Source organism: Protopterus annectens, chromosome 1.part0 (genome assembly GCF_019279795.1).
Source record: "Protopterus annectens isolate FY-2018-M chromosome 1.part0, PAN1.0, whole genome shotgun sequence".
Lineage (NCBI taxonomy): Eukaryota > Metazoa > Chordata > Ceratodontiformes > Protopteridae > Protopterus > Protopterus annectens.
The window spans coordinates 1,743,576,145-1,743,720,323 of record NC_056725.1 but is presented as its reverse complement, the minus strand read 5'-3'; positions in this window follow the sequence as shown (position 1 = coordinate 1,743,720,323).

The window sequence follows — 144,179 nt, the reverse complement described above, 5'->3', positions numbered from 1 at the left end:
GTCCAGCTTGTTTATTTCAGTTTTCAAAGTTGTAGTTCGACCTCTCTTCCATTTCTTATATATTTTTTTGTCTCTCACCTTAATCACATATCTTTTTCTTATGGAACTACTTATCTTTTTCTTATGGAACGATATCTCTCTGATGCTGTATGCCTAGATCCTGATCTTAAAACATTTTTTTGCACTCAATTTCTCTCAAAACTTTCCACATGCTAGCTTCAGTTTTTCCACTAAACACATCACTCCAGTTAGTTTTACACCATGATTGTTTTGCTTCTACATAATCTGTAATTAATCTTGTGTGCCTTGGTTTAGATTTCAGTTTGGCAGAACTATCTAGCAACAAATTAACCTTTATAATCCCATAAACACTGCACATCAATGGTGGTAAAACTTGAAGTAACAGTAATTTCTTTAGTATACAAACAATGTCTAGTATGCTTTGTTCCCTGGTACTGTTGTTTTAAGTAATAATTGATGCTGAATTTAAATAATTAATGATGTCTGTGTTTTCAATGATTAATATTTGTATTTAATACAGTTGAGTTTTCATTCATTTGTATTCTGTTTTTTGAAGATGTTTTTTACGAAAGCATTTAATAAATTTGATTGTCCGCTAAAGTCTGCTCACTTCTTCCTTGGGCCTGTGGAGTTTGGTGTTTTGTTTTATTTTTTGGCTTCTGGATGTGGGTTTTGTGGTGCCATCACCAAAAAATCTCAACTATCATGAGTTCAAATAAATCCTAAAGGACTACCTAGCTAGTCATTGGCTCTGCTCCTGCCACACTCCAGGCTAATTTTTCCTAGCCTCTCACCATAGCTCTTCCCTTCTGCTCCTCCAAATTCTTCCCTTATCCTGCTACTTCTAGCCTTTCCTACCTTCCCTTCATCTCTATACTGATTTTGCTTATGATACACCTTCATTCTGCTGCTCTGTTAAACATGGGTTCAAAGAACCATGCACACAACTGTTCAAGTAATTACAACTGCCTTGGTGTCACTGTTAATACCTTACTGTGTGTGTGTATGTATATATTATCCAATTATTGTTTTAGCATTGTTAATGTTTTTGGAGCTTTTCTCCCCGGGCCTCCGCTAAAAATGGGCTTCTGGCCCAGTCAGACATTACCTGGTTAATAAATGTAATAAATAAAATAAATTTATACCTTGACAGAACTTGTTTACAATCACTGTTCTTTAACCATGTTCCACAAACTATATAATCGATTTTGTGGAAACGTAGCAAATTTTCCAACAAAAAAATATATTATTAATGCTCCTAGCATTAACCATCAAAGATGCATCAAATGTTGCTGTGAACTTTTAAATTTTCACCCTGGCAAAAAACCTGCCTAGTGTTTGTCAAATATTGCAAACTATCTACTACATAAACTCTCTTCCTTAATCTTGACAAATGCACTCCATCCTGGCTGAACATGTGTGGTCAAAACTAGGCTTGGATGATCTAAACAGTCCCATTTTTTTAAAACAGGACATTTTTTTCCATGTAGGTATTTTCCCCAAAATCTTTTCATTCATGGTGAGCCGACTATCTCTTCTATATGTAATTTGTGAAAAATATGTCTACACCAGTACAAGCTATCTAAAAGGGCTGCAAGTTCCCCATTAACAGTCAGTCCTTGTGGGTGACATTTACATTGACATGACGAAAAATAGATCCGTACTTCCTTACATTAAGATATTCCAAGGCCAGTTTCATATTTTATTTATTTCTGTTCCTGGCTGATGTATCAGTTTCTCTGATAATATAATCTCTAATTACAAGAATATCTTTTCTAACCAGATCTGAAGAATCTTCAACTTATAATACAGTAATATCTGCTCTATCACTTGTTACAAAGGAATGATCATCACCATTAGTCTTATTAATCCCACTGTATTCATTGTGTATTAAATTTGCAAGCAAACAATTCTTATCCATCTGGCTTTGTACATCCACAGCTTGAGCCATGCAGTAAACATCTGTCTTGCTCTTCTTCTTTTTCTTACAGTAATGTTCTTTAATCCTTCCACATTCAGTTTTGATTTCTTCCTTTTCACCTGCCCCTTGCCTCCTTTTTTCTACCTTCTCTTTTGGAAAAAAAATATGCCTTTTTGTAGACTGAAGGTTTTCTGATAGAAAAATGTTATCATCCCCTGTAAACTGTGCATTACATAACAATGCAGTGTCCTTTTTAGCAAGTATACTCTATTTTACAGACATTTATCAGTTTCTTTTTCTTCCTTATTTGTTGTGAACTTCTTCCTTTCTTTCTTTTTTTGTTTCCTTCTAAACGCACTGAATCCTCAGACTGCTGAATACTAGCATCCAGAATTCCAAAGTTGTCAAGGGCATTATCTTGTTTCATTGGGGATGGACGATCTTTACAAACAATAGCTACAACATTTCCTAAATGTGCTCTGCTTGCTCTTTGCCTAACATTATTTACCTCACCAGTCCAGTCATTAACACATGTAATAGTTCTCCAAGCCGTGCCAATTGCGCAAGTGCACTCATCATCAGTAAGTCTAGACTGACTTCTAATAATGGTAAGCAAATCAAACTTTTTACAAGATAAACACAGATCAGTGTTATCAGGTGTTATCTTTAAATATGTATAGCATTTATTACACTGTACATGAAAGATATTTGTGCTTTACCACATCACTAATGGCAAACTCATTGAAGGAATCCATATTCAGCTTCAAATTAATAAAAATTATAAAAGAAAAGAATAATCAAACTCAATAACCACTGAATTAAAAGCAAACTTAAATCAAATTCTATCAGAAAAATCACAGAAGCAATAAACAACTAAACACTATTAAGTAAGTACAGTAAAGTTGTTGTTCTGACCATACAAGTTCTGAAAGTCAGACAAAAGCAGCAATTCCTTTATGTCACGTGCAAATGCTTCCCAGGTGGGGGGGCCTTGGTGACCCCCTGGGGCCCCATGCATTTGGTGAACACTCTGGGGCTGAAGTGAGGCCAAGGGCAGTGCTCTGAATTGGTAATGACTGGCTCCCAGCCAAAAGCGGAGAAACCTTCTGGAGCGTCTGTGAATCTTTATGTGATAATACGCATCCTGAAGGTCTATCGAGCACATCCAGTTGTCCTTGCCCAGAAAGGGCAGAATGGATTGCAGCGTGACCATCCGGAATCTTGCCTTTTGACAGACTTGTTTGGTCTGCTTAGGTCTAGTATTGGTCTCCAATCTCCCGTCCTTTTGGGGACAAAAAAGAATCTTGAGTAGAAGCGGATCCTACTTGGTCTGCGGCACTGTTTGGATGGCTCTTTTCCAGGAGTTTTGAAACTTCCTGTTTTCCACAACCTTTGACGGGTGAGATGTCTGGAAGGGATTGTGAGGCACGGGAAACCTTTCAAGGGGATTTTGTAACCCTCGGATATAATCGACTGTACCCACTTCTCTTGTGATAGGGATTGCCAGGCTACTGGGTACAGCGAAATTCTTCCCCGACTGCCTCAAGGGTGGACAGTCGGGCAACACCTCAGGGATGCTGAAAGGGCTTCTCAGGAAGAGGCTCCCTGTTGCCCTGGTTCTGAGACCCTGGAGCCGCCACGCCTTCCGAGCCACTACCTGCATGAGTGGGTCGAAGGCGGAGACACCCAGGAGGTGGAGGGTCGGGATCCAAAAGCCTCCAGGTATACCGACTCATCTCGGAGGGTCAATGGAGGGCCAATTTCCTCTGTTTGAGGAGCTCAAGGATGTCTGAAAATGAGACATCCTCAGAGGGGACCGTGGAACCCTCCGACTCATCTAAGTCGGTATCAGATGTAGTAGACTCAGGGGAGTCTGTGTGTTTCCTCTTCACGTCCTCTTCCGAGGGGTTCACCTGCAGGGTCAGGAGAAACCTCGGAAGAGGAGGAAATTCCCAGTGAAACCTGGGGCGATGGATCCCTGGGCCTGAGAGCAAGAGGCTGGGCAGAGGCTGCAGGCACTGATGAGGGAGGAGCTAGAAGGATAGACAGTTGACCAGGCTCAGAGGCCAGGACACTCCTCATCACCTCAAAGGCTCCTCTCCCCGGGAGACCCGAACACACCCGCTCCCAAGAAACAGGAATGGTCGGCTCCAAGGAGAGAGAAGGCTCGAGGCAGATGTCGCGCGCCGAGCTTACCAAAGCTCCGAGAGGAGAGCGGGTCGGACAAGGGTCCGATGCCACTAGCCCTCGGAGCCGACAGTGAAACCGACGACGGATCCCTCAAGGAAAGTCTCAAGGAGGAGATCGAGCGGATGACGGAGCCGAAGAGATGTATCGGCTCGGCATCGAAACAGTCGCTGTCCCAAGAAGCTCCGGCCGAACTCTGGTGTGGAGTCGGAGGAATCTCAAGAATTGGGGCTGTGGCGAAGTCTGCTGGAGACGGGCTATGGAGCATTTGGGCCAGTGCCTGAGACTTCAACAGCCTGCTTACCACCCTCTCCAAATCGTGGTCAGACAGCCTGGAAGATCTCGAAGATCGGCTCCGATGGCTCCGCCCGACAAAAGAGGAGACCCGGGCAGTGGATACTTAGTATCAAGGGACCGATCTCTTGCGGGCCGGAGCCATCGGGCCAAGTCCTGAACCCAGATGGAGCCGAGGATCTCTCGCTCCGATGTTGATAAAGTGTCGGCTCCAGCGGGCCGACAAGGCAACAGTAGTCAGGGTATCGGGCCGGCACCGAACCCACTACTCTGGCAGACGACGCTTCGGTTCCAGCTGGGCGATATCGCTCCGACGGAGCCGGAGCCACCGGAGGAGGCTTGAACACTGTAGCCTGAGCCTTCGTGGCTTAAGAGGTTTTCCTGCCCCTTGCTTAGGAGGAGAACCTTCAGGTTTCAACAAACCTCGGAGGATCAGTTTGTTCCTCCTTTCCTGCAGGACTCGCTGGCTAAAGGCATGACACAACGCACAGGAGTCCTGCAGGTGCAAAGGCCCCAGGCAATACACAAAGTGTGACCGTCTGTCAGGGACATTTTCTGACAGCACTGGTCACACTTCTTGAAGCCTGAGACCTTGCCTTCCCTAGACATCCTAAAAGGATATACACAAACAGTCCCCACAAACACACAACTTAATCCCTACACAGACACAGGAAGGGAATAACTTGGGGAACTAGGCCTGACTAAAACTTTCACTGAAAAAACTATATTAAAAGTTTAAAAAGGAAGGAATAGGGTGGGCTGTACTAAATACAGGCTAACCTGACACTGAAGGGAAATTAAACCCCTAACTAACTTTTTTCTTATTTAACAAGAAAAACTTACCTCAGCTGGCAAAGGAGACCTCTTTCGCTAAGCGGCAAACGAGATCTGGGGTAGTTCCGCCTTGCATCATGGGATATAGGGTTGCCTCGAGCTGGTAAAAGGAGTTCTCGAGCTAAAGCTAGTGCCGAGTCGGAGCCGAGGATCGGCTCCGAACCCATCCAGCAAGAATGAAGGCGAGATTGACAACTTAACATCGAGGGTATAACATGGCTAGGTTTATAAAAGCCCTGGGGCCAACAGCTTAGTAACCTCCTATGAATCTATGAAAAAGTTAAGTCTGAAAGATACAATCTAAGCAAAGTAAGGACCTAGGACAGAGCTCTGTGGGACAACCATCACTAACAAAGAATTTCACCTGCCAATTGCTGTACAATACTTGCCATGTCCTATTTCTAAGCTGCAGCTATCCATCCTATCAAGAGTACATTGATACCTAATTGTTCTAAATTATTGATCGTTATGACCCTGTCAAATGCTGAAGTTAAATCTATACAAATGACATCACAGCACACTTTTTCAATCGTAGCTGTTACATAGTTATAGAACATCATGTTACTGGTGGTAATAAATCTATTTTCAAAATATGCATGCTGATATATGGTTTTAAGTCGACCTATCCAATTCTGACAATAACTTATCCAACATTACCTTCTCCATTATTTTTCCACAAAAATGAAAATAGACTTAAGTGGCTACATGACTCTGGGTTTGTCCTACCACCCCCCTTCCCTTAAAGACAGGTTTAATAAGTGCATGTCTACAATCTTGAGGAATCTCCCCATATTTATATGGCCTAGTAAATAATAGATATAATGGTACTGTAATTCTTCTCACATCATTATTACTAATTTTGTCTCATCTCTGTGCTTTGTTTTGATCCATTTTGCCCAGTTCTTTTTCAATATAGTTTAATTTGATTCCAGTATCTGTGGTTACCTGGATGTCACTAGGACAACTTATCACCCCTTTTGTGAAACCAAAATGTTTTGCATAAGATTTTGTAAATATAGGTATAATCAGTTGTGTTTGAAAATACATTTTAGAATCTACACAGTTTATCAATTAGCATGTTTTTATACCTTCCACGTTTTATGCATCTATATAAAAAGGTTTCCTAGTATGCTCAATATCTTTATATAAATGTATCATTTTTTTCTTGATCTTATCTCACACTATGCTTATTCTGTTTGTCCAGCTTGTTTATTTCAGTTTTCAAAGTTGTAGTTCGACCTCTCTTCCATTTCTTATATATTTTTTTGTCTCTCACCTTAATCACATATCTTTTTCTTATGGAACTACTTATCTTTTTCTTATGGAACGATATCTCTCTGATGCTGTATGCCTAGATCCTGATCTTAAAACATTTTTTTGCACTCAATTTCTCTCAAAACTTTCCACATGCTAGCTTCAGTTTTTCCACTAAACACATCACTCCAGTTAGTTTTACACCATGATTGTTTTGCTTCTACATAATCTGTAATTAATCTTGTGTGCCTTGGTTTAGATTTCAGTTTGGCAGAACTATCTAGCAACAAATTAACCTTTATAATCCCATAAACACTGCACATCAATGGTGGTAAAACTTGAAGTAACAGTAATTTCTTTAGTATACAAACAATGTCTAGTATGCTTTGTTCCTGGTACTGTTGTTTTAAGTAATAATTGATGCTGAATTTAAATAATTAATGATGTCTGTGTTTTCAATGATTAATATTTGTATTTAATACAGTTGAGTTTTCATTCATTTGTATTCTGTTTTTGAAGATGTTTTTTACGAAAGCATTTAATAAATTTGATTGTCCGCTAAAGTCTGCTCACTTCTTCCTTGGGCCTGTGGAGTTTGGTGTTTTGTTTTATTTTTTGGCTTCTGGATGTGGGTTTTGTGGTGCCATCACCAAAAAATCTCAACTATCATGAGTTCAAATAAATCCTAAAGGACTACCTAGCTAGTCATTGGCTCTGCTCCTGCCACACTCCAGGCTAATTTTTCCTAGCCTCTCACCATAGCTCTTCCCTTCTGCTCCTCCAAATTCTTCCCTTATCCTGCTACTTCTAGCCTTTCCTACCTTCCCTTCATCTCTATACTGATTTTGCTTATGATACACCTTCATTCTGCTGCTCTGTTAAACATGGGTTCAAAAGAACCATGCACACAACTGTTCAAGTAATTACAACTGCCTTGGTGTCACTGTTAATACCTTACTGTGTGTGTGTATGTATATATTATCCAATTATTGTTTTAGCATTGTTAATGCTTTTGGAGCTTTTCTCCCCGGGCCTCCGCTAAAAATGGGCTTCTGGCCCAGTCAGACATTACCTGGTTAATAAATGTAATAAATAAAATAAATTTATACCTTGACAGAACTTGTTTACAATCACTGTTCTTTAACCATGTTCCACAAACTATATAATCGATTTTGTGGAAACGTAGCAAATTTTCCAACAAAAAAATATATTATTAATGCTCCTAGCATTAACCATCAAAGATGCATCAAATGTTGCTGTGAACTTTTAAATTTTCACCCTGGCAAAAACCTGCCTAGTGTTTGTCAAATATTGCAAACTATCTACTACATAAACTCTCTTCCTTAATCTTGACAAATGCACTCCATCCTGGCTGAACATGTGTGGTCAAAACTAGGCTTGGATGATCTAAACAGTCCCATTTTTTAAAACAGGACATTTTTCCATGTAGGTATTTTCCCCAAAATCTTTTCATTCATGGTGAGCCGACTATCTCTTCTATATGTAATTTGTGAAAAATATGTCTACACCAGTACAAGCTATCTAAAAGGGCTGCAAGTTCCCCATTAACAGTCAGTCCTTGTGGGTGACATTTACATTGACATGACGAAAAATAGATCCGTACTTCCTTACATTAAGATATTCCAAGGCCAGTTTCATATTTTATTTATTTCTGTTCCTGGCTGATGTATCAGTTTCTCTGATAATATAATCTCTAATTACAAGAATATCTTTTCTAACCAGATCTGAAGAATCTTCAACTTATAATACAGTAATATCTGCTCTATCACTTGTTACAAAGGAATGATCATCACCATTAGTCTTATTAATCCCACTGTATTCATTGTGTATTAAATTTGCAAGCAAACAATTCTTATCCATCTGGCTTTGTACATCCACAGCTTGAGCCATGCTGTCAGTGTCTGTCTTTCTTCCCTTTTTTTACAGTTATGTTCTTCAATCCTTCCACATTCAGATTAGATTAATTCCTTTTCACCTGCCCCTTGACTCCTTTTTCTACCTTCACTTTTGGAAAATAATGCAAACATTTTCTGTAGAGTGAAGGTTTTCTGATAGAAACATCTTATCATTCCATGTAATCTGTGTGTTACATAACAAAGCAGTGTACTTTTAGCAAGTATACTCTATTTTACAGACATGTATCACTTTCTTTTTCTTCCTTATTTGTTGTGAACTTCTTCCTTTCTTTCTTGTTTTTATTTCCTTCTAAACACTGAATCCTCAGACTGCTGAATACTAGCATCCAGAATTCCAAAGTTGTCAAGGGCATTATCTTGTTTCATTGGGGATGGACGATCTTTACAAACAATAGCTACAACATTTCCTAAATGTGCTCTGCTTGCTCTTTGCCTAACATTATTTACCTCACCAGTCCAGTCATTAACACATGTAATAGTTCTCCAAGCCGTGCCAATTGCGCAAGTGCACTCATCATCAGTAAGTCTAGACTGACTTCTAATAATGGTAAGCAAATCAAACTTTTACAAGATAAACACAGATCAGTGTTATCAGGTGTTATCTTTAAATATGTATAGCATTTATTACACTGTACATGAAAGATATTTGTGCTTTACCACATCACTAATGGCAAACTCATTGAAGGAATCCATATTCAGCTTCAAATTAATAAAAATTATAAAAGAAAAGAATAATCAAACTCAATAACCACTGAATTAAAAGCAAACTTAAATCAAATTCTATCAGAAAAATCACAGAAGCAATAAACAACTAAACACTATTAAGTAAGTACAGTAAAGTTGTTGTTCTGACCATACAAGTTCTGAAAGTCAGACAAAAGCTGCAATTCCTTTATGTCACGTGCGAATGTGTTCAGTAGCTTCTGCTCACTATCGCTCACAGAACTTCTTTAAACAGTAAAGATCAATAAATCACAAATCAAGACAAGCTCTGGATTATCCTCTCTGCAGTCTGTATGAATTTACAGCTGACTAGGCCCCTTGGGATGGCTAGAGCTTGCCTATTTAAAACTTATCCTTAACTCATTACATCCGAGTGACACCTCCAAGTGCATCTGCAGTTAACACCTACTAACGTCTCCAGGCGTCAAATATTGCTTTCTCATATTTGCATCAATAATTTCAAAACCATGCTATGTACAAGGTTTTAAAAGATTCCACCTTACAGCTTACACAATAGCAAACTCAACTGCATTAATATTTGACCTCTGTCTTGTGCAGGTAAATAGATATTAACTGTTCTTATTATGATATTAATTTATATAGATATAATTTTCACATTTTCCTAAATATCTCAATAACCAAGTAACACAGGCAGAAATTTCTGAATTTATGGTAATCCCCAACTGACTGCAGAGGTTCAAAGTTCTGCCCCTTGCTTGTATGAGTAATGCCTGGTGGTGGCGGTGAGGAGCCAGTCGTCTAGGTATGGAAACACCTGGAATCCTAAACGTCTCAGGTGAGCCGTGACTACTGCCATGTATTTGGTGAACACTCTGAGGGCTGTAGTGAGACAAAAGGGCAGAGCTCGAAACTGGTAGTGACTGGCCCCTAGCCAAAAGAGCAAATGATCTCTGGATGGTCTGACCTTTGCATCCTGGAGATCTATCGAGCACATCCAATTGTCTTTTCCTAGAAAATGAACTATCAATTGTAGCGTGACCATCCGGAGATTTGTCTTTTTGACAAATTTGTTCAGTCTGCTGAGATCCAAAATGAGTCTCCAGTCCTGTTTTCTTTGGAACTAAAAAGAGCCTTGAGTAAGTTCCGGATCCTCTCTGGTCTGCTGGGACTGGTTGGATGACTCTTTTCCAGCAACCTTTGAATCTCTATGGTTGCTTGTTCCCTGTGATTGGGTGGAACGTCTGGGATTTTTCTTACAAGGGGGGGTGGCAAAGGGAATAGAGTATTCTCTGGATATAATGCTTCATACCCAGCAGTCTTTTGTTACTTTTAGCCAAGCATCTGGGTGCAAAGATAAGTGTCCCCCGACTGCCTCCAGAGATGGACAGGCTGGCCTGCATTCAGGAGTGCTGCTAGGGCGTCCCAAAAAACTGATCTCTGTCGCCCTGATTCTGTGGACCCCCTCTGCCAAGTGGACAGCATCCTCCATTATTACCCCCTCCTCTGCCTCTAGAGGGGGGTTCACAACGTGTGTCTTGGAAAGCTCCCTGAGTTTTATGGAACCACATCTTCCCTCCGTTCTGACTTTTGGGATAAGGTCTGGTAGGGGTGGAAAAACGGACTCTGATGGCAGACAGAGTCTTTCTATCTTGCTCACACCTGGTAAGCATTTCCTTCACTTTGGGTCCAAAAAGGGATGAGCCATCGAAAGGAAAGGATGACTTAAAGGGCTCCGCAAAGCAACATAAGCGCATCCAGGAATGTCTCCTAAGAGCAATTCCTGTACCCGCTGCCCTGTTTATTCCATCAGTTGCGTACAAGACCAGATGCATGGAAGAGTTTACAAGGGAATTGAGGGTAGCAAGCTGGGAAGTTACTTTATATGATACCACCCCCCCCCCCGCAGCTACTGAACCCTGTAGAGCATCTCCCAGCTCTTTTAGGAGATCTCTTTGCAATCTAGTAAAATGCGTGAGATAGTTCAGCGATCGGAGGGGAAAGGTTGCTGAACTAAACATGCGCTTTCCATATCTGTCCATGATCCTAGAATCCTTATCTGGACAGATAGTTTCTGACAATTCCTTCTTGGTGTCTGCCGCCACCATCATGGCATCAACAGGTACTTCTTTGGTTAGAAAGGCCTTGTTCTGGGGGGAAGTTATAAAATTATTAGGACTCCAAGGGACAGGTTGCATGGTATCGGGGACTCCCAAGCCTTTTGAGAGACCAGTTCCATCAGCTCATCAAAAGGCGGAGACAACCAAGTGGCGGAGAGCTGAGACCCGAAAGCCTTCAGGAGGACCGACTCATCATCAGTAGGGTTAATGGGCTTCCAGCCACCCCTCTGTTTAAGAATTTCCAAGATATCTGCAAAGGAGATATCCTCCGAGGGGGACCATGGGGATCCTTCTGACTTATCTAAGGCAGTGTCTGAAGTGACGGATTCTTGCGGGCAATCTAGATGGTTCCTCTTGCATAACCTCTTCCTGGGAACCTTATCAGTAGGAGCTTCTGGTGAGGTCTCAGAAGAGCAGGGTTTGCTCAGTGGGGCATCCTGAGCCTCTGGGTCTCTACGCTTTTGAGAGATCTGTGAAGCTGAGGCATTCACAGGCACTTAAAGGGAAAAGGTTACTGGTCCTGATGATGTGGAGTCTCGAGGGGACAATACTCTCCTCGTGGCATTGAAAGCCCCCAGGCTCCGATGAAAAGGAACCCCAGAATCTGAAGAGGCCAGTGACTCCCTCGGCACCGAAGCAGTTAAAGCCCGTACTTTCTTTGGGCATCTATATCTATATCTATATATATATATATATATATATATATATATATATATATATATATATATATATGGGTCTAGGGCTGTTCTCTGAAACTCAAATGACTGTGCACAATTCATTGAAAGCACAATTCACTGAAAGTTAATAAGGCTTTTTCCCCACTGTAATGCGACCCTGGAGTCAGAATATATTGTAAGGGGGGGTGGTTGGCCTAGCCCCCCACCTATTTTAAATATTTTGAACTATACACATGGATACTTGCAATTTCAATAAATTACTCTTTTAAACTTAATATATAGCTCCCCACACCCCCTTACTATATATTCTAACTCCAGGGTCACACTACAGTGGGGAAAAGGCCATATACAACTTTAAGTAAAATGTGTTTCAGTGAATTGTGCTTTCAGTGATTTGTGCACAGTCATTTGAGTTTCAGTGAAATGTGCTTTCAGTGAATAGTCCTAGACTCAAATATATACATATATATATATATATATATATATATATATATATATATATTTTTTTTTTATGCCCAAAGAAAATACTGACTAACAGTAACCTATAACTAAAACACACACACAGGGAAAGTTACATAGCCTAATCTAAAGAGGCAATATGAACCCTTTTAAAGCACAATCTCAGCCCTAAGAATAAAACGGGCTCAAAGGAAACACATTACCCTCCAAGTTTAGACTATCAAGAAAACACTGCAAATGACTATGAAATATATATATATATATATATATATATATATATATATATATATATATATATTTTAAAGCACACTAAATAGGGAAGGGAGTTTTTAACTAGGCCTAATAAAACGGCCACACAACGAAGAAAAGTTTCTATAAACTAAGGAGTGCACAAGCACTATGGATAATTCTCCTGTATCAGACTAACTAATCTAAAGCACTACTAGCTAAATTTGAAAGAAAAAAATTTAACAATAAGTATAACAACAGGAAATATACTTAAATTTCACTGGCCAGAGCTAGTGAAACGCACAATCTGTTGCAGCGGCAAACGAGATCTGAGAGAAGCACCAGTGCATCATGGGATATTGGGTAGGCCACGAGCTGATTGAAGATCTCAAGCTTTTGCATTTTGGCCGAGTCGGAGTCAAGGATCAGCTCTGAACCCATCAGTAAGAATGAAGGCAAGATAGAACAACTTCACATTCTCAGGTTTTTTTTTGTGCACTTGCTGTTTTGTAACTCTATTGTCTTCTTGAGAAGCATTAATCTCAGAAATGTATTTATTTCCGGTTCTGATGTTTGCATATTTTTTCAGTTAATCTGAACAGCTGTTAAAAGTCTCTATTTTTTCCAACATTTTGCTATTTGACTTTATATATTCCTTCAGTGTTTCATTTACTTTAAACACCTGAGTGCATTTGATGTATTTTTTCCTCTAAATTATTGCAAGCTGAATGAAACCAGTTTTAAAAGATTAGTTGGTATAATTGTTAAGGTCTTCACCTCCCAAGCACAAGGTACAAGGTTTGATCATGACCTCCAGCCAATACCTGTAATGAATCTGCATATTATAAAACAAATGGAACATGTTGAGCGTTTCCATCTGAAACTCACCTAAGGATGGGAGTTGGGGGCAGCAGCACAGACTCTAGGTGGTGTGCATAAAGTAAAGAGTTGTACAAACCAACCACTTTGGCATCAACTGTGGTGTGCAGTATCCTCAAGCTAGGAGAACATGCATCAAACACTGCAGCTAGCCACTCGACTGTGTAAGGGATTTGGTCGTGTTGACTAATCTCATAAAATAAGCATAACATTTGCTAATTATAAGTAGGTTGAAGACCCAGACTATGGTGGGAGTGATGTATGTGACCCTACTGGCTAGTAGGTACCTGTCAAAGTTCAGCAGCCTTGAGTCAGTAAACTAGTAGCTGGTTGATATCCAGTTTTTCAGCTTGGGCTAAATGGAATAGCTGTTGAGAAAAGGTTGAGAGTAAAACCAATCAACCTGCAAAACATGAACTAAGAACTGCTACACTCAATGTAGATTCACTGACAGGATGCATGACAGTAAAGGAGGAGGCTGAACATCCCATGTATCCAGCAGACAAGATGGAAGGCAGTGCAGCAAATCCATTTGACTTGAGATTTAGAGTCAACTACTCGGGAGGAGGACAGACAAGATATGTTGTAGAAGTGTTGACAAGCTTCAGAAGACAGGGAGGGTAGTCATCAGAATTAGTGACAGCAATCAGACTCCAGTATAATGGCAGGGCATTATTCGTGATCTCATCTTATGTCCCACAACAGGACTGTGATAGGGAGGGAAAGAGCACATTCATGTAACAGCTACAGGGTCTACTAGATAAAGCAGGACAACATGAATTGGTGTTGATAAAAGCTGACCTGACATATCAGGACAGACAAAACATGATGCGAAGACTGCCTGCATCCACATGGGTGGGGCAACAGGAATACAGAATGAGAAGCCATTCTAAACTTCTGTGGAGCAAATGGCTTGATAGTGGCCAACACAAGGTTCAGCTAAAGAGAGTGTCACAAGATCACATACAAGAGTGGCCAACATACAACTCAGGTAGACTTCCACTTAGTAAGGAAATAGCACAAGGGTAGAATCAGTGATTGCAAAGTCATCCCCAGTGAAACCATAGCATAAACCTTTAATTGCTGCAATCACCTGCAAGTAGTGGTCAGAGATGGCTCTAAGGTCAACAGTGACTAAGCTGATGACCTAGAAGCTGACTGGAGAGAAGGGACAAAAGTTCAAAGAATTATGGAGAGCTTTAGCACCTCAGAAAGAACAGGAGAAAGGTGGAGATGAAGAAGAATGGCATCATCTTGAAACAGAGTGTGTAAATTCTACAAAACAGGTATGCAGCCAAACCAGGTACGGAAATAAGGTACATAAGGAAAGCTGGTGGTGGAATGCAGTAGTCCAGGAAGTCATCAAAAGGAGTGTAGGAAAAAGTGGGGGATAGAAAAGACAGATCATACTAGAAGGAATACTGGTTGGTTAATAAAAGAGGATAAGACAGGAGCATCTACAGCAAAGGACAAGACATCAGAGGCACTCTATCAGGTTCTGGAAAGCTACTTTGTACATGACACAAAAACTCTATTGGGTTATAAGGCAAATACTGAAAAATAAAGCTAGTCAGACACCAATCATAAGGGATGCCCAGCAACAACCTGCTTACGAGTCCACTGGACATCAAAGTCAGATGGAAGGAGTACTTCTAGTAGCTCATGAATGAAGAAAAACTCAGAAGTTGTACTGCCCCAAACAAAGTCTACAATGAAAGAAAAGATGGAGACCACACTAGAAGAACAACACTAAGGAAAATGAAATCAGGGAAAGTAGCAGGCTCAGATAAAGTCACAGGAAACACAATAACCATGTTATGTAAGACAGAGGAGAAACAACTCCTGAGGATACTCACAGCAGTATGGAGAAAAGGGTTTATCCCAGATGACTGCTTAATAAGCATACTAATGAAAGTGTTCAAGAACAAAAGAACATTCACATCTGTGGGCAATATAGAGGTATCACACTCCTGTCATACTGTATGAAAGTTATGGAGAGGGTGGTTGTTAAACAAATTCACAGTTCAGATTCATATCAGGATGCAGCACAACTGACCTGATGTTTGCAGGAGACAGATAGTTGAGAAGAAAATCAAAATGAGGACAAAGTCCAATTAGGCATTCCTAGACTTGAAGAAAACATATGACAATGTCCCATGAAAGCTGACATGGGTGGACCTATAGTTCTTTGGAAGTCCCAGAAACGTTGGTAGAATTACTGCAGGCTATGTACAAGGACCCAATGACTCAAGTGTGAAAAGTATTCAGTCTCACAGAGGGGCTTACATTGGGAGTGGGTGAACATCACGGTTCAGCTCTGAACCCATTGTTGTTTAGACTGATCATGGACTACATTAGCAAACAGGCAGAGCAACAAAGTTGCTGTATGTATAACCATGTGGCATTACAGGCAGACACTGAACATGAACTTCAGCACTAAATAGAGGAATGGAAGGCACAATGGATAAAATGGAGAACAGATAAGACCATTGTAATGGCAGCAAAAGGCGAAATCAGAAAAAGCTGAGAACTGAGACAAAAGGGAAAATAATGGAATAGGTAAACAGCTTCAAGTATCTGGGAGGTGTGGTTGAGAAGAAGGGAAGTCTGAATGAGGAGGTCAATGTATGGGATGGACTAAGAAATGAGGACATCAGGGCAGAAGCCATATTAGCCCCAACTGCAGAGAACGTCCAAGAAAACAGATTATGATGGTTCAGGCACATGTGTAGAAAATCAGAAGTCAATCTGGCAAAGAAGATTTGGGACAGATGAGAAGAAGGTAAGATGAAACAAGGGTGTCCAGCAAAAGAGGTGGATGGACTGTGTGAGAGAAGACCTGTGGGAATCAGGCATGAGAGTTGAAGAAGGTAGGACAGTGGCACTGAATCAAGAGAGATGGCGACAGTTGACAGCATCTTGACCCCATGCAGAAAATGGGAAAAAGGGGGTTGGTGATGATATTGGTGGCTGAAATTTGAACTACATTTTTGCTCAACAGCTGCAGAATTCTGCCCAGCCAGAGTTTTCTTTTCTCCTTTTTGGTTTGTTGTCTCTCAGTTTCTCAGAATTTCTTCTTTACTGGCTTCCATGTAGTAGAAATACTTGCCAGTGATAACATTTTACCAAACTGACAGTTTTGCTGACCTTTTTTGTCAGAGTTTCGCTTGCCAGACTGGGAGAGCTCAAATCAACCTGTTGATCAGTGTGCAACCATCTTGGCAGTTCAGGTGCCCCCTCTTGTTAATCCTTTTCCCTTATCCACATTTTTTAAAACGTTTATTAAATTATCAGTTTAGACATAGGCAACCATACATTAACAGAAAAGAAAACACACCATTTTAAGATTTTTCCATTTAAATCCAATATACATCAGATAGATTTTCTTTGCTACTATAATCAGTCCATACCTACAAAAGAAATTGCTGAATTCCTGCCTTCTCTTAAACCTCACTCCTCCTCCTGAACATTATTCTGCATGAATTGTTCCCACAATTTCCATTCACTTCTATGAAATTTGCTCCATCCCTTTTCTAAGAACCCTATTCCAGTTCTTTTATCTATTTTATAATAATCGATACCTAAAATACAACTGGTGTAAACTTTGATTTCCATTTTCTAGTAATTACTTTTTTGGCAGCCAAGAGAATTAAACTTGATAAGGTCTTATTATGGGCTGGGCAAATAAGATCCTATATCCCAGCTTTAACGAATCATTTCCTTACTTAAAGTCAGCTGCTCCTCCAATATTTCTGATACAGTACTCTGTAGGGAGTTTTTAAGATCTGCCAACTCATTACACTCCCAAAACATATGTTCCAGTTCCCTCTTTCTTCTCTAACAAACTTCCAGCATTTGCTAGGTAAGGAAATGATTCTTTTGAACTGGGACACAGAGTCTGAATAGCCTAGACTAAGTAAGGACCTACTATGTTTAATTCTGTTAGACAAAAAAAGCAATACATTTAAAATGCAAATCACAATCTAAACCAACTGTATCTGAAGTACTGAATATTGTAAAAGTGATAAAAAAAACTGGAAAGGGAGGACTTCCAAGATGGCTGCATACTGAACAGCTTAATTTCAGTTCTTCCAGTGTGAAAAAAAGAAACTCAGAAATAATCTAGTAAATCTGCCAACTGCCTGGATGCCAGCAAAGAAGAAATTTAGAGAACATGACAGAAAACAACTAGAAAAGGTGAAGAGAAAACATTGAGAAGAATACTACAGTTATTCAGCAAAAAGCAGTTCAAGCTCCAGCTTTGGTACATGAGATGGCTTCCAGTAATTTAGAGGAAAAATAAGTCAAATGTACTCAGAGCTGGTTAAAATAATAGTGCAGTGAGATTATTTGGGTAGGACTACCCCCTTGCTTCTTTGACTTTGAACACTCCTCCCTGTCCTATCTCATCAGCTCAGTGTACCAAGTAGAGAGAAAGCATTTGGGCAGGCCTAACACCTTAGTTCTCTAATCTTGAACTGTCTTCTGTTTCCTCCCTCTCCACTTAAAAAAATACACTTTTTTCAGCTGCTTTTACTGTAATTGTGTTCTTCATACTTTATTACCTTATTTTTGCTATGTGCTCTTAAATGTTCAAGTGTTTTTATTCTTCTGCATTTATTACTACTTGTTAGTAGCCTAATTAAATTTACTTGTTAGTCTAAACATTTTAAACTTTGGTCTTAACACTTGTGCTTCAGGCCAGTTACTTTACATTAAAGAAGGTTCTTGTGGTCTACACTCTTGTGGACAAACCCTTAAAACCCTCTCTCCATAAGTCTGCCCAAGCATTTGAAACACTATGTCCGGACAATTCCCATCACTTTCTCCTGCCAGCCTGGTCGACATGGGCATACTGAGACAGTGTAGCAACTGCCTTATGTTTACTGACAACCCTTTTCTCCTAGCACGATTCTTTCACCTGTGAGAAATGCAGGTACATTAGTAACCTGGAGTCCAAGCTCTGTAGCTCCAGAGTCAGTAATCCTGACAAAGAGGCGATAGCCAGCACAAACGCCATACCACTCGCATCACATAGCCAAGCACAATACATAGACACCTATGCAAAGGAACTCTATAAAAATGTACCTAAACAGAGACCTCCAAAACACACACACAAACATTCCACACACAACACCAAACAGATTGCATACAGCAGACAACACACCAGTGCCTCACAAATACAGCCCATAATGCAAAACAATAAACCATCACAGCCCGCAAGACATAATAAACCAAACACACTAGTCATTGGTGACTCACTTGTGAGACACACCAATGTCCCCCTCACCAGGCTCGACAAGGAGAAGGTCAAGGTCAGTTGTCTGTCTGCTGTCAGAATCTACCACAACACACATGCAGTTAAGTCTCTGCACAATAAGTACAAGTGTGACTTTGTCATTGTACATGTTGGTGTGAATGACTTAAGATGTACCTCCCTGGTCTACATGAAGAGAGACCTGATTGAACGCTCAGAGTAAGTGTTCCAGGCAGGTATGAGTGTTCCAGGCAGGTATGACCCTAGCCCTAAGCAGCATCCTACCTTCACCAAGAATGATACTACAACACCAACACAAACAATGGACTTCAACAATTGGCTTACTTTCTGGTGTCATTCCAAGGGAATCCAGTATCTGTCTTCCTGGGATGATATAGTCGACAGGCCTCAATGCTTTGTCAGACATGGCCTTCAGCTATCACTACTGGGTTTCCAGATCCTGACTATGGCTCTTGCCGCCCCCATTGTGCCTTTTTTAAAGCAATGCCCCAAAGACAAACCTTCAACATAACAGATCTGTCAAAAAGCAAATTGAAGGTCATGCTGCTTAATGCTAGGATCCTAAACCTGAAAATGGATGCACTGGAAGCCCTCCTTGCACTGGAAGATGCCAATGTCTGTGCGGTCAGGGAAAATTGTTTCAGAGCTGCAGAGAGCACCCCTGCCTTACCAGACTATACCTCATTCCACACATTCTGACCCCAAAATGAGGTCGGGAAGACTAAGGGTGGTGGAGTCTCTATCCTCATCAAGTACAGGCACACCTCCTGACTGGTTTGCCAGCATGACACATTGAAACTACTCTAGGTACAACTGACAGTTGGGCAAGACACCCATCCAAGTTATAGCTAGCTACAGACCTCCCTCCATGACTTAGGGCACCCACTCCTCTTACCTGGATCTACAAGACTCCATCAAGGTACCCCCAAACATCCTAATCCTTGGTGACTTCAACTGCTCCACCAGAGACTAGGTGAACTATTCTTGCACCAACGCGCACTCAACGATTCCTCGACTTTATCAATTCTAATGCACTAGACCAGCTCGTTTCATCCACCACAACAGGAGATAACATTCTGGACTTGATTCTCACCAACATGGGTGACCGCTGCACCACTCCCATAGTATGTCCTTCCCTGGTTAGATCAGATCATTGGACTGTCTCATTCGAAGCTTTTATCCCACTCAACCCCCTCCCCCGGCCAAAATCAAGTTAGAAAACTTCTCAAAAGCCGACTACAACCTCCTAAGGGAGGGTATGTGCAGCTTCACACCACCATCCCCTGTAGAGGATGCAGACAACTAAGCTAACAGTATGCCAATGTAGTTTACAAGCACCTGTACAACTGCATGGACTAACAGAACTAAAACTTGCCCCTCAAGGAAACACAAACCTGTCTGGTGGACATCTTCTATCAACAGGCTTTACAATAAAAGGATAAAAAGGGAACAAATTCCAAACTGGAAAAACTCCATCCTTAGTCTCAACAAGCAAATTAGATCACTAGTGACAACCTCCAAGGCCAATTTTGAATTGAAACTAGCCTCAATAACAAAGGGAAACAATATAGTCTTCATCAGTTACGTCAGGAACGTCTGTGGCAAAGCCCAGGTTTGTAACGAATTAGTACTTAACAGTATCACTTACACTAAACCTGTTGACTTAGCCAACCTGCTAGCAGATAGGTTCAGTGCACACTTCACTTCCCTGCCTCCCCACAAAGTCCCTTTCAACATCCCAGACACTTATTCTGCACCTCATATCTCCGTAGATCAAGTGTTACAGGACCTATCCAAGGCATAAAACACAGCTTCCATGGGACCTGATAGTATCCCAGGATGTATTCTGCACCATCTCCAGCAAGAATTGGCTTCGTCATTGAGCACCCTTTTCAACCACAGCCTAAGTACTGGCTTCAGTCCAGCAGAATGGAGAACTGCCATTGTCATCCCCTTGCACAAAGGTGATACCACTACTGACCCTGGACACCATAGGACATAGGCAATCTCTGAGCACATGACCCCACCCAGTTCGGATTTGTAAAGGACAGATCTTGCTTGTTGAACCTGGCTGACTTCGAGACTGTCACCAAGGCCCTGGATAAGGGAAAGTCAGTACATACAGCTTACCTTGACTTGGCAAAGGCCTTTGACACAATCCCCCACTCAAGTATCATCGAAAAGCTAATACAATTGGCGTAAAACCCTAGCTTATCAGGTAGGTGACCAACTGGCTCACCAACAGGACCCTCAAGTCAAAATAGGTACCTCCACCTCTGACAACAGATCTGTCACTAGTGGAGTTCCCCAGGGATCTGTCCTAAGACCCCTACTGTTTGGCATCTACTTCTCAGAAGTACAGGCAAAGGCAAAAGGCCTGTGACTGACCAAGTTTGCCGACGACTAAGGTGGGTGCTGTTATTGACTCCCCAAACGATGTTAACGTACTACAAGGGGGTCTCACAGCAACTAATGACTGGTGCAAAATTCATGGCCTCAAGCTAACTGCAAAAAAAAAAAAAAAAAAAATGTATCATACCATTCGGCAAAAACATGACCCCTACTGATTACCACATCAACTGCAACCCCCTAAGCACACAACCCGTGGTAAAAAACCTGGGCACTCAAGGTGATAACCTCACATTTGACCATCATTTAGCAGCACTGGTCTGAAAAGCCTTTTACTTGGTTCATCTCATAAGTAAAGGGATTGCATTCAGAAAAAATACTCCTCCCTCATTAGACCAATAATTGAGTATAACACCCAGTCTGGGATGTACCTCTCCAAACATTTGCACCAACTGGAAAGGCCACTGAACTACCTCACAAAGAGAATCCATTGCCTCCAACACCTGTCCTATGCAGACAGGCTCAAATCACTATCACTCTACTTGGTGTCATACAGATTGCTCAGGGCTGATCTGTGTCTTGCCTACAAGGCAATCTCGGACCCAGCCCTACTAGAGATGCTCCATATCCGTAAGTCTTACTCCTCACACACTACCCATTCAAAAGGCCTGAACCTGATATGCGACATTAACAAAACCTGTTGGACAGACAGGTTTGTCTCCCACAGGCTGCCCTGTCTCTGGAACAGCCTTCCCATACACGTTAAACAGAGCACCTCGCTGACCCTTTTCAAGCGCAACCTTGATGAGTGGTTAGGAAACCACAAATTCGTCACAGAGGTTCCACCTGTGTCCCTCAATGACAGGAGCGACCGGTGCTGACTGAGGTTTATTTTTTGGGATAAACTCTTGGCTAGGCTTGTAAGGGCCCCAGGGCCATTAGACTAGTAACGTCCTATGATCCTATGAAACACTGAAGTAAATCAACTCAAATATCAAAAGGCTGGAAAAATAGAAGATGCTTCAACTAGCTATTCAGACGAAGTGATAAAACTGCAAAAATCAGAGATTAAAATTAAGAAAAGGCTGTCCGAGTACAAGACTGCTCAAGAAGAGCCGTTTCAAAAATGGCAGAGAACAAAGCATGGAAAGAAAACCTGAGATTTTCTGCTGTATCAGAGAAACTGGAAAGAACAGACTGTATTAATTTTATGAAAGCACAAATAAGCAGCTAGACTTGGTCTTCAACAGCAGGTTTGTTAACTGAAAAGAAACCGAGTATATGCTCCAAACCTGGCCAAGAGAAAGCAGCCACACCCATATTAGTAAAGATGCAATCATACCAGCAAAAAGAGCTGATTCAGACAAAATAAGAAGTTATGTACCTACCATAACGTTCCATGTTAGTTGTCTTCTCTCGCCTTCTTTCTTGCTTGATGGGTTCGGAGCCGATCCTCAGGCTCCGGCAATGCTGCTAGCTCTCGAGTCGAGACCAGCAGCTAGGTCGCCCCCCATATCCCATGATGCCAAGCGGTAAGTACCAGATCTCGCGTGATGACAAAACAAAAAAGCAGCAAGCATAGATACTACCCAAAGAAGAAAGAAAGAAAGAAAGAAAGAAAGGACCAGTTCTGGTCTTGGAATCTCATACTTCTTCATTGTCTGTCTGTAGAAAGGTCTGTCCAGGCCTGGGGAAGAGGGAGAAGAGAGAGAACAACTAACATGGAACGTTATGGTGGAAAATATAGGTACTAACAACAATCGTTATGTCAATCTGTCAATCTCAGCTTTGATTGGACGGCGTCCCCCCGCCACCTCCCTGAATCTACCAATGGAGACAGTAGGCAAGGACTCTCTAGGCCAAAACTGGTGGCCTCCTGGAGGCCAAGTCCAAATGAGGATTGGAAGTATGAGAGTGGCCCAAGTGGCAGCTGCACAAGTAGTGTCTGAAGGAAGTGCTGCGAAAGGAGTCTAAGGATGAAGGCTGTAGAAGTAGCTAAGCTCCTTGTTGAATGTTGTTTTTGTTTTTTTTTTCCTGAGCAGAATTTCAGAGATGACAGAGACAGCCCAGAGAAGACAGTCAAGGCCTTAAAAGTTATCTGGGCTTTTCCAAGAGTCTGGCTGATTTCCTGAGAGTTATTCGGATTTCCGATCGGATTTCCGATTTGGAAAATATATCAGAATAATGTAATTTTCTCAATATTGTGTAATTTTTGTTGACTTAAAATTTAATAGTTTGGGAAAAAATACAGGGAAAAAAATGGATTGATTCCAATGGCAAAAATTGATTTTAGTTTTGAGGCGTGGGATCCTCAAAAAGGTCGGATTGAGGAAAGACCATACTGTCCTTGTGTGAAAGAACCTGAAGGGTCAACAAGTTCTAGGTGAAGTTCAGGGCTATGTAGAAATTACTAGATGTAAAAACAACCTAGAAAGAGGGGAAAGAAAGTTTTAGAGACAGCCTAAAAGGATGAAGAACATTGAAGAGAGGATTCTAAATTTAGATCTTTGATTGGAGGATTTAGGAGGAAGGCTTGAGGAGAGAAAATTGAAAGCAGATTTCTTTACAAATTCTAATTCACGATCCCGACAAGCCTATTCGACATGATATTGTGAAGAATAGCATCCAAGGAAGAAAAGACTGTGGAACTGCCTCTCTCTGATGAGTGGGAATCAAAGAGGTCAGGACTGCTCTGCCAGCAAGAGTGAGGATCATTATTCTTGGCAGGGTAACGCTTCCATTTGCTTTGGCATTTGCCCAATAAGATTTCCAGGTAGAGACAAAGCTTTATTGTGTAATTCCTGGCTTGAATAGCTGATGCCTGGTGGTGGCTGAAAGGAGCCAGTCATCGAGGAAAATCTTACCTGGAACTGGAATCCCTGGCGTCTCAGGTGACTGCCATGCACTGCCATGCATTTGGTGGGGGGGTTCTGAGGGGCTGTAGTGAGGGGCAAGAACAGGAAGCTCTGAGACCCCATGACTGGCGCCCAGCAGCGGAGAAGCGCCGCCTGTGAATTTTGGATGTGATAGCATGATAATGCAGCATCCTGAAGATCTCCAGTTGTCCTTCTGAAGAAGGGCAGAAGAGGCAGAAATTGACTTTGAAAGTGAATCTTGAGTCTTTGTTAGAGTTGAGCCTGAGATCTTTCTATTGAGATCAGGTCTCCTCTTCAGGGGGGGAAAAAAAGGGGAAGAAATTCCGGCCAGAGTAGATCTTTGTAACTGGCTGAATGGCTCTTTTTGCAGTAGTTTTGAGATTCTAACTCTGACTCTTCCTTAGACCGGTGGTACATCTGTAGTAGACGGGTGGTAGGTCTGGAAGGAATTTGAGAGTAGAAAAGGACTTTTGGATATGAAGAACTATGTAACCCTTGGATATGATGACTGTACCCCAGGCTCTTGGGTGAGGAGTGCTTCCCTTCTGGGTAGTGATAAGGACCCCCGACTGCCTCAAGGGGATCAGACAGCCGCTTAGCATCTCAGGGATCTGAGGCCTGGGACAAAACATCTGTGGCACAAGGGCAAAGTATTAAAACTAGAGACAGCAGACTGTGGAAAATTATTATTCAATGCATACCAGGCAGAAGAGAAGCAAAATTAAAAGTTATGGGCTTACCATAATGAAAGATCTGTGTCATCCCACTTTCATCCAGTTAAACGTTTGGGTTGTCCGATCCGATCCAATTTGACCTCACCATCTTTTCCCAGAGCCGTGATTCCAAGGCTCTGACTCGTCTCCTATTCATAATTCCCTACCTCAGATCGAGTTTACTGACTTTATCCAAATTATAGACCTATTCCTGAAACTGGAAAAACCTGTAGGATTGCCAAGGTTGATAGGCTTGTTAATACCCCAGTAAGAATCAAAAGAACTTTTTGAACAGACAGGGTTCTTAGTCGAGGCCTGTCCAAGCACTAGAAGCTGCAGGTGACAATTTGGAAAGCAGGAAGAGGAAGGGAAGTTGAACCAGATGAAAATGAGACAACACAAATCATTATGGTAAGTACCTAACATTCGTATCTGATTATGTCTATTTTTGTCCAATTCAACATTTGGGAGACATTCCCAAGCTACTAACAAGATACCTGGGTGGAATCAAGGAAGGAGATTCCTGACTATAGTGGAACCAAAAGACGAATGTACTCTTGACTGCACGCCCAGTTTGTAACGCGATACAAATGTGTGAACCATGGACCATGTTGCTGCTACACAAATACACAAATATCATCAAGAGGAACTCTCTTCATAAACGCCACAGAGGTAGCCATCACTCTTGTGGAACGGGCATTTGCTTTTGTGTGTAGGGGTAATCCCCAATCTTTATATTCAAAAGCAATGTAGTTTGACAGAAATTGTGACGTGTAAATTTTGATACATTTCTTCCCAATTTTACTTTAGAAATGCATACAAAAATCTGATCTATTTTCTTAGTACAGTGCAAGTAGAATCTGAGCAGGCTACGAATATCTAGTATGTGCAGTAGATATTCCCCTTTTGTTTGGAAATTGGGAAAAAAGACAAGCAAATCAATAGATAGATTCAAATTTGACTCAGGTGTTACCTTTGAAAGAAAAGAAGTTTGCTCTCATGGTTACTCTGTCTTTACGGAAAATGAGATAAGGTGGTTTGCATGACTGTGCTTGTACTTCAGAAATTCATCGAGTAGATGTTAGTGCAACCAGAAGACTGGTCTTCCAAGACAGATACTTAAGATTCACTGAGACTGCTGGTTCAAAGGGTTTCTGAGTTAGGGCCTGAAACGTGACTGTGGTGTCCTATGGCGGAATTGGATCCCTGTGGGTCTTGGCAGGAACATTCCTTTGAGAAGTGTTTTAGAGTTTTTAAGACAGGCAGTGGAGGAGTCATTATGCCCTATCAGGAAATCTGAAATGCCAGCTATTTGCCCTTTAATAATAGAAAAACTACACCCTTGCTAAGTTCAGACAGAATATCCAAAATCAATGGAAGTGGAGTGGTGAACTGATTCAATAGCTTTGATGAAGCTCATATAGAAAATATTTTCTACTTGCTTTGATAAACCTTTTTGGTTAACTGTTTTATAAGGAAGAAATAATGTCAACCACCAATGAGGAAAGCCTGGCATTTCTGGCTATTGTCAAAACTGAAGAAACCATGTGGTCAACTTTAGGACTTGTAGATCCAGAAAAGGCAACCCAGACGGGTGATCTGGGATAGGATCAAACACCCAAGGCGGGTGTGTTTAATGAGGCCATAAGAAGGGGGACCAAACCTGCAGGAGCCAGAATGAAGCAATGAGGATCACCCTGGTTTTGCACCATGTGCTTTGTAAGTTTTGTCAAATTCTTTATACAGGAAAGGCATAGAGGAGACCTGGGGACCAACTGTGGACTACAGCATCTCTTGGTGACTGTCCATGTAGAGAGATGACGGCAAAGTAGCTGCTGTACTTGTTGTTCTGGTATGAGACAAAGAGGTCATAGCAAGGCTGGCCTCATTGGCTGAAAATTTCTGTTTCCACCATCTGGTTGACAGACCATTCATGGGCATTAAGACTGACCTGCTCAACTTATTTGCTAGAATATTTGACATCCAGGTACACTGCTCTCAGAAAAGATGGGAAGATACCATCCACTGCTATACTCTCATGGACTTCTGGCAAAGTGGGTATGATTTTGTTCCCCCTTGTTCATTGATGTACCATACCACTGGCATACTGTCCATCTGGATGGATCACACACACACTTGGATAAGTAGTCCTGAAAAACTGCAACTTATTCCCCTCAAAATGCCCCCACACTAAAAGGGAAGCATCTGTGGTTACAGTGGCACTGGGAATTGGTGGGCAAAAATGTTTCCCTTCTGTGACTGACAGGAAGATTATCCACCACCTGATCTGATCTCTGAAATTTTGACAGACATATTTTGGCTTGGAGGGGGTGCTGACTGTCACCACTGAACTCAAAAGTTCCACTAACAAACTCTCATGTTACCTCACATGTGGAACTAATGCAATGTTAGAGGCAATGCAAACTAACAGAGACTTAACCTTTCTTGAGGAAGGAGGTGCTGGACTACCTAACAGGCTGTTAGTAGACTTTTTTTGCTTGATTTACTGTGATCTTTAGCAGATCTGTAAGACTAAGTAGTGCTGCCATTGTACCAGTGGCTCCCTGAAAGTAACAGCTAGGAGCCAATCTTCAAGATATGGGGAGACACGGATCTCTTGCAGTCAGAGGTGAGCAGCTACCACTATCATAATCTTAGTGAACGCATGGGAGGCTGTGATGAGTCCAAAAAGCAGTCCTCTAAACTGAAAATGATTGGTCCCAGCTAGAAACAGACAAATCTCCAACTGCCACTCTATCTTTATATGGCAGTGGGCATCCTGAAGATCTATTGAGCACATCCAATCTTTTTTCCTCAAAGAGATATTATGGACTGTACTATGACCATCTGGAACTTTGTCAGTCTCACAAATTAATTAAGATAGCTGATATCCATAAGTAGCCCGAGGACAGTCGCCTGTTTTCTTTGGAACCAAACAGTACCTGGAAATGACTTTGAAATGTCTGTTGCTGCAGATTCCAACTGACATCGGAAAGTTTTTATTTCTTTTTTAGAGGGTACACAAAGGGAATGGTATAGCTTCTTTTCTTTTTTAAACAAGAAACATCTTTATTAAATTACTACCTATGACATAGGCAATTACACATTTATATAAATGAAAACAAACCATACTGACAATCCTAGTTGCAAACATTTTACATTACAAACCATACTGACATAATTCTAGCTGCAAACATTATACATCACCTATAATTTACCAAATCATTGTCAGTCGCACTGCATAGCTCATTCATATCCTGCCTTCTTTTAAGCCTCATTCCTCCCCTGAATCTACTGTTCCCATAATTCCCATTTTTTTCCCTATATAATTTTCTCCTACCCTTTTCTAAAGATCCCAATTCCAGTTGTTTTATCTTTGTTACTATATTCGTTACTTCTAATACAGTTGGTTTAGACATTCATTTCTATTTTCTAGTAATTGCTTTTTTGGCAGCCACAATAATTAGAGTCAGCATGGCCTTAATATGTCTGGGCATTTACGATTCTATAGCACAGCTCAGAAAAGTAATTTCCCCTAGTTACACAAATATACTCACCCAGTATCTCTGACAGAGCAGTCTGCAGGGCATCTTGAAAGCCTGCTAACTGATTACACTCCCAGAAATCATGTTCTCAATTACCTATTTCCTCCCCATCACACCTCCAACATTTGCTGCCTACCTGAAGAAAAATTCTCTGGAGTCTACTTGGGGTATAAAGATATATATGTAAAAATTTCCAAGCAAAAATCCTAAATCTTCTAGATTTTGTTGCACATTAGGGAAGCATACATATATCCCCCATTGTTTCTTTGTGAATTGCTGATCCAGTCTCTCTTCCCAATCCTTTCTAACCTCCTCTTATTGATTCTTACAGTTGCCATGCAATGTTTTGTATGCTCTATGAGTTATTCGTTTAACAGCAGCTTCTGTTCTAGATTCTACTAAAAAAACTCTACCAGTGCTGTTTTTCTTTTAGGACCTCCCCATTTCTATCTCTGTGCCTACACTCTAACATCAGTCCTTGATAAGGAAGTTAATCGTTAAACTGCAGTCCAAATAAATACTTGGGGTCTTCCCACTCTACTAACTTTCCCTCTCTAGTTATTTGCTCACAGCACCTTGGTTCCTTTGTCATTTCTTTTCCAATAAAATCCAGCCCCCTCTTGCCTATTGTCTGGATCCCCAACTGCAGTCATCCCCATTGGCAAAACTTCCTTTTCCATTCCCATGTTGTTTTAATTCTTAGAAAACTTCCTGCTGCTTTATCAATATGATATTCTGTATGCATATGGTTATTCTCCATTAAGGTCTGCATCCAAAATCCAAGTTTTTCCTTGTTTCTTGAGCTTCCTCTGTTTCATCATCATCCATTTCCACTTTGAATTATAGGTTTTGCTTGTGCTATGTATAGGAGCCTTAACTGTGCAAGCTTTGAAATATCCCTTCAAATTGGGTAATCCCAACATCAGTCTTGTTCTACTGGAAAAATAAGCTTAATCCACTTGACACTTGCAGTCTTCCCCTCCCAAATAAAAACCTTCAGGTCTTTATTAATTGCTATCTACAACTTTTGCTCTGGTCGATATAAATATGCTTGACCTGCGTATAAGACTAAAAGGACTAAAAACATTTTAACTGCTTGTATCTTACTATCCTAGTAAAAGGGCTTCCAATTTCTCAGTTTTTTTGTATCATCTTTTGTTTAATCTCTTCCCACAAATCCTTAGCTGCCACACCAGAACAATTTTAATCCATACTCTTAAAGAGTTCATTTTATCATGTCCCCATATATATGGGTATTGCTGAACCAATTTGCGTGTGGGTATATAATTTACCATTATAGACTTTGTTTTAGCTTCATAAATTTTGTACCCCAAAAAGATTTGAAACAGACTCAAACTGTTCCACAACCCTGCAATGTCCTTTTCTGATTTTCTGGGTATAAAATAATATCATTTGCAAATACAGAATAAAATAATATTATCTGCAAATAGAGCCAGCTTGTTTTGACTACCATAACAAATATATCCTTACATTTCTGAGTCCCTTATTTTCTTTGCCAAGAGTTCTCAATATAATGCAAATTATAAAAGGGGAAAGAGGACAACCCTACCTTGTTGCTCTGCTCAAGCAGAAACTATCACAGTTGAACCCACCCACTTTAATTTTAGCCTATGATACCTCATATATCCTCCTAATCAATCTTACAATGTGATCAGGGAATGCAAATGCTTCCATTGCCCTGCTTATAAAAATCCCAGCTTACTCTATCAAATGTTTTCTCTTCACCAAGACCCAACAACAGTGGTATTTTCTTACATTCTACTCACTCTGGATTGTTAATGTTCATTTAACTGTGTCAAATGTTTACCTCCCCTCTGTAACACCACACTGATCCACATCTTTCACTTTTGCCATTATTTTAGCCATTACAGACAAACACTTTATAATCATGGTTTAGTATTGAAATGGGCCTGTATGAAACTGGATCTTATGGATCTTTACCCTCTTTATGTATTAGAGCTACCACCACTTTCTTCCAGGATGTTGGTACTTCTTTTAAAAAATTGCTAAACAAGATCTTCTAGATCTTTATCATTTTCCCTTCCTAGCTACCACAGGAATGCCATCTAATCCTGGGGACTTTTCTGCAGATTGGTTACACATCACCATTTTTGTTTCATCTCCTCCTATCCTGTTAGTAAATGAGCTTCAACTACCTCTATCCTTGGCATATTTAATTCTTTCATAAACATTTCCATTTGTACCTTTTCTTGATTTCCATATTTCTCTGCTTTATACACACTTTCATAAAATATCCGAAATATTTCTAATACCTCTACAGGATCTCTTATTTTATTTATTCATTTGCTTTTATTTTTAAGGGATAGTCCACTGGGCCTAGGAATGCCCATTTTCAGTGGAGGCCCGGGGAGAAAAGCTCCACATATTGCATATACATCGATGACATAAAGTTGTACAATGACTGTAAACCGATTTAAGTTACTAGTATGCACAGCATTATACAAAATACAAAAACAACAATGATTTACATCCAGGTACAATATATACACGATGATACACATTTAAAATTAGGCTTTCTTTTCTTGCCCTATCCTTGTTATCAGCTCCCTAAGCCTATCGACAAGGCCTTTCTACTTTGAGTTTTTGTGCTCCAGAGTTATAAAAAAAAAAAAATGGCTGCTTAAAAGCAATCTAAACTCATGCACATTACCAAGGTAATCCCTTGTTTTTTGTTTAGCATCCTGCAGTTGCTCCTCTTGTTCTGAGAGATTCCCCTTATTCTGCAATACTTTAACATTTGTCAGTCCCTTTAAATATGGGGTTCAGGTGCCTAGGCAGTGAGACATTTCCCTATGGTACATTTGACTGGGGACACATGGCGGAAGTGACATTCTGCTGCAGAGAAATATGTCTGTTTGCAAATTCCCTATGGGTAAAGAGAAGCACACACTGCCATGTTAACAGCTTTAAAAAACGAATACACAGGGGGGAAACAATGTCCATGGTCCCCAAGGGTACATGAGACAGCAGGCAATATGGCAGGCATCAGCAGCAAGCTGGCCAGAGGGCATGTCAGTGGCAGTAAAAATGCAGTGCACAATGGGGAGTGCCTTTATAACTGGAGTGTGTGGACCACTACCCCCTTCACAGTGTCTAGGGAACATTACCTAAAATGCATACTGGAGCATAAATGTAACTACAGTAGCCTGCAAGATTTCCTCCATGCTGTAGTTACATAAGTATGTACTGTACACTGAGCACAACACTCATTACTTCTTCTGCCACTATGCATTTGCTTACTAAAGCTGTGAGCATGGCCGTGTGTGCTTCTCTATTAGGTGGATTATACATACATGCCAGTGGAATCCTCATCTCTTGCCAGTAGCCCCAGAGTACTACAACGCTACCATTATTACCCTTTTTATCCTCCTCTATCACTATTGCAGCCCCTCTTGAAATTGTTTGCCCCAGGTATTCCGATGAATAACCATCCTGAAAACCTTTCTTTATCAAATTCACATGTTCAGTTCTTTCCAGGTATGTCTCCTGTAGCATAGCTATTTGCATTCTACATTTTTGATGCAGTTTACTACTTTCTTTTTTGTATTTATCGGTGAGACCACTGACATTTAAAGACATTACAGAAAGCACCATAGTATTACAAATTATTATTCCCACCTTTTATGTATAAAAGCTTTTTGTTAAATGTCTAGTTCCAGCTTTTGTGTTACATGCATACACTGTTGGGCAGGTTGAACTTTTATATAGTTGTTTCTTGTCATATCCTTTATATAGTTGTTTCTTGTCATATCCTTTTCAGCTTATGTAACAACTTACAAAACTTTTTGTTTCATTGAAATCCCTCAAACAAAACACACACACCCCAAACCCCCTTAAAACCTATTAGATTAATACTAACACAAAAAAAACTATGAACATCTTCAAATATTGAAGTTTTTCCCCCTAATACAAACAAAAGTCCCAAACTGACAGATGCACTCACAAACTTGAGATAACCTAAAAGAAAAGTTATCCATGCTAAGATGCATGGCGCTGCCTGTGCTTTTACTAAGTGCTGTCTGGTTCCATCTAATCTTCACAGCTCTCCCTACTGGGAAAACACCAGAATGCTTTCGGAGAACATTATCTCCTAGCCAACTTCTCTATCAGATTGTTTCCATGAAGACAACAAGACCAGATATAGAACTGCTACTAAGCATACATTTATTTTCTAGAATAAAAGCCTTATAATATTAAATATTATTTTTTGTTTACTTGCTTTCTCTTAAAACTTCATACTAGATCAAGCTAAGGGCCTTAATCCAGTCATCCCCACATGCAAGAATGAAAAAAAAATCACATTACTTTTTTTGTCATGGTCTTTTAACCAGGCTTTCTTCTTTTTTATACTGCAGTGCCTTATATTTCTTAAACCTGAACAAGGAGAAAAAAAGAACAAGAAGCAGAATCTCCTTCCGTTTCACAGCTCACTTTCTGTTGGACAACCTTTTGTATTTCCTCCTTAGCATGTACTTTATCAAAAAATGATTCTGTCCCTTCAGGGAAGAATATTTTGAAGACAGCTGGGTACAGCAGTTTGAATCTTATAAATCCTTCTTGACATTCCCTGAAGAGTGGAATAAATTTACTCCTTTTTTGCTTGGTGTAAAATGATTAATCATTTTCCACAAACACACTGCTGTCTCCCACTTGTAGTACTCTGTCTTTCTGAAACAGTTTTGTCTGAAAAAAACTCCTCCTGCTGGCAACATTGCATGTTTACTATTAAAGGTCTAGGTTGCTTTTGCATAGTCAGGTTTGGAGCATACATATGATGTACCATTCCAATCAACAACTGCTGTGGAATACCAGCCCACTTGCTCATTTGTGCTTTCATAAAATTAATATAGTCTTCCTTCCAGCTTCTCTGGTACAGCTGAAAATCTCATGTTTTCCCAATGTGCTCTATCCTCTAATTCTATTACTCTTGTGCTCTATCCTCTAATTCTATTATTTTTTGAAACATCTCTTCTTGAGCAGTCTAGTATTCAGCCAGCCTTTTCTTCATTTCAACCTCTGGTTTTTGCATTTTTATCACCTGATCTGAACATCTGTTTAAAGCCTCTTCCATTTTTTCCAGCTTTTTTTGTTTGATTTGATATACTCCATCAGTGTTTCATTTATTTTAACCTTGGTCTGTGTGCAGCTGTCTTGCACTTTCCTCTACGTTACTGAAAGTCATGTCTGGAGCTTGCACTGCTTTTTGCTGAACAAGTGCAGTACTTCTCCCAGTCAGTGTTTTATCCTCACCTTTTTAGCAGATTTTTTTCAGGACCTCCATATTTCTTTTTTCCTGGCATCCAGGGAGTGCACTTACTAGCCAGTTAATAAAATTACTCTGCCAAGTTTCTGTTTTCATACTGGGAGAGCTAGAAGTAAGCTGTTACTCAATGTCTAGCCATCCTGGAAGTCCAGAATAGTGTAGCCTTTGCTGACTATTGTTAGCACCCAGGAATCCGAAGTAATGTTCTGCCAGGCTTGAAATGTGAGGTTATGGGCCCTCCCTGACTGCCTTCACAGTGTGGCAGTCAGTTAACCCGTCAGAAGCGCTGATAGGGATTCTTGGTAAAGGGAACACAAAAACCCAGATTATGCAGTCTGCCTCTTCATTTGAGTTACCTCCTCTTCTAGGTAAGGGGTCTGTCTTCAGGAGTGTCTTGGTGATAAACTTGTGATTTTCTGAATCACATCTTTTTACCACCCATTTGGTTCTTGAAATAGGACCTCTGAGGGGTAGAGGAAAGGATTCCTCTGGCAGACAGGGTCTTACCATCCTGCTCACTCCTTGTGTTTCTTTAGCTTTTGGCTCCAAGAGCATGGAGCCATTGAATGAGGCATTAATAAAGGACACCCTGAAGGTTTTCTTGAAACCAGAGAGCCACAATTCAGGCATGACTTTGCATGGCAATGACTGTGCCTGCTATTCTAGCTGCACTATCTGCTGCATTAGAAAGCAAGTGCATGACCACATTAAAAGCTGATTGTAGGGTAAACAGTTCGGTGTCCACTGTTTTTTGAACATCCAGTGGTAAGTCCCCTCAGAGCTACTTGACAATCTCATTGGTCAGGTTCCTCTGAAAATGACTCATATGTTCAAGACAATTCAAGGCTGTTGATGCAAATGTCGCCAAAGCATAAGTCCATTTTCCTAGTCTGTCCAATGCTCTTGACTTCATATTTGGGGAATAAAAAGAAGAACTCCCCTCAGACAGTTCTTTTTTTTATAGCTACTGCTACTACCATGGCATCGGCTGGTGGTCCTTTAGTCCAATATTTTCTCTCTTTTGGCACTACTAAAATCTTGGTTTTTTTTTGGTTTTTTTTGGGGGGGGTCTACATTGTCAGGGTACCTTCATAGCCATTGTGATAAGGGTATCTGTGACGCTTCTGGGTAAGTGGTCCGTCTTAAACAGTGTCTTGGTGATAACCTTGTGATTTTCTGAATCACATCTTTTTACCACCCATTTGGTTCTTGGAATAGGACCTCTGAGGGGTAGGGGAAAGGATTCCTATGGCAGACAGGGTCTTACAATCCTGCTCACTCCTCATGTTTCTTTAGATTTTGGCCCCAACAGCATGGAGCCATTGAATGAGGCATTAATAAAGGATACCTTAAAGGTTTCCTTGAAACCACAGAGCTGCAATTCAGGCACGACTTTGCATGGCAATGACTGTGCCTGCTATTCTAGCTGCACTATCTGCTGCATTAGAAAGCAGGTGCATGACCACATTAAAAGCTGATTGTAAGGTAAACAGCTGGGTGTCCACTGTTTTTTGAACACCCAGTGGTAAGTCCCCTCAGAGCTACATGACAATCTCATTGGTCAGGTTCCTCTGAAAATGACTCTCATGTTCAAGGTAATGCAAGGCTGTTGGTGCAATTGTCGCCAAAGCATAAGTCAATTTTCCTAGTCTGTCCAATGCTCTTGACTTCATATTTGGGGAATAAAAAGAACTGCCCTCAGACAGTTATTTTTTTTTATAGCTGCTGCTACTACCATGGCATTGGCTGGTGGTCCTTTAATCCAATATTTTCTGTCTTTTGGCACTACTAAAATCCTGTTGTTTTTTTTTTTTTTTTTTGGGGGGGGGGGGGTTCTACATTGTCAGGATCCCTCCATACCCGTTGTGATAAGGGCATCTGTGGCAGTCCCACCCAGGATGCAGATAAGCCAGTACTAAAATCTTTCAGGAACACAGATTCATCTGGAGAAGTGGATTCAGTGGACCAACCCCCCCCCCCCACACCACTTCCACCAATTTTAGGAAGTCACCAAATGTGACATCTTTCAAGAGGATAAAAGAGAACCTTCACCTTCATCTAAATCTGTCTCTTCCGTGACGGATTCTGGAAAAGAGTCAGTTTCCTAGAAGCTTGTTCCTGGCGTGCTTCTGGAGACACAGTGGATATAAAAAGTGTACACACCTATGTTAAAATGCCAGGTTTTTGTGATATAAAAAATGAGACCACAATAAATCATTTCAAAACTTTTTCCCACCTTTAAAAGTGACCTATAACCTGTATAATTTGATTGAAAAACAAACAAATCTGTTAGGGGAAAAATATAAAAAAAAAAAAAACGTACAATAAGCTGGTTACACAAGTGTGCACACCCTTAAACTAATACTTGGTTGAATCACCTTTTGATTCAATTACAGCATTCAGTCTGCTTGGGTACACACCTGCCAATTAAAGAGACTCTGATTGACCCCAAATAAAGTTCAGCATCCTAGTAGGATTTTCCTGACATTTACTCAGCTGCCTGCTACAGCAAAAGCCATGGTTCGCAGAGAACTTACAAAGCATCAAAGGGATCTCATTGTTGAAAGTTATCAGTCAGGAGAAGGGTACAAAAAAATTCCACAGCATTGGATATACCATGGAACAAAACGAAGACAATCAAAAAGTGGAGAAAATATGGGACAACAGTGATCTTGCAAAGAACTGGACGTTCCTCCAAAACTGATGAAAAGACAAGACAAAAACTGGTCTGGGAGGCTGCCAAGAGACCTACAGCAACACTGAAGGAGCTGCAGGAATTTCTGGCAAGTACTGGTTGTGCAATACATGTGACAACAATCGCCCGTATTCCCCATATGTCTGGACTATGAGGTAGGACTGCAAGACGGAAGTCTTTTCTTACACAGAAAAACATCCAGGCCTGGTTAAAATTTGCAAAACAATACATCAAGTCTCTCAAAAGCATGTGGGAAAATGTACTATGGTTTGATGAGACCAAGGTTGAACTTTTTGGCCACAATTCCAAAAAGTACGTTTGGCATAAAAACAGCACTTCACATTACGAAAAGAACACCTTCCCAATGGTGAAACATGGTGGTGGCAGTATCATGCTTTGGAGCTGCTTTCCTTCAGCTGGAACTGGGGCTTTAGTCAAGGGGGAGGGAATTATGAACAGTTCCAAATACCAGTCACTTTTGGCCCAAAACCTTCAGGCGTCTGCTAGAAAGCTGAAGATGATTCACCTTTCAGCATGACAATGACCCCAAGCATACATCCAAATCAACAAAAGAATGACTTCACCAGAAAAAAATTAAAGTTTTAGAATTAGAGCCCAGGCCTAAATCCAATAGAAAATTTGTGGGGTGGCGTGAAGACTGCGCACAAGACATGCCCTTGCTATCTGACAGATTTGGAGTGCTTTTGCAAGGAAGAGTAGGTAAATATTGCCAAGTCAAGATGTGCCATGCTGATAAGACTCCTACCCAAGAAGACTGAATGCTGTAATTAAATCAAAGGGTGCTTCAACAAAGTTATTAGTTTAAGGGTGTGCTCACTTATGCAACCAGCTTATTGTAAGTTTTTTATTTTTTATATTCTTCCCCAACAGATTTGTTTGTTTTTCAATAGAAATGTACAAGTTATAGGTCACATTAAACGTGGGAAATGTTTTGAAATGATTGATTGTGGTCTCACTTTTTATATCACAAAAACCTGGCATTTTAATTGGGGTGTGCACACTTTTTATATCCACTGTATGTCTGAATCAGACTGGGAACTGGAGTGTAGAATACCTTTGAAGCTTACAGGCACTGACTGTGTCAATCAGAATAAGAGGAATAAGTCACAAGATCCACTGGGAGTCGAGACAGATGTAAACTCTTCGGTCTGCACCTGTCTTCTTGTCCAGCCAAGGCCCTTTAAACAGCTTTGAATACTAACTCTGATTGGAATTTAGGAAGTGATCCCCCAACCACAGACCCAGGAACCTTTCCATGTCCAATAGAGGTTGGTTCAGAAGATGACCTCAAACCAAAGCAATCGAGTGTCGAGGCCCCAAGAGGAAGACACAGTTCTGAAAACTTTAGAGTTGACTCCACCACCAGAAACCCAATACCAACGCTTTGGCTCCAACACTCATCAGGGTCCAAAAGAATCACAGTCTTGTAAGGGATGTAGCCAATGCTGAAGTTCTCTGAACTGCTGGATCTGAATGAGGTGCACTAAAAGGGCTCTGATCAGTGGGAACAGGTTCTGAAGAGTGAACAGCGCCAAAGAAAAAGGGGGAAGGGGATAATAAACCTGTACCAGGAGTTCCCCTAAGGGCAGCACTGGGAGGACTCACAGTTCGACCTTTACCCTTAAGAATTTCCTCAGTATGGTCTATGTCCATTTCATTAAGGCTTTTAGGGGGATCAGACTGACCTCAGTGATGAAGATAAAGATGACGATGATGATGAAGATGACTTGTAAAATCATCTTTTTTGTAAGATAGGCAAATGGAGTTTAAGGCTCAGTGGTTCCAGTGAAAATCTAGCTTGAGGAGAGGGAGTTCGGAACAGACTAGCTGGTGAATATGATTTCCTTGGTGTTTTCAATGCTGGACCCAAAGCATCAGCTGGATTCATGGACCTTAACTTCTCAGATCTCTTCATATCTCTTTTCAGTAGACTTTCCTCCTGCTTAGTCTTCTCTCTCTACTTTTCTCTGTTTTACTGCATGGGGAAGCTTAAGCTGGCCTAGTTAAAAACACCTGTAATGTTAGAAAAAAGAACACCTTTACTTCCAGTGAAAAGCAGACCCTTGTATGGAGGATTCAGGCAGCAAATGAGATCTGGGGTAAATTACAGGAGAGAAGGGAACTTTGGGTAGGGGAGGAGTCACAGCCTCAGATCCACAGCTCTAGAAGAAAGGGCCAAGGGACAAAACCAGATCAATGATTACAAAATATTTACGTCTATAGCAACCAAGAGAGTAGCAAAGGTGTTGCCAAAATTGATAGATATGGATCAGTGTGGTTTTATGAAGGGGAGACAAATATTTGACAACATTAACAGAGCAATGATGATCCAGAGGGAAGCAGAATTTAATAAAATACTGCTGTTGCAGCAGGGTCTTGATGCGGAGTAAGCTGGGATTTTATGATGGGGCAATGGAAGCATTTGCATTCCCTGACAAAGTAATGTTAATTAGGAGGATATATGAGAGATCAGAGGCAAGAATTAATCTGCAAGGGTTACTCTGTTAAATTGTCTGAAGAGAGTAACTGGGCAGGGGTGTCCTCTTTTCCCTTTATTTGCTTTACATTTAGAGCGACTAGCAAACAAAATAAGGGAGTCAGAAATTCAATGATATAACTGGCATGGTAATCAAGAAAAGTGGTCTTTATTTTCAGACAATATTATTTTGTACCTGATAAATCCAAAAAAGGACATTTCAGTGTTGTGGAACATTTTGAGACAGTTGCAAGTCTTTTTGGGATATAAAATTAATGAAGATAAAATAAAGGCTATTGCCGTAAATTATCTACTCTCACAAATTGGTTCAGAAGTACACATTTATGGGTACACAACAAGATGAAGTACTTAGGAGTATGGATAAAAAAACGCTTCTGTTATCAATTAAGGATATGCGGGAAGAGACTAAACAAAAGATAATACAAAAACTGAGAAAGTAGACGCTCTTGTTTCTGGATATAGATAGTAAGACACAAACAGTGAAAAACTTTTTAATCCCATTAGCTTTATACACAGGTAAGCATAATTATATCAGGCAGAAAAACTGTGACAATAATCTATAGAGAGTTGAAGGAACTTATATGGGAGTTGAAGAGGACAAGGGTTAAGTGGGACACATTGCTCCTAATAGAACAAGTTGGTTTAACACTATCTTATTTGAAGGGATATTTTAGAGGTATACAATTAAGGCTCCCATACATAACACAAGCAGAAAGTTACACCTCAAAATGGAAAGGGATGAGGAAATTCAAGAAATAAGGAGCAAGTGGGATTTTGGATGCAGATCTCTTAGCAGAACAACAGGCATACATGTTATATTCATAAAGTAGCAGAAAGTATTTTACGAACTAAGCCAACAAGAGAAGGGACAAAGGAGATTTTACCAATAGAGGTGACTGCAAGTATATGTACAAAGAACAGGCAAGAGGGGGCTGAATTTAGTGGGGGAAAAACTGCAAAGGAGCCAAATTACTGGGAGATAATAACTAGACAGGGAAGGGTAACAGAATGGTACGAGACCAAGAAGACATTTGGACTGCAGGCTAGAGATTGCCATTCCAACCAGGGATTAATATCAGAGTACAGGCAAAAAGAAAGGGATAGAGGAATCTTAAGTGAAAGACCCACTCTGGTAGAGTTTTTAGCTGAATCTAGAACAGAAACTGTTGTTAAAAAGGGATAAATAAGTCCGGTATTTAAAATACTGCACTTTAACTATAACAATCGACCAGAGGAGTTAGAGAAGATTGAGAAGAGAGATTGGATAAGAAATTAGCAAGGGAACAATGACAGGACATATGTACGCCTCCGAAGTATGCAACAAAGTCAAGAAGGTTTAGGAATTTTGCTTCAAAGTGTCTGCATATGAATTTTTATACCCCGAGGCCATTCAAAAGATGGCACGTGTTGGCGGTACGAAAGAAAAAAAAAAAAAAGAGAGGCAACTGGAACCATGTTCTGGGAGTGCCATGAGTTGGCAGACTTTAAAAAAATCCCTACACCGTACTCTGGCAGAAATACTGGGTGGGCAAATGGGCGTAACTAAGGAATTATTGCTTTGTGGGAGGGGTGACCATTTCATCTGACATTTATAAAAGCTAGAAAAAATTATTTTTGTTTAAAGAGTAAAGACATCCTAAACACACTTGCTGGATAGCATACAAGGCTAAACTTAGTTGCTTTTCTACTGTTGTAACACTATTCTGCTATTCAACTTCCTCAATGCACATGCTCAGTTTGCTTTAAAATGTACAGCTGTGCAAGATCTTACCATAATGGTAGATGTCCTTCTCTTCACTGTTGCAGTATTCTTTACAATAGGGATCCACTGCCGAGGGCGGCCCAATGTCTGGCCAGTATACCACAGCCTTTAGGTTGCTTTAAGGTATGCTGTACATCATACTTATGCTCTCTGCATATAGCACAGAACATAAAGGTGACGTCTGGATGTATCATCCTCAGAATTGAGAGCCCCAGTAAGAACGTCCGTCGAAAGAAAAAAGTAACTAGTACATCCAGAAGAAAATAAAAACAGAGGGAATGAGGGAGGGAGTAAATACTGCAACAGTGAAGAAAAGGACATTTATCGTTATGGTAAGATGTTACACAACTGTTCAATGTCCTTCATTTCACTGCTGCAATATTCTTTACAACAGGGATGGTGCAAAAGCTCAGAAAAAAGAGAATGAGGAAGATGGACCAGCAGATCTCTCCAGGAACCCATGGAGAAAGGCCATATCAAAGCCAGCTGTAACTCTGGAAATCGCATCCAACTTGGTAAATGTATGCACAGAAGATCAGGTAGCTGCTCAAGAATAGAATTGGTATCCAAATCCTTGTAGAGAGCATGTTAAAAAGCCATAGTCCTAGCAGAATGAGTCTTAACAGAAGAAGAAAGGCTCTTGCCATGGAAGGCATAACAAAAAGATATGGCTTTAGAAATCCAAGAAGAAATAGTTTGCTTGGAAACAGTCAAACATGAGGCTCGAGCGTGAAAAGAAACAAAGAGCTAATTAGATTTAGGAAAAATCGTCTTATTCAAATAAAATCTGAGTTGTCTATGCACATCCAAGGTGTGCAGCACCTTCGCACTAGCAGACTGCAGATAAGGGGAAAACAGTGGGCAAATGAATAGACTGATTAAGAGACAACTCATTCAACCCCTTGGGCATAAAAGAAGGATTAGTACGAAGCAACACCCTGTCCTTATGAAAACTACAAAAGGAGGACAAGCTATAAGGGCTTGAAGCTCAGAAACATGTCTGGCAGAAGAGCTAACAAAAGTACAGTCTTCCAAGAACAATTCTATAAGGAAGCTGAAGCTGCAGGCTCAAAAGGAGCATGGGTCAATTTTTCTAAAACAAAATTAATATCCCAGGGAGGAGAGGCAGGCTTCCTGGGAGGTATAATATGAAGGACACCTTTAAGAAACTGTTTAGCCTCAAATCTAGAAGCTCAATGAGGTGATAAAGGCAGACAAGCAGAGATGGCTGATAAGTGGGCCTTAACAGAAGAATAAGTCAACCTAGCATTGAACAGTTCACATAGATAAGATAGAACCAAAGGAACATCCACAGAAAGTGGATCCAGATTACAAGAAAGACACCAAAAGAAAACCTCTTCCATTTGGAGAAGTAGGATTTCCTAGTTGTGGGTTTCCTGCAGGATGCTAAGCATGCCCTCAGAAAAAAGGTTTCTGAACGCAATCAAAATCCTATCACCCACAGTGTCAGTTGAAGAGTGGACAGGGGAGGATGGATGAGAGATCCCTTGTCTTGTGTGAGTAGATCCACCCTGTGAGGTACCTTGTGATGATTACCCTTGGGTAAATGTAGAAGAGGGAACCAATGTTGTCTGGGCAAAAAGGGAGTCACCAGTAAGATTTTTGGACCACCCTGTTGTATTTTGAACAGGAATTTTGGAATGAGAGTAAGGGAAGTAAAGGCATAAAGAAATAACCCCTTCCAAGAAAACGGGCATCCACCTTCCAGACCGGAGAACCTGGGACTCTGGCACAAAACAGAGGAAGTTGTTTGTTTAGAGGGGAGGCAAATAGATCTACTTGAGGAGTACCCATCTTGTGGAAAATGTCCAGAAACACATCCCTGTGAAGCATCCACTTATGGAATTGCATTATGGACCTGCTCGACAGTCTGCCACAATGTTCTGACCCAAGGGAATATAAACTGCCTAAAGAGTCATACACAGTACTGGATAACCAGTTCATGCATTAAAACAGCCAACCTGCAAAGGATGCAAGATCTCATCTCCCCTTGTTTGTTGACATACCACATCATTATGATATCATCTGTACACACCTTGAGAGACCCTGGGGAGAATAGAGGGTGAAAAGCTTGAAGAGCTCTCATCTCAACACTGATGTGGTTTTTCCTTTTTTGAAGTGACCAAGGACCCTGCACCTTTACAGAGCCATAGGATGTCCCCCATACCACATCTGAAGCATCTGTGAACAGCTCCTGAGAGGGAAGAAGGTGTTGAAAAGGGAGTCCTGGATTGAGAGTCAACTGCTAAATCCACCACTGAAATTCCACCTTGCGACATTCAAGAAAAAGAACCAAGTAGTCAAAGGGATGAGAATGCTGAAGTCAAACTGACTTTAAAAATTTTTCTCCTGCGGAGTTTGGCAAAAGGGAACATAAGAATGGTGGAAGCCAAAAAAACCTAGAGCTCTTAGAAACTCCCTTGCTGGGATTAAGGCCAGAGGAAGAAGGGACTGAAAGAAAAAAATGAGAGTGAAGGCCTTAGGTGGGCAGGGATACCAGCATTGGAATAGACTAGATACTGTAGCCCAGAAATACACAATCCTGTGAATGAGTCAGAAAGGACTTTTGGAAGTTTATAGTGAAGCCCAGGCTTTGCAGAAGGGACATGACAAAATGAAGATGCTGCAGTAGAATCTCTGGAGAGGATGCCTAAAGCAGGAGATTGTCTAAGTAGGGAAATACTTCTATCCCCCTTAGCCTGTAAAAAGCAATCACAGGAGTGAAGCATTTGGTGAATACCCTTGGGGCAGTAGAAAGGCCAAAGGGCAAAGCAGAGAACTGAAAATGCCAGGTAGCGACAGAGAAATGTAAATACTTTCAGAAAAGGGGACGAATAGGAATGTGAAGATAAGCATCCTTGAGATTCAGAAATACTAGAAAAGCCTGAGGAATCAGCAGACGGAACAAAGTCTGAAGGGTACAACATCCAAAAGGAAGGGACCTTTAGAAATGTGTTCAAATGAGAGAGGTCTAGAATGGGTCTCTGTGCCCTCTTTCCCGGGAACCAAGAACATTCTGGAGTAAAACCCCTTCCCCATTTGATTCCCCATTTGAGAAACTGGAACTTCCTGAATATCCCGAATCAAAAGTTCCTGAAGCACTCCTGGAAAGAAAGCAAACTGTTCCTGAGGGGATTGAGGAATGCCCCTGAAAGAGGGAAGGGATTCCCAGACCATGTGATACCCTAGGCAGACGATGGAAAAAAAAAAAAACAGGAATCTTAATCTTTAACCAAACTGGAAGAGATGTGGAAAGACAGAGAAATAGGAATGTGGCTGAGAAAATAGGATAGTTAGACAGCACCTGGTTTGTCAGGAAAATGATTTTTGGGTCACAGGAGTCTGGGTGGCTCTGGGAGGAAGACCCCCTTTTCCCCCCTTCTTACCCTTGGGAGGAGGGCAAGACTGCCTACAAACAAAGGATGGCTTATCAGCGTAATTTCTTTCATGGGAGAAACAAAAATATTAAGTTCCTGCAAGACCTTCCCCTTATCCTGAAGGGACTTAAAACAAATTAGCAGCAGCACAACCACCAAATAAGCGCTTGCTATCCAGAACAGCATCCATCAACTTAGCCTTAATAACATCATCAGGAAAAGGTTGAAGCCAAAGCCAGGAATATCTACTCATTACAGAACCAAAAGCAACAGCTCTGGAAGAAGTATCTGCTGCATCATAACTGCACTTAATAAAATGGCGAGCTACCTCAGAAATCCCTAACAAGGAAAGAGCAGAATTCTTCCCGTCAGAATCATTAAGGTCAGAAATATCCTGACAGCCCTGAGAAAAAACAGCCAAAAAACATCTGGACATATGGATCTCTGATAATGGACAGCCCTAAAAGCCAAGGTAGCAGCATGCCTCTCAACTGTCCAGATTTTTGCCTCATTTTTGGACTATTAGTCATAAAATTTGTGGGTTTCTGGCAAATCACTGGGATGATCTGAAGAATGAAGTCAATAAAAAATGACATGCAACTGAGTTTCATACTTCAAACCCTTCAGAAAACATATGTCAACACAAACACTGTTAATCTAGCAACTTTCTAAGTTTATAAGAGCAATATTTAAAATATGTCCCTATTTTTAGGTCTTTGCCCCCTCCCCATTTTGTCAGGCTTTGTCCAGATTTCTTGTACTAACAGTTTGAGAGGTATGCGTAGCAGAAGTATAAACCTTTTTACCTAGCCTTTCCGTAGTTTTACTGTCTTTATCAGAAGGAAGAAATGTTGCAGAAAGCAGTAACTGAGATGGATTATCAGATACCAAAGACACCACAGAGGGGTCAGCTGAAAGACCTCTATAAAGAAATTTGCAACCCTCAGGCACCCTATAAAATCTATCAGGTCTTTTGGGAGCAGGGGGTGCGAATCTGGAGCCTGAGCTGCAGTAGAAAAGGCATCCAACAAGCCAGCCTATACAGGTGGGACTGCAGACGCTCATAATCCCTCTTCTGCATCTCAGAAACTGAGTGCAACCTCATTTAAAAATTCCATCATCCTGGAAATTGTATCCCCCCGACAGAAATCTCCTCAAAAGGAGTGTCAGGACTAGTAGACTCCTCTTCCTCAGAACCATAGTCTAAAGGGGAAGGAATCTGTGATTAATGAGGAAGGGCTTTCTCACCTGAATCCACGTCTTCCTCATAGGAATTCTGTTCCCCAAGCCTTTTCAGAGGAGTTAAGGACCAAGGTGGAGCAGGAACAGAGACTCCCTGAGGAGGCTTCAAAGCCAAAAGGGCATTAAACAAACCCTGAGAGAAACTCTACCATTCACTCTGCAGTAGAGAAACATGGTTTGTTTTTTGTTTCATTTTCAAAGGGACGTCTGCCCTGTAAAACTTAGAAGGTTCACACACTGGACGACATTCTATAATCATAGTCGGAACTTCTTCTATAACCAGAATCTGATGGACATCCTTAGGCCCTTTGGTAACATTCAGCCATGGTTCCCCCTGAACGTCTGAAGTGGACTTCTGCAAAGGCACCAGGGATGTGCATGAGGTCAAATCCATGCTAGCCTCTGAAGGGGTTGCGGCAGAGGAATCCAACAGAGAAGCCAGGCAAACATCCGGCCTTTCACTAGCCTTGGGAGAGACATCCAGCAGAGGGGGTACAATGGAAGAACCAGACCAAAACTTCTTGGCCTTCTTTTTCATGGATGGCTAACTCTCAGAGCAGGAAGCTCCCGCCATAGTGTCTTTTGCTAAAACTTTAAGATGTTGGTTCTCTAAATACATGGCCAAAAAGGAAAGGCAACGACAGAGTCTTTGTAACAAAAGCCTGACAAATGAAACAGGATGTATAGTTGTGGGAAGAACCACAACAAAATGAGCACTGCTCGTGACTGCCTTTATGGGGAATCTGACTCCCACACTAGCATTTACCCTTTCTGGATGACATGAAACCCCACGAGAAACAAACAAAAGGAAAACAGATAAGAGCAAAAAACCCCAAAGTGATACTTACCTGAAACGGCTTGGCAAACCAGCAACAAAGCGGGCGTTCAGACCAATGATCAAACTATGGTGTTTGGAGTGACGGCAAAGAAGTTCTGAGGATGGTATGTCTGGATGTCACCTTTATGCCCTGTGCTACATGAGGGCAGTATATGTGTGACATACAGTGTACCTTAAAGCAACCTAAAAGCTTTAGTAAGCTGTCTGGAAGTCGGTCCGCCCTTGACAGGGGGTTCCTATTGCAAAGAATACTGCCAAAAGTGAAATGGAAGTACAACTAATAATACTTTCTGTATGAATTTGTCTCCCTGACTATTAACATCATATTACCACTACCTCTTTAGATTTTTGGTTCACGGAAGCCCAAATAGCCAGATCTTTGCAGCCCTTTCTTTTCCCTCCACCACTGGGGTCATAAACCTACTGACTGCATTTAGGAATTCAGAGATCTTTCACTGCACAGTGTCATGGTGCACGAGGCTTAAATGATAAGGAGTCTTGTTGCCCTTAGCTCTTGTATGTCACTTACTATACGACTGTAGCATCTACAAGCCTCTTTAGTCTCATGACTTATATACCTTGCACAATAACAACCCCTCATGCTTTACCTCTTTTTTCAAGGAAGGTGAGAACAGTTAGTGCAGGGGTAATATATTGCATTACTTAACTTGCAGTTGGAGCTTATTCCAGAGAAGGTGGATGCTGACTGATAAATACATTCCTCCAATGTACTTTGCTTATCTGCTGATGATGGTTCAGGTCTCTAGTTTTACTGTTAAAATTACTACGTTTTCCCCCCTTATCTTAAGTCCAAACACTGCTGTGTACCTTGGATACCAGAAGGTTAAACATTCTGTTTAAAGGTAGATTGAGATTGACTGCTGCACCTTATACTAAAGTTAATTTCTCTAATCTGCCCCTTGAGAATATCCCTATTACTGTGATTGTTTTGTAGCTTTCTTATGGTGCCCTTCTGGGTTTCTAATAAGAATAAGACTGACGGATTCTAAGACTTTTCCTTTCCTTACTATGCCCCTATCAAAAGGCTCTGGGAAAGTTCATGCTAGATGGCCTTCTTTTAAAAACAGACCATATAATCTGTGCAGTTTACTTAATTAAAAAAATGTATTTTATAAAATTTTTGTGACAAACACTTTTGTCCTACATTAGACTTTTTCAGATCAAAAAGCAATTTGCAGTACAGGTATTTATATATTCAGTGAGGGTTACAACTTAACATGGCACTGGGAGACTCACTGGCAAATGGGATTGGTGGGAAATTCAGTCACATTAAAGGGTCTGAGGAACCCAGACCCACTGTGAAGAGGAGTCTGGGAAGAAATGGACTGGTCATTGTTGAAGTGGCCAATCAAATGTAGTCCAGACTGAGGCCAAAGGCACTGCTGAGTTCATCTTCTAATTAACATGTATGTCTGTGGTTATGATGCCATAAAGTTTGGTCGACTAACCACTACAGGGGTTTCCTTTAAACTTCTCATAATATTTGGCTGTAGCTTGGACTGCTAGAGGTATGCCACTATTTCAAAGTAGGTACGCTAAGCGTAACTGGTTTCTGATTCAGGGTCAACAGTGATGATGATGTTGGTAAATTCAGATATTTAATCATAAAGCTATGTCAGGTTGATCTTTTTGTAGTCTTTAAAATTAACAGGTTGGTTACAGTGAAACGGTGACTGTGGACCGATTTAACTTGTAAACGGGAGACTAAGGGGATATAACAGGTAGTGGTGGCGTGTGCGAGGACCAGTTCAAAAATATTTTAGCCTGTAGGGAGTTGGCCAACTATTTTATCTAGGTGATTTTTGTCTATCCAATCCAAAAAGCTCGAAAATATCCTACTTTAAAAGTATGGGTGCTCCAGTCTATGGAGGAATATCTGAATTACCTAGGATTATGGAGTTCTTGTTTAGATGAATTTCTTCTAAAACCTTCAGAGATTTAATATAATCATCTGGGGGACAGAGTAGGGGTCTCCCATTCACAAGATAAATTGGTCCACAGATTTATGACCTTTACTGTCAGAGCCACCATTTCACTGTAACCAACTTGTTAATTTTAGTTTGCAACAAAAATTAGAAGTTATGTACCTACCATAACGTTCCATGTTAGTTGTCTTCTTCTCGCCTTCTTTCTTGCTGGATGGTTCGGAGCCGAAAAGCTCGAGAGCTAGTTCCACCGGCTCGAGGCTCCCCTATATCCCACATTGCTAGGCGGTAACTCCTCAGATCTCGTTTGAAAGCTAGGCCAAGCAAGAAAAAACTTCATAACATGGAGAAAGATAACCCACCTCTATAAGGCTGAGTGTGAGGTGTCCTAAACCTAACAGAGGAATATATAGAGGTTGTAGCATGGGAGAAAGATAAAGAGGTCACAAGACAATCTCCTCTAGGTCTGTCCAGGCTAGGGGGAAGAAGGGTGGGACGCAAGAAAGAAGGCGAGAAGAAGACAACTAACATGGAACGTTATGGTAGGTACATAACTTCTAAATGTTAAGTTGTCTATCTCGCCTTCATTCTTGCTGGATGGGACCGCGTCCCTAGCACCTTGTCCCGGGTGGCCTATCGGAACAGACTCTTGAGTACAGTGGAACCAAAGTTGGCTCGGCTTCTAGATGCTAAGTCCAACTTATAATGAGATATGAAGGTATGGGGAGAAGCCCAAGTAGCTGCAGAACAAATCGAATCAATAGGCAGTCTGTCTTGAAAAGCTATAGATGTGGCTAAAGCTCGAGTCAAATGAGCCCTGGGTTTGGATGACAGCTGTTGATGTCTGATCTCATAAACAAGGGTAATCAACGAAGTAAGCCATCTAGAGAGAGACACCTTAGAAACTGGAAGGCCCATTCTACCTTCTGCATAGGACACAAACAGTTGATCGGACTTCCTGGATTGCTTGGTCCTGTCTAAATAGTACTTAAGTTGGCGATGAACGTCCAAGCAGTGTAATCTCGGTTCTGATCTGTTCGAATAGTTAGGGAAGAAAACTGGAAGATCAATGGTTCGATTCAAATTTGCTGGTGAAGCTACCTTAGGCAAAAAGGACAGGTTAGTACGTAAGGATACCCTATCCTTATGAAACAATAGATAAGGGGGTCGACTACACAGAGCATGGAGTTCAAAGACTCTTCGAGCTGAAGTGATAGCTACCAGAAAGAGTGTTTTCCAAGGCAGTAACTTCATTGAGCATGAAGCCGTGGGTTCAAAGGGGGAAAGAATTAAGGATGCTAGAACCAAGTTGAGATCCCATTGAGGAGGAGGATCCCTGATAGGTGGTTTGAGGAGAAAAACTCCCTTCAGAAAAGCTTTGCAGAGCTTGTGAGACATAATGGAAGACTCTGAGACACCGACATGAAAGTTAGATATAGCCGCCAATTGAACCTTGATGGTGGACGGAGACGAACCTGAATGGAAAAGTTCGGCTAGAAAATCCAAAACAGACTGAATAGAAGCAGTGAAAGGATCTATATCCTTTGACTGTGCCCAACAGGAAAAACGTTTCCACTTACTATTATAAATCTTCCGAGTGGAGGATTTATGAGAGGCTATCAAAATATCGCGAACTGAGTGAGATATTAGAGGAAGCCTGGCTAAAGTTGGAATTGGAGAAACCACGCTGTGAGGTTCAGAGAAGGGAGGGCGCAGTGCAACTGACCCGACTGATGGGTCAGGAGGTCTGGAACTGGGTCCAGATGCCAGGGTTGCTCCAACAGATAACGGTGAAGAAATGGGAACCAAACCTGTCGAGGCCAGTAAGGGGCAATGAGGATCATGGAAGCTTTCTGAGCGATGGCTTTCTGAATTAGTTGAGATATCAGTGGGAAGGGTGGAAAGGCATGCAGAAGTCCCCGGGGGCCAATCGTGGACTAGAGCGTCTCTGCTGGGGTGGCCTGGTTGGGGAAAGAGGATGAAGAAATCGTCGCACTTGCTGTTTTGGGGAGTAGCAAAAAGGTCGCAGCAAGGCCGGCCCCACTTTTGAAAAACTTTCTCCAACACTGAATTCTTCAGAGACCACTCATGAGATATGAGAATAGCTCTGCTCAATTTGTCCGCAATCACATTGGACTTTCCGGGAATGTGCATTGCTAACAGAAACCGCTGAGAAGAAATCGCCCATTGCCACAGTCTGAGTGCCTCTCGACATAGGGGGTAAGATCTGGTTCCGCCTTGTTTGTTGATGTACCACACTACAGACATATTGTCTGTCTGAATTGCTATAGTTCCCTTGGGAAGAGAGTCTTGTAAGGCTTGCAATGCTAGAAGCACTGCTCTCATCTCTAGGACATTTATGTGCAAGTGGCACTCGAAAGGTTGTCACATGCCTTGGACCGTCCTGCCCTGGTAATGCCCCCCCCCCACCCCCACCCGATCAGGGAGGCGTCTGTTGTCAATGTAGCAACTGGAGGGGGAGGAACAAAAGGTCTCCCTAGGAAGAGCTGGGGAGATATGATCCACCAAGAGAGATGATTCTTGCACGATTGTGTTATCCGAATAGGATGGGACATTGGAAGTCGTTGGAAAGACCATTGTGTGAAGAGCATCCATTGTAAGATTCTCATATGGAAGCGAGCTAATGGTAGAAGAGGGATGGCCGCCGCCATTATCCCTGAGACCTTCAGGATCAGTCTGGCTTTGACTTTGTTGATCTGCAAGACAAGAGAGACTTGTCTGTGTATGTCTGCTATTCTCTGCTCTGTGAGTCTGGCTGACATTTTGACTGTGTCTAGATTTGCGCCTATGAAGGTAATAACACGACAAGGCGACAAGACAGACTTTTCGTAATTTATTGAAATGCCTAGTATTTGACATGTGTGTAAGGTGTAGTCTCTGGCAAGAAGGAGAAGATGCTTGGTGGGGGCTGTTAGGAGCCAGTCGTCTAAATATGGAAACACCTGGAATCCTTGTTGTCTCAGCTGAGAGGCGACCACTGCCATGCATTTGGTAAACACTCGGGGGGCTGTAGTGAGACCAAATGGCAGGGCCCTGAACTGAAAATGACTGGTTCCCAGCCTGAAGCAGAGAAATCTCCTGGAGCGTCGGTTCATTCTGATGTGATACGCATCCTGGAGATCTATAGAGCACATCCAGTTGTCCCGCCCCAGAAAGGGCAGAATGGACTGCAGCGTGACCATCCAAAATTTTGTTTTCTTGACAAACTTGTTCAAGTTGCTGAGATCCAAAATAGGTCTCCAGTCTTCTTTGGAACCAAAAAGAATTTGGAGTAGATTCCGGATCCTTGTTGGTCTGCTGTAACTGGCTGAATAGCTCTTTTTGCTAGCAGCTTTGAAATTTCTAATGCTGCTTGCTCCCTTTGACTGGGTGGAACATCTGGAAGGGATTTTCCAGACTGCTTTGGAATGCGAAAGAAAGGGATTTTGTAGCCTTCGGAAATGATAGACTGTACCCATTTGTCTTGAGTAAGGGAAAGCCAGGCTTCTGGGTACAGAGATAATCTTCCCCCGACTGCCTCCGAAGGTGGACAGTCGGGCAACACCTCAGGGATGCTGAAAGGGCTTGTCAGAGAAGGATTCTCGACTGCCCTGATTCTCTTGAGCCCCCTCTGCCTCTAGGACGGCGTCTATTATTATTGTTCCCCCCTCTGCCTCTAGGGGGGAACCGACTCTGTGCGTCAGGCAAAACTCCTTGTGGTTGTTTGCGGAACCACATCTTTCCCCCCTTCTGGCCTTTGGGGTAAGGCCTAGAAGGAGTAGAAAAATGGACTCCGACGGCAGAGAGAGTCTTGCCATCAGTCTCGCACCTAGTCAGGGTTTCCTTCACTTGAGGACCAAAGAGGGATGATCCATCAAAAGGGGAGTTAGTGAAGGATGCCTTGAAAGGGTCGCATAAAGTTACACAGCATCCAGGCGTGTACATACACCTGCCTGCGCTCTACTCGCCCCATCCGCGTATGAAAGGAGGCATGGAGGAGTTAGCTATTGAGTTGAGGGTCGCTAGCTGAGAGTTCATCCTATCCTGAAAACCCGCAGCTGTTGGATCCTTTAACATTTCACTCGCTTCCTTGAGCAAATCCCTCTGGAGATGAGTGAAATGACACAGGTAATTCAGTGAGCGCATAGAAAAGGTCGCTGACGAGAACATCCACTTCCCGTACCTGTCCATAGTCCTAGACTCCTTGTTAGGAGGATGAACAGGCACTGAAGGATCAGCAAGCTCCTTCTTGGTGGCTGCAATCACCACCATAGCATCAACAGAGACGCCTTTGGTCAAGAATTCTTTGTCTTTGGGGGCAGTGATAAATTTTGATGGTCTCCTGGGGGTGGGTTCCACTGAGTCAGGAGCAGTCCAGACCTTCCTTGCCACCACTTCCATGAGGGGGTCAAAGGGAGGGGACACCCAGGAGGTGGAAGGGCGAGAGCCAAATGCCTCAAGATACACTGATTCAACCTCTGAAGGGTTGAGGGCTGGCCAATTCCCCCTCTGTTTTAAGATTTCGAGGATGTCTGCAAATGAGACATCTTCAGAGGGGGAACGAGGGGAACCTTCAGAATCATCTAAATCAGTGTCAGAGGTGACAGACTCAGGGGAGTCTATGTGCTTCCTCTTGCACTGCCTCTTCCTAGGGGGCTCTCCTACCGGGTCCGGAGAGGCCTCGGAAGAGGAGGAGATCCCCACTGGGGATACTTGAGGAGCTGGCTCTCTACGATCCGGGATGAGGGAGTGAGAAGAAATCACCACAGGCACCATGGAGGGAGGGGCAGATGGAGCCGACTGTGGGGTTGAACCAGGTTCCAACACGCTCCTCATGACCTCGAAGGCACCCCTGTCAGGCAGAGCCAGAGGTCTCCGCTCCGAAAAGCTGAAAACCTCCCCCGGCACCGACAGTGATGGCTCCGAGGTGGATGTCGGAGCCGAACTCACCAGCGCTGAAGCACCGAGAGGGAGAGTGGGGTCGGACAAGGGTCCGATGCCACTCGCCTCGAGCCGATGAAGTCCGGCCGAGATTCTTCCAAAGAAGACATCGGAGCAGACGACGGCACCGAAGACAAAGGTATAGGTTCCGACGCACCCACAGTCTCGGGTCCGAGCTGCCCCGGCTCCGAACTCAAGAGAGTCAGAGGAGGAACATTCTGAGTGACAGGATTAGCCATCGACTGTTGAGTCGGGCTCTGAAGCATTTGGGCCAGTGCCTCGGACTTAAGAAGTCGACTCACTACCCTCTGAAGGTCATGATCTGACAGTCTCGACGACCTAGAGGAGTGAGATCTATGGCTCCATTCAGACAACAATGGAGATGCTGGAGCCGAATGAACGGAGGTGATAGATGGTGACCTGGACCTCTTTCTGGAAGTCGGTTCCGATAACCTTATTGGAGCCGACTCAGCAGTGACTACCTCGGCTCTGGCCGGAGCCGAAGGAACAGTGGGAACATGTGTTCGAGAATCATCGGCTCCAGCCGGAGCCGATGTTCGAACAGGTTTCGAAGCCCACGAAGACTCAAATACAGGAGCCGACGGTCTGGTAGGCTTGGAGGGTTTCCCCGAAGATTGAGTCGGGGGACCCTCAGGCTTCAATAAGCCCCTTAAAATGAGCTTATTTTTTCGCTCCTGCAGGACTCTAGGGCTGAAACCATGGCAAACAGCACATGAGTCCTGCAGGTGCAAAGGTCCCAGGCAGTATACACAAGAAGTGTGACCGTCTGTCAGAGACATCTTCTGACAGCACGAGTCACACTTCTTAAAGCCTGAGACCTTCGATTCTTTAAACATTTCTAAAGAAGGTAGTGTAATCACTCACACTCACACACACACAGATTACACTAATTGAAATTAAACTAAATTAAACTAAATAATTCCCCTACAGAAAAAACAGTCACTCCAACTACTAGGAAGGGAGGGACGGGGCCTAAAGGCCTAAGGGAAGACCTCTTGAAAGTTCTTGGAAAAAAAAGGGGGAGAATTTGCAAGGGAATGGTAAAGAAACTACCTAATTAAGTAATTAATACAGAAAACTAACTTAAAGGGGGTCTATCTTATTAAACTTTGTTTTAAAGCAACTAACCTGAAGAGCCGGTTGGAAGAGCACCTCGATCGCTATAGCGGCAAACGAGATCTGAGGAGTTACCGCCTAGCATTGTGGGATATAGGGGAGCCTCGAGCCGGTGGAACTAGCTCTCGAGCTTTTAGAGTGGCAGAGTCAGAGCCGAGGTTCGGCTCCGAACCATCCAGCAAGAATGAAGGCGAGATAGACAACTTAACATCTGGAGGTTTGCCTTGCCCATAGTAAACTGAAGTTCTAAATGTTCACTATTTGGGTCTGTGGGTATGAGTCTAGATGAAACATGGTCGCTAAAAAGTATGGAGACTCCACTTCAATTTCTAAAAAGCCTGAAGACACAGTAGGTGTGAAACACAGCAATGGAAGGGACTGCTTCCGTTGCACTTAAAGCACATCTCTGTAACTACACATACACAGACTTGTTCTAGAAGCAGAAGTGACTCAATATCATACAAGTTTATTATGACTCCTGTCACTGAGAAGGGCCACTTTAATGTTGTCCAATTTAAGAAGAATTTGCTAAGTTAGGACAGCCATTAGATAAACTCTGGTTAAAATGGGCTACAAGGGCAGCAAAAATTTTTAAAAGTATGCGGAAACCCTTGAACAAGAGATGCAGGCTATCCTTTGCAAAGCAAGTTGGACCAGCATCTCATCCCAAGCTGATACATGCTGAACCCCACTGGAATGACACTAGCTATTAAGCCATTTATTAAAACCAAATATCTTCTCTTTATACCCAGGTGTCATTCTCTGTGACTGAAGAATTCCACTGACAATCAACCGACATTCAACACATGCATATAAAGTTTTGGCATGCTTCTCTGCATTCTCACCAGGTCATTCAATACCACATGGATTACAACCATGTTATAGTCATACCTGTCATGAGAAAGGCTCTTGAGGACACTTAAAATATTTGCAATTCTGGCATGTAAAAGACAGCTCACTGAAACTCTGTCCTTGATGAGCCTAATAACTGAGTCACCAATCTCAAAATTTTTGCCTGAAGCTAATTTAGGAATAGGGAATTAGGAGCAGATTGGCTCTTGCTGACTTCTTAACATAGGAGTGCATGGAATACATAAGCTGAGGGACTTTCATTGTATGCCTGCTCTTAAAACCTATGAGGCATGTCATTCATTCACTCAGGCTCTTAAAATTCAGTTCTAGCACAGAGCCATGCGGTACCTAAACTGGTGATCAATCTTTTAGTGGAAGTGGCATCATCAGTCTTGACTTCTTGGTTCCAGGTGTGTGAGCCTCGCTGGCAATCCAGCGAGTTATGTAGAGGTTTATGTCCAGTTTGGTGAGTTTGTCAACTATACCCAAGTGGGGTATTGTATCAAACACCTTTGCCAGGTCCAGGTAAGCAGTATGCGCAGTTTTCCCCAAATCAATTGCCTTGGTGACCTTCTTAAAGAAGTCCACCAGGTTTAGTAGGCATGATATTTCCCTGCTAAAGCAAAACTGGGAGGGGGGGGAGGTTGCAGCACTCCCCAATACTAATGAGTACCAGATCTGGTATATATGAAACACTGGTTGGTGTTAAGTCTAGAATCTTTGTGCAGTGTACGTTTCTCTGTCTATAGAGGGGTAGTTAAAGTCTCCCATGAATGGGGTATTTGGCTTAATGGTGGGTGTCTCCAGTAGGTCTAGGTACAAACTATGGCATTCTAGGGACATTGAGGGTGACCTACAGTTTGCAAAGATATGGTATGGACCTTTACCTATGGTGAACTGCAAGTGAACAAATTCTAGGGCATTGTCCTGTTTAACCAACACAGAGTTATGCTTGTTGCTAATACAGAGTGAGACTCCTCCACCTTTTGTACCCATCTGTGCAGTTGATGGTCTAAATGTGTGGAAGGCACAGAAGCATTGCTCTGCCACAGTACTTTGTAGATTTAAACCATGTCTTGGTAACGGCACAGATGTCTATCTTCTCCTGAGTGAGAAGAGCTTATAGGGTGAGGAGCTTCTTGTTTATGCTCCTAGCACTGAACAGCAACACCTTCAGGTTTCTTTGGGTTTTATTTGGGATGTCGGCAGGTTTGTCAATTGGGCATTGCCTAAAAAAGGCTGTAAGGGGTAGATAAAGTTTTAGTCAATACCTGGGAGCCTAGGGAAGATGGGGTGCAGACCACCCTTTGTCTGTTAACCATGTCCACACATGCTAACAAATACTGAACCCCCCTGGAAAGACACCAAAAACTAAGCCAATTATCAAAGTCATTCATCTTTTGTTTATACTATGCCATCATCCTTGCAAAAACAGAATGTTGCTCAATGCAAGGCATATACCTGCTTTATACACATATTCACAGAGTTCAATAATCTCTCTCGTCATATAGTCGAGGGAAGTATGTCTCAGGTCATTAGTGCCCACATGGACTATGACAGAATCATACTGGTACCTGTGGTGTAGCAACTTCAGTGTGTGCATAACCTGGCAGATCCTGGCTCCAGATAAGCAACTGTTGTCTTCTCCTTGTTCAGTGTGGCATCCATGTATCATACGATGGAGTCCCCTGCGAGAAAAGTCCTGGCTAATGTGTTGGCTTGGTTTATGGGCTTTGCTCTTGCAGCTCCACTGGGTGTAGTTATATGTGTGGTGTTTAGTGTTCTAAGGATAGGAGTTACCATTTATTGGCTCAGGAGGCATTTCAAGTTTGGGAAAATTGCTTTTTAGTGCCTCAGCACTGGTTGGTCTATGTGTATCTGGACACTGTGTGCTGGGTGTAGTGCTTGTGCTCTTGGCAACCTTGTTTGCATGCAAGAATTTTGCCTCCAGTTTTATGTGCATCTCTCACATACTGTGTTTGTTTTTTTAAAGATTAAATGTCTGTGAACATTGGTGTTAGACTGGACTCTTCTCTAAATTTCAATACTCATACAGACATTGTGAACAGTAAAGTGGTGTCACAATTAAAATTTTGTTATGGACTCTAGTATCTTCTCTCCCCAGCAGCAAGAACGGTCTTAGTCAAAAGTGCGCTACCCCCAAGTTGAGTATGCTCAACCTCCGATAACTCTTCACTCTATACATAATACCCCAAAAAGTGAAGTAGCCAAAAATAAAATACTAAGATTTGCTCCGGTGGCAGATATGAAGGTTCAGTATCGCATCCTCTATGAAAAGACCATTACTAACATAGCCATGAGAACAAAGCTTCTTCTTCAGAAGCAGCCAAAAAAACACACTCTGGTCAGACCGAGATTCAAATATGCAACTGATGAAAAAGCCCTCTGAAGGACAGAACCCATATATATATATATATATATATATATATATATATATATATATATATATATATATATATATATATATATATATAAATGGATCTCCTACTATTCACCGAAAGCACATTTAAATGAAACACATTTGACCGTGCACTTTTCACCGAAAGCACAATTCACTGAAACACATTTCACCGAAAGTTGTAGATGGCCTTTTCCCCACTGTAGTGGGGCCCTGGAGTTAGTATATATATAGTACGGGGGGTGCAGGGGGCACCGCCCCCCACATATTTTAAATATTTTGAATTACATATATGGATACATGTAATTGCAATATATTGCTGTTCTCTGACAATAATATATACATAAAATATGTGGGGAGCTACACCCCCCACAGCCCCCTTACTATATATACTAACTCCAGGATCGCACTACAGTGGGGTAAAGGCCATCTACAACTTTCGGTGAAAGGTGTTTCGATGAATTGTGTTTTCGTTTAAATGAGCTTTCGGTGAAAATTGCACTCTAATTTGATTTTCTGTGGAATGTGCTTTCGGCGAATAGTAGGAGATCCATATATATATATATATATATATATATATATATATATATATATATATATATATATATATATATATATATATATATGTGTGTGTGTGTGTGTGTGTGTGGGAGCGCTACAGAATCCTGAAAGCCCAAAATCCTGAAAGTTCAAAATCCTTAAAACTCAAAATCCTGAAAACACACAGGATGCCATCACTCACTATATTCTAGCACAAGTACATATAGAAACATATTACCATTCAACTATATGCAGGGGGGCAAGCCCCCCTGCTACTTAAATACATCAACTCTGAGATTGCACTTCACTACACAGTGCAATCTTGGAGTTGATATATTTAAATAACCGGCTACATGCTTGCAGCTTATCAAGACCAATAACCCTGAATTTTTTAATCCGTATAGTATATATTGTAAATAAAGAAGCACTGACACTTTGTAAATACTCCACTATAAAAAATGTATACTGCAGTCGCTATCTGTATACCACATACATTGTGTGTGTGTTCTACTACATTTTATTTCACAACAAAACTTTCTGTTATATGGAATATGTATACACTCTTCACCATATTTTTCCATTTGTACCTAGGTTATGACTGAAAAGGGTCAGCAGACTAACACACTTACCTGGTAATGAAATTAGACAGACATTATTGCTTTCACCATTTCCTGTCACAGGTTTTAAAATAAATCATACACCCCCCCTCCCCCCCCCCCCGAAATGCAACACATCAAACATTTCGATGGTGAGGTATGGACAGGTATGCAGACACCTATGGCACAAACAGAGACTGAATGAACAGTCCCTGCAGTTAACAGATTCCTAGTTTTTCAAAAGAAATCTATTTCGCACTACTTTGTAGCTGAAGGAGAAAAGGTTAACAGCATGTTTAAAAAACAGGACAATACACACAAACCAAACTGTCAATAGAAGAAAGCTGAAAGTAAACAGCAACTATGAATCCTCTATCCTTTAAAGTAAATACAATTCTATGGGCAGGGAATTACAATTTCATCTTCTTGGGATACAAATCACATTATGAAAAAGGAGAAGACAGTCCAAAAACAGCAGTATATCTGCACCGAGTTATAACAAAATAAAAATCAGTAACCATTCCTTATTGTGCTGCAGGGACTTCAGCATTGCAAAAGGACATCAAGTGAAGATAAAATGTTTTTTTCAGTTTCTGACTGGGTTTTTTTTAAGATCTTTGTGAAGTTTGAAGGAAGTGTAAATCAATACTCTGCTGCACTAGCATCTGCACGCTTTCAAAAGAAGGATAAAAACTACAAACACAATCCTTGTACACAATTTCATATACAAAGTTATTTCACTTGCAACTTACCTTTCCCTGAGAGGTTAGGAAGTGTTATTACCAGGTCACTGTTCCTAGGAATGGAATAAAGCATGCTTTCTTTTAATGGTACAACATACACTGACTGTCTGAGTATTTCTAGATTCCTGTGGATTAGCAGTTCCATTTCTGTCACATCCTCTTGATTCACCTAGAGACAAAAGCTCAATCAAATTTCAAAAAGAAAACACTGTTCCAAGAAAGCATGGTTACAAAAGACTACAGTGTAACAGTAAATACTGTTAGAAGAAAAGTACAGTTTTGTACCTACCATAAATGTAGATGTTCGAAGATCCACATTGCTGCAGTCCTTACTTATGGGTAGTCCGCTGTCCTCGGTCGGCCCGAATACCAAAGTATTAGGCTGACGTCGGTCATGGGCGCCTAGATCTGACATCAGAGCGTCAGGGTATAAAGGCGCATGACCGACGTCATATCCTCAGTCTTTTCTTGCCCCAGATGTCAGAAGACCCAACCAGAAAGGCCACAGCCAAAAACAGAATATCTCCCAAAAACATGCCCAACAACAACCATCACCTAAAGCATAGCACCAAGTCAAACTACAGTGGGGAAGGAGGGAGGGTAAATTGGACTGCAGCAATGTGGATCTTCGAACATCTACATTTATGGTAGGTACAAAACTGTACTATGTTCTTCATCTCACATTGCTGCAGTCCTTACTTATGGGTAGAATCCCAAAGCAGGGAAAGGGAGGATGGTAAAATCATAAAGCATTAGGGGCCGCTAAAATGCCCTGTAAAATTGCAGTGGCAAATCCAGCCCTAGACTTAGAATAAAGAGGAATGTGGTAGTGTTTAGAAAAGGCATGCACTGAACTCCAAGTAGCTGCCTCCAAAATGTCCTTTGTAGCTACCCCCCTTAGAAAGGCCGTAGAAGTAGCAGTAGCCCTAGTGGAATGAGGCCTGATTCCAGCCGGAATCTCCTTACCATGATGGGAATAACAGAAAGAAATACAAAACCCAATCCATTTAGAAATAGTTTGTTTTGAAACAGGTTTACCCTGTGAACCCAAAGCAAAAGAAACAAACAATTGCTGAGACTGTCTGAACTCCTTGGTTCTGCTCAAATAATAACGCAACTGCCTGTGAATATCCAAAGTATGCAAAATTTTCTCCCCTTTATTTTGGGGGTTTGCATAAAAAGTAGGCAAATGAATAGTTTGATTTAAGGCCACACTAGAAACCACTTTAGGCATAAAGGAAGGATTAGTACGCAAAGATACCCTATCCTTATGAAAAACCAGGAAAGGCTCCACTGTCATGAGGGCCTGTAATTCAGAAACCCTTCTTGCAGAGGTAATGGCCAACAAAAAAGCAGTTTTCCATGACAAATACTTTAACTCGGCAGTAGCTGCAGGCTCAAAAGGTTGTAGAGTAAGTTTTTCCAACACAAAATTGAGATCCCAAGCAGGAGTAGGAGCTCTACGTGGGGGTCTTATATTCTTTGCCCCTCTAAGAAATTGCTTAAACCAAGGATGGGAGAATAAAGGAGGGTCACAATCATAATGAGCAGAAATGGCTGCAGCATGAACCTTTATGGAGGAGAAAGACAAACCCTTGTCCAATAACTCAGTAAGATATTGAAGAGTAACACTTAAATCAGGTTTGGAGACATCAAAGTCCTTTCCTTTGCTCCAAATAAAAAAACTCCTCCATTTATCAGCGTAAACTTTCCTGGTACTAGGCCTCCTGGCCTCCAAAATAACATTCAAAACTTGTTGTGGAAGCTGAGACCCTCCAGAGGCTAAAACAGAATATGCCAGGCTGTTAGATGCAGAGACTGAATCTTGACATTGAGGAAGTGACTGTCCTCTTGTGACAAAAGGTGCAGAATCAAAGGCAGAGGCCATGGAGGTTCTCGCACTAAACTCCTCAGTAGTGGGTACCAGTGTTGTCGAGGCCAATCCGGTGCTATCAAAATCATGGTTGGCTTGTCTTGTCTGGCCTTCAAAAGTACCTTGGGAAGAAGAGGCAGAGGTGGGAAGGCATATACATGCAGATTGTTCCAACTGAATGATAGAGCGTCCACCTTCCAAGCTGTGTGATGAAACATTTTTGTGCAAAACTTTGGCAACTGGTAATTTAGTGGAGAAGCGAACAGATATATGTCTGGAGTTCCCCATAACACTGTCAACTGTTGAAATACATGAGGATCCAATTTCCACTCGTGAGGATCCACTATTTGTCTGCTCAATACATCTGCTAAGGAGTTCTGTGCTCCTGGTAGAAACCTTGCCTGAAGATTGAGGTGTAGATTGAGAGCAGTTTCCACAGAATCATCGCTTGCCTGCAAAGAGGGTAAGAATGGGTTCCCCTGCTTGTTGATGTACCACATGACAGTAGTGTTGTCTGTTTGAATCAACACCTGCCCTGGGTGAAGGAAATCTTTGAAAGCCATCAATGCAAACTGGACTGCTAACATTTCCTTTAAGTTGATATGCAAATGCTGGAGTTTGACAGGCCACGTGTTTTGCACCCATTTTCCATTGAGGTGTGCTCCCCAAGCCTTGTCCGAGGCATCTGTCGTTAGAATCTGACTCGCCTCTGGTCGGGTCACAGAGAGTCCCTTGTTTAGGTGACATTCCTGAGCCCACCACAAAAACTCCTTCTGAATGCAAGGTATTATCTGAATGACAGTGTCTAGATCTTGGCAGTGCCGAGTCCACACATTTTTGAGATACCATTGAAGCTTCCTCATATGCAATTTGGCATTGGGAAGCACCAGAATACAAGATGCCATGAACCCCAAGGCTTGAAGGACTGTCCTTGCAGTCAGCCTGGACCGTAGAGACATTTTCTGGAAATAAAGAGAAAGGCTTCTTTGTTTGTCCGGGGTCAAAAAGGCCATCTGGGAAGCTGTATTCAGTCTGACACCCAGAAAGTACATGTCCTGAGAGGGTACTAGACTGGACTTTGTTTCGTTCACAGAATACCCTAGGCATCTTAACACTGCCATCACATACTGTAGATGATGAAGAAGTTCGTCCTTTTCTTGTGCAATAATCAGGCAGTCTTCCAAATAAGGATAAATCTGTATTCCTCTTAATCTGAAAAATGCTATCACTGGAGCCAGAACCTTTGTGAACACTCTGGGCGCAGTAGATAAGCCAAAGGGCAATGCAGAGAACTGATAATGTAAATTTCCAGTCCACGCAGGTACCTCCTGCAACTGGGCCTGATAGGAACATGAAGGTAAGCCTCTTTGAGATGCAGAGTAACCATCCAGTGATCTTTTCCCAACAGAGGTAAAAGTTGTTGTAAAGTCAGCATCTTGAACTTTGGACTGTCCAGGTAAGTGTTGAGGATAGATAAATCCAAAATTGGTCTCCACGTGTTCCCTTTCTTTGGAACTAGAAACAGGCGAGAATAAAATCCTAGGCCCACTTCTGACAGAGGAACTGGCTGTATAGCTCCTATTTGAAGAAGTAAAGAAATTTGTTTGTGAGCCTCTATCCTTTGCCGAGGAGGGACGTCTGGCATGCCTTTGAAAGGAGGCATGGTGTGGAAATAGAACTTGTAACCTCGGTTTATAATGTCCAATACCCATTTGTCCTGGGTGACTAAATGCCAATTTTGCTTGAAAAGAGCCAACTTTCCTCCCAAAGGAGCTGCCAGGCAAGAAGAATCTGGCAGCTGAAAATGCAGGTCATTGGGCCTGTTTACGAAAGGACTGGCCCCTGCCCTCACCAGCAGATTGAGCAGGCGAACTCCATTGTCTCGGCCTGAAGGTACTCTGAGCTCTGCCCCTACCACGCCGAGATCTACCCCTAGACTGAGAGTCAGAAGAAGGGTACGTCCACCCCTTAGTAGGCCAATTTCTACTAAACTTTGGAGGTTGTAACCTGCAAAAAATCTTTAACAGTCTGCATAGACTTAGCCTTGTCTTCCATTTTCTTCAAGACTAACTCCACAGGAGGACCAAACAAAACTTCAGACTGTAAAGGGGCATCCAGAATTCTAGACTTAACATGCTCAGACAAATTCTGATCCTTAAGCCAGGCGTGCCTACGAATAACTGAACCAGTGGCAGCTACCCTAGAAGAAGCCTGTAAAGCATCAAAACCACATTGCAAAGAGTGCTTACCCACCTGTTCCGAAACATGCACTAAATCCTGCAGTTCTTTACACTCTATGCCCTCTGCCAAAGCATCCACTTTAGATCTTAGCTGAGAAAGGAGAAAATTCTGATACTTCAACATATGAAACTGGCAGTTCAAAGCTCTCATTGCTAAAGTAGAAGAGGTATACACCTTCTTACCCCATCTATCCAAAGCTCTAGCTTCCTTATCCAGAGGAACCGGATTCTTAACAACAGAGGCTCTAACACCCTTAGGCCCCTGACTAATAGTTTCTGGGTCCGCCCTAGGACTCTTATACAGATATTTATGAGCCTCAGGCACCCTGTAATACCTGTCCGGTTTAACTGGGGCAGGAGGCACAGAATCTGGATTAAGGGAAGCTTCCGAGAAAACATCTGAAACAACATCCAAAACTGGAGGTATAGCTAAGGGCCTATGCTGCGGTAAAAACAAGAACTCCCTAAGCCTCTTCCATGAATCAGAGTAATCCTGTCCCTCCCACTTAAAATGCTCCCTCATGGAATGCAGAGTTTCTGAAAAAGAAAAATCCTCTGGAGGAGAAGCAGAAGGAGTGGAATCCTCTGCATCAGAATCAGAATAAGGAGGGAAATCTTGTATGTCTTCAGCAGAAGACTCTGAATCATCTGAGGCCTGCTCCAAACTTTCCAACTCTGGCTCCATCCTGGGCCTCTTATCAGGAGGGGGCATAGAACCTCTAATTAAAGTAATCAAATCCTCTGCCATTTTAAGCATGTGCTTTCTAGGCACAGACCCTGAAGAACCAGAACTGACACCAGAGGAAGGCAAAACAGACCTGCTCTTAGAAGGAGCCTTAGAAACAGTAGCAGAAGGTCTAACCACCTTAGGCATAGAAGGGAGAATAGTAACCTGAGAGGCCCCTTCAGCCTGACCTGCCTCCTGAGAGGCCACATCTTGTAAAATCAAAGTTTCCCCCTGGGACTCAACAGAAACTTCAGCCGGATCCACCTGTTCAGCTGTAGCTTCTACAGGTCCGGCGTCCAAACAGATCGAATCATCCTGCCTAGGCTTTAAAGATTTGTCTTTGCGCTTCTTAGTAAAAGCAGGCCGGAACATCCGGCGGCATATTATAATTACACCTCTTGCCAAAGACTAACCTAGCGCAATCTAACCTCCGTTTATAGTGCGCTTTTTAAACCTAGCACAAAACCGACACCCGACTACGCCGTGCTCCGGTCCCAAACAAGGAATACAAAGCGGTGGTAATCCCTATGCGGTATCTGTTTCCCACAAGAAATACAATTATTCACTTTTTCTGACATCCGGTAGTAACTGAGGCAAGAAAAACAAAAATATTCCCCAACGGGGTACTTAGCCCAACTTGGTATCGGTCTGAAACTCCGAAAACGAAAAATTTCAGAACGCCGAACGGCACTTGCAACGCTGCTTCTGCATCGGACCATGCGGCAAAAAAGACTGAGGATATGACGTCGGTCATGCGCCTTTATACCCGGACGCTCTGATGTCAGATCTAGGCGCCCATGACCGACGTCAGCCTAATACTTTGGTATTCGGGCCGACCGAGGACAGCGGACTACCCATAAGTAAGGACTGTAGCAATGTGAGATGAAGAACATCTTGTCTGGACATACTTAACAATTCAAACATTGACATGCATAAATTTACAATAGCATGAACACTTTTTACAGTTACATCAGCAGGAGTCTCATTCCTAAAGGCCTCATGATTTGTTACAGTGAACTTCAGAGGAAAACACAAAAGCACATAATGGAAACCAAGGTAATGTAAACAACAGTGTAGACTCTTCAGATGGCCAAGAAATAAGGAACATGAACAAAACACTCCCTAGGATACCAAGACAGCCAGTGCAATGAAGTAACGACACATGCATCATTCTGAAAAAAAAAGTCAGATGAAAAGGGGTGAGTTGTAAATAAAATTGAAATGATCAAATAAAAATATATTCCTTGAACAGCATCTTTTATGGTAGCATTCAAATTCTGCCATCATGGGCAGCTTAGTAGACAAGTAGATATGGAGGCAATGTTGGAAAGACAGGCTGAAGTCTGCTCTGCTGCTGAAGACCATATACAGAATGTAACCACACCTCTGACTGAATTGCTGAATGATACCAGGTGACCATGCTTTACTTCACAGCAAGAAAAACAGATGCCTTATCAATAATTTGAACAAGAACAGGTACAGTTTTATTATGTGAAAGGAACAAACTCTGTGAAAATGTCCTGTAGAGAAATATGATGAGTACAGTGCTAAAGTATCCTAGACCCCTTTAACAGATGTGACGAACCTTTTACTGGACTGTCAGCACATAAAATAAATGGACAGTGTGACTCAAAGTAATCTTAAAGAAGTCTCTTGGAAATACAACATGATTACATAGTGATGTATAGTCTTCACAGGCAGACAAACTCACCAGTCTATAAGACCTCTAAGACCCTTCCTGACAGCAATCAAGTAACTAAGACTAGTACAAAAAGTAGATGCAAGCAAGTAATTTCAGAAGTAAGACTGGTTTAATATGATTTGAGGTATAAAATCTAGCAAAAGACATGGTTAATGGTGAATAAAAAGGTGGATCTTCTCTAGTTTTCTTTTGTCATTCCACTGCCTTGTGCAAATAAAGGCAGATTATATTAAAGCAATGTAATACTTGGTGGAATAATGGTATTTAAACAAAATATCTACTATGCAGGAAGGAAGTAGCCTTTTATGAAGCAGACTGATTACAATTCAGCAGTGGGAAGGGTGAGAGATGTTCAATAAAATGCATTAACACTCTTAAAAAGAAATGAAAAATAAAGATGATTTTAAGCTAGACAGGCAAAAAAGTAGAAGGAGGTACTGGTAGAGGAAGGAGGGATCATGAAGGGGTTAGTCGACTAAGTGAAGGACTTAATTTCCATTCTGATGCACTCAGTACAGTCCACAAGACAGAAAGACACATAACAGAAGAATATAAACAATTACATATTCACCTGACAAGCAAGAAAATCCATCCAGAGAAAAACAATGCAAGGTCAGTAGGCTCCTACTGCAAAATTCATCCAATATCCAATATAACAGATATGCACCTATTATACCAGTTGCTCTGTCAGAAGTAATTCTGTGGTGTGTTGTTGTGTCTTTCGGCTTTTCCTGGTTAGGGGTCGCCACAGCGGAACTCCGGTCCGCTAATGATTGGCAGTGGATTTTTACGTGCCGAGTTGCCAGCTCTGACGCACAACCTTCAACGAAGGTACGCCCATTCACGCATGTCTCCTTGCAGAAGACGCTCTAGCTGAGAATCGAACGGGACAACGTCTTGCTGTGAGGCGACAACGTTATCGCAGCACCACCACCGCAGTGTCATTCTGTTACTGCTGAGAAAAACCTCAACAGCATGACACAACATGAACAGAAAAAGTAAGAAGGCTGAATCTTGAAATAAGGTGCCAAAGGAGGCTCGGTTTCTGAAATCACAATCCAAATGTTAATTGGTGAAAGTGTAAACTAATACCCAACGGGCTGTAACACTTTTTTAGTGGAAAAACTTGAAACAATCTTTCGCTGATCACTAAAAACAGTTACACTACTGACGAAACAGTCTTTGATCATAGTTTTCAACATTCCATCTCCCAAATTCATTTATTTTTATTTAACGTTGGTTAACTGGGAAATTCCAACTAGGACAGAGCCTATTTTCAGTGAAGGCCCGGGGAGAAACGCTCCAGACACGTCTTTGAATGTGGAATAAATGGGAAAAAGTATGGAGCAGTTACCAATTCAGCTTTCTGAACTTCAACTAGGAAGCTCATAGGATGACTAAAATGCGTTGCCTTATTTTTAAGAAAAGTTCTTTTGATGAATTTAAGACAATTAAGTATTAACAATTTTTTTAACAAATATTCATGTTTAACACTGAATTTTAATGGACTTTTCATGTGGAAGAGTGAGGAACATGGACTTTCTTAGACTTAAAATAAGGAACATTCCTCATAATGAGGTACACTTGAGAGGTAGGTCTTTGACAGTGGGAATCTCTAAATGGCTACTCAGTCATGAATGCAAAAATACGATGCAATCAGCAACTTTTATCTTCCTGGACACCTCTTCAGTTAGTATCTAAGCTGACAATGCACATATATGACACAAAATGCTATCTCTGTGAATCTGCCCTCACAAAGAAAACAAAGGCATGAATGGAATGGTTAAAGTATAGTTCTGAAACCCCTTTTAGAAGAAAATATCAGCTAGTTCTGACACTATCACTGTGAAATACCACATATGGCTTCCTGCGGATATGGACTTGCAGATCAGAGATCCTGCAAATACAAGTGATGCCACTAAGAAGACAGTCTTTCAAGTGAACTTCACGGCCTGAATTAGCCAAATTAAATGGTTGAAAAATGGCTAAACCAGTAAAAAGTACAGTTGTGTACACCTACCATAAATGTAGATGTTCGAGTGTCTTCACTGTTGCAGTCATAACTGTAGGGTGCTCCTGCCGGCAGGCAGCCCGAGGTCGGCCAGAATCCCAAAGTCTGGGTCCAGCGTCGGCTGTACAAGCCAGTACCCTGACGTCAGTACGCTCTGGTACATAGCCCTCAGCCGACGCCATCTTCTCCAGCCTTTCTTGCCCTAGATGTCAGAAGTCCCCCAATAAATCAAAAAAATTAATCCAACAAGGAAACACAAATACACCACAAAGGAAAGAAAAAGAGGGGATAGGAGGGAGGGAAACACCGACTGCAACAGTGGAGACACTCGAACATCTACATTTATGGTAGGTGTACACAACTGTACTATGTTCATCGTGTTTCACTGTTGCAGTCATAACTGTAGGGTGGAATCCCAAAGCAGTGAAAAAAAAGGGAGGAGGTTTAGACAGAAGAAGGGGCAGCAAAAAGACCCTGCAAAACAGCAGAGGTAAAGCCTGCCCTGGTCTTAGAATACAAAGGGAGATTGTAGTGCTTGGAAAAAGTATGCACAGAACTCCAAGTGGCAGCTTCCAAGATATCCTTGGTAGGAACTCCCCTGAGAAAAGCTGTAGAAGTAGCAGCTGCTCTAGTAGAATGACTTCTCACAGTACCTGGAAACTGTTTCCCATGATGAGTGTAACAAAATCTTATTCCATAAGAAATCCATTTGGAAATAGTTTGTTTGGAAATAGCCTTTCCAAGAGAACTGGAGGCAAAAGAAACAAACAATTGGTTAGATTTTCTGAACTCTTTAGTCTTGTCCAAATAAAATCGTAACTGTCTGTGCACGTCCAAGGAATGCAAAATCCTTTCCCCTTTATTCTGAGGATTAGGAAAGAAGGTAGGAAGGTGAATTGTTTGATTTAAAGCCACTTTCGAAATCACCTTAGGCATGAAAGTAGGATTGGTCCTCAAGGATACTCTGTCCTGGTGGAAAATAAGGTATGGTTCCACAGCCATGAGAGCTTGCAACTCTGAGACCCTTCTGGCAGAAGTCAAAGCTAACAAAAGAACTGTCTTCCAAGATAGAAACTTAATATCTGAAGATGCAGCAGGCTCAAAAGGAGGCAAAGTAAGTTTTTCTAAAACATAATTAAGATCCCAAGCAGGAACAGGAGGGGTCCTGGGAGGCCTTAAATTCATAGCCCCTCTCAAGAATTGTCTCACCAAAGGATGAGAAAAAACAGGGGGATCAGTATTGAAATGAGCAGAAATAGCAGAAGCATGAATCTTAATGGAAGAAAAGGAAAGTCCATTAGACAAAAGATCCGAAAGATAAAGCAAAATAAAAGAGAGATCAGGTACCAGAGGGTCCAAACCTCGGCCCTGCATCCAAATGCAAAATCTCTTCCATTTAGAGGCATAGGATTTCCTAGTGCTAGGCCGCCTAGCTTCCAAAAGAACATCCAAAACTTGTTTGGGAAGACTAGAAGAAATCAAATTCCTTTGAAGAGCCAAGCTGCCAGGCAAAGGGTCTTGAGATTGGAATGTAGCAACTGACCCTGATGCTGGGACAGAAGAGAAGGGTTCAGAGGGAGAATCCAAGGAGGCTCCAAGAACAGGTGCTTTAAAGTTGGATACCAAAACTGTCGAGGCCAATTTGGAGCAATCAAGATGAGGAACTTGGGCTTGTCCTGTTTTATCTTTAGTAATACCCGAGGAAGTAGAGGAAGAGGAGGGAAGGCATAACCCAAAAGGTTTTTCCAGCTGAAGGACAGGGCATCCACTTTCCAAGCTGTTTTGTGGAATGACCTGGTGCAAAAGTGAGGCAGCTGATGATTGAGATGGGATGCAAACAGATCTATCTGGGGGCATCCCCAAACTGCAGTAATCCTGTTGAATAAGTTGGTGCCTAGCATCCATTCGTGAGTATCTACAATGTTCCTGCTCAGGCTGTCTGCTAAGAGATTCTGTGCTCCTGGTATGAATTGGGCCTGGAGATGTAAATTCAGATTTAGAGCTGTGTCCCATAAAGCCATAGCTAGTCTGCAAAGGGGGTACGAATGAGAACCCCCCTGCTTGTTTATGTACCACATGACTGTGGTGTTGTCTGTATAAATCAAAAGAGGCCCTGGATGCAAAAGGTTCTTGAAGGCTAGAAGAGCATTTTGAACTGCCAACATTTCCTTCAGATTGATGTGCCAGTGAAGATGATCCTTTGTCCAGGTTCCCTGCTGGCAATTGCCTAGAAAATGTGCTCCCCAAGCATAATCCGAGGCGTCCGTGGTTATGATTTGAGAAGGTTGAGGAAGACGGAAAGGCTTTCCTTCGTTTAAAGCACACACCCTGTTCCACCAAAGGAACTCCTTTTGGAGGCAGGGGATCAGAGGAATCAGAGTGTCCAGATCGTGGTAATGCTGCGACCATACACTTTTCAGATACCGTTGAAGCTTTCTCATATGAAGCCTTGCATTTGGAATCAACAGAATGCAGGAAGCCATGTAGCCCAGTGCCTGCAGGAATTTCCTTTCAGTGAGCTGAGGTAGAGTTGCCAAAGTCTTAAAAATTGAAGCCAGCTGTATTTGTTTTTCTGTAGTGAGGAAGGCCCTTTGTAAGGTTGTATTTAAGAGGGCTCCCAGGAATACCATTTGTTGAGAAGGGATCAGATGTGACTTTTTTTGTGTTCACTGAAAATCCCAATAGGAGGAAAAGACGCTGAACAAAATCCAGATGTTGAAGTAAAAGATCCTTGCTATCTGCCTGAATAAGGCAGTCGTCCAAATAAGGGTAAATCTGAATCCCCTGGAGTCTGCAATAAGCCACTACTGGTGCCAGGCACTTGGTAAAGACTCTGGGCGCAGTAGATAAACCAAAGGGCAGTACAGAGAATTGATAGTGTCTCGAACCTGCCTTGAACCTGAGGAATTTCCTGCGTTCCTGCCTGATGGGAATGTGTAAATAAGCTTCCTTTAGGTCCAATGTCACCATCCAGGCGTCCTGAGAGAGCATTGGAATCAGCTGCTGCAGAGTAAGCATCTTGAATTTTGGAATTTCCAAAAAGGTGTTTAACACAGAAAGGTCCAGAATAGGTCTCCATGAGCTTTGTTTTCTTGGAACCAGAAACAGTCTTGAATAAAAACATTTTCCCATCTCTGAGAGTGGAACAGGCTCTATGGCTCTCATGGCCAGAAGAGCATCCACTTGATTTAAGGCCTCTGACCATTGATGTTTTGGCAGATCTGGCCAACCGAAAGCTCTTGGCAAGGTATGAAAGTGGAATTTGTAGCCTTTTAAAATCACGTCCAATACCCATTTGTCCTGGGTAATATGAGTCCAATTTCTGTAAAAAAGAGAAAGTTTTCCTCCGAGAGGGGCATCCAGGTAAAGAGGTCCTGTAGCCTAACTGAGAGAGTCATTGAGTTTGCTTTCTTTGAGATTGGGATCTGTCTTCTCCCCTTCTAGGTGAAGAAGCAGTCCATTGTCTCGATCTGTAGGAGGCCTGAGCTTAACCACGACCTCTGGAGCATCTATATCTTCCCCTTTCAGGCCTGTCAGACGTGGGAAAGGACCAATTTTTGGAGGGCCAATTCCTGGAAAATCTAGGAGGCTGAACTTGCAAGAAATCTTTCAGAGTTTGCATAGATTTTGCCTTTTCTTCCATCTTTTTAATAACCTCCTCAGCCTTAGATCCAAAAAGAACATCATGCTGAACAGGGGCATCTAATAATTTAGCCTTAACCTGTTCAGGTAAACTTTGCTCACGAAGCCAAGCATGTCTCCTGATAACAGTACCAGAGGCTGTGGCCCTGCAAGAAGCATCCAAAGCATCAAAACCACAATGCAAGCTATGTTTGTTCAGTTGTTCAGTTGCATGCAATACATCCTGTAGTTCCTTATCTTCTGCATATGCAGGAAGGGAAGCAAGCTTTTGCTTTAAAACAGACAAAAGAAATTGCTGATACTTAAACATATGAAATTGGCAATTTAAAGCCCTAACAGAAAGGGTAGCAGAAGTATATACCTTTTTGCCCCACCTGTCTAAGGCACGAGAATCCTTCTCAGAGGGAATAGGATTCTTAGAAGTAGCAACTATAGCAGCCTTAGAACCCTGAGAAATAGTTTCAGGATCTGCAGGAGGATTCTTAAATAAGAACAAATGAGACTCAGGAACCCTATAAAACCTATCAGGCTTAGAGGGAGCAGGAGGCATGGAATCAGGATTCAAATTAGCCTCGGAAAAAGCATCATCCACAATGGGAAGAACAGGAGGGATAGCCAAAGGCCTATGTTGAGGAAGAAGAAGGAATTCTCTAAGCCTCTTCTTGGAAGCAGAATAATCCTGACCTTCCCAAAGAAAATGTTCCCTTATCTCATGTAAGGTTTCCCCAAAAGAAAAATTTTCAGGCGGAGAGGCAGAGGGCAAGTAGTCCTCAGCATCCGAATCCTCATAAGGAGGAAAAGAATATTCCTGATCAGAGGAAGAGACAGAAGATATAGAAGCCTGGTCAGAGGAATCCATAGGAACATCCTGTCTAGGCCTTTTCTCAGGGGGGAGGTGAGAACCCCTAATCATAGAAAGCAAATCTTCAGCCATCCTTAACAATTGCTTCTGTGTCCTGGGAGTAGATTCAGAAGTAGCTTGAGCAGGAGCTTTAGACTTAACAGGAGTCTTTGACTTTGAAATAGTGATGTGAGTAGGCCTGAATACCCCCTCAGAAGCCGGTACCTGCACAGCAGTTTCGGACCCATCCGAGGGAGCGACGTCCGAAGTTCCTGCAGCAGATAAAATAGAAGGCCTTGATGGCTCCCCATGGGAGTCCGTATCGGCCATCGGTTCAGAAGTGGCGGACGACAGGGGCTGCAAAAGCGCCTCACTGACGACAGCCGAACCGGACGCCGGCTCCAGCTGCAACGAGTCCTGTTTGGACCTCGGAGGCCTGTCCTTGTCTTTGCGCTTCTTTTTAATTCCGGTAGTGTCCGACGACATTCTGTAATTGAAGCGTCTGCCAAAATAATTCAGAGCCCAGTCGTACCTGCATTTGATAGTACGAGAATTAAACCTGGCACAGAACCGACAACAAGAAACGTCGTGGTCAGGGCCTAAGCAAGGTAGACAGTAAGAGTGGAAATCTTTATGAGGTATTTGTTTCCCACACGTAATACAATTATTAACTTTTTCTGACATCAGAGGAACAAGAAAAAGATTCCCCAATGGGGTACTTAGCTTTGAGAAGAGAAGTAAGAACTTCGGACCGGCAACAACCAAAAAACGCTGTTCGAAAATCGCCAACCAACGACTTGCGAGCTGCTTTCCACCGCACTGCAAGAAAGACTGGAGAAGATGGCGTCGGCTGAGGGCTATGTACCAGAGCGTACTGACGTCAGGGTACTGGCTTGTACAGCCGACGCCGGACCCAGACTTTGGGATTCTGGCCGACCTCGGGCTGCCTGCCGGCAGGAGCACCCTACAGTTATGACTGCAACAGTGAAACACGATGAACATCAGTAAGTTCAGGACTCACTGAGGTTCTTCAAAAGGTGACTGAAGATGCAAAGCCACTTTAAGAGACCATTTAATCAGTGCTGGGAACAGCACTGTGCCCAACAAGGTTATAATGTCCTCAGATGCCTGCCATAAGCACCTCTGACCATGGAATAACAACAAAAGTCACTTGGGTATCTGAGACAAGTCAAACCTGCATGCAAACTTACTGTCTGAGACGGCATGGGATACCACTTTGCTTGACTATGAATCTCTTGTGAGACAGGTCAGGATCACATCCCAAATCATAAGTGAGAAGGCAATGGATACTCTCTATACTTGTGGTCCCTTCCACTAATAGTACTTCTAATGAAAGGATGGCTTCCTGGCCGTTTCAGTCACTATATAAACTCCTAATGAGAAGTCCAGTGGAAGTAGAGGATCTTAAATGAGAACTAGTTTCCAGGTCAGAGCTCATAATCACCCTTACCAAGGCGATTTGTTCAAGGATAATTTCCTGCATTTCCACAAATGTATGAGCCTGAAACCACAACCTTCTCAGCCACTATGGGCAAAAAAAAAGAAGTTATGTACCTACCATAACGTTCCATGTTAGTTGTCTTTATCTCGCCTTCTTTCTTGCTGGTTGGGATCAGAGCCGATCCTCGGCTCCGACTCGGCCATCTTCAATAGCTTGAGAGCTGTTTACTGGCTCGAGGCTAACCCTTATCCCATGATGCCTAGCGATAGCTACCCACATCTCATTTGAAATAATTAACTCCAGACATAGCAAGAGAATAAACCAGTCCAAAAAAACATAGGTTGACTATACCTGCCATATTCTCTAAGTCATCATCATCATCATCATCATCCCCTTTTTCCCATTTACATGGGGTCGGGGTATTGTATTAACTGTCGCCAACTCTCTCGATTCAGTGCCACTCTCCTGCCTTCTTCAACACTCATGCCTGATTGTCGCAGATCTTCTTTCACACAATCCATCCACCTCTTTGCTGGATGCCCTCGCTTCCTCTTACCTTCTTCCTGTCTGTCCCAAATCTCCCTTCACCAGATTGTCTTCTGCTTTTCTACACGTGCCCATACCATCGTAATCTGTTTTCTTGGATCTTTTCTGCAATTGGAGCTACTTTGGCTTCTGCTCTTCTGTCCTCATTTCTTTGCCTGTCCCGCAGTGTGCATCCTACCACCTTTCAAGAGAACACGCAGCCAGTGAAACAGGAACTCCTCTTGGTCCACTAGACAGAGGGTGGGATGCAAGAAAGAAGGCGAGATGAAGACAACTAACATGGAACGTTATGGTAGGTACATAACTTCTTTATGTTAAGTTGTTTATCTCGCATTTGTTCTTGCTGGTTGGACAGCGTCCCTAGCACCTAATATCCTGGGTGGCTCAGTGGAACAGACTCTTCAGAACAGTGGAACCTAAGCTCCTGGAGACCATATCCAGCTTGTAATGAGAAATAAAGATATGAGGGTTTGCCCACGTAGCAGCTGCACAGACAGAATCCATGGGCAACCTAGACTGGAAGGCTACAGAGGTGGCCAAGGCCCTAGTAGAATGACCTTTCGGTTTAATACGCAACATTTTGTTCTTAACTGATAAATGAAAGTAATAGTGTGACAACCATCTAGACAAGGTTACCTAGGAAACTGTTAGACCTTGTTTGCCGAAGGCATAACAAAGGAATAATTGGTCCGACTTCCCTATTTCTTTAGTTCTGTGCAGGTAAAAACGCAATTCTCTATGAACGTCCAGTTGGTGTAGTTTGTACTCTGCCTTGTTGGTATGATTAGGGAAAAACACAGCAAGATCTATAGATTGGTTTAAATTATTTTCTGAGCAGACTTTAGGAAGAAATGAAGGATAAGTCCTCAGAGCAACCCTGTCCTTATGAAAAACCAAGTAGGGAGGATGAACACATAGTGCCTGAAGTTCAGAGATGCGTCTGGCTGAAGTAATAGCTACCAGAAAGTGTGTCTTCCAAGATAGAAACTTGATGGAGCAGGAAGCTGCTGGTTCAAAAGGGGGCAGAATTAAGGAAGTTAGGACTAAATTAAGGTCCCAAGGAGGAGGGGGATCTCTCACTGGAGGCCTAAGAAGAGCTGTCCCTCTCAAAAAAGCTTTACAGAGCTTATGAGACAATGTTAGAATTAGACAAACCAACATGAAAGTTAGAAATGGCCGCTAATTGTACCCTGATCGTAGCGGAAGCGGACCCGGAATGAAACAGTTGTGCTAGGAATTCCAGAATTTCGCGGACTGGGGCTGAAAAGCGATCCACATTCCTAGCCTCTGCCCAACAATAAAAACGTTTCAATTTGCTAGCATAAGTTTTCCTCATTGTAGGCTTGTGAGAAGAGACGATAATCTCATGTACTGCTGGGGAAATGCTGGGAAGCCTGGCTAAGGTTGGAAGTGGAGCAACTAAGCTGTGAGCTGGAGAGTTTGGAGGGATTGATGCAACCCGCCTGATTGATGAATCAGATGATCTGGAATTGGATCCAGAGTCCAGGGTTGATCAAGAAGGTAATGGTGCAGGAACAGGAACCATATCTGTCGAGGCCAGTAGGGGGCAATGAGGATCATTTTGCAACCCAACGACTTTGCTTTCTGTATGAGTTTCGGTATCAGTGGAAACGGAGGAAAAGCATAAAGAAGTCCCTGAGGCCAATCATGGACTAGAGCGTCTCTGGGTATGTGACCTGGAAGCGGAAGAAGGGAGAAGTAGTTGCTGCATTTGCTAATGAAGGGGGTGGCAAAAAGATCGCAGCAAGGCTGTCCCCATTTGCGGAAAATAAGATTCGTAACTTCCTGATTCAGAGACCACTCGTAAGGCATGAGGATAGCTCTGCTATAGCTGTCCGCTATGATTTTGGATCTCCCAGGGATGTGCGTTGCAATCAGAAAACGTTGGGAGGAAATCACCCACTGCCAAAGTCTGAATGCTTCTCGACATAGGGGGTAGGATCTGGTTCCGCCCTGCTTGTTGATGTACCACACCACTGACATGTTGTCCATTTGAATAGCAATTGTCCCAGAAGGAAGAGAGTCTTGAAGGGCTTGCAACGCCAGGAGCACGGCTCTCATTTCCAGGACATTTATGTGCAGATGGTACTTGTGAGGTTGCCAAGTGCCTTGGACTGTCCTGCCCAGATAATGCCCCCCCCCACCCTATCAGGGAGGCATCTGTTGTCACTGTGGCTACCGGAGGGGGTTGAATGAAAGATCTGCCCTGAGTAAATAGTGGGGAGACCATCCACCAAGAAATATGTCTTTTGCATGTATCCGTGATCAGGATCATGCGAGTCATGGGTAGCTCTTGGAAAGACCACTGCGTGAACAGAAGCCACTGAAGAATTCTCATATGAAAGTGTGCTAGTGGGATTAGAATGGCTGCTGCCATGGAACCCAGAGTTTGAAGGACATACCTGACTTGGATCCTTTTGCTCTGCATCAGAATCTGTACTTGCTGACGAATTGCGGACACCCTTTCTAGTGGTAGCCTTGCAAACATATCCCTTGTGTCTAAGTCTGCTCCTATGTAAGTGATAGATTGACATGGCAACAAGGCAGATTTTTCGAAATTTATTGTAATGCCTAGGTGGGAGCAGATTGTGATTGTGTAGTCCCGCGCCTGCAGGAGTTGATGCCTGGTGGTAGCAGTGAGGAGCCAGTCGTATAGATATGGAAACCCCTGGAATCCTTGACGTCTCAGGTGAGCCGTGACCACTGCCATACATTTGGTGAACACCCTGGGGGCTGTGGTGAGACCAAAGGGCAGAGCTCTGAAATGAAAATGACTGGCCCCCAGCCGGAAACGAAGATATCTCCTGGAGCGCCTGTCCATCTTGATATGGTAGTAAACGTCCTGAAGATCTATCGAGCACATCAAATTTTCCTGACCCAGAAAGGGTAGAATGGACTGTAGCATGACCATCTGAAACTTTGTTCTTTCTACAGACCTGTTTAGTCTGCTGAGATCCAGAATAGGTCTCCAGTCCCCTGTCTTTTCTGGTACTAAAAAGAACCTTGAGTAAGTTCCGGATTCGTGCTGGTCTGCCGGGACTTCCTGAATGGCTCTTTTTTCTAGCAGTTTTGAAACTTCTATTACTGCTTGCTCCTTCAGATTGGGTGGAACATCTGGAAGGGTCTTCCTTGACTGAAAGGGTGGTGGATGGAAGGGAATTTTGTGATCTCCAGATATAATGGACCGTACCCATTTGTCTTGTGTTAAACTTTGCCAGGCTTTTGGGTACAGTGAAAGTCTTCCCCCGACTGCCTCCAGAGGTGAGCAGCCGGGCAACCCTTCAGGAATGCTGGAAGGGCTTATCAGAGAAAGATTCTCTGTTGCCCTGGTTCTGCTGACACCCTCTGCCACGAGGGCGGCGTCTATTATTGTTGTTTCCCTCTCTGCCTCTGGAGGAAAAATCACTACGTGTGTCAGGCAAGGCTCCCTGAGATTTATGGAACCACATCTTCTCACTCTTCTGACCCTTTGGGTAAGGTCTAGAGGGAGTGTAAAAACGGACTCCCATGGAAGAGAGAGTCTTGCCTTCTTGCTCACACCTAGTTAAAGTGTCTTTCACCTGTGGTCCAAAAAGAAAGGAACCATCAAAGGGAGTGTTGGTGAAGGACGCTCGAAAGGGTTCCGCAAAGTTACACAGCCGCATCCACGATTGCCTCCTAAGGGCCACACCCGTACCTGCGGCTCTATTCGCCCCATCGGCTGTATAGGAAATGAGCCTCATGGAGGAGTTAACAAAAGAATTAAGCATCGCTAGTTGGGAAGCTACTTTGGCTTGTGCTTCCTCAGCTGTTGGATCTTGCAGGGTATCTCCGAGCTCTTTAAGGAGATCCCTTTGAAGTCGGGTAAAATGACATAGGTAGTTCAGTGACCTCATAGAGAAGGTCGATGAAGCGAACATTCGCTTCCCGTATCTGTCCATCGTCCTAGACTCCTTGTTAGGGGGATGGAGAGACGAAGAGGTCTCCGCTAACTCATTTTTGGTGGCTGCTGCTACCACCATGGCATCAACAGGAACACCTTTCGAAAGGAATTGCTTATCCTGGGGTGCGCTGTAATGAATTTGCCTGGTCTCCTCAGAGTTGGTTCCACTGTATGCGGAGCTGACCAAGCCTTTCGAGCCACCACTGTCATAAGTGGATCGAAAGGCAGAGAAACCCAGGAGGTGGAAGGTCGGGAACCGGAAGCATCCAGAAATACAGACTCATCTTCGGTGGGGGCTAGGGGATTCCAGTTCCCCCTATGCTTAAGCATTTCTAGGATGTCCGAGAAGGAAACATCTTCAGAGGGGGATCTCGGGGACCCTTCCGAATCATCTAAGTCTGTATCAGAAGTGACAGACTCGGGGGAGTCCATGTGCTTCCTCTTAAACTTTTTCTTCCGAGGGGGCTCCTCTGAGTGATCAGGGGAGGCCTCAGAAGAGGAGGAAACACCCAATGGGGAGTCCTGGAACATCGGTTCCCTATGCTTAGGGTCTGGAGGAGGAGCAGAGGTTGGCACAGGCACTACAGGGGATGGAGCCGGAGGGGCTGAAAGTGGAGCTGACTCAGGACAGCACACTCCGCATGACATCAAAGGCATCCCTGCCATAATGCAGAGAAAGCTCCGGTTCCGAAGAAATAGGAATCTTTCTCCACACCAAGGGGGACGGCTCCGAGGCCGATGTTGGAGCTGAGTTCACCTGCGCCGAAGCTCCAAGAGGGAGAACGGGGTCGGACAAGGGTTCGATGCCACGCGCTCCCTCAGAGCCGACGAGGGAGCCACAGTGCCCAGATCCCTCGATGGAAGGTACCACCAAGGGAATCAGAGCTGACGTGGGAACCAAAGGAGATAAGAGTTATTGGAGCCGACAGTTCCACTACTCAAACCCCAATGAACTCATTGGAGTCGGAGGAGGAACATCAAGAGAAGAGGATGGAGCCGATACCTGTTGAGGAGGGCTGGACAACAATTTAGCTAGTGCCTGTGACTTTAGCAACCTACTGACTACTCTCTCCACATCATGACCCGACAGCCTAGAGGATCAAGAGGAGTGAGAGGATCGGCTCTGAAATAAAGGAGACCGAGGAGCCGAATGCACTAACTCTAAGGAAGGGGTCCTCAGCTTCTTGTGGCTCCGCGATGGCTCTGAAGCCTCTGATGGCACCAACGGGGAGGTTATCTTGTCGGTGCCAGCCGGTACCGACGTAGAAGGTAAATCCTGTACTGAAGTCGGCTCCGAAATTGGAGCCGACGGCTTAGTGGATTTCACTGGCTGTGAACTCTTGGCCGGTGAATCCTGGGGTTTTAATAGACCCCTAAGAATCAACTTATTCTTACGCTCCTGCAGGACTCTTGGACTAAAGGCATAGCAAACAGAACAAGAGTCCTGCAGGTGCACAGCGGATGCAAGAAGTGTGCCCATCTGTCAGAGACATTTTCTGACAGCATGAGTCACACTTCTTAAACCTAGAAACCTTAGATTCCTTGGACATACTGTACTGGAGAAGGAAACCAACAACAAAAAAGAGCAATATTCAGTTCTACAAGAACAAAAAACACATCTACTGAAAAGGCACACAAATACTATCTAGAAAGGTTTTTTTTTTTTAAGAAGGTAATAGGAAAGCCTCTAATTTAAATGGCTAGCCTATAAGAAAGACACAGTAGGAAAGCCTCTAAGTTAAATGGCTAACCAGGGGGGGGAGAACTCTCTAAGTTAAACGAGTTCTACAAAAAGAGGGATACTATAGAATAAACAATTATCTACCACAGTAACAACACTATCGCTAATAAGAAGATAGTACACGAGTTAAATTCTAGTAAGAATTTACAGAAAAAATTCTATACAAGCCTGAGCCAGAAAAACGACACCTCGCTGCTGAAGCGGCAAACGAGATCTGGGTAGCTATCGCTAGGCATCATGGGATAAGGGTTAGCCTCGAGCCAGTAAACGGCTCTCGAGCTATTGAAGATGGCCGAGTCGGAGCCGATCCTCGGCTCCGATCCCAACCAGCAAGAACAAAGGCGAGATAGACAACTTAACATCAATGTCTTTTGTTCTCTTCTTAAAGGGCGGCACAGTGGTGCAGTGGTTAACATTGTCACCTCACAGCAAGAAGGTCTCCGGTTCGATTCTCGGCTGGGGTGCCTTCTGTGTGGAGTTTGCATGTTCTCCCTGTATTCGCGTGGGTTTCCTCCGGGTACTCCGGTTTCCTCCCACATTCCAAAGACATGCATCTGGAGCATTTCTCCCCGGGCCTCCACTGAAAACAGGCTCTTTGGAACCTAGTCAGACATTCCCGGTCAACAAATGTTAAATAAATAAAATAAAAATAAATAAATAAATTCACATTTAGGCTGAAATACAGGAAAAAAAATAAATACAGGGATCTTCCTTGACATGGGTGAAAGAAGAGCAGCCTCAATCGACTCCTCGATGCCAAGCTGAACTCAGACAAATGAAGGAAGACTGCATTCTCTTGTTTGGCAAAAAAGAATGATTTCTATAATTATCAACTTCAGTATCACCTGTGAGGAGGACAAACCATAATTCACGACAAAGATATGTATTTTGGAAATGGTATTTGAAGACTGGCTGATAGTGAAAGACCAGGTTTCAACCATCAGCAAATAAACCTGTTTCCAGCTTCAGAAGAATTCACTCATTAAGCATGTTAGGCCATCCACAGACTTTCCTATAACACATGCCATGTTTAATCACATTTGGACTACTGTAAGCTCTTATACTTAAGGTTTCTGGACAAGGAAAGTACAGTTGTGCACACTTACCATAAATGTAGATGTTAGAGTGTATTCACTGTTGCAGTTATCACATTTGTGTTATCCCTGCCAGGGTGGCCCTTGGCCGGCCCAAATACCAGAGGCTTAGTATTTCTACGTCGGTTGTTGTTGCTTCAGGACCGACGTCAGGTCGTCAGTGGTATAAAGTAAGACAGCCAACGTCATAACATCAGTTTTTCTTGCCCTAACCTGTCAGGAGCCCCAAAGTAGGAGCCAGGTTCTGGTGGAAGAACCCCACCTGTAGAAAGTAAATACCAATATCTCCCTTGTAAGGAAAGAGAAGAAAAGGGGGATGTAGGGAGGGAAACCAGGACTGCAACAGTGAATACACTCTTAACATCTACATGTATGTTACTTGTACACAACTGTACTATAATCTTCGTATTTCACTGTTGCAGTCATCACATATGGGTTGATTCCCAAAGCTGAGGAAATAGGTGGAGGCAGTCAAGGAAACTAGGGGCTGGCTAGGATGCCCTGCAAGACTGCAGAGGCAAACCCTGCCCTGGATTTGGAGAAGATAGGTAGGTGGTAATGTTTGGTTAAAGTGTGAACAGATGTCCAGGTGGCAGCCTCCAGGATGTCCCTCTGAGGAACGCTGCAGAGGTGGAGGCTGCTCTGGTGGAGTGAGTCCTGACCCCCTTGGGGGAGGCTTTCCATGTTGCTTGTAGCAGAAATGGATGCAGTGTGTTATCCATTTGGAAATGGTTTGTTTGGAAATGGCTTTGCCCTCTGCCCCTGCAGTTAACCTAACCAGCAATTGATCAGACTTTCTGAAGGATTTAGTTTTGTCTAGATAGAATCTGAGCTGTCTGTGCATATCTAGAGAGTGTGGGATCATTTCCTTCCTGTTCTGTGGGTTAGGGAAAAAAGGTGGGCAAATGAATGGATTGGTTGAGAGCTACACTGGACACCACCTTGGGCATGAAGGATGGGTTAGTCCTGAGGGATACCCTGTCAGCATGGAAGATGATGAAGGGTTCCACAGCCATGAGTGCTTGCAGCTCGGAGACCCTTCTGGCTGAAGTGATGCCCATCAGGAAAGCTGTCTTGCAGGAGAGAAATTTTAGCTCTGCAGAAGAGACTGGTTCGAAGGGGGGCAGGGTGAGCTTCTCCAACACACAATTAAGGTCCCAAGCTGGGATTGGTGCTCTTCTGGGTGGCCTCAAGTTGCTAGCCCCGCTTAGGAACTGTTTGATCAGAGGGTGTAAGAAAAGTGGCTGCTCAGTGGAGAAATGAGCAGAGATAGCAGAGGCATAACTTTTAATAGAGTAGAAAGACAGCCCACTGTGTAGCAGGTCAGCTAAATAATCCAGGATGAGAAGGAGGGTGGGCTGTGCCGTATTGGCTCCCTTAGCCTGAATCCAGGTGCAGGACCTTTTCCACTTGTCAGCATAAGACTTTCTAGTACTAGGGTGTCTGGTCTCACGTATAACATCTAGAACCTGTTTACTGAGGTTGGCAGAATGATCGGGGGTTAGGGAATAAGCCAAGCTGCCAAATTGAGGGTCTGTAATTGGAGATGCATGAATTTTCCTTTTCTCTGGGTCAGGAGGGTTGGAATCTGAGGGAGAAGCCATGGTGGCAGTGGGCTCAGACTGCGCAGCAGTGGGTAACAGTGCTGGCAAGGCAAGTCTGGAGCAATAAGAATTATCCTTGTTTTTTCCGCCTTTATTTTGAGCAGTACCCTGGGGATGAGAGGTAGTGGAGGAAAGGCATAGACCGATAGATTGACCCTGGGGAAGGACAGGGCATCCACTTGCCAAGCCATGCAGTGATTCTCCCTGGTGCAGAATTTGCTAAGCTGATGGTTGGTGTGGGAGGCAAAGAGGTCAACCTTCAGAGTGCCCCACTTCTGAGTTATTAAGGTGAAGGTTCTTTTGTCGAGCTGCCACTCATGTGGGTCCAGAAGATTTCTGCTTACGTGGTCTGCCAGAGAGTTTTGAGATCCTGGTAGGAATTGTGTTAACAGGTGGCGATGCACGGCAGAGGCTGCGTGCCAAATAGTCATGGCCAGCCTGCATAGAGGATAGGACGGAGTCCCTCCCTGCTTGTTGACATACCACATCACAGTGGTGTCTGTTTTGATCAGGTGAGCCCCTGGGAAGAGAAGGGGCTTGAAAGGTGTCAAGGCGTACTGGACAGCTATCATCTCTTTCTAGTTGGTGTGCAGATGGATTTGCTGTGGGCTCCATTGGCCCTATATGCACCTGTCATCCAGGTGTGCACCCCAGGCAAAGTCTGATGCGTCTGTGGTGAGGGTCTGGGTGGTGGGGCGGTGGTGAGAAAGGTAGTCCCTTGTTGTGGGAGCATGCTATTGCCCACCAAAGAAAATCGTTTCTGAGGCAAGGTATCATGAGAGTGTTGACACCAAAGGCTTTTTAGGTACCACTGAAGTTTCCTCATATGCAGTCTGGCATATGGAATGAGTAGAATGAAACATGCCATGAACCCCAGAACTTGCAGGATTTTCCTTGCAGATAACTGGGGTCTGGTGGCTAGCTGAGTGAAGTAGGCTATCAGGAAAGTGCGCTTTTCTGGTGTAAGGAATGCTATCTGGGATGCTGTGTCCAGGCTTGCTCCCAGGAATATAATCTTTTGGGTGGGTACCTGTTTGGATTTCTTTTTGTTGATTGTGTACCCTAGGGAGGTTAGTAGGGACTTTATAAAGGCCAGGTGCTTGAGCAGCTTTTCCTGGCTGTCTGCCTGAATTAGGCAGTTGTCTAACTATGGGTAAATCTGGATATTCCTTTGTCTGCAAAAGGCAATGGCCGGAGCCAGACATTTTGTGAAAACTCTGGGAGCAGTAGATAAGCCAAAGGGAAGTGCAGAGAACTGAAAGTGCAGAGATCCTGCCCTGAAACAGAGATATTGCCTGCATGACTCTGATATAAATGTGGAGGTAGGCCTCTTTTAGGTCTAGGGTGGCTAGCCAAGCATCTTTGGAGAGCATGAGTAGCAGCTGCTGGAGGGTGAGCATTCTGAATTTTGATATCACCAGGAAGGTGTTTAGAATGGATAGATCGAGGCTGGGGCGCCAGATGCCCTCTTTTCTGGGTACCAGAAAGAGTCTGGAGTAGAAACCTTGGCCTTTCTGTTCAGCAGGAGCGTGCTCTATTGCCCTCATAGAGAGCAGGGAAAGGACTTGCCTTTGGCTTCTGCCCACTGGTTTGGAGGTAGATCTGGGAACCCTTTGGAGTTGGAAGGGTGTGGAAAGAAAATTTGTATCCCTGGGACACTATGTTGAGAACCCAGCGAACATTGGTAATGGTGGCGCAGGTGCTTGCGTGAAAGGAGAGTTTGCTTCCTAGGTGTAAGTGAAGGTGGGCAGAGGGAGGGGGTGGGGGAGGAGAGTCATTGTGAGTTCTTACCATAAGGGGGTGGCTTAGAACTCCCTGTTTCTGAAGTGGAGGCAGACTGTTTAGATCTCTGTATACATTTTGCTTTTTCTTCCATCTTTTTTTAAGACCTTCTGCCTTAGTGCCAAATAAATTGTCTTTGTGCAAGGGTACATCCAACAATTTAGATTTACCATGGTCTTCCAAGGGCTGTTCCTTAAGCCATGCATGCCTTCTAAGGACAGAACCGGTAACTGCTGCCCGGTAAGAAGCTTCTACGGCATCAAAACCACAGTGCAAGGTGTGTTTAGTTACTTGACTTGCAGAATGCATTAACTCTTGTAACTCTTTAGATTCTGCACAAGCAGGAAAGGAAGACATTTTTTGTTTGAGGAGTTCCAGAGTATGTTGCTGAAATTTTAGTATATGGAACGGTCAATTTAGTGCTCTGATAGCAAGAGTAGCAGAGGTGTATACTTTTTTACTCTGTCTAGTGCTTGGGAATCCCTATCTGAGGGGGTGGGATTCTTAGCAGAGGTTGCTTTAATTCCTTTAGGCCCTTGAAAAATTACCTCAGGGTCAGCAGTAGGATTTTTAAAAAGAAATTTGTGTGAGTCAGTGACTCTGTAATACCTGTCTGGTTTTCTGAGTGCATGAGGGAGGGTGTCAGGAGTCAAACTGGATTCCAGGAAAACATCCTCCACAACATCCAGGCCTGGGGGGAATGGCCAAGAGTCTGTGCTGTGGAAGATCTAAGAATTCCCTAAGTCTCTTTTTAGACTGACGGTAGTCCTGACAATCCCACTGGAAATGCTCCCTTAAGGTATGAAGGGTTTCCCCAAAGGAAAAGTCCTCTGGGGAAGAGGCTGAAGGAATGGAATCCTCTCTGCATCAGAATCCTCATAAACAGAGAGGGTTGCATGTCTTCATAATCAGATGCATCAGAGTCATCAGACTCGTGTTCAGACAAAACTACAGGGGACAGATATCTTTTTCTTTTGGAAGGGTTAGCTTGGCTTCCCCTGATGAGCATGATACGGTCTTCCACTATTTTAAGCATTTGAGACTGAGGCAAGGAAGCAGGTGGCTGAGATTGGGTTGTCGGTTTCTTTTGTGTGGTTTGTACCCTGGGCCTAAGAAACTCGGTAGTTTTCAAAAGAACGGTAGAAGCAAAAGTAGTTGGTTTGTGTCGAGAAATCGGCAGTGCAAAGGACTTCCTCGGAAGCCGGTGCCTGCTCAGCAGCTCCGGACTCATCCAAGGGAGAGACAACCGCAGGATCCTTAGTCAAAAGAGTTTTGCGGCATACCGGACTCCAAAAGGGTCTCAGTAGTGGCCTGAGAATCCACAGAAGCCAGCATCAGGGGCTGAGAAAGCGACTCACTGAGGACTGGAGAACTGACGACTACCTTAATGGAAGCGTCGTCGGTAGGTTTGGACCTGTGCGGTCCATCTCTGTCTTTATCTTTAATTTTTTTCGGAAGATCTGCTGTTGGATGGCTTACCGAAGCCATATCGGAATTCGAGGACTGTAAGCGAAAATATCTAGCTACAATAAGGGCCCCAATACATATAGTTCTGGCATTGAACAAAGCACAGAAGCGCCAGCGGGGTGACGTCATGGTCTCGGCCTAGGCAAGTGATGCAGTAAGAATGAAAGTCTCGGTGTACTATTTGCTTTCCACAGGCGAAACAATTGTTAACTTTCTCTGACATCGGTTAGTGCAAGAAAAAAGGATCCCCAATGGGGTACTTAGCTTTAGAAGACTTCAGCTTTAATTCAGAACATGAAACTTGGGCAGCGGCTGACTAGCACTCATGCGAACTGCTTCTGCTTTTGGCTCTGCAGCAAGAAAGACTGATGTAATGGCGTTGGCTGCCTTACTTTATACTACTGGCGACCTGACGTGAGTCCTGAAGCGACAGCAACTGAAGCAGAAATACTAAGCCTCTGTTATTTGGGCCGGCCGAGGGCTATCTTGGCAGGGATAACCCAAATGTGATGACTGCAACAGTAAAACACGAAGAACATCTACACAGAACGCAGCTGGTGCAGAAATCTATGTAGCTACTTACTGGAGTTCCCAGTTACAATCATACTACATTGGTTTTGTGTAGCTTTAATAAATACTGTCATCTTTAAAATTCTGGTCTTGGTAAACTTAGTCCTAAATGATTTGGATCCCTCCTGTCTCAGGAAATGACTGGCGTGGTTATAGACCATCTTTTTTTTTTTTTTTTTTTTTAAACACCTTTATTAAATTATCAGTTAAGAAACAGGCAAACATACATTAACAGACATGAAAAAACATGTAAGTATTTTTTCCATTTACATACATTATACATCACATATAATACAGTTGTGTAAACAAAACTTAACCATAGATGTCCAAATGAACACTGCTACAGTAGCCTTAGCTACATGGGTTATAACCTACCAAGGATATAACAGCCGGCTAACTTCCAAAGCTTCAGGGCACATTCCACATCCCCAAAAGTACAGTTTTGTACCTACCATAAATGTAGATGTTCGAGTGTTCACACTGCTGCAGTCATTACACTTGCATTATCCTGCCGTCAGGCGGTCCCACAGTTGGCCCGAATTCCAAAGTCTTGGTCCGACGTCAGTTACTGTCGCTTCTTCCCTGACGTCAGTGCGTCAGGGGTATATAAGACGCATCCGATGCCATTTTCTTCAGTTTTTCTTGCCCCAGATGTCAGGTGCCCCCAAGTAGGTAGGCAATACATATTGCTAATCAAAAATATACAATAAAAACAATACCTTCAGTTACCAGCAAATACACCCCAAAGGTTGTATAGGATAGAAAGGTATAGATAAGCCCAGCTAGTTCAGAGGGGATGGAGGGAGGGTAACCTGGACTGCAGCAGTGTGAACACTCGAACATCTACATTTATGGTAGGTACAAAACTGTACTATGTTCATCGTGTTACACTGCTGCAGTCATTACACTTGGGTAGAATCCCAAAGCTGAGGTTGGGTGGCTGGTCTATAAAGAGTTAGGATTGGCTATGAGGCCCTGCAGAACTGCAGTGGCAAATCCTGTTCTGGATTTAGAGTAAAGAGGCAGGTGGTAATGCTTGGTAATGGTGTGCACTGAACTCCAAGTTGCCGCCTCCAAAATTTCCTTGGTAGGTACTCCTCTGAGAAAGGCTGTTGAAGTGGCTGTTGCCCTGGTGGAATGTGGCCTAATGGTATTTGGGACTGATTTTCCATGCTGTGTGTAGCAGTACCGAATACAGTGTCCTATCCATTTGGATATAGTCTGCTTTGAGATAGACTTGCCCTGTGATCCTGCAGCATATGCTACAAACAGTTGCTCAGTTTTCCTGAAAGCATTTGTTTTGTCCAAGTAGAAGCTGTGTATGTCCAAAGAATGCAGAAGTTTCTCCCCTTTATTCTGGGGATTTGGATAAAAAGTTGGCAAATGGATGGTTTGGTTAAGAGCCACACTAGATACCACCTTTGGCATAAAGGTAGGGTTTGTTCTTAAAGATACCCTGTCCTGATGAAAAATTATAAAAGGTTCCACTGCCATTAATGCCTGTAGCTCTGAGACTCTTCGTGCTGGAGTTACTGCCAGGAGCAGAGCTGTTTTCCATGATAAAAATTTTAGATCGGCTGTATTGGCTGGCTCAAAAGATGGTAGGGTCAGTTTTTCCAAAACGAAATTGAGGTCCCAAGTTGGTGTTGGTGCTCTCCGGGGTGGTCTTATGTTTTTAGCCCCTCTGAGGTACTGCTTTAGCAAGGGATGAGAGAATAAACGAGGATCCGTGTTGTAATGTGCTGAAATGACAGAGGCGTGGATCTTAACTGATGAGAAGGATAGGCATCTGTCCAGCATCTCAGTTAAGTGTTGTAAAATCTGAGGAATGTTTGGAACAAGAGGGTCAAGGCTATGAGCCTAGTTCCAGGCGCAGAATCGCTTCCATTTTTCTGAGTAAGCTTTCCTGGTGCTAGGCCTCCTGGCCTCCAGAATGACATCTATAACAGCTTTAGAGAGAGGTGTTGTCTGTTTGACTAATGTATCTGCCATGCAGCCAGATTTAAGGTTTTGAGCTGACCGTGAAGGATCTGATTGTTTTGTTGAGTCAGAAGGTGTGGAATTTGAGGCAAAATCCATGGTGGGCCTTGAGCCAAGTTCCTTAAGATAGGGTACCAGTGCTGGCGTGGCCAGTCTGGAGCAATCAGGATCATCTGTGTTTTTTCTTGTCTGGCTTTTAGGAGTACCTTTGAAATGAGAGGCAGTGGCGGGAAGGCATAAACTTTTAGGTTTTTCCAGCTGAACAGAAGAGCATCCACTTTCCATGCTTGTTTGTGATAAGTCCTTGTACAGAATTTTTGTAGTTGGCAATTCAGTGGGGATGCAGAAAGATCTATGTCTGGGCATCCCCACTTTTGCGTTACCATGCTGAAGATTTGTGGATTCAATTTCCATTCGTGAGGGTCCATGATATTTCTGCTTAGATCGTCTGCCAGAGTATTTTTCTTTCCTGGCAGGTATTGTGCTTGTAGGTGAACTTGATACGTTAGAGCTGTGTTCCACAAGGTCATGGCTTGCCTGCATAGGGGATAAGAATGAGTGCCCCCTTGCTTGTTTATGTACCACATTACTGTGGTGTTGTCTGTCTTTAGTAGTAACTGTCCTGGATGTAGAAGGTCCTTGAAGGCTGTTAGGGCATTTTAAACAGCCAAAATCTCTTTTTGATTGATGTGACGATGCATCTGGTCTGTGGTCCACTTGCCCTGAATGCATTTTCCTGCCATGTGTGCTCCCCAGGCATAATCCGAAGCATCTATTGTTAGAGTTTGCCTGGTTGTGGGTTGGATGAACGGCTGACCCTTGTTTAGGTGACATGCCTGTGCCCACCATCGAAACTCCTGTTGTAGGCAGGGAATCATTGGTATTACTGCTTCTAAACTGTGAGAGTGTTGAGTCCAAACACTTTTCAGGTACCACTGTAATTTCCTCATATGCAGTCTGGCATATGGTATTTAGTAATATGCAGGATACCATGAATCCCAGGGCCTGCAGAATTTTTCTTGCAGGGAGATGGGACTTTCTTGCCAGCAATTGAAAATATTGACTTAGTTGAACTTGTTTGCCTGGTGTGAGGTAAGCCATCTGGGCTGTTGTATTTAAGCTGGCACCCAGGAATATAATCTGTTGCGAGGGCACTAGTTTTGACTTCTTTTCATTTACTGTGTACCCTAGAGAAATTAGCAACCTTTTTACAAACGCCAGATGCTGTAGAAGAATGTCCTTTGTCTCTGCTTGAATGAGGCAGTCGTCCAGATATGGATATATTTGAATTCCTTTTTGTATGCAAAATGCAATTACTGGTGCCAGGCACTTTGTGAAGACCCTGGGCGCAGTAGATAAGACAAAGGGCAGTGCAGAGAATTGGTAGTGAATTGTACCAGCTTTGAATCTGAGGTATCTTCCGCAATTTTGTCTGATAGGGACATGCAGGTATGCCTCTTTGAGGTCCAGAGTAACAAGCCAAGCCTTCTTATCCAGCATGGGTAGAAGTTGCTGTAATGTCAACATTTTGAATTTCGGAATATCCAGGTAAGTATTCAGAATTGAAAGGTCTAGTATGGGCCTCCAGGCCTTGTCCTTTCTGGGGACCAGGAAGAGTCTAGAGTAAAATCCTTGACCTTGTTCCTGTTGTGGTACTTTCTGAATAGCTCTCATGTCCATGTGGGCTGAAATTTGTTTCTGTGCCTCTGCCCATTGATTTTGTGGCAGGTCTGGCATTCCTTTTAGCCTTGGCAAAGTATGAAAGTGGAATCTGTAACCTTGAGACACAATATTCAGGACCCATTTGTCTTGGGTGATTGTTTGCCAGGTGAGAAAAAAGTGCTAGTTTTCCCCAAAGGGGGCTTTCAAAAGGGACGTGCCTGGTGTACGAAGGGGAACGTCATTGTGACGGTTTCCTGTAAGGTTGAGACTTGTCCTCACCACCTTTTGGGGTTGAGGTGCCCCACTGTCATTGTCTGTTTGAGCCTTGGGGTCGAGATCTGCCTCTTGGGTGTCTGTATCTGCCTCTCTGTGGCCTGTCTGACACTGGAAAGGACCAATTCTTTGTTGGCCAACTTCTGCTAAACCGAGGTGGCTGTACCTGTAAGAAATCCTTGACTGTTTGCATAATTTTAGCTTTATCCTCCATTTTAACACCTCTTCTGCCTTAACACCAAACAAAGTATCATGCTGTAAAGGAGCATCCAATAATGTTGCCTTAACATGATCAGGTAAACTTTGTTCTTTTAACCAAGCATGCCTGCAAATTACAGAACCTGTAACTGTGGCTTTACAAGAAGCCTCTAAAGAATCAAAACCACATTGCAGAGTATGTTTTCCCACCTGTTCAACTGCATGCAATAAATCCTGCATTTCTTTATAATCAGGAGCTTCTGTGCTTGCAAACATTTTCTGTTTTAACTGAGCCAATAAATATTGTTGGTACTTAAGCATGTGAAATTGGCAATTTAAAGCTCTTACTGCTAAAGTTGCAGAAGTGTATATTTTCTTCCCCCATCTATCCAAAGCTCTGGAATCTCTATCAGAGGGTACTGGATTTTTTGCAATGGAAGCCTTAACCCCTTTCGGACCCTAGGAAATAGTTTCTGGATCAGCAGAAGGGTTTTTGTAAAGAAACTTGTGAGAGTCGGGGACTCTATAATACCTATCTGGTTTGGCTGGAGCAGGGGGCAAAGAGTCAGGAGATAAACTGGATTCAGAGAGCACATCATCCACAATATCTAGCACAGGCGGAATAGCCAGGGGCCTGTGTCGAGGCAATAATAGGAAATCCCTGATCCTTTTCTTGGATTCTGAGTAATCCTGGCTTTCCCCATGGAAATGCTCCCTCGTGGTATGTAAAGTTTCCCCAACCGAATAATCCTCAGGAGGAGAGGCTGAAGGGATAGATTCTTCAGCATCAGAGTCCTCATAGGGGGGTAGAGAGTATCCCTGGTCGGAAGAGGAATCAGAGGAAATGGAAACCTGATCAGAGGAGTCATAGTCTGTATCATGCCTAGGCCTTTTCTCAGGAGGGGGATGGGAACCCCCGATTAGAGTAATGAGGTCTTTGGCCATTTTAAGCATCTGTTTCTTAGGCATGGAGGACTGTCCAGGAGAATGCTGTACTTGTTTCTTTGTCTTTAATGGTACCTTTGTCTTGGCTGTTGTTTTAATGGTAAGTTGTGAAGGTCTGAAAACACCCTCAGAAGCCGATGCCTGCTCAGCGGCTCCGGACCCATCCTAGGGATTAGTTTCCGTAAGCCCAATACCTTGAGTTTCCAGAGGCCTAGATGTCTCCACGTGGGAGTCGGAAGCAGCCTGTGGCTCTGAGGTAGCGGGTGTCAGGGGCTGCGAAAGCACCTAACTGAGAACCGGCGACTGGCCTAGAAGAGGTTTCGTCGTAGTTGGACCTCTGATGCCTGTCTTTATCCTTGTCTTTGCGTTTTTTTTGGTATTGAGGTCGTCAGCTGATCCAATGGCATCATATAATTGAACTTTCGGCCAAAGTAGTGCAAAGCAAAATCAAAACATCTTTTTATAGTGCGTTTGTTAAATGTAGCACAAAACAGACAACTAGTGACATCGTGATCAGGGCCTAGGCATGGAATACAGTAAGAGTGGAAGTCCTTATGAGGTATTTGCTTCCCACAAGAAATACAATTATTAACTTTTTCTGACATCGGTCTAAGGCAAGAAAAAAGTTTCCCCAACGGGGTACTTAGCTTTATTGAAGACTTCAGATCTGAAATTCGACTTCGAAAATCTCAGGAGTCGGCCGACCGGCACTTGTGAACTGCTTCTGCTTCGGGCACCACGCGGCAAGAAAGACTGAAGAAAATGGCGTTGGATGCATCTTATATACCCCTGGCGCACTGACAGGGAAGAAGCGACAGCAACCGACGCCGGACAAAGACTTTGGAATTCGGGCCGACTGCGGGACCGCCTGACGGCAGGATAACCCAAGTGTAATGACTGCAGCAGTGTAACACGATGAACATCTGTCAGGCAGCTCAAACTGACTAAAAGACAAGCTTGGGCATGAAGCCCTTCAGAGCTTTCTTGAAAGCTAAGACAGGGAGGTTGAGCCCTGAAGGAATACTAGAAAAAACAAAAAATAAATGCTCAATCTGGCATAAAAAAACACACCACAAACAAGGAAGATGGAGGGAGGGAGCAGCTACTGCAGCAGTGATCATTCAGACATGTACTGTTAACAGTAAGTTTTACTTACACAACTGTCTGTGTTCATCATAGTGATCAGTGCAGCAGTAACCTTACCTATATGGGTAGATCACCACAGCTAACAACATTTGGGAGGTGGAAGGAAAAGAAAAGAAGCCCCGGAAAAATGGTCCCACCAAAGCTGGATCCAGACCCAATGAAGAAATTAAACTTATAGTGCTTTGCAAAAGTATGTACAGAGGACCAACAATCAGCTTATAGAATACAACCCTTTCCAAAAAGCCATAGATGAAGCAAAGGCCCTGGCATAGTGGGACTTGTCCCTGCCTGGAACTGTTTTGTTATGCCAAGTATAACAAAAGGTAATAGCCTTAGACAACCATTTGGAAACTGTCTATTTTAACAGATCATCCCTTCTTACCTTCACAAGAAATGATCAACTGTTCCAAAGATCTGAAAGATCTAGCCCTGTCAAGATAGTATCTGGATTGTCTGTGGACATCCAAAGTAAGGAGTATCTTTTATCCCTCATTTTTTGGGTTCAGGAAAGAAAACAATAAGATGTATAGTTTGGTTTAAAGTAAACTCAGACACCACTTTAGGCATAAAAGAAGGATTAGGTCTCAAAGAAACCCTGTTGCTATTGAAAACAGGGTAGGGCTGATTCAACATAAGAGCTTGGAAAGGTCAGAGCAATCAGTAAAACTTTTTCCATGTTAAAAACTTCAAGTCAGCCAGATTAGCTGGTTCAAACGAAGCAAGTGTTATCTTCTCTAACACAAAATTAAGATCCCAAGAGGGGCCACCAGTTTTCTTAGAGGCCTCTTAAGCAAAACCCCTTTCAAAAACATTTTGAGAAGACAATGCACTGAAAGAGGAGGATCCATTAGCAGACATGCTGAAATGGATGATAACTGAACCTAACTAGTGGAATAAGAAAAGGCCAAAGGACAGTAACTCTCACAAATATTGTAGAGCCAGAGAACAACTAGCTATGAATGGGTGCTGGATATGTTGTTGGCACAAACTAGAAAAACTTTTCCATTTGTTAATGTATGATTTTCTGGTAGCAGGCTTTCTTTCCTCCATTAGTATCTGTTGTATGTCCTCAGTAAACAGGTGCCCAAAAGGAATCAAGACCCTATCATCCAGGCAGTCAACTGAAGTGGACTGTCAGGATGCATCAACATCCCTATTCTTGTGCGAGTAAATCTGGTGTATGAGGAAGCCTGTGGTCATTTCCGAAAGAATGAAGAACCATTTTTGCCTAGTTTAGAAGGGAGTCACCACAATGACCTTAAGGGATTCCTTCTAAATTTTTAAAAGTACACAAGATATTAAAGAAAATGATGGAAAGGTATACAGGAACATTACAGCCCAAGGCAGAGAAAAGACATCTGTCTTCCAGGCCTTCTTGCACTGGAGTCCTGGAACAGAATCTTGCCAGTTGATAGCTCAGAGAGGAGGCAAACAGGTCTACTTGAGGAACTCCCAACAGGTGGATCAAATCTTAGAAAATGCCCTGATCTAGTTGCTTCATGAGGGTCTGCCCTGATCCTGCTCAGCTTGTTTACCACACAATGCTGCACTAACAGAATCCAGGATACATGGAGTGAGACTGCCCTGTGAAGCTACACCTTAAGCTAACATGGCTAGTCTACCACGTGGGTATGACCTGGTTCCTTCTAGCTTGTTGAAGTACCACATGCCTATGGTATTTTTCTGTAACCACTTGGATGTCCCAGGGACCAAAGATGGTTCAGAAAGTTGAATGGCTTGGATCAAGGCAATAATCTCCTTGATACTTATATATTTACATTTGTCCTTGGTGTTTCATACCCCCTGCACTTTTATCCCTCCTGAAACTGCAAAGTTCAAAGCATTTGTGGTGACTAACTGCTTTGCAGCAGAGAAGGAGAAGGGAAGACCTGGATTTAAAAATATCAGTTATCTCCACCAAAAAATTATGCTTCTGACAAACCCCAGCACTGGGATTTGAAAATATAAATGGTGCTGATGCTGTGGTACAAAACAGATTTCAGACACCACTGTAGCTTTCTCATGGGGAGTCTTGCCAGGGTTACCATGAAACCTAAAATTCTGAAGTATTTCATCACAGTGGCCAAAGTCTGAATGGAAAGCCTTAGAAATAGATCTAGACAAAGATCTATTATTTTCCTGTGGAAGAAAAGCTCTTTGAACTGAGGTGTCTCGTTGACATCTCAGGAATAATCTTGTTTTAAGGAGTCAAGACTTTTGAATATTCTCTTGGAATCCCAGCTTGTGTAAGAGTTCTACCCAAAAGAGAGATTCCGAACACTTAAGACTGTAAACATAAGCAAGTTGTATAAATATGGAAAAATGATTATACCCTGTAGCCAGAAATGAACTACAGTGGATATAAAAAGTGTACACACCTGTTAAAATACCAGGTTTTTGGGTTATAAAAAATGAGATCACAATAAATAATTTCAAACGTTTTCCCATCTTTAATGTGACCTATAACCTGTACAATTCAATTGAAAAACAAACAAATCTGTTGGGAGAAAAAATATAAAAAATAAAAAATGTACAATATGCAGGTTCCATAAGTGTGCACACCCCTAAACTAATACTTTGTTGTGTGCACACCCTTAAACCAATACTTTGTTGAAGCACCTTTTGATTTAATTACAGCATTCAGTCTTCTTGGGTAGGAGTCTATCAGCATGGCACGTCTTGACTTGGCAATATTTGCCCACTCTACCTTGCAAAAGTGCTCCAAATCTGTCAGATTGCGAGGGCATCTCTTGTGCACAGCCCTCTTCAGGTCACCCCACAGATTTTCTATTGGATTTAGATCTGGGCTCTGGCTGGGCCATTCCAAAACTTTAATTTTCTTCTGGTGTAGCCATTCGTTTTTGTTGATTTGGATGTATGCTTTGGGTCATTGTCATGTTAAAAGGTGAAATTCCTCTTCGTCTTCAGCTTTCTAGCAGATGCCCGAAGGTTTTGGGCCAGAAGTGACTGGTATTTGGAAATGTTCACAATCCCCTCCACCTTGACTAAAGCTCCATTTCCAGCTGAAAAAAAAGCAACCCCAAAGCATGATACTGCCACCACCATGTTTCACCATTGGGATGGTGTCTTTGGTAATGCGAAGTGTTGCTTTTGCATCAAATGTACTTTTTGGAATTGTGGCCAAAAAATTCAGCCTTGGTCTCATCAGACCGTAACACATTTTCACACATGCTTTTGAGAGACTTGATATATTGTTTTGCAAATTTTAGCCGGGGCTGGATGTTTTTCTGTGTAAGAAAAGGCTTCCGTCTTGCAACCCTACCCCACAGTCCAGACATATGGAGAATATGGGTGATTGTTGTCAAATGTAGTACACAACCACTTGCCAGAAATTCCTGCAGCTCCTTCAGTGCTGCTGTGGGTCTCTTGGGAGCCTCCCTGACCAGTTTTTGTCTTGTCTTTTCATCAATTTTGGAGGGACGTCCAGTTCTTTGCAATGTCACTGTTGTCCCATATTTTCTCCACTTTTTGATGACTGTCTTCATAGGTTCATAGGAGTGTACTAGGCTAATGGCCCTGGAGCCTTTACAAGCCTAACCCATAGGATTATCCTGGCATCATGCCACCCAACCTTAGTTCCCACTGTCTCTGTCTAGTAAAGCCACTGGAATGATCCCTGGGTGAATTTCCCATCCACTCATCAAGATTTCTCTTGAAGAGGGCCAATGAGGCACTCCGCTTGACATGTATGGGAAGTCTATTGCATAGCATGGGCAGTCTCTGGGTTATGAACCTGCCCCTCCAGCATGTTCTGTTGATTGTGGTAATGAGGTTGAGGTCTCTGGAGCGTGCGGTGCTGAGGGATTGGGATTTCTTTAGATGTAGCATTTCTAACAGAGATGGGTCAGACATGGCAGAGATCGCCTCTAAGTAAGCATTATGAGACAGAGAATAGTTGGAGTTTTTTGAGTCTGTCCATATAGGACAAGTGTTTAAGGACTAGGATCCTCTTTGTGAGGTACTTTGGCGGCCTCTCCAGTTGTTGCAGGTGTTTAGTGTGGTACACACTAAATGGGGCATTGTACTCGATGCCTGGCCTAATGAGGGAAGAGTAGAGGGAGCCAATGACCTCTTTCTTCCTGGATGCAAAACCCTTAGTAAGGAGATGTGCCACAAAGAAGGACTTTCTGACCATAGTGGCAATGTGGTGGTCAAAAGAGAGGTTGCTGTCAACCTGTGTTCACAGATCTCTTATGATGCCTTCTGTGTTCAGTGGCCTACCATCGATGGGGTAATTCATGGGAACTGGGTTTTTCCCAAAGGGGATGACGACATTTTTTGGCACTGAGCATAAGGCCATGGTTCTGACACCAGTGGCTGGTCTCAGTGAGGCCTTTCTGTAGGATGTCATCATCACTTGGGGAGTTAATAATAGCTCCCAACTTGCAATAGTCTGTGAACCTTGTCAGCCAGAGTCCATTCGTGTTGGCCTGGACTTCAGAGAAGTAGATACCAAACAGGAAAGGACCCAGGACTGAACTCTGTGGGACTCCACCTGTGACTGGTGGGCAGTCTGACTTGGAGTCAGCTACTTTCACACTGAGGGCTCTACCTGTAAGCCAGTTTGCAACCTACCTAGTGATATAGGGGTTGATGCCCAGCTTAGTGAGTTTTTCTATGATTCCTGAGTCGGGAATGGTATCAAAGGCCTTGGCTAGATCAAGGTAGCCTGTATGAACCACCTTGCCTTCATCCACAGCTCTGATGACTGAATCAAACAAGTCGACCAGGTTGAGTAGGCATGATCTACCCTTCACAAAACCAAACTGTGTGGGATCCAGTGTTTGGAGATTCCCTATATCCTTGTGTATTAGGTCCATGATGATGCGTGCCATAGCTTTGCATATCAGACTTATCAGGCTAATGGGGCGATATTTCCCAGGGTCTATAGTCACTCCTCCTTTGTGGAGAGGGATGACTGTAACAGTGCACCATTCAGTAGGGACAAAACCTGAGGTGAGGCTGTGATTGAACAGAGCACACAGGTGAGGTGCCAGTTCATTCTGTAGTTCATGTAGAACACAGCCAGGGATAATGTCAGGTCCCACAGAAGCTGTATTCTTGGGCTTGGACAGTGCTGTTTTAACCTGTGCAGCAGTAATACTGAGTGCTTGGAAATCTACTGGTATTGTGATTGATCTGCTGGGGGGGGGGGGCACAGTTGGCACTGAATCTGTTGACCAGTATATTGGCAAGATATGTTGGCTCAGTATAAGAGATGCCATTCTGCAACAGCTCCAAGCAAATCTGGGTATTGCCGTGGAGATTCGTTATGTAACTATAGAAGGCCTTGTGGTTGTCTTTACTATCTGCTGCAATTCTGTTTGCATAGCTAGTGTTAGAGGATTTGATGAGGGATCTCAACTTTTTGTTGAGGCTGATAAGGGAGTTTTTCCACTCTTGGGACTTCACTTTATTTCGCATCAGTTTCCTCCTCCTGTTGTAGAGTTTGTTTATGGCAGGGGACCACCAGATTGGCTTCCTTTTTTTTGGAGGAGAGCGTCTTGGTTCTATTGGGTATGGTGAGATACATGCATTTGTGCACGTGTTTGTACAGGGCATTAGTGTATGATTAGGTGGCCATGCAGCGGTTCTCCAACTGCATGGGTACCATGAAGTTAGCCACCTCTGTTTTTAGGAGCCCAAAGTTAGCTTTGTAGAAGTTTTTCATGGTGGTTGACTTTGCGGGGGTGGGGGATGGGGGGTGTGGATTTCCAAGGTGATTAGTTTGTGGTCGGATTTAACCAGGGAGGAGTTGACTATTGGTGTAGAGCAACGGTCGCCCATGTTAGTAATGACCAGGTCAAGGAAGTTGCTACCTCTAGTGGGGTAAGAACAAGCTGATCCAGGGCACTGGAATTAAATTCCAGAAAACGTTGGGCAAGTGTATTGGTAAATGAGTAGTTTTCTCAGTTCATGGAAGGGTAGTTGAAGTCGCCCAGTATGAGAGTGTTAGGTTGGACCCTAATATTCTCCAGGGTGTTTAGGACGTGGAGTGTTAGTCTTGGGTCATGGGTGGGGACCTATAGCAAGCTATGACCTGAATATTGTAAATAACTTAGTAGTTGAATAGTTAATCACATATATTGTAAAATAATTGCATTAAAAGGTTATACAAGAATTGCAAAAAGAAAATGAACTGTATCATGACACTGTTTACAAACAAATGTGAAGTTTGTTTTTCTGTTTTCTAACTTTTCTTGTTACAACCAAGAAAGGAGGGGGGTGTCCATATTCATAAAGGACACCCACACCTCAAGGTTGGTGGCAACGCACGATGCATCGGAGACCATCCAGGTGCAATTAACCATAGGCAAGACTGCTCTGCAATTTGTAGCATGTTACAGGCCACCCTCTCAAACTCAGGAACCTCACATGGCCTTCCTGAAAACATTGGAGGGGATAAATGTATCTCCAAACACCATCATACTAGGTGACTTCAACTACCCTAATATAGACTGGGAACACTACTCAAGCCCCAACACTCTAACCCAAAGATTCCTGGAGTTCATAAACTCAAATGCCATGGAACAACTAGTCACCATCCCCACAAGAGGAGAAAACATACTTGATCTCATCATCACGAATATGGGATCAAAATGTTCAACACCGGAAGTATACCCCTCACTGGTGAGATCAGATCATAAACTAATCTCGCTGGAGGTCCTCATCCCGCCCCCACCTGAAACAAAAAAGACCACAGTGAAAAACTTCTCAAAAGCCGATTTCACACTTCTAAAAACTAGTGTGGTCTCCTTTAAGGCCCCTGAGCCAGTGGTAAACATTACTCAAACCGCTGAATCACTTACAAATGCCTTCTACCAGCACCTACAGGACTGCATGGATCAGGCAATCCCAAACAAAACTAAGACTCTCTGTACCAAAGGCAAGCGTCCAGTCTGGTGGACCCCAGCCATAAACAAGCTCTACAACAAAAGGAGGAAGCTACTACAAGATAGAGCAAAATCCTTGAAAGGTAAGACACCTTTGATCATTATAAGTAAAAACTAAGAGCTCTCATAAAATCATCCAAGGCAAATTTTGAGAGAAAAATCGCCAAGGACTCTAAAGACAATCATAAGGCCTTCTTTAGCTATGTTAGAAACCTAGGAGGAAACTCCCAGATATGCTCAGAATTAGTTCAAAATGATGTGAAAATTACTGAACCTACACACATTGCTAACATACTGGCTGACAGGTTCAGTGCAAACTTCTCCCCCCCCAAAAGGAGAGATATCTATTGCAGAGGATTGTAGCCCCCCAAACATCTCCAACGCCCAAGTGAGAACTGCCCTCACTAAGGCAAAAAACACAGCATCCAGAATGGTGTCCCCGGCTGTGTGCTTCATGAACTCAACGAGGAATTAAACCCACAGTTAGGACAGCTGTTTAATCTTAGCCTCACCTCAGGATACGTACCCAAGGAGTGGCGCACGGCGACTGTGGTCCCACTTCATAAGGGCGGTGCCTCCACAGACCCTGGAAATTACCGCCCCATTAGCTTGACAAGCCTTATCTGCAAAGCCATGGAGAGGATCATAATGGAACTCATAAATAAAGACATAGGGAACTTGCAGACTTTGGATCCAACCCAGTTTGGCTTTGTCAAAGGCAGATCCTGCCTCTTAAACTTGGTTGACTTTTTCGAGACAGTCACCAAGGCCATTGATGAGGAAAGGCAGTCCATACAGCCTACCTCGACCTGGCAAAGGCCTTCACACAATACCCCACTCAGGTATCATCGAAAAACTCATCAGCTTGAATGTAAACCCATACATCACAAGATGGGTTGCAAACTGGCTAAGTGACAGAACCCACAGGGTCAGAGTTGCTGGAGCCAAGTCAGACTCAAAGCCTGTCACAAGTGGTGTCCCACAGGGCTCAGTCCTGGGTCCACTCTTGTTCGGCATCTACTTTTCTGAAGTACAAGCAAACACAGGCGGGTTATGGCTGACAAAGTTTGCAGATGACTGCAAACTGGGCGCCATAGTCGAAAACACATCTGACACAGATATCCTCCAGAAGGGCCTCACAGAAACGGATAATTGGTGCCAGAGCCATGGCCTGAAGTTAAACGCCAAAAAATGCATAGTCATACCCTTCGGGAAAAACAAGGTTACCCCTAGCTACCATATAGGTGGCAATCCACTGAGCACAGAAAAAGTCATCAGGGATCTGGGGACCTAAGTTGACAGTAGCCTTTCGTTTGACACTCATGTTGCTAAAGTAGTTAGGAAAACCTTCTATATCGCCCACCTGATCATGAAGGGATTCACATCTAGATCAAGGGAGGTCATCGTCCCCTGTACTCATCACTCATTAGACCTATGATTGAGTACAATGCCCGGTTCGGAATGTATCTGACCAGACACCTGCTGCAGCTTGAAAGGCCCCAAAAGTTCCTCACCAAAAGGATAAAGGGTCTCAAAATGTCTTATGCTGCCCGACTGAAAGAACTCCAGCTCTATTCAGTCTCATACCGCTTGCTCAGAGGTGACCTGTGCCTGACATATAAGGCCATGTCAAACCCAGATTTGATGAATATGCTTCACCTCAAAAATCTAGATCCCTCAGAACCACAAGGGCGGGAGACTTAAACCTTGACACGGTTATAAATAGAACATGCTGGAGGGACAGATTCATCACCCAGAGACTCCCTATGCTGTGGAACAAAATCCCGGTACATGTGAGGCAGAGCACCTCGCTGGCCTTGTTCAAGAGGAATCTTGACCAATGGATGGGAGATCGCAGATATACCCCAGGGATTACTTCAGTGTCACTGCTTGACAGAGGCACAGAAAAATGATAGGCATAGTTTTTATTCAAACTAAAGGGGTGGCGAAAGCCACATAACTATGGGCTAGGCTTATAAATGCCCTTGCGCAGATAGCCTAGTATGTACCTATGAACTCTTGAAAAACAAGAAACGCTCAGTAACTCACAGGCTTTTGCTTTTTAACATACAGCTCAATCCTGTACCTTAGCTATTCACTGCCGTAAATTACTAATGTGTAGTCTTCTCAATCAGCATACACCACTACTGCTCAGCGACACCACTTCATAGACAGCAGCCTTTAAAATGAATGTATCACAGCAAATGCATTTAAGCTTATTCAGATAACTTCACTGCATTGCATACATACACCTACATACAATTGTTATACTATGTAAACATACATGTACAACTTTCACATTGGTTTTGGGGTGGGCCTCTGAGGTACACCACTGATCAGCAACAGATATATATATATATAAACCCACTAATTTGAAATTTCAGTCATGTTTGACTGCTCCACATGAATAAACAAAACTACATATCCTGTAATTCGTATATTTCTCTAAATAAAAGCTTCTTAAATTACTAACAAGAATATATTCCCTGGAATTTTCAAATAAACTTAATTAACTTGAATGCTAATAGAGACAGTTTGAAGTCATCAATCAAAACATACAACCATTTTAAAAAGTAGTTTACAAAACTGGTCTACAAGTATATTCACACAACTTCATTTACAGTTACGAACATAATGCTTAGAATATTACTGACACTAACAATAGTCACTATGGTTTTAACAAACTAAATATAATTACTGAAATAAACATCTTATCTCACAGCTACTAGACAAGCTGAGCATATAAAATCCTTTAAAATTCAACTAAAGCAATACTTCTCTTACACATGGTCATATTTATGCTCCACTCCCAGCTAGTTCCTACAATAAGTACATCTAAAAAAAAAGTCAAACCTCCACTGTATCTACTTCCTCCAAGACCAATATCTTTATCTCTAACCTCAATACTTCCACACCTATTTACTTAGTTCTAGTCTTCTATCCTCTCTTCCATCCCAGGTCAGTACTGCCACCCTTTCTATTACTCTCCTTTCTCCTTTCAAATAGCGGGTTGTGGTGCTGCGGTAGCGTTGTCGCCTCACAGTAAAATGATGTCCAGTTCGACTCTCAGCTGGAGCATCTTCTGTGTGGAGACATGCGTGAATGGGCGTACCTTCGTTGAAGTTTGTGCGTCAGGGCTGGCAACCCGGTACGTAAAAATCAACTGGCAATCATTAGCGGACCGGAGTTCCGCTGTGGCGACCCCTAACCGGGAAAAGCCGAAAGAAACAACAACAACGTATTATCACAACCAGCTTTTTGCTGTAATAATGGTTGCTTCCCAATCACTGAATCTGTTCATGAATGCTGTAAAACTGTAATATAATTTGTTTTCTTTACCACAGCCATTGGTTTTGGCCAGTGTTAGCAATAACAATTTTAAAAAGTACTGTAGTTTCTTTATGCACTTTACTGCTGCATATACCTTTTTGCAACTCAAACCAAAGTAGTACTGCCTACTTCTTCCATGAAAAACAACCCCAGAATAAGCTGTCCACATAATCCACTCTCCCTTTAGAAAAGCATCAGTTGCTGCAACTTAGACATTGAAAGGTTTTTTTTCAAGCATATTTTCAACTTGTCAGACATAAAACATTTACCAAAAGGATGATTCCTGTGTCTGTCTTTCCATTCTTAAGATTTGTTCCTCACATTGGAAACATTCCTTTCATTAGTAAGACAGCAGCCATGTGAATTCATGCATGCGTGCATAATGCACGCAAAACAAAAAGCAGAGTTTTTCAGTTATTTGTCGTCCTTAAGGTAATCCAAAGTTATTCCTTAGGAGTAATGATTTACAAAAACGCTTTATAGTGTTTCCTGCACTCATTTCCTTTCTAGTATGCAAGTTTCGCAATCGCGAAAATCTGGTTGCGATAATACGCAAGTACCCAAATATCTCTCCTCTCATCTCCCTTCTTCTACTCTACGAAGTCAGATTACCATCTACCAATATTTTCTATTCTGCTATCTAATAAATTTGTTTAACTTTGTACATTGTATACATTTTTTTAATGTTTTATGTTATTTTACTATTTAAATGCCTAAACTGTTACGACTATGGAACTTTTCTAACCCAGGTCTCTGCTGATAAGAGAGGTATTTTCTTGCCCATTCAGACTATCCCTGTAAACAAATGCAGTCAATCAATAAATAAATACATATGCAAGTGCACACTTGCCTGATCAGCTTTATGTTATGACATTTTTGGCAAGAAAACATTCAACAATTGAATTTCACTCCATTCCACCCTGTTCTTGCTGTGTTCTTTTCAACTGTCGCTGGTGTCTGAGGTAATTTCAGGCCATTCAGCAAGAAAACTAAGTGCCTGAAGAATTCTGATTAATCCGTTTTTAAATTCTTTTTAATTGTCTCTATTTCAGCTAAGCTCTTTAAGCCCACCCTACTCTCTAATTCCAGCAAATAACTACATAGCAATTTGCCATTCAAGTGATCTAACTGTTGAAATTAAACTCTTTTTTTTTTTTTTTTTTTTTTCATGAGAAGAGCGAGAGCTAGGTCAGTCCAGGAATTTCGGCAGTTCTAGGCCATTCAACACATCCAAGTGTCTGAAGAATGTTTCCACCTTACTCTTGTTACATTCTTAAACCCAGTGTATTTTTTGCTATCAGTCCCTTATGATAATTTTACCATAAAATCCTCCTTTTTCATTGGCTATTGTCAGTAAGCACACAAGTATAATTTTATTAAGTCACCCCCTTAAGCTATTTAAATACGTTTGCCCTCTAACTTCATTCCACAGATCCAGAATAATGACTGCTTACCAAGCCAATCTGTGTTACTCTTTTAAACTTGGTTATTCGAGTTGCCTGCCCTTACTATAAATTTGTGTTTTCAAGTTCTTTCCAGTCTCATCTCATCTTCTCAAACTACTGAACACTGGAAGCACCTCCCCTTCGATTGCTAAAGCTTGAGATACTTTTCTCTTTCATATCTTCTTACCTGCTTAGTGTACTAACTTTTTCACATCTTATTTTTAAAAATCTGCAACATCTGAGACAAGACTACAAATCACTGGTAAGCTTTCTGCATATTTTGTGTACTCTGTCATGATTTTAATTACCCTCTGCTGCATTTACTGTACTCATCTAACACCTAAGCAATGGAACAAACTTTTTACCTCTTTTGCTAGCCTTTTAACACTAGGTATCTTAAAGACAGTTTTCAAACTGCATTATTCCCACAGTCAATGAACTTATACTGTACACTAATAACTCCAACAATGAGAGGTGTAAAGTGCAAACAATTCATCTGGAGGCTTTTCTCTCGCTTAAAAACTTGCTCTGCGAGCTTCATACATCTCCACTACAATCCTCAACCAATCACACCAAAACTATCTTGTGCTGTGGTTATAAAAGAATCACTCCAAAGCCTCTCAGAAATAAGAAGATACTCAGCAAAAATCATGCAACTTATCCACCTCAGTGATATCACCTATATACAGCCACCAAGAGCAAAAATGTTCCAAATCTACCACTTTAAACTGCTGTAGTAATGTAGACTTGTTATTCAAACAGCTCAGTAACTTGTCATTCACAAGGCTGGGCAAGAAGAGGGTTAAAACAAGTTGTCTTTCCAATGTCAGGATCTTATATATTACAAGGGCCCTGAGGACCCCAATTCTTGACAAATATAAATGACATGGCAATGATACATGCCAGCGTGAACAACATGAGATGTAAAATCCTGAGGGACACACAGATAGACATGTCTGAACTTTTCATGTATGTTACAACTGCAGGTTAACACTCTACTCCTGACTGGAATCTTTCCTTAACCTTGAATATACCTACACACAAAGGTAAGATGGCTTGAATAATTGGTTAAACAGCTAGTGTCAATCTAGGGGGAGCCAGTATGTGTCAAGTATGGAACAAGATACTTGACAGTCAGGCTTTTTTGCTAAGGATGATCTGCATCTCATATCCCAAAGGTTTCTGCATATGGGCTAAAGCTTTTGCAGTCTCCTAGTGCTTTTTTTAGGCACAGTCCAGTTGATAGACATATCTCTATTAGCAAAATGTTGATTATTTTGGGTGACCAACTACCCTTCAATAAACTGAAACACCTACACCTGCAACATAAGATAAGCCCAACAATTCCTAAACTTAGTAAATATTCTCTAGATCAGCAGGTAAATTGTTGTACTAGAAGACACAGTATTGCCTCTTACACTATCCCCTGGTACCTCATTCCACAGTAAAGTCTGACTATAAATTACCTTGTCTTTTGATATAATAGAAGTCCTTACAACAAACCCCAGTGAACTTAAGGACTATGATCTTGCTACCCTCAATATACTCTAAGATGATAGATTCCTGTCCCAGAGACTTCCTATACTGTGGAACAAGCTACCCATCTATGTCAAGCAAAGTTCTTCATTAGCACTCTTCAAGAAAAATCTTGATGAGTGGATGGGAAATAAGAAATACACCCCAGAGATCACTTCTGTCTCTCTGCTGGACAGTGGCACAGGAAAATAACTTTCTTGGGTGGTGTAAGCTATGGAACCTTGCTGGCTAAGCTTATGTAGGCCGTTGGGCTGATAGCCTAGTACCTACTTATGAACCTATGAAATAGCAAAATTCACTTATGACCATATTACCCCAGACCTTGATATTACAGCAAGCTTCATTAAAGAATTTTATACCCACTTAGAACAATGCATACCAGCCAAGAGTCTTTACTAGAATGAAGTATTGTGGGAAATTCAAAAACAAATCCCCCTGGTTGTTCAATGATGTATATAAACTAAACAAAAGAAAAAAAAGCCTCTCTAAACTATTTAGTAGAGCTACCCAATCCCCTCAAGGATAATGTCAAAAACATTACAAAAAAACTGAAGATGACTAGCAGGTTCTCTAAAGGGACCCATGACTGCAGGTGGCCTCTGAAGCCAAAGATGATTATAAATTCTTCTATACTAATACTAGAATACAAAGAAGCAATATTCTACATTACTCTGAACATATTCATAACAGCACCTTCTGTTCAAACAAAGAAAACATTGCCGCTATCCCTGCAAACAAATTTAGTGTCAATTTCATCCTTAAAAATTCTGTCAAAAGCCCTGAAATATGCTATTCCCTTATGCCATCAATTACATCTAAAGATCCTGCCTGAAAGTTTTAACAAAGACTAAAAATATTTTCTCTCTGGGATCTGACAACAAACCTTGCTGCTTTATTAATACTGTTAAACATGCTCTTGGCTGCTTGATTAATACTGTTAAACATGCCCTTGCAGATACACTCATTAAACTGTTTAACCTAAGCTTAGCAATTGGCTTTGTCCCTGATGAGTGGCCTATCTATAATGGTCACCTTATTAGTGACCCAGATAATTACAAAGCTATCAGCCTTACAAGTCTTATCTGCAAAGCCATATAGTACATTATAAATTACCTCAAACTACAATATCAAAAATCTTATCAGACTTGACATCCAGCAGATTAGCTTTTGAATGGTAGCTCCTGTCTACTGAATCTGGTAGACTTCTTTAAAAGGATTATGCAGACTGCAGACAGTGGTAATGAAGTACACATGACATATTTTGATCAGGTTGAGACTTTCATCACCATTCCACAAGTTGGTACCATACAAAAATAATTGCTTTAAAAATCAACCCATACCTGGTAATATGGATAGCAAATTGGCTGAAAGATAAAACCGACAATGCAACCAGGAGCCTCACCAGAAAGTATGAAAGTGACCAACAGCATTCCTCAGGTCTTGGTGTTGGGACAGCTCTTTTTTGGAATTTACTTCTCAGATCTGTAAGTGGAGACCCACGACCTCTGACTAACAATTTGTGGACAAATGCAAATGGGTGGCTGTTGCAAAGTCATCCTGATGCCCAAACCCTCCAGAATACACTCTTCCTAGAAAACTCTTGGTGTACTAGAAATGGGCACAAACTAAGTGCTAAAAGGTGTAGTGCCATCACTTTTGGTGAGCAACCCCCTCCTTTCATAATACTGTATAACACTGCAACACACTACAACAAACCAAAAATATTGTTAGGGATCTAAAAACTTGGGTTGATAACCCTACCACTCTACTCCTCTTATGTGTCAAAACTCTGGAAAGAAAGCCAGCACAGTTAAAACAAATACAAACATAAATGGTTTCAAAACATTGCATAAACAGCACATATGCCAAAAATGGCTCTGTTCTTCATGTTCATTTGTGTAGCTTTACTCAAGAGTATTTTTCTCCAGCTCTTACAGCTATTTTGCTTCCCAATCTTTTGTACCTTATTTATCAATCCACCTCATACTGCACTAACTTCCTAAACTCTTATTCTTCCTACTCCTGTGACACCCCACTGATAACTACTATTCTTGCTCTGTCCATTTAATTTTGTGCTCATTTCCATAATTTCTCCTTTCCTATCACTCATCAATTTTAAGCTATATCACTACTTGTCTGTCTAAAAACTATTACTAACCTCAAAAACATCCCAGTTTGATCATTTCCCTGCAGCCATCATACTATAAATACATATTTTATTTTTTCTATTCAGTAATTACCCAATGTGTTAGTTTCCTTCTCTTTTTGTGTTAAAATGCTATGTTTGTGTAAAAAAATGTTTAAAAGTCATGTAAATAAACATGTTAGATATTTTTTACCCTGCAATTAAAAATGTGCATCACGTACAACTTAAATGTGGAGCTTTTCACCCCCAGTCTCTGCTGAAAATTGGTATTACCAAATCAGACTTTTCCCAGTCAACAAAGACAAATAAAATAAATAAATCCCTTTTAATTATCATGTGATAAAGGCGCTCTGGCATTATTTTATTTAGCACAGCTGTCAAAAGAATATCATTAAAGTTTAGAGTAATCTCTCCCCTACACTCAGCATTCATCAGACCAGTTATCAAGAACAATGCCCCTGTTACAATATATTTCACTAAACATATCAAACAATTTGAAAGATCCAAAAAGTTTCTTACCAAAAAGATCACAAGCCTTCAAGTCCCTGAGCTACCAAGTTACACTGGAAGCTCCATCACTTTATTCACTGTCTTGCAAACTTTTGAGGAGAGATCTCAGTGTCACTACTAAATTAGAGACCTGGTTGTCCTGGACCTCCTGTATCTCTGCAAGTCCAATATCTCCACTAATACTAGAAAGAGTGATCTAAATATTCATCAAAACATAGTTAAAACATTTTGGATAGACAGATTTACAACCCTTACTCCTCTGAATGTAAGGAATAAACTTGTGGGCTAAGCAGATTGGCTCACTGATTTTCCTTTAAATAAGACCAATATAATTGGATGGGTAGCCACAAATTTAGTCTGGGATTAACTGGTATAGACTTCCTGGAGAAAGAAGGCACAAGAGAGGCTAGCAAGGAATGAATGGTTATAAGACTTAGTGGCCTTGGAATATCTATGAAATCTTTGAAAACAAATTCATACAGATCCACACATCATTGTTATACATTCTAATATAATGCTTTTTACCAAATTATTAAAATTAAAAGCTGTCAATTTATTTTAATGCAAACATAGATAAAAAGATTATTATACATGGATTTACCTATATACTCTGTTTATCCAGTAATTGGAGATTAACTGTATTTTCTGTAAATAAACTCAGCTAACTACATATTAAAGTAAACATTTTACATAACTCCAACTACACGTTAAATCGAGAGAGACTTATTTCCTTGTGTACCTACAAGTACTCAACACGGTCTCTGCTGCCTTTCTGTAACAAGTACTGAATCTGCATCATTACCAAAGTAGGGTCAGTTTCTTTAAATTACACATGCAATCAAGTAATACAAAATGTATACAAAATCTTGTACAGTGGTATATTCGCTAAGAAACACACTCTTCCTTCAGTTCCTTAATCTGTTCAATTATCCAATTCATCTTCAAAGTTATCCAATTTTGAAGAATCTCATCTTGATGAGACTACTGGGTTCCATCTGTTCCTTAAAATGAACTTAAAATAGTGCAGTTTCTCAGCCTATCCATTGCTGATTTTGCATAGGTGAACAATTACATACCAGTTGACAATACCTTTAAAACTGCTCAAATACTCAGTTTATATCTGATATCCTGAGTTCAAAATTCCTAAATCATCCTTTTAACTCGAGATCTCTATTGTAAAGTCAGAAAAAACATGATACATAAAAGTTGGTTAGTCCTCCACTGTTCATCAATTTTCCTTTTGCACTTGTCACAATTCCCACTGTAACTTTTTCATACAGTCATTCAGAATCCAGTAAAGACAACCTATATTCTCTCTCAATACCCAGGTACTTCATGACTAAACCAAGTGTAGAGCAACAGCTTTATTTCAATAAATCTGAGATGGACTGAATCCTCACCTTCTAGACCACCACACAGTCTTAAATTCATTTATCTCACTGCATCTTCAAGTGAAACCAACCTTTGCTCCACATAACACTGTTTAACCAAACATTACCAATGCCTAGAGGTTTGTTTTAATGGCAACATATTATATTGCACCTTCATTAAATCACATCAACTTGAAAATTTTCCATTTATTTGAACAGCAAAGCAACAACTTGAGTATTATGGCTTCCAATACAGTCCCAACATCTTTCAAACAAACCCTCTTGCCAACATTTAATCACCTTTTTCTTCTAGTTTTTGCCTCACTTATACAATCAACTTTGTTTTCCATTTATTCTTCGAACATTACTTCTTACTAATCTATTGCCACAGTTAAACTTGGAACACTAGCTCCTTCCCTCATTTCATAATGTATCACACACCTCACTTTTCACACACTTACAAATATGGTCTCCAAGAAATTCAGTACTACTCACAACAAATGTCCCCTAACTAAGCTTTTTTTAAATGTTTTGTTGACCAGGCTAGTACCACTTTATTTAAGAGAATGGACAATGATCATTGAAATATATTATTATGGTAAGTACATCATTTTTATATCTGAGATGATCTAGTCCATTGTCCATTTCCTCAGCTCAACTTCCTCTCTTATGAGAGAAAATCATGTAATATCCTGGTTACAAAAGAAAGGCCTCTGCCTAGACATCACCTCCAGCTTATATTTTCATGCAAAAGTATGCAGACAGATCCAAATGACAGTCACGCAAATTTCTTTGAATTAGGATTTACCAAAGAATGCTCTGGAAGTTGTTACAACCCTTGTGGAACAGGCTGCTGGAAAATATTGGCTCACCACACTTTTCATGGCAAAACTTGATGCATTCTGTCAGCGATTTTGCTCAGGTAGCCTGTAAGATATTCTGCCCTACTTTATAGTCTGTGGAGGAAACTAAAAGACTGTTTTTTTCAGATTGTTCTCTGCAGATAAAATCTCAAATTATCTATTTCCATCCAAACAATGCAGAATGCACATTCCTTTGCGTAAATGGGGAAGAACACTAATAAAGTGGTTCAAATGTATTTCTTTGGCTACCTTGGGCATAAACACAGGATTACAGCACACAGCAGCTCTATCCCTATGAAAGGTCAAGTACAGAGAATCAAAGCAAATGGCCTGAAACTCAGACATTTCTCTAATTGATGAGACTACCATCAGAAAAATTCTGTTTTAGGAAAGGTATTACAACTCTGTTTTACATGCTGTCTCAAAAGGGGTGGTCAAGATCAATTTTTCTAATGTAAAATTCAAGTTCCATGGAGGAAGAGGGTTCTTAAGAGGAGGTCTGAAAAGAAAGGCGTCTCGAAGGAATGTCTTGCGTACCTTTAGAGATGTCAAAGAATAGCTGTGAAGAACTTGACAGAAATTTACTGCAGAAAAATGAACTTTGATAGATGTGTGAAACAAAAATTTGAGCCAGATAATCCAATACAGCTAGAAAAGAAGGTGAAAAGGGATTCAGATGTTTGGCAGAATCCCAGATACTTGCTCTTATGCATTCATGTCATGTTAGGTTTCTGTGCAGAGTTAGGGATCTGAATAATCTTAACAGGACATACAACATCCCTGACCATCACTGGAAAGTGAGAAATCATACAGTTAACTTAAGGGAGTAAAGGTCTGGGTTAGGATTCCCAGATGTTTTCTGAACGTCCTCAGATGCGGGGTCTTCTGCAGAAGATGAAGCCATAGAGGGAAGCAAACTTGACAAGGGGAAAATAGAACTATGTGAATAACCTTAGGACTTTCTGACCTTCACACTTAAAGAATTTGGGGTTAGGGGAATGGAGGAAAGGCAGGAGTCCAGGTAGTCTGTTCTGAAGTAAAGCATCGGGGGGGGGGGGATGCTGTTGCACATGTTGTTGGCTAGGGATGCAAATAGGCTGCAGCAAACCTCACAGTAAGGGAAGATCTTCCATACTACTGATACACTTAGGGCCCACTTTTGTAGTATCATTATTATTTACTTCGGTTTGATGACCGGGGAAGTCCACTAGGCCAAGAACAGCTTGTTTTCAGTGGAGGCCCGGGGAGAAAAGCTCCAAAGATAATTACAAATGTACACAAGCAATATAGTCCTCTACATCAGACTGAGAATACATTCAAATACATTTGAAGTAGAATACAAGCATACAAATAAGTCATTGTTGGAATTTTGTCTATGCAAAGTTAGATACATTTACTGAAATAAGAAATTCTAACAAAGTAAACAAAAGGTGCAGCAGAAGACTGTCCAGTAGTGGTTTAAAAGAGTGTAGTAATTAGACAAACTAATAGACTGAGAAGTAGAAGTAGCTGGGGAAGGAGCGGAGAGTAGTTAAGAGGAGGTGGTTATGTTGGCGAGTGACATAGACATGTCCATTCTGAAGACAGGTAGGAGAAATCTTAAGTTGGTGTGGTTTGGAGTATTGTGAAGGAAGGGAGGGAGGGAGAGAGAGAGAGTTCCATATTTTAGCTATGCAGTATGACAGCAGGAGGTGGTCAGGGGAACGTGAAGGTTTGTAGATTTGAAAGAGGTTTTGATTTTCTGATATGACCAAGTGGTTAGGAATATAGGGGGTTAAGGCAGTAGCTAGAGAGTGGCAGCTGGAAGGCTTGAAGATGAGCTTATGGGCGGTGGTGAGTTTAAGGAAGTTCAGGTAATTAGGTAGCTCAAGCCATTGCAGTGTATGCAGAGAGTGGCAATGGTGGGATGAATTTTTAGAACTAGTGGTGAATTTGTTTATTTTACTGTAGCAGGATTCTAGTTTGGATTGTAGGCAAAGTTGGAGACTGGTTAGTAGAGGGGCGCCAGTACATGAGAGAGGGGAGAAGGTAGAATGATGCTAGGGTCTTTCTGGTGGAGGGAGTAAGGTAGCGGTTGTGTCTGTACAGCAGTCCTAGTTTTTGGTGGGTTTTTTTTTTTTTTTTTTGATGACAGTTTGGATATGGGTGCTGAATTTTAGATATTCATCAATGATGACACCAAGCAGTTTAGTATGTGCTACAATTTCAATGGGGGCATTATTCTGGCTGAGTATAGTGAAGGAGTTTTTGTTGAAAGAGAAGTTTCTAGGTGGAGAAAATATAGTACAGTTTTATACCTACCATAAATGTAGTTGTTTGAGTGTTCAAACTGCTGCAGTCATTACACTTGGGTTATCCTGCTGTCAGGCAGTCCCGCAGTCGGCCAGAGTTCCAAAGTCTTGGTCCGACGTCGGTTGCTGTCGCCTCTTCCCTGACGTCAGTGCGCCAGGGGTATATAAGATGCATCCAACGCCATTTTCTCTAGTTTTTCTTGCCCCAGATGTCAGGTGCCCCCAATTAGGTAGGCAATACATATTGCTAATAAAAAATATACATATGAAATAAAAAACAATACCTTCAGATACAAGCAAATACACCACAAAGGTTGTATAGGATAGAAAGGTATAGATATGTCCAGCTAGCTCAGAGGGGATGGAGGGTGGGTAACCTGGAATGCAGCAGTGTGAACACTCGAACATCTACATTTATGGTAGGTACAAAACTGTACTATGTTCATCATGTTACACTGCTGCAGTCATTACACTTGGGTAGAATCCCAAAGGTAAGGTTGGGTGGCTGGTCTATAAAGAGTTAGGATTGGCTATGAGGCCCTGCAGAACTGCAGTGGCAAATCCTGCTCTGGATTTAGAGTAAAGAGGCAAGTGGTAATGTTTGGTAAAGGTGTGCAATGAACTCAAGTTGCAGCCTCCAAAATTTCGTTGGTAGGTACTCCTTTGAGAAAGGCTGTTGAAGTGGCTGTTACCCTGGTAGAATGTGGCCTAATGTTATAAGGGACTGATTTTCCATGCTGTGTGTAGCAGTAACGAATACAATGTCCTATCCATTTGGATATAGTCTGCTTTGAGATAGCCTTGCCCTGTGATCCTGCAGCATATGCTACAAACAGTTGCTCAGTTTTCCTGAAAGCTTTTGTTTTGTCCAAGTAGAAGCGTAGCTGCCTGTGTATGTCCAAAGAGTGCAGAAGTTTCTCCCCTTTATTCTGGGGGTTTGGATAAAAAGTTGGCAAATGGATGGTTTGGTTAAGAGCCACACTAGATACCACTTTTGGCATAAAGGTAGGGTTTGTCCTTAAAGAAACCCTGTCCTGATGAAAAATTATAAAAGGTTCCACTGCCATTAATGCCTGTAGCTCGGAGACTCTTCGTGCTGAAGTTACTGCCAGGAGCAGAGCTGTTTTCCATGATAAAAATTTTAGATTGGCTGTATTGGCTGGCTCAAAAGGTGGCAGGGTCAGTTTTTCCAAAACGAAATTGAGGTCCCAAGTTGGTGTTAGTGCTCTCCGGGGCGGCCTTATGTTTTTAGCCCCTCTGAGGTAGTGCTTTAGCAAGGGATGAAAGAATAGAGGAGGATCCGTGTTGTAATGTGCTGAAATGGCAGAGGCGTGGATCTTAATTGATGAGAAGGATAGGCCTTGGCCTTTGTCCAGCATCTCAGTTAAGTATTGTAAAATCTGAGGAATGTTTGGGACACGAGGGTCAAGGCTTTGAGCCTGGTTCCAGGCGCAGAATCTCTTCCATTTTTCTGAATAAGCTTTCCTGCTGCTAGGCCTCTTGCCTCCAAAATGACATCCATAACAGCTTTAGAGAGAGGTGCTGCCTGTTTGACTAATGAATCTGCCATGCAGCCAGGTTTAGGGTTTTGAGCTGACCGTGCTGGTTCTGATTGTTTTGTTGAGTCAGAAGGTGTGGAATTTGAGGCAAAATCCATGGTGGGCCTTGAGCTAAGTTCTTTAAGATAGGGTACCAGTGCTGGCGTGGCCAGTCTGGAGCAATCAGGATCATCTGTGGTTTTTCTTGTCTGGATTTTAGGAGTACCTTTGAAAGGACAGGCAGTGGTGGGAAGGCATAAACTTTTAGGCTTTTCCAGCTGAACGAAAGAGCATCCACTTTCCATGCTTGTGTGTGATAAGTCCTTGAGCAGAATTTTTGTAGTTGGTAATTTAGTGGGGAGGCAAAAGGATCTATGTCTGGGCATCCCCATTTTTGCGTTACCATGCTGAAGATTTGTGGATTCAATTTCCATTCGTGAGGGTCCATGACATTTCTGCTTAGATCGTCTGCTAGAGTATTTTTCTTTCCTGGCAGGAATTGTGATTGCAGATGAACTTGATACGTTAGAGCTGTGTTCCACAAGGTCATGGCTTGCCTACATAGGGGATAAGAATGAGTGCCCCCTTACTTGTTTATATACCACATTACTGTGGTGTTGTCTGCCTTTAATAATAATTGTCCTGGATGCAGAAAGTCCTTGAAAGCTGTTAGGGCATTTTGAACAGCCAACATCTCTTTTTGATTGATGTGAAGATGCATCTGGTCTGTGGTCCACTTGCCCTGAATGCATTTTCCTGCCATGTGTGCTCCCCAGGCGCAATCCGAAGCATCTGTTGTCAGAGTCTGCCTGGCTGTGGGTAGGGTAAAAGGCTGACCCTTGTTTAGGTGACATGCCTGTGCCCACCATCGAAACTCCTGTTGTAGGCAGGGAAATATTGGTATTACTGCTTCTAAACTGTGAGAGTGTTGAGTCCAAACACTTTTTAGGTACCATTGTAGTTTCATCATATGCAGTCTGGCATATGGTATTAGTAGTATGCAGGATGCCATGAATCCCAGGGCCTGCAGAATTTTTTTGCAGGGAGATGGAACTTTTTTGCTAGTGACTGAAAAAAAGAAGTTATGTTCTTACCATAACGTTCCATGTTAGTTGTCTTCTTCTCGCCTTCTTCTTGCTGGATGGGTTCGGAGCCGACCTCGGCTCCGACTCGGCCACTCTAAAAGCTCGAGAGTTGGTTCCACCGGCTCGAGGCTCCCCTTATATCCCATAATGCTAGGCGTGAGTTACCTCAGATCTCGTTTGTAAGCTAGGCCCAGCCTATAATAGTAATAGAATAATTAGTAACAAAATCCACCTCTATAAATAAGGGAGAAGAGAAGGGTGACCTACATCCTGATCCAGGAAATATGCACAGCAGAGCATATACCTAAAGTACAGAGGTGGTAGAAAGAGAGGTCACAATCACAACTCCTCTAGGTCTGTCCAGGCCAGGGGCAGGAGGTGGGACGAAGAAGAAGGCGAGAAGAAGACAACTAACATGGAACGTTATGGTAAGAACATAACTTCTTTATGTTAAGTTGTCTATCTCGCCTTCATTCTTGCTGGATGGGACCGCCCCTAGCACCTTGTCCCGGGTGGCCTAACGGAACAGACTCCTGAGAACAGTGGAACCAAAGTTAGCTCTATGCCTAGAAGCTAAATCCAACTTATAATGAGAAATGAAAGTGTGAGGAGTAGCCCAAGTAGCCGCTGCACAAATGGTGTCAACAGGCAGTCTGTCTTGGAAGGCTAAAGAAGTAGCCAAAGCTCTGGTGGAATGGGCCTTAGGTTTATTAGGCAGCTTTTGGTGTCTAATTTCATATACAAGGGAAATCAAAGATGTTAGCCATCTGGATAATGATACCTTTGAAACTGAAAGTCCCTTTCTGCCTTCCGCATAGGAGACAAACAGCTGGTCAGATTTTCTGAATTGTTTTGTTCTGTCCAAATAGTACCTCAATTGACGATGAACATCCAGGCAGTGTAATTTTGTTCAGATCTATTGGAATATTCTGGAAAAAGACAGGGAGGTCAATGCTTTGATTTAGATTTGACGTCGAGACTACCTTAGGCAAAAGGACGGGTTCGATTAAGGATACCCTGTCCTTATGAAATAATAGATAAGGAGGTCGACAGCTGAGTGCTTGAAGTTCTGAAACTCTTCTAGCTGAAGTAATAGCTACCAGAAAGAGAGTCTTCCATGATAGCAATTTTAAAGAACAGGAGACTGCAGGTTCGAAAGGGGGTAGAATCAAAGAAGCAAGAACTAAATTTAGGTCCCAAGGAGAAGGAGGACTTCTTATAGGAAGTCTGAGAAGAAAAACTCCTTTCAAAAATGCTTTGCAAAGCTTGTGGGACATTAAGGCAGATTCAGAAATACCCACATGAAAGTTAGAAATAGCTGCCAATTGAACTTTAAGAGTAGAGGGAGATGAACCTGCATGGAAGAGTTCAGCTAGAAAATCAAGGACTATTTGGATGGAAGCAGTGAAAGGATCTATGTCCCTTCCTTGAGCCCAATATGTGAAGCGTTTCCACTTACTCAAATAAATCTTCCGAGTGGAAGATTTATGGGAAGCTATCAAAATATCTCGAACGGAGTGAGATAATTGAGGAAGCCTGGCTAAGGTTGGAACTGGAGGAACCAAGCAGTGAGGTTCAGAGAGGGAGCGATGTAACTGACTCGATTGATGGATCAAAAGATCTGGAACTAGGTCCAGATGCCACAGTCGCTCAATAGAAATTGATGTAGAAAGGGGAACCACACCTGTCGAGGCCAGTAAGGAGCAATGAGGATCAATGAGGCCTTCTGAGCGATAGCTTTCTGTATCACTTGAGAGATTAGTGGGAAGGGAGGAAATGCATACAGAAGTCCCCGGGGCCAAACTTGGACTAGAGCGTCTCTGCTGGGTTGGCCTGGTAAAGGGAATAGAGTGAAATATTCTCTGCACTTGCTGTTTTGGGGAGTAGCAAAAGATCGCAGCAAGGCTGACCCCACTTGAGGAAAATTTCTCTCACAACAGAGTCTTTCAGAGACCACTCGTGAGGCATGAGGATAGCTCTGCTCAACTTGTCCGCAATTTGATTGGACTTCCCGGGGATGTGCGTTGCTATCAGAAACCGCTGAGAAGAAATCGCCCATTGCCACAATCTGAGTGCTTCTCGACACAGGGTATGACCTGGTTCCGCCTTGTTTGTTGATGTACCACACTACAGACATATTGTCTGTCTGGATTGCAATCGTTCCCAAGGGAAGAGAGTCTTGAAGGGCTTGCAACGCTAAAAGCACTGCTCTCATCTCCAGAACATTTATGTGCAAGTGGCATTCGTTTGGTTGCCATGTGCCCTGGACCGTCCTGCCCTGATAATGCCCCCCCCACCCGATCAGGGAGGCATCCGTTGTCAGAGTAGCAACCGGAGGGGTGGAACAAAGGGTCTTCCCAACAAGAGCTGAGGGGAAGACATCCACCACATGAGAAGATTTTTGCACGCCTGCGTGATCATAATGGTGTGAGACATTGGAAGTTGCTGGTATGACCATTGTGTAAAGAGCATCCATTGAAGGATCCGCATGTGGAATCTGGCTAATGGAAGCAGAGGTATGGCCGCCGCCATAATTCCCAACACTTTCAGAACTAACCTGGCTTTGATTCTGTTGTTGTTGAAAAGGAGTGAGACCAGTTTGTGAATGTCTGTTATTCTCTGATGTGTTAGTCTTGCAGACATGTCTACTGTGTCTAGATTTGCGCCTATGAAAGTAATAGCACGACAAGGCGACAAAACAGACTTTTCGCAATTTATTGAAATGCCTAACTTTTGACAAATGCGAAAAGTGTAATCCCTGGCCATCAGAAGGAGATGCTTGGTGGGAGCTGTGAGGAGCCAGTCGTCCAAATATGGAAACACCTGGAATCCTTGTCGTCTCAGGTGAGAAGCTACCACTGCCATGCATTTGGTAAACACCTGGGGGGCAGTGGTGAGACTAAAGGGCAGGGCCCTGAACTGAAAATGACTGGTTTCCAGCCTGAAGCGGAGGAATCTTCTGGAGCGTCTGTTCATTTTTATGTGATAGTACGCATCCTGAAGGTCTATAGAGCACATCCAGTTGCCTTTTCCCAATAGGGGAAGGATGGATTGCAGCGTGACCATCCGAAATCTTGTTTTCTTGACTGATCTGTTCAAGATACTGAGATCAAAAATTGGTCTCCAGTCCCCTGTTTTCTTTGGAACTAAAAGGAACCTTGAGTAGATTCCGGATCCTTTCTGGTCTGCTGGAACTGGCTGAATTGCTCTTTTTGCAAGCAGTTTTGAAATTTCCAAAACCGCTAGATCCCTTTGAGCGGTGGAACATCTGGAAGGGATTTTTGATTGGATTGGAATTCAAGAAAGGGGATAGAATAGCCTTGAAATGACGGACTGTACCCATTTGTCTTGAGTCAGGGATAGCCAGGCTTCTGGGTACAGTGACAATCTTCCCCGACTGCCTCGAAGGTGGGCAGTCGGGCAACACCTCAGGGATGCTGAAAGGGCTTATCAGAGAAGGCTTCCCGATTGCTCTGGTTCTCGGAGCCCCTGCCTCGAGGCGGCGTCTACCATTGTTATTCCCACCTCTGCCTCTGGCGGGAACGACTTTGTCGTCAGGCTAAGTCCCTTGAGATTGTTTACGGAACCACATTTTCCCACTTTTCTGGCCTTTGGGGTAAGGCCTAGAAGGAGTAGAAAACAGGACTCCGGCGGCAGAAAGAGTCTTGCCATCAGTCTCGCACCTAGTCAAGGTTTCTTTCACTTGAGGACCAAAGAGATGATCCATCAAATGGGGAGTTAGTGAAAGACGTCTTGAAGGGTCCAAAATTGCATAGCCGCATCCAGGCATGCCTATGTAAGGCCACACCTGTCCCTGCGGCCCTACTCGCTCCATCAGCCGCATAAGAAAGGAGGCATGGAGGAGTTGGCTATGGAGTTAAGGGTAGCCAGCTGCGTGTTCATCTTATCTTGAAAACCCGCAGCTGTAGGGTCCTTCAACATGTCACTCGCTTCTTTAATCAAGTCCCTTTGAAGACGAGTGAAATGGCACAGGTAGTTCAGCGAACGCATAGTAAATGTCGCTGACGAGAACATCTGCTTCCCGTACCTGTCCATGGACCTAGATTCCTTGTTAGGTGGATGGACAGGTACTGAAGGATCAGCTAAGTTCCTTCTTAGTGGCAGCAGCTACCACCATAGCATCCACAGAAACTCCTTTTGTTAAGTACTGTTTGTCTGCTGGTGCCGTTATGAATTTTGAGGGTCTCCTGGGAGTGGGGTCCACTGAATCAGGAGCCGTCTATGCCTTTTTAGCTACCACCTGCATGAGGGGGTCAAAGGGGGGAGACACCCAGGAGGTGGAAGGACGAGAGCCGAACGCCTCAAGGTACACAGATTCATCCTCCGAAGGGCTGAGGGCTGGCCAATTTCCCTCTGTTTGAGGATTTCGAGAATGTCTGCAAAGGAGACATCTTCAGAAGGGGAACAGGGGGAACCCTCGGAATCATCTAAATCTGTGTCAGATGTGATGGACTCAGGTGAGTCAATGTGTTTCCTCTTACACTTCCTCTTCCGAGGGGCTCTTCTGCCAAATCAGGAGAGGCCTCGAAGAGGATGAAATCCCACAGGGGGTTCCTGAGGAGTTGGCTCTCTGCGGTCCGGGATGAGGGAGTGAGTCGACTTGACCTGAGGCACCGTAGAGGGAGGGGCGGACGGAGCCGACTGTGGAGTAGAGCCAGGCTCTAACACTCCGCATGACCTCGAGCACCCCTGTCAGGCAAAGCCAGAGGTCCCGCCCGAAGCTGAGAGCCTCCCTCGGCACCGACAGTGATGGCTCCGAGGCCGATGTCGGAGCCGAACTCACCAGCGCCGAGCTCCAAGAGGAAGAGCGGGTCGGACAAGGGTCGATGCCACTCACCCCTCGGAGCCGGCGAGGAAGTCCGCGCCGAGAATCCTCGAAGAAGAAATCGGAGCCGGCAGCGGGCGAAGACACCTGCATCGGCTCCGGCGCTGCCACAGTCTCGGCTCACGCCGCTCCGAGCTCAACGGAGTCGGAGGAGGAATATATTGATGGACAGGGGCAGGCATCGACTGATGAGTCGGGCTCTGAAGCATTTGGGCCAGTGCCTCGGACTTAAGAAGTCGACTCACTACCCTCTGGAGGTCATGATCTGACAGCCTCGATGACCTAGAGGAGTGAGATTTATGGCTCGTTCAGACAGCAGAGGAGATGCTGGAGCCGAATGAACGGAGCCAAGGGATGGTGACCTGGATCTCTTCCTAGATGTCAGCTCCGAAGGTCTGGTCGGAGCCGACAAGGGAATTTCTACCTTGGCTCCAGCGGCCGAGGGAACCACAGAAGCTGTAGAATCATCGCCATCATCTGGAGCCGATTCAGACATAGGTTTTGTAGCTTTAGGTCTCGGCTCAGTAGCTGGAGCAGAGGACCTAGAAGCCTTAGAGGGCTTCCCAGAGACAGAAAGGGAATCCTCAGGCTTAAGAAGACCCCTGAGGATCAACTTATTTTTCTTTCCTGCAGGACCCTGGGGCTGAAGCCATGGCATACAGCACAGGAGTCCTGCAGGTGCAAAGGCCCCAGGTAGACACAAGAAGTGTGACCGTCTGTCAGAGACATTTTCTGACAGCACGCATCACACTTCTTGAAGCCTGAGACCTTGTGTCTTTAGACATCCTAGACAAAAAGTGTAATCACACACACTCAAACAGACACCGATTACACTAATTTTACTTGTAAAACTCAAAATAAACAATTAACTAAGTTTAATTTAGAGTAACACACACACACCACTAGGGAAGGAAGGCCAGAAGGCCGAGAGAACTTTAAAAGTTCTTGTGGGAATAAAAATGGGATTTTTCAGAAAAAAGGGGTAGAAATCCACTACACTAAGGGAAATATATTTAAACTTAAAAATATAGGGTTTTAAGTATGCTAATTTCACAAAAAATACACTTACCAACAAGCCGGTAGAAAAACCAACACCTCGATGCTGTAGCGGCAAACGAGATCTGAGGTAACTCACGCCTAGCATTATGGGATATAAGGGGAGCCTCGAGCCAGTGGAACCAACTCTCGAGCTTTTAGAGTGGCCAAGTCGGAGCCGAGGTCGGCTCCGAACCCATCCAGCAAGAAGAAGGCGAGATAGACAACTTAACATTACTGAGTTAACTGAATTTGTTTGTCTGGCGTGTGATAAGCCATCTGGGCCGTTGTATTTAAGCTGGCACCCAGGAATATAATCTGTTGTGAGGGCACTAGTTTTGACTTCTTTTCGTTTACTGTGTACCCTAGACAAATTATCAACCTTTTTACAAACGTCAGATGCTGTAGAAGAATGTCCTTTGTCTCTGCTTGAATGAGGCAGTCGTCCAGGTATGGATATATTTGAATTCCTTTTTGTCTGCAAAATGCAATTACTGGTGCCAGGCACTTTGTAAAGACCCTGGGTGCAGTAGATAAGCCAAATGGCAGTGAAGAGAATTGGTAGTGCATTGTACCAGCTTTGAATCTGAGGTATCTTCTGCAATTTTGTCTGATAGGGACATGCAGGTATGCCTCTTTGAGGACCAGAGTAACAAGACAAGCCTTCTTGCCTAGCATGGGTAGAAGCTGCTGTAATGTCAACATTTTGAATTTCGGAATATCCAGGTAAGTATTTAGAATTGAAAGGTCTAGTATGGGCCTCCAGGCCTTGTCCTTTCTGGGGACCAGGAAGAGTCTTGAGTAAAATCCTTGTCCTTGTTCCTGTTGTGGTACTTTTTGAATAGCTCTCATATCCATGAGAGCTGAAATTTGTTTTTGTGCCTCTGCCCATTGATTCTGTGGCAGGTCTGGCATTCCTTTTAGCCTTGGTAAAGTATGAAAGTGGAACCTGTAACCTTGAGACACAATTTTCAGAACCCATTTGTCTTGGGTGATTGATTGCCAGTTTTGAGAAAAAAGTGCTAGTTTTCCCCCCTAAGGGGGCTGCCATAAGAGAAGTGCCTGGTGTACGAAGGGGGAAGTCATTGGGACTGCTTCCTGTAAAGGTTGAGACTTGTCCTCACCTCCTTTTGGGGTTGAGGTGTCTCACTGCCATTGTCTGTTAGAGCCTTGGAGTTGAGATCTGCCTCTTGGGTGTCTGTATCTGCCTCTCTGTGGCCTGTCTGACACTGGAAAGGACAAATTCTTTGTTGGCCAATTTCTGCTAAATCGAGGTGGCTGTACTTGTAAGAAATCCTTGACTGTTTGCATAGATTTAGCTTTATCCTCCATTTTCTTTAACACCTATTCTGCCTTTACACCAAACAAGGTATCATGCTGTAAAGGAGCATCTAATAATTTTGCCTTAACATGATCAGGTAAACTCTGTTCTTTTAACCAAGCGTGTCTATGAATCACAGAACCTGTAACTGCGGCTCTACAAGAGGCCTCTAAAGAATCAAAACCACATCGCAGAATATGTTTTCCCACATGTTCAACTGCATGCAATAAATCCTGCATTTCTTTACAGTCAGGAGCTTCTGAGCTTGCAAGCATTTTCTGTTTTAACTGAGCCATTAAATATTGTTGGTACTTAAGCATGTGAAACTGGCAATTTAAAGCCCTTACTGCTAAAGTTGCAGAAGTGTAAACTTTCTTCCTCCATCTATCCAAAGCTCTGGAATCTGTCAGAGGGTACTGGCTTTTTGGCAATGGAAACCTTAACCTCTTTTGGACCTGGGAAATAGTTTTATAAAGAAACTTGTGAGAGTCAGGGACTCTATAATACCTATCTGGCTTGGCTGGTGCAGGGGGTAATGAATTAGGAGATAAGCTGGATTCAGAGAACACATCATCCACAATATCAAGCATAGGCGGAATAGCCAGGGGCCTGTGTTGAGGCAATAAAAGGAAATCCCTGAGCCTTTTCTTGGATTCTGAATAATCCGGACTTTCCCAATGGAAATGCTCCCTCATGGAATGTAAAGTTTCCCAAAATTATAATCCTCAGGAGGAGAGGCTGAAGGGATAGATTCTTCAGCATCAGAGTCCTCATAGGGGGGTAGAGAGTATCCCTGGTCTGAAGAGGAATCGGAGGAAATGGACACCTGATCAGAGGAATCATAGTCTGTATCCTGCCTAGGCATTTTCTCAGGAGGGGGATGGGAACCCCTGATTAGAGTAATGAGGTCTTCGGCCATTTTAAGCATCTGTTTCTTAGGCATGGAGGACTGTCCAGGAGAATGTTGTATTTGCTTCTTTGTCTTTAATGGTACTTTTGTCTTGGCTGTTGCTTTAATGGTAAGTTGTGAAGGTCTGAAAACACCCTCAGAAGTCGATGCCTGCTCAGCGGCTCTGGACCTATCTGAGGGATTAGTTTCCATAGGCCCAATACCTTGAGTTTCCAGAGGCCTAGTTGTCTCCATGTGGGAGTCGGAGGTGGCCTGTGGCTCTGAGATAGCAGGTGTCAGGGGCTGCGAAAGCGCCTCATTGAGAACCGGCGACTGGCCTAGAAGAGGTTTTGTCATCGGTTTTGGACCTCGGATGCCTGTCTTTATCCTTGTCTGCGTTTTTTTGGAATTGCAGTCGTCGGTTGATCCGACAGCATAATATAATTGAACCTTCAGCCAAAGTAGTGCAAAGCAAAATCAAAACATCTTTTTATAGTGCGTTTGTTAAATCTAGCACAAAACCGACAACTAGTGACGTCGTGATCAGGGCCTAGGCATGGAATACAGTAAGAGTGGGAAGTTCTTATGAGGTATTTGCTTCCCACAAGAAATACAATTATTAACTTTTACTGACATCGGTCTGAGGCAAGTTTCCCCAATGGGGTACTTAGCTTTATTGAAGACTTCGGATCTGAAATTTGACTTCGAAAATCTCAGGAGTCGGCCGACCGGCACTTGCGACCTGCTTCTGCTTCGGGCACTGCACGACAAGAAAGACTGAAGAAAATAGCGTCGGATGCATCTTATATACCCTCTGGCGCACTGAAGTCAGGGAAGAGGCGACAGCAACCGACGCCTGACCAAGACTTTGGAACTATGGCCGACTGCGGGACTGCCTGATGGCAGGATAACCCAAGTGTAATGACTACAGCAGTGTAACACGATGAACATCATCAATTTAGTTTTATTTGTATTTAGGGCCAGGTGATTGTTTTGCATCCAGGTTTCTGGTTTAGAGAAAGCTGATTGGGTTTTTAGAAGTAGGTCAGATGGGAAGTCCGTTGCACAGATGATAGTTGAATCATGTGCATACTGGTACGGTGATTAGTTATTGATAGATATACTGAAGAGTAGAGGACCTAGGACAGAACATTGGGGCACACTAGTGGGGGTGTAGGAAGAGAGAGGTTGAGGATTTCCATTTTACTGCTTTCAGTCATTTGGAAAGGTAGCTACAGAATCAGGCTATAGTGGAAGGGGAAAAGACTACGAAAGGTGAGTTGAGACAGCCGTATGGGGTGGGAGACAGTGTCAATGGCATTGCATAGGTCTAGGAACAGGATGGATATGATTTTGCCAGTCATGAGCTTAATTAATGGTCTCGAGAAAGAAAAGGAAGGTAGTCATGGTACTGTGGCCAGGGCAGAAGTCATGCTGAGTGGAGGTGAGAAGATTACTGTGCATTAGGGTATGGCATCAGTTGTGAATGTATACATTTTTCCAGGATTTTAGAGAGTGGAGAAAGGATAGCAATAAGCCTGAAATTGGTGGTGTCAGCGTTTCTACCTCCCTTATGGAGTGGGATGATGTGTGTGTATTGCCAGATAGAAGGGACACAGAATTCTTGGATGGATCTGTTTATTAAAATAGAAATGGCAAAGGCAAACCTAACAGCAGATATTTTGTGGAAGGATGATGGTAAATTATCAGGTGCATTGTGGCAAGGTTTAAGGTGGAGAAGTACTTTTTTTATTGTGCTTGTGGGGATGGGTTTTAGGTTGAAGGAGGAGGAAAGGGATACGTGATGAGAGGGTATGGGGGGCAGGCGGGGGTGAGATTGGGGGTGGTGAAGAAAAGAGGAGGATAGTTTGGCTATACAATCCGCAAAGAAGAAGTTGCATAGAGTGGCTGTTTCAAGATAGGTGAGGTTGGTGTTGGGAAAGGGGTTATCTTTATTTCCTGGGTGGAGGAGGGAGGAGATGGTGTTCCAGAACATCCTAGAGTTGGTTGCGTGTTCAGATTGAAGTAGTATGCATTACGGTCTCTAGTTATTATTTTTTACAGAGTTATTTGTCCCTTAGGAGCATAGTTAATTTAGTTTCTTTCAATAGCCAGGCAGAGATTTTAGCCTTGACACATTTGGTTCTTGGAGGAGTGTGGTTGTTGTGTAAAGTAGGTGATGGCATTGTCAAGGAGCAGGTTATAAAGGGGGTCTGTCCAGTCAACACATTTTACACAGTCAGAAAATATTTGAGGACTGAAATTGGAGAGGTTACAAGTTTGAATGTAGTGAAGTTTCTTTTGAAGAGCAGAGGGGTGACAGTCAGCAAAGGCTGGCAGGTAGTCGCTGAGAGGATCTGGAAGGATTCCTGCATTTGAGATAAGGATGCTAAGATCCAGTCAATGATGGTGCCAGAGGCTCCATCTTTGTTTGGCCTGGCAGGAGTGTTTATGAGTTGGGTGAAATTGAAGAGGTTGACTGTTTGAGAAGGGGCTTGAGAGTTTATAGTGGCCCAGTTAATGTTCATGTCACCTAGGATATACGTTTCCCTTTTAATGTTAGAGGAAAATCAGGAGAGGATGTCTTCTAATATAGGAATGTTATTGCCTGGGGATACACAGAGTGCAGCTACATATGAATTTGTGATTACTAACTTTTAGAAAAGCTATAGTTATTTCAGTGTTGGCAAAGTTTAGGATGTTATTGGTGTGTGGGGCAACAGTACGGGAGGACGAGTTGAAAATGGCTACACCTCCACCTTTTTTGGCAAGTCTGTCATTGCGAATCGTTTGGTAGCCAGGTTTTAGAATTCATTGTCTTTTATGAAGGGTTTAAGCCAGGTCTCTGAGACTGCTACTATGTCAGGGTGGTTGTAGGAAAGCCGGCATGGAGGTTTGGGATTTTATTTCAAAGGCTTTGGCCACTGAATGTAGTGAGGCGAATAGATTTGGAAGTTTGAGGGTGCATGGGAGAAGAAGTAGTGGTTTGTGTGGTGGTGTAAGTCCGGGGTTGGGATGAATGTCACCAGAGAGTGAGAAGGAAATCTGAAGAATGAATGTAAGATAATCTAATATGGATGGAGAGTTTAAGTAGTGGTAGGGAGTGGATTTGTTGGTGTGAGGTTGGAGTTGTGTGTTAAGAGAGAGGGTGGGGAGGTAGGATTGTGTGTTTGAATAGTAGGGTTGGGTTAGAAGAGTAGAGTTCATGAGTTACAGAGGAGAAGGGTGATATGAGAGTTGGTTGGAAATTGGTTGTGTAATGTGATGGTGAGGTGTGGGAGGGATAGGGAGTTCTGCAAGATAAGTAAAATAACTGAAGGAGGTTAGCAGGGCTGAGAGACTGGTTACATTTAGTAGATATGGTTTGGTATAGGGCAATGTTTAGATTGAGTGGGCGTATTTAAATGTGGAATGTGTGGGGTGGAAGGGGAGTAGTGTGACTGGATAGTAGAAAATGTAGGAGGAGTTGGGGATGAATAAATGAATAGGTAGTGGGGGTGGGTGAGAATTGGGGGACAGGGTAGGGGAGCAGAGCAAGTCCACAGGGCGAATATCTCGGGCAGAGACCCGCAGCAGAGGTGAGCGAAAAACTATCAGTGATTGCCTGCAACAATATAGGTTGCAGGTTTGCCAACAGTTTATGTCAAATTTGTGCCATTTGCTGAAATATAAAACCCTCCAGCCTGTTTCACTATCTAAGCAGCAATTTGAAGGTGACTGGCTAGTGGCTTGACAGTTGGACTTTCAGCTTAGGGAGAGATGCTGCCAGATCTCAATCAGATCAGAAAGTAGAAGCTGAGCAGCAGGAGCCTATAACTGGTTGGGATGGCTGAACTAGTGGGAGGGAAGTTATGGAATTCTGCTGCCACCAAAATACTGGTAGTACAAGCAGACTACAGTAGGTATGGGAGTCCCTGTGAGTGTGCACGCTATCGGTGAGCACTCGAAACAGCAGTAACTATGACAATATATCCTAAAAGTTTACAAAGACCACAGGAGCTTATATGCACTTGAGGTAAGACAAATTCCAATTTTCCTTGGGGAAAACAGTGAATTTCCTTAGGTCCTGGGCAAAAGTGTTATCACTTGCACATTAGGTAGTTCCTTGGCTGAGAGGAGGTTGAAAATAGACCACACGATCTGGAATATAAGCAGAAAAAGGTAGAGTTAATGTCTAATTGTGGGAGAGGGCTAGAATTGTAAGCAGAGAGAGACAGGTAAAGTTATTTCTAAGGTCTATACAGAAAGCGGAAGAACAAGAGAGAGAGATGCATGTGCGAGTGAGAGGTGAGTGGGGGTGTTAGATGAGAAAGTGGAAAACAGTGTGTGTGCATGTACGGCAGTTCAGGGTATGGGAGCCTATAACAGCATACAAGACATTAGTGCAGGTAAGAAGCATGTTATAGTACAGTACACATTGGATGCATATGCACGGGTTACAATTGTACAGCAATATGGTTCTAACAATAGAAATAGCTGTGAACTGCACTTAGTAAGCATGAGAAAAAATGTAAAGAATACTATTATCTTATAACAATGAAAATAGGTGAGAAAAATGCACTGAATGCAAGAGAATGATAACAGCCAACATGTTCAAGCTTTTGGTGAAACCGCAAATACAATAAAACTTTAGCAGTGCATTTAAATAAAGTTACTGAAAAGCAAAAGCAGACTGAAAGGTCATAAAAGTACAGTTTTGTACCTACCATAAATGTAGATGTTCGAAGATCCACATTGCTGCAGTCCTAACACTTGGGTAGTCCGCTGTCCCAGTCGGCCCGAATACCAAAGTATAAGGCTGACGTCGGTCAAGGCGCATTTGTCTGACATCAGGACGTCAGGGTACAAATGCGCATGACCGACGTCATATCCTCAGTCTTTTCTTGCCCCAGATGTCAGAAGACCCTAAAGAAAAAGGTCCAAACCCATAGGCAACAGCTAAACAATCAACCAGCCTAACACCAAGAGTATGTACAATATATACAATATATACAAAAAACGCAATATACCTCAGATGTATAACCCATCCCAGATAACCGCCTCAAACTACAGAGGGGAAGGAGGGAGGGAAAATTGGACTGCAGCAATGTGGATCTTCGAACATCTACATTTATGGTAGGTACAAAACTGTACTATGTTCTTCATCCCACATTGCTGCAGTCCTAACACTTGGGTAGAATCCCAAAGCAGAGGTAAGGGAGGATGGCTAAACTATAATGAAGCAGGAGCCGCCAAAATGCCCTGCAACACAGCAGTGGCAAAACCAGCCCTGGATTTAGAATAGAGAGGAAGGTGGTAATGCTTGGAGAAAGTATGCACTGAACTCCAAGTAGCTGCCTCCAAAATGTCCTTAGTTGCCACCCCCTTAGAAATGCTGTTGAAGTGGCAGTAGCCCTAGTGGAATGAGGCCTAATCCCAGCTGGAATCTCCTTGCCATGATGGGAATAACAGAATGTAATGCAAAACCCAATCCACTTAGATATAGTTTGTTTTGACACAGGCTTACCCTGAGAACTCAAAGCAAAAGAAACAAACAACTGCTGAGACTGCCTGAAATCCCTAGTCCTGCTTAAATAATAACGCAACTGCCTGTGTACATCTAAAGTGTGCAAAATCTTTTCCCCTATTTTGGGGATCTGCATAAAAGTAGGCAAATGAATAGTTTGGTTTAAAGCTACACTAGAAACCACCTTAGGCATAAAGGAAGGATTAGTACGTAATGATACCCTATCCTTATGGAAAATCAAAAAAGGCTCAACCGCCATAAGGGCCTGCAATTCAGAAACCCTTCTTGCAGAAGTAATGGCCAACAAAAAGCAGTCTTCCATGACAAGTATTTCAATTCAGCAGTAGCCTTGAGGCTCAAAAGGTTGTAGAGTAAGTTTCTCCAACACAAAATTGAGGTCCCAAGCAGGAGTAGGAGCTCTCGTGGGGTCTGATATTCTTTGCCCCTCTAAGAAATTGCTTGAACAAAGGATGAGAAAATAATGGTGGGTCACAATCATAGTGAGCTGAAATTGCTGCAGCATTAATCTTAATGGAGGAGAAAGACAAACCTCTGTCCAATAACTCAGTAAGATATTGAAGAGCCACACTCAAATTAGGCTCTGAAACATCCAAATCCTTTGCTGCACTCCAAAATAAAAATCTCTTCCATTTTTCTGCATACACCTTACTAGGCCTTCTGGCTTCCATAATCACATTCAAAACTTGTTGAGGAAGCTGAGACCTGCTGTGGTTCAAAACAGAATATGCCAGGCTGTTAGATGAAGAGAGTGAAGCTTGACATTGAGTAGATGACCGTCCCTCTGAGACAAAAGGTGTGGAATTAAAGGCAAAGGCCATGGAGGCTTCCTGACCAGATTCCTCAGTAATGGGTACCAGTGTTGCCGAGGCCAATCTGGAGCTATCAAAATCATCCTTGGCTTGTCTTGTCTGACCTTTAGGAGTACCTTTGGGAGGAGAGGCAGAGGTGGAAAGGCATACACATGAAGATTTTCCCAACTGAACGAAAGAGCATCCACTTTCCAAGCTGTGTGATGAAACCTTTTCGTGCAAAATTTTGGCAGCTGGTGGTTTAGTGGAGAAGCGAACAGATCTATGTCTGGAGTTCCCCAGGACACTGTCAATTGTCGAAATACATGAAGACCCAGTTTGCACCCGTGGGGATCCATGATTTGCCTGCTTAACACATCTGCCAAGGAGTTCTGTGGTCCTGGCAGGCACCTTGCCTGAAGAGTAAGCTGCAAGCTGAGCCTTGAGTCTCCCACAAAATCATTGCTTGCCTGCATAGAGGATAAGAATGTGTTCCCCTTGCTTGTTGATATACCACATGACAGTTGTGTTGTCTGTTAGAATCAACACCTGCCCTGGGAGAAGTAACTCCTTGAAAGCCATCAATGCAAACTGGACTGCTAACATCTCCTTCATGTTGATATGTAGATGCTGTAGTCTGGCAGGCCACTTGTCTTGTATCCACTTTCCATTCAGATGAGCTCCCCAAGCTATGTCTGAGGCATCTGTCGTCAGAATTTGACTCGCCTCTGGCCGGGTCACAGAGAGTCCCTTGTTTAGATGACATTCCTGAGCCCACCACAAAAATTCCCTTTGAATGCAAGGTATTATTTGAATGACAGTGTCCAGATCCTGGCAGTGCTGTGTCCATACATTTTTGAGATACCATTGTAGCTTCCTCATATGCAGTTTGGCATTGGGAAGTACTAGAATACAAGATGCCATGAACCCTAATGCTTGAAGGACTGTCCTTGCAGTCAGCACGGACTGATGAGATAGTTGATGGAAATAAAGGGATAGACTCTTTTGTTTGTCCGGGGTTAAAAAGGCCATCTGGGCTGCTGTATTCAGTCTCACACCCAGAAAGCACATGTCTTGAGAGGGTACTAGACTGGACTTTATTTCGTTCACAGAATACCCTAGGCATCTTAGCACTGCTATCACATATTCCAGATGCTGAAGAAGCTCGTCCTTTTCTTGAGCCAGAATCAGGCAGTCGTCCAAGTAAGGATATATTTGTATTCCTTTCAGCCTGAAAAAAGCTACAACTGGAGCCAGAACTTTTGTGAATACTCTGGGCAGTAGATAAGCCAAAGGGCAATGCAGAGAACTGATAATGTGAATTTCCAGCTCGGAAACGCAGATACTTCCTGCAACTGAGTCTGATAGGCACATGAAGGTAAGCCTCCTTGAGATCTAAAGTTACCATCCAGTGATCTTTGCCCAGCAGAGGTAAAAGCTGTTGTAACGTCAACATTTTGAACTTGGGAATGTCCAAATAAGTGTTGAGGATAGACAAATCCAAAATTGGTCTCCACGTGTTCCCCTTTTTGGTACTAGGAACAGGCGAGAATAAAATCCTAGGCCCCTTTCTGGCACAGGAACCGGCTGAATGGCCCCTATCTGGAGCAATAGAGAAATTTGCTTGTGAGCCTCTTTTCTTTGTATAGGAGGAATGTCTGGCATGCCTTTGAAAGGAGGCAAGGTATGGAAATAAAACCTGTAACCGTGGTGAACGATATCCAATACCCATCTGTCTTGGGTAATAACACTCCAATTTTCTTTGAAAAGTGCCAGCCTTCCTCCCAAAGGTGCTGCCAGGCGAGAAGGCTCTGGCAGCTGAAAAGGCAAGTCATTGGGTCTGCTTACGAAAGGACTGACCCCTGCCCTCACCAGAAGACTGGGCAGGCGAACTGCCTGTTCTAGGCCTAAAAGAACCTTGAGCTCTGCCCCTACCACGTCTAGATCTACCCCTAGACTGAGAATCATAAGAAGGATAAGTCCACCCCTTAGTAGGCCAATTTCTACTAAACTTTGGAGGCTGGACCTGCAAAAAATCTTTAACAGTCTGCATAGACTTAGCCTTATCCTCCATTTTCTTTAAAACTGCTTCCACAGGCGCACCAAATAACACATCAGATTGTAGAGGAGCATCTAAAATCCTTGTCTTTACATGTTCAGCTAAATTCTGATCCCTCAGCCAGGCGTGCCTGCGAAGAACAGAACCAGTGGTTGCCACCCTCGAAGAGGCCTGTACAGCATCAAAACCACATTGCAAGGAATGCTTACCCACCTGTTCAGAAACATGAACCAAATCCTGCAACTCTTTACACTCAATACCTTCCGCCAGAGCATCTACCTTAGACTTCAATTGTGAAAGGAGATAATTTTGGTATTTCAACATGTGAAACTGGCAATTCAAAGCCCTCATGGCTAAAGTGGAAGAAGTATACACCTTTTACCCCATCTATCCAAAGCCCTTGCCTCTTTATCAGAAGGAACAGGATTTTTAACAACAGAAGCCTTAACACCTTTAGGCCCTGAGAAACAGCTTCTGGGTCTGCCCTAGGACTCTTAAAAGATACTTATGAGCTTCAGGTACCCTATAATACCTGTCCGGTTTAACTGGGGCAGGAGGCAAAGAATCAGGGTTCAGGAAGCCTCTGCAAAAACATCCTCTACCACATCCAGAACAGGAGGTATAGCTAAAGGCCTATGCTGGGAAGAAACAAAATTCCCTAAGCCTTTTCCTGGAATCAGAGAAATCTTGACCTTCCCATTTAAAATGCTCCCTCATGGAATGAAGAGTCTCTGAAAAGAAAAATCCTCAGGAGGAGAAGCCCGAAGGTGTAGAGTCATCTACATCAGAATCAGAATAAGGAGGATACTCCTGCAAGTCTTCAGCCGAAGACTCAGAAGCCTCGAACACTGCTCAAAACTCTCAAGCTCAGGTTCCACCCTAGGCCTCTTATCAGGGGTAAAGAACCTCTAATCATAGTAATCAAATCTTCTGCCATTTTAAGCATATGTTTCTTAGGCAGAGACCCTGAAGAACTAGGGAGACCCCACTGAAGTTAACCCTGGCCGGCTTCTAGAAGGAGCCTTGGAAAAGAAGGAGGGCCTAACCACTTTAGGAAGGGAGGGAGAACAGCTACCTGAGAAGCCCCTTCAGCCTGGCCTACCTCCTGAGAGGACACATCTTGCAACAGTAAAGTCTCTCCCTGAGAATCCAAAGGAACTTCTGGCAGAACCACCGGCTCCACTGAGCCCACTAAAGAACCGGCGTCCGGGACAGACGGTTCTTCAACCCTAAACTTCGCTGCTTTGTCTTTGCGCTTTTTAGATGAAGCGGCCGGAGCGTCCGGCGCGATGTTGTAATTACAACGCTTCCCAAAAACTAACCTGGCACAATCTAATCTTCTCTTAATAGTGCGTTTGTTAAATCTAGCACAAGAGCGACAGCCAACAACGTCGTGCTCAGGCCCTAAGCAAGGTATACACAAAGTATGGTAATCTCTATGAGGTATCTGTTTCCCACAAGAAATACAGTTATTCACTTTTTCTGACATCCGGTTAAATACTGAGGCAAGAAAAGACCAAAATATTCCCCAGCGGGGTACTTAGCCAACTTTGATTCGGTCTGAAACTCCGACTTCAGAAAATTTCAGAACGCCAACCTGCACTCGCAATACTGCTTCTGCATCGGACCATGCGGCAAAAAAAGACTGAGGATAGGACGTCGGTCATGCGCATTTGTACCCTGACGTCCTGATGTCAGACAAATGCGCCTTGACCGACGTCAGCCTTATACTTTGGTATTCGGGCCGACTGGGACAGCGGACTACCCAAGTGTTAGGACTGCAGCAATGTGGGATGAAGAACATCAGCACATACAATCCTTAGCAGCAATTTACAATATATGTTACGAAGCTAAATTAGAGCCGGGATACAGTAGCTTCTGACCAGTGGACTGACTAACACGTATACAACACTCATTCACTGGTCACTTCACATTAAGAGTAATGCGGAGCAGATAGGGAATTAACAGTAGAAATAGGATATGTTATCACAGCAAACAGCAGTTTACAGTAGCTGATAACTTAGCAAGGCTCTAAGTTGGGGTGTCAGCAAGTCATTATGCAGGTAAGTACGCACTATTGGTGTGTATACTCTTGGCGCCAAATCACACAGCTTCTAACAGTAACTATTACAAGAAATACTCCTGGCGGCAAACCTTACAGTTTTAACAGCAGCTTTTACAAGTCATAAAATTAAGCACAAGAAATAAGTACAATAGCAGCATCGTACCAGCGTGCACACTACATGCGGGGCCAGGAGATGAGCGGCAATCCTGTCTAGGTGGATTAGGTATTTTAAAAATGCTGCCTCTATGAATGCAGCATTATCATGCAGCAAATGAACCTGTCTACTAGAGAATTAATTAGTCTCAGAATGTAGATTACTATAAGAATTGGAAAAGCCTCTTTCCATTTTGATGTTGAAACTGGTCTGGAGGGAATAAGGATAAATATTCTTCACTGTCCTCATGTTCCCTAGATAATAAACCCTTTAGGATAAGTTTATTTTTCCATTCTTAAAATATTTCTCAAATCTAGGAAAAATCCACCAAAAATTTTACAAGAAACTTTCAAATGTTGAGATTCTAAACAATTTAATAAAATAAAAAGCTTGAACGTGACAGTAATGCCTACAGGCAAGGTATAGCATACCCGCCACCTCCTCCAGCACAAGTACGGCAGCCTGGTAACAATTTCAGTTCGCATCAGGAGTTACAAATGAATAGTGAACAAGTTCCCTTAGATAGTACTACCGTAATTAATATTACGGACCAGTTGACTGCCAACAATGATTTAGGAGCTTCGGGTGTCTTTACACCTGAAGTGAGAAGAAGTGAGAGTCTCCAAAAGGGCCCACATGTCGTTTATAACTACAATAATAGACAGCAGGTTCATAACAATATTACAGACCAACAGGTTTTTTGGCAAGTCAATCAAGCAGGGGCCAGACCCAAACAACAACAGAAGAACCAGTTTGTGAACAGGGGCAACTTCAGAACCAACAAGAAATGTCAGTAATGAATATGGAAGATTCCCTGGGTGAGGAAAATATTTCCTCAACGGAGGTTTCTTCCGAATGTTTCCCCTGTGGCACTGTTCCGAGCTCTATCTTTAGGTTTTGGGACTCAATGATGTTGACTTGGAGCTTCTACCTAATTGTTCTGAATATGAAACAAATTCAACATTATGTACAACTGGTCCGAATATTGTTTGTAATAAGGATGATGATTTCAAAGTGTTCAATTTTTCTTCTAGTGTAATTTCTTGTGAGTTAGTCAATTTTTTGGCTAAAGGTTATACATATGTACCACAACAGCAGTTTAATTTGGCTAAAACTATTATTGATTTAAAATTATTTATAAGGAAATTAAATTTCCAGATCTTGTTTGGCAATAATGTTAGTTTGGAAGCATCACATGTGTTCCGTACACTCAGTACATATAATCCCCCTCTCCACCCAGTCTTACAGACATTTGAGACATTATGCGAATTGGACATAAGGCATATGGTCAAATTTAAACCACCAACAAATATTGACCCAAATACTACTAGCATAGAGCGAGATTTTCTAGAATATATCCACTTGCAGGATGTCAGAGTCTGTAAACCTGACAAAGGTGGCGGTTTGGTGATTTTTGACAACAGTGATTATATAGACAGAATGCACCGTCTTCTAGGTAATGAAGCATACCAAACAAGTTCTAGGTCTGAAGTGAATAAAGCAAATAACCTTGTCAAAACATGTCTTAGTGACTTGTTTATCGAGGGCTATCGACCAGATTTTATTGAATTATATGACTACAGTATTCCCAGTCTATCCAGTTTTATTTGGTATTCCCAAAATTCATAAAAATCTGGTCGATCCACCTATGTGACCCTTAGTGGACGGATGGGGTTCCCCAACCTATGCCTGTGCAAAAGTTAAGATACAATGTTACAGAAATATGTTGCATTGGAGGAACAAATTTGTAAAGATTCCTGGTCCTTTCTAGCTAAAATAAATACCATAGATTATGCTGAAATGACAACTTTTCGACAAATGATGTCAAAGATTTATATACTTGTATTCCTCACCAAATATGCACAGAATGGGTAGTGTTTATGATGTTAAAGCATAACGCTCCAAAGAGAGACATCTCTTTAGTGATGGAGCTTCCTGACCTAGTTTTGAGTAATAATTTCTTTCTATTTAACAATCAATTTTACCTACAAAAAGTGGGGTTAGCAATGGGCTCTCCTTGTGGAGCCAGTGTGGCTAATTTGGTCCTGGCATACTGGGAGTCCGAATTTGTCTTTAAAAATGCTTATGTTTCTAACATCCTAGCTTACTATACCAGATTTTTGGACGACATATTCGTTCTACTAAAAGGTGATGAAAAAATGGGTGCAGACTTGTTAGAAACCTTCAACAAGACAATGGATTTTTTTACAGTTTACTTCTAATTTTAGCATGGATTCTATAGCCTATTTAGATATCTGGCTTACCAAGAATAGAGCATTGAATTGTTATACAGCTAAAATATCTAGAAAAAAGACTTATTCAAATATTTCTGCATTTCGCTAGCTGTCACCCTTTTTACCAAAAGAGGGCAGTTATTAAGGGACAGCTAGTTAGGGCCTCACGCATCATTTCTATCGATGGTGACTTTTATGATGAATGTTTGTTTCTGAAAAAACTGTTTCTGCACCGGAGGTACCCTGAGCCTTTGTTAGAAGCTCTTATAGACTAAGCTACTAGTAAGAGAGAAAACCGGGTTTTCAAGCCAATATTGGCTCCTAAGATCTTAGAACAGGTTAGTGTACTAAATTTTGAAACCATGGAACTATCTCAACATGGCTTAACAGGGTCACATAGGACACAATCACCTTGTAGTGGTTTTATAACCACTTTTTGTACACATAGCCCCTTCTGTGTAAAAATAATAAAGAAAAACTGGCAAATTTTTAGATGTAATCAGATCTTACTTGATAAGTTTGGGGATTCAACTAACATAGTGTACAAACGGGGTAGAAATTTAAAGGATCTGTTAGAAAAACAACCCCACAACCCCTTCAGAGTAGGAAGGATGTCCAAATGTGAAAATTGTAATTTTTGTAAATTTATTGACATTACAATTTCCTTTTCGATACATGGTCAGAAATATAGACTAAAGGAAAGGTTTGACTGCAATTCTAGAGGTATAGTTTATTTAGCTAGATGTATGCATTGCCCTGCAGTTTATGTAGGGAAAACGGAGGGTAGACTCCGCGACAGGGTGTACAAGCACTTGTATGCAATTAGTCGCAACAAGCTTGATAACGCTTTAGCTAAACACATTAATTTGAATTCAGATCACAAGTTCAAATATTTGGCGAGTGATAAAGTTGGGGGTAATAATAGAGATGGTCCTTTAACATTCAAACTTGAAGAGTTATAACTTATATGGCAAATTAAGCTTGACGCAAGTAACGTCCCAGGCTTGAATGAAACTAATTCTATTAGCAGCGTTTTAAAATTGAAGAGCTTACAGAGGTAAAGGAACCACCTTGACTTAGTTTTCATTATTGAAAGTTTTTTTATGTTTTGCGTTTTTCTTCTTTCTTTATATATATTTCATTTTATATATTTATTCTTACATGTCAAGTTAATTTGTTCTGTTTTCATATGGTTATTTGACCTTGTTCTTAAAGATCAACTATAAGTAATGTATTTTATAAGATTAGACTCTTCTTTATTTACTTTTATGATAGTGTATCTTTAAATAGTTAAAGATTTGATTGTCTCATGGTTTTTGGTGTCTGCAGCTATTTAAATGTTTTAGTAACTTGGTTTTATCACTTCTGAAGAAGTCTGCATTGGTAGCAGACGAAAAGTGCTTTAAGTGATAGTTGTTTTGAGTTTATTAAACCTCTATGTGGAAGCTGCTGCGTCTGGGACTTGTCTTCTCTGTTTAAACAATTTACACAGATAGTGGAGACTTGTGGCATAACTCTGTAACTGCCTTTGGAACACACTTTGAACCCTGTATGCTCGGTATTACCTTCTACCCACTCTCAAACAGTAATAAAGTGTCAAAACATTGAGCTGAAACGTTGAAGACACTAACAATAAAGAAAGGAGTGACTAATCAACAGCACTCAAAGAAAGGAGTGACTAATCAACAGCACTCAAAGTGAGATCTAACGAGAAAGAAAAGGGCCATGGCCAGTAGGAAGAAAAGCTACTTTTACTTAAGTTTTACAAATTTTTTGAAGCTACAAGAAAAACAGAAAGGTGTAACATGAACAGAACCCTTTCAAATTATGAAGAAAAATGATATTTAGACCAAAAATGTTCAGAGAGAGTGACAGTTCATTTTTCTGTACATGCTCATAAGAAGCAAAAGAAAAATGGGGAGTAAACTGTGTACTGCATTTACAAGAGATGGCAGAAGCCAGAGCTTGGGAAAGGTTTTAATGCTGAGCTGATCTGAACCTGCAGTAGAAGTCTTAAAGTTTGTACAGGATGGACCGTATCATGCTAGATCTTTTAAACACAGAACGATGATATCAAGTTCATCTTCAGAAATGCAGCAACAAATAAGACAGCTATCAACTTGAAGCAGTATAAGGTCTATGACCTTGTGCTGAAATTGTAAAGTATAACCTTGAAAAAGAGACTGTACATCTCGTTAGTCCCCCAGCATGTTCCTGGTAACAAAAACTGCATTACAGTGGTGAAGAGAAAATCATGGGATTAGATCCAGACAACTGTTTATCTACTGCTGCTGTATTGCCTGATAAAAGTACATATGAGGACTGTCCTTTTCTGCATGGCCCTTATTTTTTTTTATATGCTTTCCAACTTATACATACGTCAGCCATCAAACTCTTCACACGTCAACCATCAAACTCTTCACCCATGTGTCTCAAGTCCATTCATACAGGGTCCACCATCTGCTCCACGTGTGTATAACTGAAGGGACCCATTATTCACAAAGCCATGAAGATGAAAGTGATTTTGTTACTGCTCATCTACTTACCTGTTGCTGGAATGGACACTTTCATCCAAATGACCTGAGGATATGGCTTCAACCCCACCCTACCAGATTGAGGGGAGGAGTTGGTGGAAGCTGTTCATTTCCCATCCACCTTGGCCTGTCTGTTTCAGCACTTGAGATGCTTTCTAGATTGCAGTAAGAATTATATCCCTCAGTGCCATACAGCTAGGCTCATTCTGCATGGCCTCTGATAAGTGGTTTGCTAAATGCAGAATGGCCTTTTCTGGTTAGAAAGTTTATAGAAAATAGGTAGTGAAAGAAACAGCTGTTTGACAACAGGTCTCATCCCTCCCCTTCACTCTCCACGTGTCACAGAAGATCAATTTCTGGACTGCTAAACAATGTGGCCATGAAGCCTGGCATGTCTAGCAAGTGAGCATCCATATCCTTGGGATTCAGTCCTCAGTAAGTTATTTTTATTTTACTGATTAGCCAGGTTGCTGAACTGGGTTAAGGGTCAATTTTCAATTAAAGTCTGGTAGCACCACTGTAAAATGATGCTTTATTAGTCACTCAGCACTAAATGAATAGGTCTGATTGACTGAGTCGCTACAGAGTGCTCTGTATATTCAAAACATCATGCAAGTTACTAAATTCAAGCAAGATTTAGAAATCTATTTTATAAATAATCTTGCCAGATATGTGGATGTGTAAGACACTACTGTCCTACACAGAGGCACCAGAAATACTACTGGGATAGAAGCTTGAAGTCTAAATTCAGTTAGTCAGCAGCACAACTGCATGGTCAGTGTAAGTAGATGTTTTCCTCCCATTTCAACACAAAGATGCATCACATATGCTGGGCCTATGTAAACCATCAACTATTGAATCATCATGATTTCTCTTCCTCAGTATAACGCATGACCCGCACATATGTAAGCAGTCAGATGACACAAAGAGAAACGGCGATTACAAAAAGCAATGAGAAGGTGAATGGACATGGAATTATTATAGTTTTCTGTGAGAAAGGAACTGATAAAGATACATGTTTGAGAATCATGCTTTTGTTCTGCAGAAGACGTGTGATAAAAGAACGACACTTTAGCTGATCAAATACTATCCACAAGCCATAAACAGAAGAATCACAAGCACCAAACCACCAAAAGTCATAATGCTCCCAAATACACAAGTATACAAAACCAAAATGCACCCACTCTGAATATGCCCCATTACTGACATGTAAAAATGACGTTATAAGCAAATGGTCTATGCTGTGCCTTCTCTGACTAATGAGCCAAGCACTTGGTAATTCAAATCCTAGTACAGCACTACCAATCTGGAAATGGAAAAGGGCAACAATTTCAAGTGTCCTGTATCTTGCAAATATATTCTGCATCAAGGTTTAGTGCTCTGTTCCACAACACAACAGCAACACTCTGGTGCTGTAGGACTGTTTTTATTTAAGAATGGCAACCAGGTCTGGCACCTTCGCACAGTACCATCATCACATGCTAGATTATGCTGTACCTGTCTTCCATCTACTTCAGTGACTTCTTCTTGGACTACAAGCAGCATTGACTGAGGACTTGACTCCAGTGGCCACTGCCGGACCAAAACACGAACACTAATGTTTCCAAGATGTTCCATGCTGGTTGTCTTGTTGAGAAGGTCGAGTTCTACTGTAAGTTTTAAAAACAAAACAATAATGAACCCAAATAATGCACAAACCTGAAACAAAGTAGACACTGTATGATTATTTAGAGCAGCTCAAACTACTGAAGGCTGTTTCTAGGAAAGCATTACAAAAGTATAACCTAAAGATAGTTCTATGAAGGTCTTCCACATATAAAATTTAATGTACACCCTTTACTACCAAAAAGACTTGAAAAAACACAAAGCTTAATGTTTTATGTTTATATATATATATATATATATATATATATATATATATATATATATATATATGGAGAGAGAAAGAGGGGTCTACCTTGTATCAAGGTATACTTACTCCTTGCATATTTTTTACTAGCCTTACCTTATTTTTACCTTTCTCCAAACTCTCAGCCCATTCTGCCTAGATTATCCAGAACCTTACTCACTCTGTTACAGCTTACTTCCTGCATTCCATGCTCCACTGATTGGCTCTTCTCCTTCTCCTGTGCTTCCCGCTCCGTTCGCCCTTCGGGCTCACTCCGCTCCCCTACCCTGCCCCCAATTCCCACCCGCCCCCAGTACTCCCAGCTATATTCCTCTTATTACCACACCCACTTCCTCCCTACTCCAATCAAACACCAACACCCTGCACACACACATTTTCTAATCACCCATAGTTACCACACCCTCTACTTAGCTACACTACAAACTTCAACTCTGACACTCAGCCCTATCTGTACCTTCTACTTACCTCTACCTCTTCTGAAACCTCCTTCCTTACACCACACTCCCCACTACACTCTAGGACAACTACATCACATCCTCCTATAATTATCCTTAAAACAAACTTAATACTAATTAGATTCTATACACAAAGTAATCATTAATAACATGCTTTTAAAACCTTCATCCATCTCTCTATTACTACTACTACTTCTAAAACTTACCTTTCTTTACTACCTCACCCAACCCAGTACCTGCCATCATCCACAACTCTATCATACTACCAACCATCTAAACTCCCCCTACTCACATTCACACTCATCTATCTCTCCACATCTATATCCAATAAAACACCTCCTATCCTTCTCTTACAAAATACTTACTTCTCATAGACTCCCCATCCTCTTAACTACCAGTAACCCTTCTTCAGTACAACATCACCCAATCCATTTTTTAAACTACTTAATTACTTTTCTAAACATATCCTTCATCTAGTCACCAGTCTCTTATCAGGTGATATCCACCCTAACCCAGGCCCCTCAACCTCTACTACTATCGTAAACCTCTATTACTTACCTCACTAAACTCCCAAAGCATAGTCAACAAATTAACAACCCTCCATGCCTGGATCACATATAATAAACCTGACATCCTATCTATTTCAGAAACATGGCTAAAACCCCATATAAAAGCTCTGAAATAATCCCACCTAACTACTCTATCATTAGAAAAGACAGGTCCCATAAAAGGCGTGGTGTAGCTCTTCTATTTTCTACTTCCTTGTCAATTACTCCCTTCAATAAACCTATTCCACATTTCAACAATGCTGAACTACTCATCACTCTCCTTCAAGTCAACAAGCATAAACATATATGTCTTGCATCCCTCTATATTCCCCCAGGTGACAATGTCTCCACATTAGAAGACATTCTCTCCTGGCTCTCCAACAACATTAGTAATGAAACCATAATCTTAGGTGGCGTAAATATCAACTGGACCTCCATTCAATCTCCATCCAACCCCCTTAACATCAACCTATATAACTTTTCCCAACTAATCAACAAAGTAACACGTCCTTCTAAAAACCTTTCGGTGGCAGTATACTAGACTGGATCCTTGTGTCACACCCACACTATTACTCTGACAGTGGTACTCTTCCCGATGCTCTAAGTGATCATACGCCCATCTTCACATACCGACTCCTTGTATCTCTCTCCATCCCCACAATTATATTACCACACGCAACCACAAAAATTTCAACCCAACAACATTCTCAGATTCTTTAAAAGCAATCAACTGGAACACTCTTAGGACACTTCCCTTAGAAGTCGCTGTTTCTCACTTTAACTCTACATTCTTAACAATACTAGATTCCTATGCCCCCCAAAGGACAAAACGAATAAAAAATAATTCTGCTCCATGGCTTACTAGAGATACATTAGCATGCATGCGCCTTAGAGACAAAGCATGGGTACTTTATCAAAAAAGAAAGTCCCCTGATTCCCACATTGAATACCGAACCCTCCGAAATAAAGTCAAAAAGCTTATTATCTCTGACAGACAAAATTACTTCTTTACCCTCCAAAACAATAATAAAACAAATCCACAGAAATTCTGGAAAGGTATCTCCACCCTCCTTAACCCCAGCAGACCACACACCCCTTCCCCGACCCAAATGCCCCAGATCTAGACCTGGCTACTGAATTCAACTCCTTCTTCATTGATTCTATTAGCAAACTAACTTCCTCTTTCCCTAATTTTACCATACCATCCAATACCCCCTCACCCTCTCCTACCAAAGCCCTCCCTGCATTTCTCTTCCTTCCCCATTCCCATCTTCTCTAACTACATCCCATAACTTTTCTCCTCTCTAACATCCTCACCAACATCAAATACTTTGCCTCTTCACACAACTCCATTCTCATTAAAACCTATACCCATTTCTACTATAAAAAAACTACTTCACAAACTGAAGCCCGGCACAAATGCACCAGATGATATCCCCTCATATTTCCTAAGCGTTGCTGCTGATGCAATTGCCTATCCCATAAGCATCCTCATCAACCGCTCAATCCTAGAATGTACAGTGCCCCAACTCTGGAAACAAGCCTTTATCATCCCCCTTCATAAAGGCGGTAATAACTGCAGTGTTAACAACTTCGCCCCATTGCTATCTTGTCCCCCATCTCTAAACTACTTGAAAAATGTGTTCAACTTCAACTACTACCACATCTTTTAGACAATAACCTTCTCACACCTACACAACATGGCTTTAGGCCAAATCATAGCACCATGACAGCCCTCCTCTCCTACCTAGAAACTGTAAATAAAGCTCGTGATTCCGGCCATATTGTCTCTACCCTACTACTTGACCTTTCTAAGGCTTTTGATACCATTTCACACAGCCTGCTATTAACTAAACTTTCCAAACTTAACCTTTCTTCCTCCTCTGTGAACTGGTTCTCCAGCTACCTATCTAACAGACACCAAGCTGTAAAATGGAAAAGGCCACTTCCTCCTTTCTTAGTACCCACCGGGGTTCCCAAGGCTCCATACTTGGTCCTCTTCTCTTTAACATTTTTATAAGCGACTTTCATAAATCTATTCCTTTCTCTAACATCATCCAATATGCAGATGATTCCACCATTATCTGCTCTGCCTCATCTACTCCTGAGCTTCTAAAGCTCACACAAGCATCTTTCTCAATTACTGAGCATTG